The following is a 144,179-nucleotide window of genomic DNA, read 5'->3' as shown; positions in this document are numbered from 1 at the left end:
TATTTCTGAAATCTGTTATATTTTTTAGCCCTTTGCCTATATCTATATGACTAGGGTTTGAGGCACCTAAAACTATTTATTTAAACAGCAATATCTGGTTTCCTTTTCATTTGTGATCCTGAAACATGCTTCTGTTAAATGAAGTTGGTGTTACTGCGCTGATTTATAAACAGCACTGATAATCAATCTTAGGAATCTCAGTTTATATTAAAATTCTACAATATTTGGTCATTTTGTTGAAAATATTTGTGGAAATGGTGATATAAAATGAACACTTCACTGTGCACAGTGCATTTTTTCAAACTATCAGATACAGTCTGTCTAGTCACTGATTTTTTTCCCTTTTCCTGGTGGAATCTTAGCAATTAGTGATATTACTAGTATAAAGTTGTACTTAAAAGCTAGAATATTAGTTGTACTTAATTATATATAATTATATTCTGCTCCTCAGTCACATACAAAAGCTTCCCAACGAGTAAGAATATGTGAAGGGTCTCTCTTATTGTTCCTTCTATTCTATTGTGTGGTTCATGCACAAATGGGATTATAAGGAATGGGGATGTGGTGTTTGCTTCTCATGGATTCTGCCTTACTTTTAGCTGAATTTATATTTTGCATCTCTTGATCTACCATTTTTTTCAAGAAAATTGTCATTCAACAGCAGTTGCATGGCTGTAGTTGAAAATTATTTATGTTACTGTTTCTCAAATTCTTGGCTTCCTTTTGTTTTGCAACTTCTGTGGTTGAACAGACAACATGTTCCCAGTTAGATGTGCTTCCAGCTAGTTAAACACAGTCCAGCTCCCTTTCAAACTGAGATGCCTAAAATTTAGCTGGAAAATCCATACTTAGATGGAGTGACCTGATTTGAAAAAAATGCTGAACTCTGAGATGCCCAAGAATTAGCAGATGATTAATACTTTGAATGGACACCACACACGCACAGTTAGGAATGCACCTTTTAGAGCTGTACTTTAGGTGTCTTGACTTGAAAACATTAACCTTTGTCTCTTTCTAAATAAGCCCAGCCTATGTTTGGCACTGAACATTCCTTTCTCCCAAAAGTTTTAGAACCAGAGCAAAACAGTCCAAGCGTAGCCAGGATATAGTGTGACATCTGGGAAGTGGAATTAATGGGATATTTATTTTTCTTTGTTTAGCTATGGAAATTCATCCCAGGCTTATGTCCACCCTCCCTCATTTCTTAATTTTGTGCCTATAAAATTAGGACCTCTGAAAGGGGAAATTGAACGTTTTTTGTTTAGCCACAGAGCAAATATATTGCAGGGTAAGATTTCTCTTGGTGCATGGTTCACCTATTAATATGTCATACTTAGCCTTTGTAGAATAGCTAAAAACGTGCAAAGTTTGGATTATTGTGAACATAAAGGCAATCAGCTACAAAAATAAGCACTTTTTGTTGTACAGTCAGCCAAATTTGGGGTTGGAGTGGTGACACAATGATGAAGTATTTTGCTATCCTGTGAATAATCCATCCAGTTTCACTCACCTGATTTGCTTCAAACTTAGGGCATCCTTTATTTTGTTCCCTGAGCAGAAGACACGGAAGTGCCATTTCTGTTGATCATTAAAGACATGAACAAATTGAGTTGATCTAATAATGCAAAAACTCTCCAGTGCTGTTTTGGTTTCTTCCTATTCTTTGTTTGGCTTCTTCTCCCTCAGGAAGATATATTTTTCTTACTCACACCTGTACGTGCTTGTTTACAAGTTATTTATATTCAAACAAAACATTTTCCACTGCGTGGTCATTATTTTTTTATTAATTCATTATGCCCTGCAGAGTAATTCCATGCAAGAGAGAAAACAGAGCCACGTGATTTTTATGAGTGGTCAAATACACTTGAAAACTGACTTGCAGAATTAGATTCACGTTGCACAAATAGTGGGAAAGGTTTGCTTTAATAAAAGTGCAGGGAAAGCAAGGAAGCATTAATCAATTGTATAACTCCTTTGCAATATTTAATTCTACCTGCTCCTTTGTTTCAAAGTAAGAACAACTGAATGAATAGCGCAGATGAGGGATAAAGTGGAGTCTTTTGTCAGCTGAAATCCTTAACTCAGGGTCTGTGGGGTTCCCCTTGCTCCCTTAAAAGGATTTTTTGGCATCGTACACAGGTGTATTTTTGCTCTGCTCCCTGAAAATCCAGCCAAAAGAAAGCAGCCAAAAAGCAATGTACTGGAATGTGGGTATAGATTTCCTGTGTGGATTTACCTTTCCACACTCTTGCTAATCTTAGTCTCCTCCAGCACACAAAAAAGACAAAACTGGAGTGAGCAGGATTGCAGGTGAGCCCTAAAGGAGGGGCAGGGGTTTGTTTTCCATGTATTGCAGTGTTTCCCTACCGCAGCAAGCTGAAGCACACACCTACCAAGCAGTGTTTTCCATCTGAATTTCCAGCATTAAGACACCTGCTTGTGAGCTTTTCCGTGTTTGCCAGATATTTATCTCCGAGGAGCAGGATCTTTAACATCCACATGGGTTCTGTGGTTGTGGAGTGTTGGTGTCTCCCACCAGGAAACACCCTGATTCACATATCAATGCAAGGGAATGAGGCTATACATTAAATTCCTTTCTCTGTTACAGGATTTAAAATAAGTAGCTTTAATCCCTGAACTGTGCATGGGAGAGCAAGAATAGGTGTTGTTGTTTATGGTCTGTGAACAGGCACGGGAGTGAGATTGGTACCGGCAACACTTTTCCCCCCTGAATAATAAACTTCTGCACATGAAGGGAAATTTGAGCATTAATATAGAACCTTTTCTTTAAGCTTCAGGACTACATTATGCATCCATATCTTGGGCCCAATAAAATGAATGGATCCTTTTAGTTTTCCTACTGTTATGGGTTTAAAACAGGCAAAGTCTTCTATTTTTTCTACTGCAATTTAATCTAATTTTAATATTCCCCAGATAATAGTGAAGTAACCAATTCTGTCCGATTCTGCCTTAGATAAAAGCATCAGCATGTTTGGAACATAAACCTTATTTTACCTTTTGTTGAGCTGCCCAATTTAGTAAGAGGCATTCAGTGCTGCATCTTAAGTGTAGTATGACTTAGAACACTGGAAGCTGCCTGGAATGTGAAAAAAGGGAATAATTTATATTTAATTGGTCTAAACCTACCTTTCCTAGGTCAATAAGAAGAGGAAAATCAGCAGCATTAATCAAGATAAAATTATCAGCTGATTAATCAGTGTTCTAATTACTGCATAGTTCTTTCCCTTTTCAGTTTTAATTACTAAACTTCATTGTCTTTTCCATATGGCCATCATGCATTCACAGTACACTTTTTCTCCTGGTGAGATCATTAATATAAAAAATGTACATTCAAGACATTACTGAAGATATAAGAAATTGCTACTGCCTACTAAGAAATTACCAAGGAAGCTGCAAATCAGCCATAGGTTATACAGGAAAAGTCTAATAAATCTACTAACACTTAAGAAAATAGATACAGTAGAAATGCAATTATGATTAGCAAATCGACCTTTGTCCTAAGTGAGTTTTGCCAGTCTTATTTCATCAAATCTGTCTCTTGGTTGGGTCAGAAACGGATCAAAATCTGATTTAAGTTGGCAAAATACAGGGGGGACCTCTTAAATTCACAGAGCTAACACAGACCACACAAACACTCTCTAAGCAGTTTCTCTTTAGCAGAATATTCCTTCTTGCTAAGGCCCAAGTCCTCAAAGGTGTTTAGGCACTTCAAACTGATTTCAGCAGATATTAGATATCTAAGTATCTTCCAAGGATTTAATCTCAAATAAATAAATCTGCCACGTATTGGTAGAAGTATCTTGATTTATTTAGTTTCTGTGCAAGTCATAAGGAGAATGAAGACTAAGGCATTGGCCTTTAATGTTGTTTTTCGAGTAACGAAAGGGGTTGGAAAAGTCTGTGGCAGAGCTTAATTTCTGATGAAATCTCAACATCTCATAATGTGCCAGTCTGCAATCTACCTCACAGCTGCCTTTCTAGAAAAGTCAGGCACTTCAGTCAACGAACAGGATGTGCTCCTAGGATTTTATGGAAGGCACACTAGTTAGGTAAACACCTAAGGAAGGAAGTGAGGAACTCAGAGTTCCCTGGGAAGAGCTGGTGCTTTGTCAGTGAGAGCACCCAGTTCTGTACACTTGGGAAATACACAGCCTAGTCTTGCATAATTTTAATTTTTTGATGAAAGTGTTAAAGCATTTCCACCGCCTGGAACACCTGGCAGGTTCTGTATCTGGTCTGCAAGGTCTCTTGCATCCTTCACTGTGCTCTTCATCCACGATGGAAATGGTGGATTTCTACCATCCAGCTTCCAACAGCCCTCTCATTTTAAAAATATTTCTGTGTCCTTGTCTATTTACTTTTAAAATCAGGTTTTCCCAAGAAGTAGTCATCCCAGTTATTTAGTTAACTGATTAGTAATTGAAGTCCTAGTTTGGAAATTGTACAAGTTTCCTATGAATATTCATAAAAAATAATTAACTTGGCTTCTGATTTAGAACCCAACAACAGTTCACTTTTTTTTTTTTGATACATGAGTTAATTATATGCCGAGGTCTAGTTGCTGGGGTTTCTCTCCTAAGTGGTGATTGACTAACTGCTGCTGGTGACAATAATCCCGTGCTGGGGAGACTTTTTTTGTGTGCTTTGCTTTGGGCTGAGTTTTTCTCGCTTGTTTGTGTGTCTTTCCCAACGCTGCTCTGCAGCTGGAGGTGGCACATCGCCACCACCCTGCGAAGGACGTGGGTGCCCTGATGCAAAGTCCCTTCCCTGGTGGACCTGCTCTGGCTTGTTTTCCAGCCCCAAGCCCTTGCAAAGGAGGATTGCGAGAGGCACATCCCCGCAGGACTTGAATTAAAATTGGCGATAGAGTAAAATCTCTGCCGCCCCAAAGCACCTCGCTGCCTTGTACAAGGGGACCGAGGAGGCTGCTCAGCCCTCCCTCCCAAGGCTGGATGGATTAGCTGGCCTTCCTTTGCCCGTGGTAGGGAGAAAAGCGGGGAGACACTGGAACGGGCTGCCCAGGGAGGTGGTGGGATTACCCTCCCGGGAAGTGTTTAAGGAAAGACTGGACGTGGCACTCGGTGACAAGGTGGCGGTCGGTCCCAGGTTGGATTCGCTGCTCTCCGAAGTCCTTTCCAAGCTAGGCGACTCAGTGATTCCGTGAAGGCAAGCCCGATTCCCCACCTGGGGAGCCGCACAGCCGCCGGCGCAAGGCCAAGGGCAGCAGAGCCCCGCTGGCGGGAGGGGACGGCGGGCAGGCAGAGCCTCACTCCCGATCCCGCAGCGCTGCGCAGCCTGGCCGCGGAGCAACGCTGCCATCTAGTGCCACCCGCGCCCTCCCCGCCCGTGCAGCCTCTCGGGCTCGCTGCTCTCCGCAGGTTTTTTTTTACATTTTTTTCCCCCTTTCTTTCTTTTTTTTTTTTTTTTTCTGAAAGGTTTTTATCCCGTCAAGGAAAAACCGGCTCTTGGAAAACAACCAACTCAGTTGGAACTCGGAGATAATAATCAGTTTCTCTGGGCTTGTGAAATTGGCTCATTAAGCGTGCTTTTTAACAGAAAATATTGGAAGCGATTAAGTCTGCTTTAGTGAGTGGGCATGAAATGGCCAACCTTCGGCCACCCACAGCTCCTAGGTGCCTGGCGTCGTTTTATGCATGCAGCGTAATGTCTTTACTTGAAGTGCTGTTTATTCATCACCTGCTTATTTATCTCTTTGCATTTGGCAGGCACATCGATCAATGTTAAACTGTCACACAAGGTTATTTTTCTTTTACATAACAGTAGAGGCCTAAGGTAGTGGCATATTAAAAGTAATAACTTTCTAACTTGTAGCTTGAGATGACAGCGCCATTTGTACCTGAATATGTTATAGCCAGAAATTTGGGGAAAAAATATTAAAAAGGGGGGGAAATATTAAAGAAGTTTAAAAAACGGTTGATGTCTGTTAAGAATTAATGTTCTTCCAAGGTCAAAGGCTGGCAGACAGCATTCCCTGAGTTGCTCTAATTGTGTGGCTGTGTGTGTTGTGAATGTGTCTGCTGAATGGCTCTCCACCACACAACAGATCCACCTCTGACCCATCGGGACTAACTTTAGGCCTTAACATCCCTGATAAACTCACAGGGAGACTTCTCTGCACATGCTGTTCACCACCCAGCCTGATTTATCCCATGAGAATCAGGTAGTTCAGTTAGAAATGGATTGATTCGTCCCAATGTGTAGATCCAGACACTCATGTCCACATGGTGGTTGTGAAGCAGTCACCTGGAAGTCAGGCCATGCCCAGGGAAAACTGGAGTTGAATAAACAGGGAGGGGTGTAGTTATCAACAACAGTGCGCAGCCGTCTGAAAAACAGCAAAAAAGTCAATGTGGAAGTAAGTCTTTTCATTCTAGTTTCTCTCACCCTCACACCCCCCTTTTCTTTTTTTGGTTCTAGTATTCTGTTGCTTTCAAACACTGCCCAGCTTTGATAGACTTCCTGTCTTGGCACAGGGCCAGGCAAGCTTTCTCTGTACAAACAGGTTTTCTTTTTATTTTCAGTCCAGCCTAAAAATGCCTACAGATAGAAGAATGTCAGATCTTTTTAGTGTTGAATTTCAAAGCGGTCCTTAGAATTCTTTCCTCCCCTTGATCTCGTCTTTGGATTGCAGCTTGGACTTGCTCTCTGTTTCTAAATATAAGCCATGGACAGTGGCTTTCTAATAAAATGCTTTGATAGGCTTGTGTACATGGGAATTAGGCGTGGGGCTGTGGTGGACTCTGTGTCAGCAGCCCTGTTCATGCTGACATGAAGCACCACTGCTCTCCCACCACTGCACAGGTTGCTGCCAAAGCAGCCTGGCTAGGAGGTGTGAATGGAGAAATGGAAGTACTGAAGGAAGCAAGGCCATGAAAGGCACTTCATGCAGATGGCATCTTGCTTTCTGGGTTGGACAGAATTTGTCGTTGAGCCTGGTCTATCTTTGGATCTGTTAATTCATGTATTCATTCCTGCTCTTGGGCAGACACTTCTGTTTTATCTCATGAAGTGCAAACCTGGAAGGAAGGGAGGGAGGGGGAAGCTCGTCCATTATAAAAAGCAGCACCTCCACATGTCTATGCTCCTGGATCAATATTTGCATCAAAGTGGTTTAAATGTATGTGGCTCTAGGGCTGTCCATTCTTTCAACCTGACCTGCAGCATTGATTAGGGCTAGTAGAAGGAAGGGAAAATAGCAAATCCGGTAAGATAAAATTAAAAAGAAAAAAAAAAAGAAGCCAGGGATGTCACTGTGACTCTTGAGAAAGAAGCACTTAAAGTGCTCCCATCATTTGTATGACCTCAGCAATCCCCTTAGTTAGACACTGCCCCTCTTCACCACCCACATGTGGCACTTGGGGTTCATTTGATTGTATTTCTGAGAATAACAAAGAGGATTTCAGATTTTATCTGAACAAAGGTGAAACTTCCTTGATTGGGATATATGAGTTACCTTGATTCTGGATAAAATATTTACACTGATTTTTTTTAATTGATACTTTGCTTTCTGCTTATACCTCCTAATTCATGGAAGGCACAGAGAAAGTTGGTGATGTGGGAACAAATTAACTTTTACATGTTTTCTTCCTCTATTAAGACTGCAAGCCTTTCCCTGCTCTCCCTTGGACATTACACATGCAGAGAAAGCAAGGCAATTTACACCCTGGAGAGATTCTTATCTCAAGAGGAGCACAATTAAAGCAAAGCTGCAGGACTGACCCTTGAATTTTCTTGAAGGAAACATTTTGCCCCTTCTGTTGTCTTTCCTAAAGTATCTTTCCACTTCATTTTGAAGCAATAGAAATTGAAATCACTAAGAGAGATGTCGCTTGGTGAAATCTTGGCTTTATTTAAATTGGCTTTACCAGATCCAGGATTCCACTCAAAGTCTTCACCTTTCTGTGCCTACTGGCTTTCATGGTGTTTTGTGGCAAGATCAGGGCTTACCTTTTTTCTCCCCTTTTTTCCTTTTTTGTTTTTAATGCACAGAGTAGTTTGTTTACATTTCTGTTGCAGTGGATAAATTTGAAAAGGCAATTTACAGCCTTGGATCTGCATTTCTTTTTCTTTGGTCTCAAATAGACTTTTGGTATTGAATTCTCTGGATGTAGGATCAGCCTTTAAACTTTGACCTGCATGTGTGATTGCTTAGGCAACAGCTAATTTTGAAGCAGAAAAGATTTAAGATCAGCTTTTCTGAAATGACTGTGATTTTTGATAAAGAGAAACAGAAAAACACAATGACAGAACATAGTATAATACATAAAACTGGGAGAAAAAAAATGACAGATAAGAAATTTATCATGTAAACAAAGAAGTCCAGCCTATTGAATGGAATAAAATTGAATAAATAGAATGATCTCTCCTCCATGCTCTGCAACTCCTCAGCTGGCAAAGCACTTAGCACCTACTCAGATTAAGCTGCATGAATACAACAGTATTAAGTTAGCCTCACAAAAGAAGACTTCCAGTATTAAGAGTGATCAAAGGATTTTAGCAAGGCAGGCTTGCCCACAACCATAAAGGTCTCCTAATAAAGTAGAACTGAGCAATTAATTTACTTGACAGAATGTCTGTGAGCAGTTTGCAATTTCCCTGGATTTCCTTGTTATTCAGAGTCACTTGGTGTTTTTTGGGAACGTTTACCCGCAGAATGGGTCACGAGCGGGATTCCATGAGGATTCCATACCTGGTGTGTTAAATTTGGGCTGGTTGGTTACAGCTAATTGGTCATTTCAGTCAGAGGGAGAAGCAGAAAATTAGCATGTCTAAGACATTTGCCCAAATGTTAAACCACTGTTGGCCCCATAAACCTTGCCTGCGGCACTTGGCATTTATTGTCCATTCCACTTGTCTCACTTCACGTGTCTCCCAGACATAATTTAGGGCACTAGCTGCCAGTAGCCCTGTCCTAAAACTAATATACAGCTCCCCATAAAACAGTTCTTTCCTGACCTGGCATCGGTACCTCCTATGTTTGTTGTCTTACAGAATTTTATTATCCCCAAGGATAATGGCTCCTGCAAAATGGCTGGGGATTTCATGGCTGTCATGGCAAACACGGGCTTGGAACATGTGCTTTATATATAAGGCAGATGGGCCAATGTGCTGTGCTTTGGGGGCTGTGAGGAGAAATTATGGCTCTAGGCCTTTTCCTCCTCCAGACGCTGGGCTTGGGTGGTATCACAGCCTTTGGAGGCTGCAGATTCTAGTGATTCCAGCTTGGCTTCAGGTGTGCCTAGAAGTTAAAAATATTTTTTTTCTGGTTGCATTATATTATCACCAGCCTGGAGAGATGCAGGGATTGGGACCACTGGAGATCCCAGGGTGTTAATAGCCGACCAGTTCTGAAGTATTTTTATCTGAAACCAAACTTGGTCACTGTGCAGCATTTTTAATTCATGTTATTTGGCCACGCACAGCAGGTGTGAGCACTTGTGTGGAAGAATGCACAGCAAGGAGGCTACAGGCATAATAACCTCCATAATTTTATACAGTCTAGTTCACCAAAGTTCTCTTTTGAAGCAAAGTACCAGCTTTCCTTAAAGCAGTGGTTAGCTCTTAGGAACTTAAATTTTAAAGGAAATCTTGCTAATATTCCTCCATGTCCTTCCTATTTTCTCTCTCTTCTCCTCCCTGAATTCTTTCCTCTCTGACAGCCACATGGCAAGTGGAACATTCAGTTTGGGATTTGCTGCTTAGTGTGTCCCATGGAGTAAGTTTTAGGGTAAATGCTTCTGTGCATGAATGGTGGTTATGGAGAGTGAGGACAACATTTAGGGGTAGAACTACTGCAATGAATTCATGCTTGATTTTTCAAGAGGCCATGTTTTCAGTCACCTACCTTATAACACCTCATACAATTAGGTCACTTATGTAAAAATGGATATGAGTTTCTAATGTTAGACAGGCAAGCTCTGTAATGTTGGCTCAGGTCCATTCCCATGCAGAGGTGAGGTTGCTCTGTGCATTACGTTCTCCAGTGCTGTGTTCTAACGCGTCCCTGCCTCTTGAGCAACGGGTCTGTCCCACTTAATGTGCTAATTCAGCTCCCTGCCTCTTGTGTGACACAGGATTCCAAAGCTGTCATTTACATTTCCTTAAAGTATGTCTAATTTCTAATTAAGCACTAAAAGGAGAAACATTTTTATCTTCCCAAGAAATCTTGCCCCTGAATTTGGTGTAAGCATTTCCCAAACTCAATGCTCAGCAATAATGATGTTTGAGAAATACAATCAGAAAAAGGAAATTGCATTACAAAATTTCCTTACAAAGAATATCCAGTAGAAGTGTCAGTTAGTTGAGAGAGTCTCTTTCCAAGTGTTATCTGGACCTGTGGACTTTCAAAGATCAGATTAATGTGCAGAAACTCAGTATCTGTCTTGTGCAACCATCTGAGATTCTGCTGGGCAAATATGGCATGATATATCAACTCCAGTTACAGTTGGCTACAACCTGCTCTTTGGAAATCTGCTGCGTTCTGTGGGCCAGACTGATCTTTAGTTTAACACTGAAAATAACACTGGAAAAGATTACCCAAGGGATGTGCAGCATTTTCCACCCCTTTGAGTCCTTAAATGATACCGAACACTTTTCTGAAAGCAGTGCTCTAGACAAACCCAAACTACACTGTTTGATACAAGATTTTTTGTGTAAAATCACTGACCTAAGTTGCAGAAGATTTTACCTTGGATTGTCAGTGGCTCCTTCCATCTCTCACGCCTGTGCCTCCAAGGGTGTGCACAGAAGCTCCTGGGAGCATAAGTGGCAGCTGCAAGTGGGGGCCTGCGTTTGCAAGAATGCAAAGATTTGCCAAGTATTTGTACCCCATGGGGTCTGAAACAATCTCAAGGTTGTCAGAGGGTTGACAGCCTGTTTTCTCAGCCCCACCAAAGCTGTGAGGAAGGTAAATCTTGCTGGTTATGTGCTGCTGGCCCTGCACATACAGAGGTACCTAACCTGCTGCCCATGACAGAATCTCCCAAACACAACTAAACCCCTGGTCAACAAGTTGTCCTTTAGTCCAGGAAGATGTCATCAAGCTGGCTGGCATCCAGGAAAGCCAGATCCTGTCAACAGAATATCCTGCAGCTGTCTGAAGAGCACACCTTTACCTATTAAACTCTGGGAAAGGTTTTGTCTATGTAGACCAGCTGTCCCCGCATTCAGTAGTGGCCAAATATTACTTCTTTGTAGTGAATGAGTGGATGCACAAACAAATTAAAATCAGCTAGCATCATTTTATGACATAAGTGAGAAGGGAAAAAACCATCAACCTGTAAGACAGAACTCTCTTCAGACATGTCCTCGCTCCATTGCAAAAAAGTCCTGTTCTCTCTGTGTCACACAATTTGCCTTTATGTACTTTGGGTCCAACTTAACTGAGAGATTTGAGTATTTTATTGATGTTGGTAAGGGCTCAGCTCTACAAACAGTTTTTCAGCACCCCCAGTTCAAAGTGACACTCCACTCTTTGTGGAGCCCTAGACATGCTGGTTTACTCATGGGACTCCTTCATCAGCCCTGGGGATGTGGCTAATGCCCAGTCAAAGACCTTGAAAAGGGCACAGTGGCCCAGTACTTCCCAGTTAGGATTTTCTAAGATTTTTGAGACTGTAATTTGGCAGCAGGATTAGGAGCTCCGTGTACCTCTTTGCCTCTTTGCTTTTGGGAAAACTGTTCCCTGTAGAAAAGGCTGTTCTTTTCTTCTTCTGTTCTTGCACAGCAGCTAAAAGGGTAACTTAAGTGTTGGCTTTTTGGCTTTAGTGGCTACTTGCTAATGCAGAGCAATGTGAGGCAAAAGCAGTCAAGCACATAAGGAATTCAGGCTTTTTTACTCCTATTTAAACAATTCTTGAAGCTGAGAACAGACAAATATGAAGAGATGTGCCTGATGATTCTGAGCTGCTTAAAGTGCTCATTTCACCTCTGCTTCCACTAAACCAATACTTTTCTTGGATATCTTTGTCATGGAGCAGTAGAAGGCAATTCCCTTTCTCCCTCTGTATTTGTTAAATATAATTGTTGATTTTTTCAGTTATATACTTGCATTGAATGTGGAGCAGGAGTCCTTAAAAAACTAAAAATAGTCCATTTAATGATCTCAATAGGAGGGAGCTTATCAAATTGAGGAGAAAAAAGTGTAGGGAATTAAGATGTCAAATACTGGAAGGCCATGTTAAGTCACTCCATGTACTTTGGAAAAACAAGTATTCTAAATTCTCTGTAAAAAGACCAAAATATACCTCAGCAAGGCCTTGCTCAGCTGTTCTAATCTCCTTATGGTTGTCGCCAGCCCTTTTATAACAGAGAAGAATTAACTTTAAATAAATTTAAGGAGGAACATAGATAAATAATATTTAAAACATGAATTTTCAAAAAAAAAAAAAAAAGCGTAAGAATTTGGGAACCCTAATTCCTCTGGGAACAGATGCATATCATCATCTTCACATGCCTGAGTTCCACGCCCTTAGGCTGTGAATGTCAAATACCCCTTTATCTTCCAGCACTCCAGTATACAAATAAAGATGTTTCTATAGCAATTCTAATTTCAGGAAAAGGACAAATGCTGACTGAATATGATCCACGGGTTCCAGATATTAGGGTGATACCCATTATCCAAAAGGGGCCTGGGATGTAATATTAGCTGTTTTCAATAAAAAATGCACAGAGCAAAACACATGCCCATGTAACAAGTCTCCATTGACCTTAGCAATGCTTTTGATGCTATCAGACTTCCAGCTCTGTGAAAATTATTGGCAATATTTCCCAACTCCTGGATGTCCAGAAAAGTTTGTGAAATTATCCGTCATCTGCACAATGGTGTGCTGGATAGAGGCTGGGGCTGGCACTCTGTTGGATCCATTTGTAATAGCAAAAGGAGTCAAGCAAAGGTATATTTTGGCACAGACTGTTCTTTGGACTGTTCTTTGTAGTAATGATTGATGATGCCACTAGAGACATGATGCCAGGAATATTTATTAAATTTTGAACATCTGGCAAGCTCTTTAACCTGAGCAGATTGAAGGCCTCCACAGCACTGAAGGAGAAGGTTATATGTGAACTCCTTTGCGCAGGTGGTTGTGCTTTCGTTGCACACACTATAGAAGACCTCTAGTTCACGACCAACAAATTTGCTGTGGCAGCTGAAGTCCACAGATTTATCGTCAGTCAGAAGAAAAGCAAGGTTGTGCACTAGTCCAGAGCTGGAAAAGCATCTGCAAGATATAGTATCGGCGTATTAGTGCGGGTAATGGACTTAATTTATTTTTAAGAGACTATCAGATGTCTAAGAAATCATGTGCAGAATTAAAAATACATGTTTTGCATGTGAGATTGCATCATAAATTGACACATGCATGATATCCCGCAGAATACCAGACTTAGTGTTTATTTTGCTGTAGTAATTTCCACATTAGTCTGTGGCTGTGAAACATGGACAAGTCATTGCTGGCACATCAAAGAGCTGGAAAAATTCCATCACCAGCACCTTCGAGCTATTATGCATATCAAGTTGTAGGATAAGAATCACAAATAACAAGATTTTGCAAAGAGATTGCACAAACAGTATTGAAGCAATTATTATTATAATAGCATTATTTTGCTGGACTGGACATGTCCTCCGTATTTAGGACACAAAGCTCCCACAGTCTGTGTTGCACAGTAAACTTACGACAGGCAGCAGATCAGAAGTCAGGGAAAAGGAGAGGCATTTGTCCAGAAAAAATCGCTCCCTGGTTGCCACACAGATGCCATCATTTGGGAAACTCAGCATCAGCTATTAATATGGAGTACTACGGTGCAAAGTGAGATATGTTGGTCAATGGAGCTGAAAAATAATTCACAACTCCAAACTTGTGAATAATTTTGCCCTTGTTGAACATCTGTGATTAAATTGCAGTCTCTCTAGATGTGCTTGTACTAAATTCAATTCCGAAATAAACCAAATCAGTGCTGAGGAACATTTAGGCATCGTTCTCTCTGTGTCCAAGGGATGATGAAGTTCCACTTCAGGAAACCACTGGGGAGAGAAATGTTGGAGACAGCACTGGGTACTGGTGATGCTGCTTTCTGTCCAGCCCGTGGGATTCTAGGATTCAGGCAGGTGTGGCTCTGCTAATGGAGTGGAAATCAGGAGAGAGCGAATTGGGCTGAAAGAGAAGGAACCCTCGTGTGATGCTAAAGAAGCTCCACAGCAGCCAAAAAGAGAAGGCACAAGCTCAGCTTCCATTCTGGAAACACTGCAAGTGATTAAGCCTGGCTCCAGGAGAATGCATTTTTCTTTCCACAGCTCTCTGGGAAGGCATGGGAAGTTCATAGGGAATGGAGAGCTGCCATCACCAACTCCTGGGATCCCAGAGCGAAGCGCACAGGGAAGTGGGCTGCAGGCTTTGCAAGGTGGAAGTTCCCTGTGGATCAGGATTTCTTCTCGTTTGCCCCATTCCAGAGATCCCTGCAAGGGGCACACTGTGCACAGACCTCTTCCCCAGCAAACAAAGGGACAAATGTTCAGGGGTGTTGTTCCCCCCTGCTTCCTTAATATGCAAACTTATAATAAAAAGGAGATTGAAGGGAAGGAAATAATCAGATCAACTGCTATCATTTCCATTTAATTGCCGCGTTTGCCATTTCAGCACCGAGCACTGAAATGTGCTCAAGGCGGTGGGAGAAAGGCAGCGTTTGGTTCGGCAGTTGTTCTTTAAACAGGAGTTATTCAAATTCCAGCCAAGGTGGCAGGAGCTCCGGGGGAGCTGCTGCACTAAACAGGTCAAAGGAAGAGCACAAAGCACATCTCAGAGTTTAGGACGTGGCGGTAATAAATGTAAACAAGCCAATTAGAATATATTGTTTGCTGAAATGAAACTTCAAAACCCGGGCTGGTTGTACACGACCTATAGGAAATGAAGTGGAAGCAGTTCAGTGTGTGTAAAATTGATAGGCAGTTTTTATCTCGCTATCCTTTTTATCTAGAGCATCTGAAATCCAGTAAATATATTCGCTTGCCCTACTTTTGAGAGTAATTTTTCATCACATTTTCAGTAATTGTATATCACATATTTTACGGTCTTACTCTGTGTTGTTGGAATAGCCAAAAAAAGGAATAAAATGATAAATTGAATTACTTTAGGTTGGGCAGTTTTTATGGGAAAGTAAGATAGACTAGATGCCTTAGGTGTAATCCTCTGACCGTGTTTGAAAACTTTTAGGCCAGTAAAAATCCCAATCATTGGCATGCAGTATTTCACCTCTGAAACAAGATATTGTTTACTGAAAGGAAAAAAAAATCAACAGTGTTTTAGTGTAAGACCTGTCTTGATTCTTAATGAAATATTGGAAGGAGGAAATACTTTTGTCCTGGCAAGACCTCAAGGGTGCTTTTCTTAATTTCTCAGTTCATTTTCTTCTCTTATCTGAAGTATGTAAAAGGGATTTTGTATTTCAGTTACGAAAATGTGCATATTTTATGCCACAAAGGAGAACCTTTTTTTCTTTCCTTTCCCCCCGCCCCCTTTTGGTAAATATTCTTTCAGAAGAAACACAATCGATGTAGTCAGAGCTAACAAGCAGATGGATGTATTTGAATGCCATTATCTTATGTACAATGATATTATCTCTTTCATGAAAAATTCAGCAGTTTGGGCTGCTTTAGTCAAGGAGAAGGAGGAAGTAGGGAAGAAAAAATAGTGAGAAAAACATGATCAGACTTGGAATCCCTGAGGGGGTCACATTGCATCATTTAGCAGGAGAATAACCAATGCAGAAGGAGCAAAGTTGGTGGAGTTGCTGTCTGCTCTCCTTATGGCGTTCTTGGCTCCGAGCTCTCTTCAAGCCCTGCAGCTGTAGGTGGGCAGCTCTTGGGCCTGCTAAAGCATCACACCATGACATTTTTATCATCAGTCTAGGAGAAGAAAATAAATTTGCTAACAGAATATAGTTGGCAGGCTAATACTGCCTTGTCACATTCCAGACATCTCCAGGTCTGGCCTGAGCCAGGGGAAACAAGAACGAGGGCCAAGAAGTTCATGATGGACATGTTATATGAAGAGCAGAAATGTGTTAAAAGGGGGGAGGCTTCTCTGCAGTAGAAATTGGGTAGACCTGGTGATTTCAGAAATGGGAGAACTTTTGCCTATGAAATACTTACCACCTGGGAGGTGGAAGGCTCTGTTTCTGTAAAATCTAATCTTAATCCTCTCTGAGGCCTTTAACATTTTATTCCCTTTTATTGGAAAAAAACCCCGAATTAAAACTTACACTGTTGAGGCTGAGAGTTGTGCCCTGTTCTCAGGTATCTGCTGCATTCAGTAACCTCCAGCAGCTGATCAAAACCATTTGTATGCAAAAATTTAGGTTTTGCTCTCTCTGGGAATGGTGTGTCAGAATGATTCCCACTGGTATTTGGTTCTTGTGGCATTTTCTGCTCCACAAACCCCTACCTGTGTGCCAGCCCCTGCCGTGGTTGCACTTGCAGGGAGAGCAGAGAAGGTGTCAGTGTCACTGCACAGTTTTCAGTGGGGAGGTGGCTGCAGAAATGTTAAGTTCTTTCCAGCTGAACCATGTCAAGGACAGATATTTCACCCCCCAAGCTGCAGCAGCAAAGCCCGTGGTGTAACCTCTGAGCTGGGCAGCTGCGCTGTGCCCAGTGTTTTGGGCAGAGCAGGTGAATAAAGGCTGTGCTGGGGAATTCCACGCGGACAGGCTGATGTGCGATGGAAGAGTCACTGTTCTCCTGCTCCCCTAATCCTGCAGGGTGAGATGATTTGCCTCATCTGGTCAATTCAATCAATTCTTGCTTGCCTCCCCAGTACAGTGGTGGTCTTGAATCATGGGCTGTGTCCTCCAGAAGCATCGTGTTCCCGAGGGTCACTCCTCCACAGGGCGTCCCTCCTATTTCACTCGGCCACATTTGTGGCAGTGCTGAATTCAGCTTTGTTTACACTTAAAGACAAGAAAAATCCAGGGAAATGAATAATTGAAAAAAGACATTATGCAAACAGTGCACTTCTTTGGGGTCTGGATTTGTCACGGAATGTCTTAATGATAAATGTTTATGAAAATTATTTTCACGAGTGATCAGGTCGATTGACTGAGCTTTCTGTGGCCCAGGTTGTGGGAAGAGATGTGTAAACCCAAACTGGACCTTCAAAAGTCCTTGCCCAATATATGATGTTTACACCCAGTCATGCTGCCTTTTTCGCTGTGGTTTGCCCAGTTTCAGAGCACATAAAATTAGGATTTACTTTACTGTAAGGTCTTGAATGTCATTGAAATGTTCTGACTACTAAATGGTTTGTCTTTGTTTGAATTTTATTTGAAACAGTACATCAGGCTTAAGTATAAAGATTTTTTCAGGCAACCTCAAAATTATTATGTCTAATCAGGATTTTTTCTCCCCGAAATGCTGAGTTACTCAATTCCTGTGTCATGTCCCTTTAGAAAAATAAAAGTGTTAGTTAGGAAAATATTCAGGTCATTCCTATAAAAATAACCTCCATTTTTTCTTTTTGATGAAATGGGGTTTGTTGAAAGTGCTGGCATTTGGTGGGCTGAAAGAAAAAGTAGGGCTGAAAAAATATTTAATCTAAGTTGTAAAGGAGCTTGGAACCACACCACAAGCATCATAATTAACTTTAATAATTATAAATGTAAATGCAGACAAGCCACAAGGTTTTAATGGTGTGCCACATGCTTCTGCTAATTATTTTAGAGTTTGGACACATTCAGTGCCAGCTAATTATAAACCCTGCTATGGAAATCATCTGTTTATATTAGACTTATTGATCTCTAGTGCTTAAGCAATATGAAAAGGGAAATCTACAATGCCGTACCATCTGCTTTGTATTCCTAATTGCTTTTAAAGAATCAAATATATAAATAGTCAGCTTTTTATATGTTGGGCTTCAAACTCATTCAAGAAACATGTTCTGCAAATCTAAGCGAGCAAGGAAAAGATGGAGCATTAATAATTTCTCTCTTCCCCTCCAACATTTTCCATCCTTGGGTCTCTGCAGTTCGTTGACCTCAACGTGGGAGAACAAAACCTGCATCTCCCAGAAGTCCCACATATTGGTCAAGCCAGCTGAGAAGTTGTGCAGTTTATCATTTACATCTTTTAATTGCACATTTTCTTTTACTCCTTGCCATCAAACACACCTTATGGCCATGAACATTTCTTGTTATTCCACTTAATGGATACACAAGAAGAGGGGAAGGGAAATTAATGTTCAAACTAACGATCACCTCCTCTGGGAAGTATTTGGCTTTATGGCAGATTAAGCCTATTGGGCTGCATGATGGGCATTTGCTTGGGGGGGAGGATGCAGACTTTGATATATTTTTTTTCTCTCTCTTTTTTCTTTTTTTTTTTTTTTTTTAGAAGTAGCCCTATTATGTATTTCACAGTCATTTCTTTGTAAAATTGCTGATTTTCATGCTGTATAAAATAACTGTTTTCAGTGCTTTAGCTGCTTGCAGTGTCACTTTTACTGGGATAGGTTCTTTTGTTAGATATTTACTGTTCTGCGACCCTCTGTTGTGGTTTAACCCTGCAGGCAGCAAAACATCACAGCCACTCCCTCACTCCCTCCTTTTCAGTGGCATGGGGGAGAGAATCAGAAAAAGAAAAAAAGAGAAAAATTTGTGGGTTGAGACAAAAATGGTTTAATAAGGTAGAAAAGGAAGGGGGGAAAAATATACAAGGACATGATGCCCAGACTGTTTTGGAGCAGCAGCCCTTGGCCAGCTTTCCCTCCAGTTTTCCCCCAGTTTATCCACTGCCCATGTTATCCCATGGTGCGGAATATCCTTTTGGCCAGGTCAGCTCTCCTGGCCATGCTCCCTCTCTGGCAGAGCATGGCAAACTCAACAGTCCTTGATTTAAGGTAAGCACTGCTCAGCAACAACTAAAACATCCCTGTGTTATCAATGTTGTTCTCATCCTAAATCCAAACCACAGCACTGCAACAGCTAATGGGAAGAAAACTAACTCTATCCCAGGCAAACCCTTTCTTTTTCGAAAGCTGGAATTTTTCTCTAATTTTTTTCTTTTCCAAAGTTAGAAATTCTGGTGCAACCGGATTGTTTTGTTCATTGTCTCATTGCGGAGTTCAGCTCTCATCACTGGGGTGCTCCTCATGGAGGAATCCTGCAGTGGACATACGAAGGAGAGTGAAGATGCAGAAGGGTGGCTGGTGTGACTTGTCACAACTCTGTGGCTTGTGAAGCCCACGATGACAATTTGCATAGGACAGGCGAGTGCCCCAAGAATGGCCAGCTCTCTGACAAATTGAGAAACCGGGCCAGATCCCCAGCTCGTGTCAGTTGTAGTAGCTCTGCTGAAATCCATGGAGCTGTGCCAGGCTGCACCAGCTGGGAGTCTGGCAATCGCCGGGTAAAATTAAACAAGTTAATGCACTTGACTGCTGCAGTTAAGGGGTCCTGAACCTCTGCTGCTTTGCCTCTTGAGGAGCTGCTCAGACAACTCCCTGCCCTTACACCCCACTTACACAGGGTGTAAATATGTGTGGGGGGCACAGTAGGGGAGAGTCTGTCCTTAAGAACACACCTCAGAACTGTGTTTGTGGGTGAGGATCACTCTCCTTTAAATTTGATTCTTCTAGTTCCTGTGTTTGTTAAATGGCTCTGCTTAGCCTGGCACTTGGAAAGAAAAGTCTGCCACTTATGGCTTTATGCTTATCCTTTCCCAGTGCACATGCACACCCTCATTTGAATCTCTCTGAGTGCACATTAGTAGTGTGGGATTCTAATATTGTCAGAGTTTATTATAATTAGGGCTCCTAGTTTTCTGCAATTCAGCAGGGAAAGAAGTACAGCTTAAATTTTAGTTTTAAAATTCAGGCTTCTTCCCAAAAGTGAGGCACCAAGCAAAGAAACAACACTGGAATAGGCTTTCAAATGACCTTTTTGATAAATTCACATTTATAGTGAACAGTGTAATTGGGAAGGTTTTAGAGAGCTCACCAAACTCCTGGTCTGTATTTCAGATAACGGTCAACTTCCCTTTTTATCCACCAGCGTAAACAGTGACAGTGAGAGCCACTGACCATGTAGCATCATCCATGTGTTCTCCTGGGGTTGGGGAACAAGTAGCAGAGTGTGGAATGATGATTTTTCCGTGGTGACACTCAGTGCAGGGCATGCTGAAGCAATAAGGGACTTGGCTTGGCAGCTTGCAGTGGCCAGAGCCTCTGATGCTGTGTGAAGAAGACAATATCTCTGTTGTCTAGGAAGCTTTTACTTTGTGATGCTATTCCAAGTGCATCCAGCATCACTGCACCTTCCCTAAGGAAAAGCCAGGCCTCCAGTTGAGACACAGGAAGGCAGAACAAGCACCAGCATCTTCCTTTCTGAGGATGGACATAGGAAGGTTTACTGTTTTTTTCTATCCACAGACACCAAATATAATTATTATGACCTACTCTTGTTCAAGTTCCCTCTTGGAAATCATCACCAGAGCCAGTGATGATCTGTCTACATGTAGTGTTTAACTTTTCCGGAATGTAAATGTTATACTTGTTCTGCAGTACTTTCAGAGGGCTTTCCTGGTGCCATTAGCATTTTAACATTATTATTAAGAAGTGGATTACTCACTCTGTACCTCCGGATGGCTAGGAAAATGAAAGTGAAATGTCAGATGCAATTAGGAGAGATGCCACCTCCTGTATTCCCTGGACTCTTTTGTTTGTCGCCTTTCCGTATGACCCCCGTTGGGAGTAAAACCTGCAGTAGTTCTCAATGAAGTTGTCATGGATGAAGCTTGAGCTGTAAGCACAGCTCCGGTGTGGTCTAGATCACTTTAAAGATCATGGAAAGCACCTGATATTTCATCCAAAATGTGAGCAGAAAAGAATTAACTCCGTAGTTTTATTGGATAAGGAAAAAACAATTCTATGCTTTCAATAGCCTTCAGCTATAGCTCCAGGTACTGTGATGTTAAATAATTTAGTCTGAACTTGCCAGCAGTGGGAATTATTACTATTGCAGAGGCAACATTTGATGGACAACGTTGGAAGTGGAAGTGATTGTTTTTTGAAACTGCTCTTGCCCGGACAAAAGGAATTTGCTCTCCGGATGGAGGTGGCAGCTTCACACTTGGATGACACGAGTCCTCACCCCCTCAGCCAAATCACAGGCATCCAACGTATAGCCTGGAATGTCGGATTAGTGCCTGAAAGCTCTGCCAGAACCCCGCAAGTTGGGATAGCTTCAACCACGTTGTAACTACACGGCTTTGTAACCTCCCGGGGTGAGGATACGGAGTTTGGTATGGAGATGGATCTGTCTCCTTGCACCTGAATGTCATATTCTCCTCAGAGCACATGGATAGGCTTTTGTGCGGAGACTGCCATAAAAGCAGTAAAAACTCTGATTTTTGGCAAGCAGAAGCTGTTTAAGAACCAAACTAAACTGCTGTAAAACAAGCATTTGAAGGAGTAAACCAGCGCTAACCTGCATGGCAAGTTTCAGCTGATGCGCTGGGAAATAGCAAAGACATTAAACTCCCCTAAGATAAGGGTTATAATAGGAACTTCAGTGACCCTCCAGTACAGTGGGGCTTCCATGCTACTATAATTAGGGTTATTGCAATGAAGTCAGGCATATAAATGTTAACATTCTGCTCATTAAAACAGTTCTTTTCAGAGAATTAAGGATTCTGCATTTTACATTCATAAAGTGAATAATATAAACTTAACTTGCAGTTGCTTTGATTATGTGTTGGAAAGAGTTAAAATTCTCTATGTAGATCACTGTAGTTTTATTATGTAAGATGACCTTAGGAACTGTCATCCCCCTTGAATTTATACAAAGAATTCAAAGTAAAGGTTTTCTAGGTTACACTTCTTTTTTCAACCCTTTGTCCTGTCAGCTCAGTCCTAGATATCTTCATCTGCCGACATGCCCAGATGTGCAATGAATGTTGATTTGAGCTGGCCCCTCAACCCCTCCCTGCTGGTGTCATTAAAACCAGGGAGGTAGCTGCTCCCCTGGCATCTTTGGCAAGGCTTGGCTTTACACTGCGGACTAAATTATTGATGAAGAGCACTTCTGTCGCAGTGTGTTTTACCCACCTTTAAATGAAACAGTGCGGATAGAGCTGTCATTGCCTCCTCACTCCCTGCAACTTCTACATGACATTTATGATGTGGTTCAGATTGCACTGAAGCAATTAATTTCCAGTAGAGCCTGCACTCAGAATGAAGTTCCCTGACAATTACCAAGGGCTGGATTTTCAGGGAGCACACTACACAGTCATTGATACAGTATACAAAAGAAAACATCACAATACGCTGCAAAGGTTTGTTGGTCTTTTTTTTTTCCCCTGAATCTGATGCTTAGTGCCTGAACACCCTTTTCACACCAATAACTTTTCTTAACAATGTGGATGAAAGCTGGTGTTCAGCCCCATGTTTGGGCCTGATCCTGTTGTGTGCTGAGTGCCTCCAGATCCTGCAGCAATCGGTAGGACCCAAGTTTTGCCATCTGTTAAGAAAAGCCCTACCAAAATGCCTGTCATTTTGGTGAGAGACAGCCAATATCTTCACATCAGACATCTGTCTGCACCTGGAAACGAAGGCTGTTTTTTTGTTCTGCATTCAGCCATTCAAGTGGTGCTGGTGCTGTAGGAGCTGCTGTTTTATATCTCTTCTAGCTGCTGTCTGAACACAAGGACAGGTTTTTCTGTGAAGAAAGTGTGCTCCTTGCTTAGGGTTTGCGTAGGATAAAGAACAGAATAGGCTTTGTTTATATATGTTGTTTTCCTCATATTTAACAGTCTCCCTAAGACCTTGACACTGAGTTTGCCATGTGAACCATCTCCCAGTCTGCAATGATGAGGCTTTGATCCAGGTTTGGGATTTACAACCTGTTTTACTGTAGAAGGGAACAGTGACCTGAGCATGGGACTAGACCTGCTACTTGTCTTATGGAGCCACCAGCTTCCAGAGTAGCTCCCAGAGCTGGACAGGAGTAGCCATGGCTTTGTATTTTAGTTGAAGCACAGCCAGCTCTGATGACAGCGCTGTCAAACTAACATGGGGTGAGAATTTGCACTGGCACCACAGCATCAGGGTGATGGGCACTTCAGGAATGCATAGACAAAAATACAGACAGGATATTGATGGATAAACTAATGTGTGGACTTGTACTTACAAGCTCAGGCTCAGAGGTGAATATTCTGACAACTGAAACATTTTGACACAAGTTCTTATTAAGAAAACGTGTGAACTAGTTTGGAAGAAATCGAAAGTGTCTTTACCCAGACCAGGAAACAATCTGCTGGAGCTCTGGAAAGAGCTGTAGCTGGCCTTTCCTACAGTTCTGGTGTTCCTGCAGCACCTCGCAGGTTTGCAATATCAGAAGGTGACTCTATGAAATGTGGTCCAATGTATTTTGGCCCAGGGGGTACTGTGGTGTGAGCATTAAGTTCAGAAGTGCATGGATTTAGGAACCTCTCTTTATATCCTTTAAAATTCTAACTGTACTGCAGTTGCCTGTGATTATATTCTAATTTCCTTCAAGGAAGAGACACTGGAAGTAAATCAAGTGAAGGGATTTATTTTTCCCCATAACACAATTGAAAAATACATCTCAAAAAACACCCAATGCCTCTGCTCCCCACCCTGATGTAGGTTAGGGCTCAGAGTGGCAGAGCATCTGAAATATTTTGAGGGAAAGGCTACCTTCCTTCTCCTGACAAGGAAGCTCTTCCCCAGTGGTTTCATCTCAGCTTTGTGGTGAGCTAAATGTGTCTGTAAAATGGCACTCAGAAGTTGTTGGTGTAGCTGCAGTGCTTCAAGCTGCCTTCAAATGTCTCTTTAGTATTTACCAGAGGTCAGAGGAACTGCTACTGAAATTAGCAGGAATAAGATCCTATAAAAACTGAGTAAGAAATCTGGTGTGTTCTTCATAGTTGAGTGAAACCTCACTTTTAATGATCTCACCATCATTTTGCCATTGAGGTTATGCACAAAGTCTTATGGGATGCATTGCAGGATTATGTCAGAGAATGAGGGATACTTATACAAGAATTTTAGGACAGCAAGCACCCTTTAAGGAGTGTTTCAAAACTCCTGTAGGAATTTATGATCTCTTTGAGAAATCCCTGGTCTTGCTACTTGTTCTTTAAAACACTCTGGGGATGAAGTGCTTCAAAGAAGCCTTGATTAGTTTAGTCTCTCTCCTTTTTTTCCCCCCGTATGTTTTTTCAATTTTTTTTTTTAAGTAAACGAGGAATTTGTCATCATGCCTACTTCTGCAAACTAGTATTGTAATGTTGTAAGCCTGATATACATTTTTCATGTAAAAACACAACCTGTCAATCGACATTTCAAAACTCCAGTGTCTCCACTTAGCAATGTAAATAAAAGTGCTTTATTTTCAGAGGCTTAAGAACTATGAGGGATAAGGTATAGAAGGACAGAATCACCAAGTATGTGAGGAAATAACACCTCCAGATTTTCTAATGGAACAGGTTGAAATTTCTTTTTGAGTGGAAGTTAATATATTTAAATTCACGTGGGCAAATTCCCTTGTCTCCTGGGGAGTTAGGACACGACTCTGTGCTCTGTAGCAGCACTTTTCTGCTGGTGCTGCAAATGTGCTTTGCACCCGTGTTAAAGGATGCTGCTCCAAAGCAGAGAATTAGACCTTGGCATGTAAAATAGGGAGATGATGCAAAGCAATTTGAGTACGAAATCCTGGGACATTAGTGATGCTCCAAGTGCAAATTTTAATATGGATTTAACTGCAGAGCTGCTACTGAGGCCTCGGTAATGTTATTTTAAGGTTAATTTGGAAGCCTCGTTCGAGGTTTTGGCTGCCTAACAGCCACTGTCATTAGTGAGAGCTGCATGGTTGAGTTCCTGCCCTGGAAATCTCCCTCTCTCCAGTTGTTTATGTACATAGAAATAAATGAGCAAATAGACCATTCTTTGAGGAGACAATTTGGTGTATAGTAACACATTAATGTTTTAATCCAGTCATCTGTACTCCCACAAGGCAGGCAAAGGAGCCTCAGATCTGAGTTCTGAACCTTTTCTTAATGACAGATTTCTTTGGTCAGAAGCAAGTCAAGCTCTCCCTTTGTCATCCTGGCTTATTTTTCAGTCTTGCTGTCTTTCCACAAGACAGCAGTGAGAGATTGCTATGAAACTAATTAATGTCTGACAGACAGATCGAACCAAATATCCAAAGGATTCAGACTATAGTTCAGTCCCCTTTACAAAGCAGAATACCACGAGGCAAGAAACATATAGATGACATTATTATACTAACAAATAGCTGAGGGAATTTTCTTGCTCATTTTATCCAAATTAGACAATTTAAGACAATTATGGTTAAACTCCCCTCCCAGACTGCAGCTCAGTTACCTTGATGTGTTGGTGGTTGTAAAGAGATACATAATATGAAATATTACCTAAGAGGGAAGCTGTGTGCTTTAGTGGACCTCTATTGTCTCTCAGACTGCGACCACAAGGGAGAAATAAGGGTCATGTGTCATATATGCATAGCCAAAGTATAGAAGATTTATGACTTAGTGAATATGTAGATACGCTGGTGTTCTTGACCAAGCTGGGGATGCTGTCCTTGAGTGTGTCTGAGGTTTTGCTGTTAAAAAAAAATAAACTTCAAAGCAAGAAAGAGACAAACAATTACACACACAGAGTCTTGGAACACTTGGGCAGTGTTCTCTGCAATCGCAAAAATAATGACTGCTCATCCTGGTCTCTTGGGGGGGAAATTTCCATATTTTTGCTTTCGAGGCACTTTCAAAGCCATTTACTGCCATAATTCATACACCACTGGATTAAGAACCGTATGCCTCTTAAAATCAGCAAGAGGCTATGTAGAGGATTTGCTGATTTAAGGAAAAGGCAAAAATAAAAATAAAATAGGCAGATTGAGACCTACTTTTACTTCAAAGGATATCATCATACCAGTTTGGAAGTCCACTCATTAAGAAGTAGTTCCTGATTAATTGGATAGGGTGACAACAAAAAATATCAAATCACAGTGTGTTGACCACTGCATTTGATTTTATCCTTAGTGCGGTATTTTTTGGTCACCAGTTACCTGTAATTGTTGGCATTTCACTCAACACAAGCTCTATCCAGAGGATTAAGCAGTGCTTGTGGATCAGGAGGAACATTTCATCTGCAAAACAGAAATCAGGGAAGGTCCTGGGGCATCAGCTCTGAGGGATCACAGTTTGCTAGACTGGATCACAGCACGATGCAAACTCACTGCACATCTCAGCAGAACATGTAGTGATTTCACTGCTCTGAAGCAAAATACCTCCAAATTCTACAATTCCTAATCTTTTCTGCAAAGGAAGGTGGAAAGAAAGATGTATTTTCTGTTCATCACCTTGATGGCTTTTTCTATATAAAACCAACTTGCCCCATGATAACACCATTTCCAGTGGACAATATGACATTAAAATAAAATCTGCATCAGTGCTGAGAACAGGGGGGCAGATACAGTATTTATGTCTTCTTGGCTAAATTGTGCTTAATAACTTTTCCTAAACTTGTAGCTGATTTTTCTGTAACAAGTTTTTCTGGGGCTGTTTATTTGCTGCACCCAAGCGCTCTTCAAGACAGATTTGCTCCTGCTTAACTTAAAGGCCTCTCTTGCATCAAAATAGACTCTAATATTTGACACACTTCTTCCTGGGCAAGGTCGGGATGGCTGGACATACAGAATTTTAAAGGCACATTTCCTCTTCCCTTTGTGGTGATATTGCTGCCAGTGATAGGAACAGGGAGTGGGGAATATGGGAAAGTGATGGGATTTATGTCAGTGCTGGCTGTGCCACTCCAATATCGCCCCTGTTCAGTCCACTGGTGGTTTTGGGGACAACACAGTAACTTGTTGAACTGAATATTTTGTAGAGAGAACCATGTTTATATCCCTCTTTAGTTTTAGTGCCTGGATAGCAGCTCTTGGGGAACGTTTGAGAGAAGCTGCATTGATTCCCCGTTTCTCAGAGGGTCCCACCTGGAGCCTTTCATCCTGTTTGGGCCAATGCAATTCAGGAAAGATTGGAATCAGTAGGACACAGTTTAGAGGAGAACAGCGAGGATAAATCAGAACCCCAGAAAATGTGGCCCACAAAGAAGATTAAAAGAAATGGGTTACTGAGCCTGAGGCACTGATGTCTGGGAGCAAGACTGTTCTTTTCAGATATATAAATCTCCCTGTCTGTGCTGGACAAAGCAATGGACTGAAAGTAGCAAGATCTAGGCTGGATTTTAAAAAAGCCTTCCTGGTCAGGGAGGTTAGAGCAGCACTGGAGGAGGTGGCTGGAGTCTCTTTCACTGTGTCCTGCCTGGAAGCAGGTAAAGGAACATCTGGCAGAAAGAATGTAATTTGCTTTCAAAGGAGAAATGACCTTTATGTCTCAAGGTCTTTTCCCACAATGTGATTCTGGATCTCTCCATGCAGGTCCTGAAACTGCTGTTGTTACAGTATGTTATAGTATTCCTGCTAGGAGATCATATAAATGAAGAATTTCCTACTTCCCTGCTTTTCCTGGAAAGATGCTATTAGTAGCTGGAAAACCTCAATACAAAATACTTGGTTTGAGTAAAAAAGGCTGTTTGTTTTCTGAAAATTTTGTAGGGGCCAACAGGTTCAAAAGCATCTAGAAAAGAGATTTTTTTCTCATTTTTCATCATTCATTTCTTTTTCAACATCTTAAAAGCTTAAAAGAAACCTGGCCTAAAACTGCAGTTGCTTCCCTCCCTTTTGGCAGACATCTAGGACATCTGAGGATATTGACTGAACAAGGCCCCCAAATACAAGCCTTGGAATTCACTTTTTACTCCTGTTTGAAAGAGCAAACAATCACGTCTGCAATAACGTAAATTTTGCTTTCATTATGACTGTGCTCCCGCGAGCTAATTACATTTCAGACACAAAGCCTGTCAACTTTCCTGCTTTGTGGTGATAAAGGAACCTGCTGGGTAAAATAGCCACCACTCATGTGTTATTTCAGGAAATATCTAGCCAACTGTGGGAGAGAGTCCTTGTTTTTGTGTTGAAGTAAAGAAACAAAACGGGAAAACTGGAGTAGTTATGGTAAATGTAAGTGGCCACGATGATTAATATGATTGGACAACATAGTTTAAAATTAATCACAGTCTTTGTTTAAGGAACCTGTCTGGTTTTGCCTTGCATGTTCTTTTTCATATTTATTAAGAATACCGACTGAAATTGAGACCCTTTCCTCAGGGATTTAAGATTTCATGTTTTCCTTTGCAGCCAGGGTGGGCTGGAGCTGTTCCAGAGCTGTGCAAGAGTGGCTTAATTTCCTCCCAGCTGATGTCCTAGAGGTTATCACCCTAACCAGCTTAACCAGCTGTCCAAGGAGAAAAAGAACATTCCATCAGTCTGCAATTTAGGGCTCATGCAGCCACTCAGTTTTGAGATCTGTTTTAACTAAGCCATCTGATTGTTTTTTCCTATCTTTTTTTTCCCCTTTTTTTATTTTTCTCCAGCCAAGCAAATAAGAGCACTCCCAGACTTGGATTTGCCAGCTGAAATGTGAAGGTGACACGGAGCAGAGGGGTGATGAACAGCCCAACAAACTAGGGGTGAAGGCAGCATCTTTCCCTGCATGGCCCTTCCCATAATATGCTTCTGGGAGGAACACAGAGGCACTTCCAGAGGTAGGTTTAGAGGCCCAGCTGACAGGTGCTGACTTGTTTAGCTGCTGTGCCTTGATTGCATTTGATTGTGTGCCCATAACCTGAGCAGATTCCAGAAAGGAGGCACATTCTGCTTATGGCAAGTTCCTTGGGCACTACATCATGGGTTTGGGGTGGAGCTTGGCCTCGCTGCAGCACTCAGGGCAAGGAGGGAACTCCAGGGAGTGTGAAGGAGGTTTTGAGGGGAGCTGGCACTTTCCTGCCTGGCCTGGGCTGTGTGACAGGACATTCTGTTCTTTTGGTTGCTGTTGAGCTGTCATTTGGAGGAGGTGCTCACCCCCAAGGCATTGTAACTTTTGTCTCACTCCACACCTGGCCAGGGGCTGGGGAGCTACAGGGGTTCTCTGAAATGGAGGGACTGGGAGGTTGAAGGAGAGGAGGGATGAATTCTTATTTAGCTGCCCCCAGCAGATGAGGACCACATGCTGAGGAAGATGCCCTTTCCATCAAGAAGCTGATGTGAGTCACCCTTTGTGAACTGTGACACTGCCAGTTACTAAACATCACATCATCCTCATTCACTTTAGCAGCACTAAGTGTGATACAAGATCAGAGAGTTCCTCTCTGATTATTCAACTTAAACCTTTGTTGGTAGTTTCAAACCTTCTCCAGATTTTATTAAGCTGTTCACAACCTCATGTCCAATAACTTCAGCTTCATAAAATCTACAAAGCATGTGCACAACCAATGTCCCCCTTAAGATCTCAGAGTCACATGGAAATATTACACTGGCTTCCTGCAAGGCTTTTTCCATGGGGAATGGTCACTCTCAAAGGTCTCCATTGCACTGACAGGAGCATCCTCATGGGTACTTGTCAGAAATATCCCCTGGAAGGTCATAGTTCATGGTTTTTAGGACATCTCTGCTTTGCTGATCAACATGTCAGTGCCTTCTTCCGTGGAGCAACACTGCTTTATCTTGGGGAGAACCTGTCACAAAGGACTGAGAAGGTAGGACTCTAAAATCAAGTTTTACTCTGCTTCTAAATAGCTGTCCTTGGAAAAGAGCACAAATGTTCCCTTTATTTATGAAATTAGTCTAAAAGCTTAGGTCAATATGCAAGTATCCTGTTAAGTAGTGCTTGGCTGAACACTATTTCATTAAAGAGCTATTCTGAACATACTTGGTATTTTGAGAGACACTGTGGCCTAAAAATGCCCTAATAGTGCAAAGTAATTTTTTTCCATACATTTTCATGAGTATTTTTATTATGCATTGCGCACATTCTAAATACATAATTACATGCTGTCTTGACCGATTGAGTAAATAATACATTTTTTTTAAAAGTGTGAATATTTAACCAATGGACTGTAGTGGCTTCAATATGGGGAACATAACACTGGTTTAAAAAAACCTGCCTAATTATTCACTTAACCAAGACATGAGGACAGTTCCTCTAGAGCCACTCTGGCCTGTCAAGTAAATAATATGCATTTTACAAAACCAACTAATTATGGATTTACCCACGGGACTGTAAAAGATCTGAAGATGCAGGTAAGTAATATGCACTTTATAGCAAACCGTGCATGGGGAATTTAATTTAATTAAAAATCTGGTAGGTAAAAAAAAGAAGGTAAATAAAACCAATAATCTCTTCAAAGCCAGGGCATTCAACTTCAGTTACCTCCTGTACCATCTTGATAAAGTCAATACCGTAGTGCAAAATATCCAAGGGTGGGATTCATGTGGGTTGAAGTATTTCTGTTGAACATCTTACTGCTTTCCCAAAGTTCTCCATGATTCAAAGTGTCTCTCCTGGCACCAGGAATGCCAGTCCAGGGCTCCTCTTTGGGATTACGTTGTGGAGTGAGGGAGAACAGCGTTTCCAACATCTGCCTTTGGTCACACTTCTCCATTTTTCCCAGAGATTTTTATATGAGGTTGACTACAGACTTCGCTAGGGAAAACAATAAAAAGAATAGAAAACTGGGTTCATATATGTTTATATTAGTATGCATTTTTCAAGGTGCTGGAGGAATATTTTTATGTTTGTTTATGGTTTTTATGATATGTTTAGGGGAATACGAAGACGGCTTTGTTTGAGCTGAACCACCAGAAAAGAAACACTAAGGCTTGAATGCTCAATCATGTGTCTCTTTTGGAAATAGGTTATACAGAAAAGAGGGCAAAAGGTGCCATCGAGACTTCTAAAGAGTTTTGAAGGAGAAAAACATTCTGAGCTTAATCTTGCCAAGTGCCAAGAACATTGTGTGCACCTGAGTGTGTCACTAATCTTCTGTACACGACTGCACAAAAATCTGTGCCCAAGGAAGATTGACTTTTGAGCAGGTTCCCTTACAAGTTATCAAAGCAGGTGAAATTACAAATAGGAGTGTTAATTAGGGTTAATGAGTAGTGCATGTGTTTGTATGTGCATACACACACACTTAGAGGTACTAAAGCAGGGGTTTCCTCACTGAAGGCTTTTCCAGGTGAGTCTGAAAGGCTGCAGCCAGCACATTTCCTAAGGAAACAGTCCCTCAGCAAAAAAGCACTAAGCAGTTAATGGTGACCCATCCTGTTTCTTAAACAGTGCACAAAGCAATTTTGTGTTCGTTTGTTTAGTGTTCCTCTTTTTTTCTAGCATCTGAAAAACAATGTTGGGATAGCTAAAATACTCTGGTCCCCACTCAGATTGCTGGGTGATACACAAACTCATTGTCTGAGATTCCCCCCCCAGTTTTATACACCAAAGTTGTGTTCTGAATATAAATTCCTGCAAGCTATTGAGATCACAAGTATGAAATCTGAAACTGCTGGTTCTATGATGATAAAGGGACATGCTCTTTAAAGGAACCCAGTTTTGCTGCGAGCAATGAACATGGGATGTGGAAAGAGACCTAGATTTGAAGTAAGAGTTTGAAATGCTGCAGGGAGTCCATTACCTCCTTCTAACACTCTTCTCCCTTGGTCAGATAGAGGCTTTTTTTGTTGTTGTTTATGTGTTTACTTCGAGAATGATAGATTGGAAAACTTCTATTAACCCTCTTCTCCTTGGCTCCCTTTCTTTCCCCACCTTTCCCCATCACCCACTCCCCAGTATTTATGGAATATAGAGGGCTCTGTTTGGGATCTGAAGCACTGTATTGTTTAGCCACAAACCCATCCTCTCCAGCTTTTTCTCTTTCCTAGAATATACACCATTCTTTTTAAAATGCAAAGTGGATCTATGGTATTTGATTACCTACTGAAACCAGATCAGAAATTTATTATTAGGAATTCAAGTTTCACGCTAGGAGAGACTAGAGCACAGTCAAATTAACAACCTGGTTTGTATTTTAACTATGTTATGGTCTCACCATTCTGCTTATGTTTCTCACAAAAAACCCTCAAAAAAAAAATAGCTCAAACCCACAATTGCTGTTTATTGCTTAGAAATAGCTGCTTTTGCTTCAGATACTTGAGAAAGCAGAGGAATGAAATAAGCTCGTGGCAAGCTGTGAGGGTTTCAGGACCAAACACTGCAAATAAAACTCACCTGGAGCTTTTGAGGAGTGAAAGATCAAGACTGCAGTGAACAATTACTTGCCAGCAATTGCCTTGACCGTTGGGTCAGCATTGGAAAAATAATATGATAATCTTTACATTAACTTCAGGAGTTTTCTTTGTGCCAATTGCTCCTATTGTGGCTGTGCTCAGCTAAGCTGGCATGACGGGAGCTCTGCTACTGGACTGCTTCAGAGGAGACTTGCTTGAGTTCTCAAGCAAGGTGAATAGGACTTGGGGAATCTGACAAAAATGTTTTATCTGAGCTGTTCTCTTAATTAAATTAGTCCCATTCCAATAGCCAGCTGAATAGTGATGTCAAGGAGGAGACAGCCACCTTACGAAACCTCTCCTGTAAAACTTACTGTATTTTTAGATTTCTTGGATTCTTTCAGTGCCATCTGTAGCTCACACATCACATTCTTCACCGTGCCATTACCTTCCAGAAGTAAATGAAAAATCAGAAATTATTTTATCTAGGTCAGAAAGGGAATATGCTGAGAAAAATCCTTTGTGAAGGGAGAAATCAAGCCATGGCACAACACTAGGGAACACAGGACTCATTAATTCAGATATTTTTTTAATAGTCACGGTTTAGTAGCAGCATGTCAGGATTATATAGCAACCAGTGCTGATGTTATTGCTGCCTTGAAAAAATTCTTGCCTTAGCTTCTGGCAGTTTAAGAAACATTTTTGATTCTTTGCTTCTCTCATGGCCAAATCCTGCTCCCTCTGCCTGTTGGGAAGCTCTTCAAGAACTGGTACCTTTTGCTCCCTGATTAAGACCCGCAGGAATTGTCCCTGAGACCCCTAGGATGTGTGTGGGAGTTTCCTAGATCCGAGCAAAGAAATCGTGGGGATTTTTTTTTTTTTCCCTTAGCTTTCTTCCAATAATTCGGAGGGAATTAGAATAAAATTTGCGTGGAATTTTCGTGAAGCAGAGGGGAGCTGTGCCTGCTGAGGCTGGCCAGCGGTGCGGAGCGGCTGTTGCATAGAGTGTGAGTGCCCTCTGCTGCACAGCCTGGCGAGCTGGGGCTAGGCCTCAACAAACTACAGCCTGCTAAGAAAGCTCTCTCCCCTTCCCATGCACAGGGAAGGAAAAACTTTTTGGGCAATGGGCCACATTCCAAGCTCGGAGTTGGTGGTGCTGTCAGTCAGTGGAATTTACTGCATTAACACCAGTTGTAAATATCGGAATATTTAATGAACATTTACAGTGGTAATTACCAGAGTTGTTGCAACAAGCTGGGTGAATAAATCCAGTATCTATATGTGAATAAAGTGAAATGCTTTGAAGTACTTAAAAGTAAATTTTAATATATTCCCTTAGTGCTCAGGTCATTTATGGTCATAGTTCCTAACTCATTTATTCAGAAGAGAATTTAAAGAAAAAAAAAGTTCTTCAGGTAGAGTTTCTATAAAAACTAGCAAATCAATTTTAAGTAAAGTATTTTAGCTATTAAGTATTCATATTATTTTGTGCTTCTCCATATAACTTATACTGACAGCAGCTTTTATGGAATACTAATATTCTCTCACACACATTGCATATCTAAAGCTACTAATTACAAATCACATTTTACACAGGCTTTGAAAAGGAAGCTCCAATACTTTGTAGAATATTCTTTTAAATAGCCTAGTACAATATTAAATAATCATTAGACAAAGATTATTATAAAATCAGGCTGCCAAATTACTGACTTTGTGTTTTCTGCAGCCCTAATCTTTTATTTCTTCCTCAAGCAAAACTCCCACTGATTTGAAAAAAGCAAGATTTAGGTCTATGGCAGGAAAGTGGAACATCGCTAAGATGTAGCTGGGGATAGAATTTCAGTATTATCCAGAAATGGGTTGCAGGTTGTATTTTGGGAATCTGCAACTGGAAGACTTTGCCAGGTTTTCCAAAGACATCAATAGGATGTAAAGTGCCTTTATTTACACTTGTGATTGTCAGCTGGAAACAGCTTTGAAGTGAATTCCAGATTTATAATATCCACCATTTTGGAATCCGCTCTAAAGGACAGTTCTTCACCTCTGGGGCTGCTGCTTCCATGGGATCCATGGGAAAATGCAGCCAATGTTACACTGTGCTGAACAGAAGCTTCTCACAGGGTATCTCATGGTGACATCTTTTGAGTCACTAAAAATGCCTCTAATTTTTTTCTGTCCCAAGCTCAGCATCATTCTGGAGAGAGCCTTAAGCAGTTTGAAACATCACCATGAAATTAATGCTGTGGGAAATCAATATAATTGTTATTTAACCCCACAGAAGTTAGCTTGAAGTGAGGTGATTGTCGTGCTGTAGAGTCAACTGGAAGGAGCAGCCCATGAGTAGTGCAGGTGGCACAATCCATCTGTGCCTCCTGACACCTCAGTTCAACTACGTGTTTGTTCTGCTGGCTCAGATCAGTATTTTCTCGTGCTCCCCACAATGATGTAAATCTGAGCTAATTTAGGAGTCGCCACACAAGAAATGTGTGTTGCAAAGCTCTGCAAATCAGCACTGAAGGGCCTTGACAAAGCTGTGGGTGGTAAATTCCCACGCAGATATATCTTCCCTGTATCTTCTCCTGCTCTGTGCCATTGTTCTATTACATCCACAAGGATTGAAACTCACCTCAAACCTTGCAGATAAATCAAATTCATAACCTTAAGTGGGTATGCAATTCCATGGAGAGCAAGCCTGACAAAGACAGTGAGGCTATTGTAAATACAATTGTGAGGCAGCCGCTAGCCCAGGGCTTTCCTTTAATATTCTTGCTACTGCAGTCTGACTTTGGCACAAATTCAGCCCTGGTGCAGGCAGGAGCTCGAGAGCTACAGGAGATCCTGGGCTGATGAGACTCTCTCAGCAGTGTTTGCTGATTTCCTGGGGAATGTCAGCAATTCCTGCCTGCAGAGCTTGAAAAGAAAGGTGCCAATCTGAGGCCAAGCTGAAGGCTGGACAAAATTGGAATGAATGGTGTTCAGTCCAGGTCTGTGCCAAGAATTGGCTGCAAACAGGAAATGCTGTGATCTTGGGTGTTGGCATTTCCATGAGCTGGTAGGTAATAAAGGCATGGCAGAGGAGGTTTTAACTTTCAATTCCATCCCTGATGACTCCATAATGCAAGTGAATCCTGTCTGTTTGGATAGCAGATCCTTAGAACAGACCTCTTAATCTCGTGTCTTACATAGGGACAATTTTAAGGGCAAAACTTAAAACCAAACGAGTTTCTTGAGTGTTGGGATTTAGCCCTTTGTCTGAAATAGATGTCTAGATCCAGGCTCTATTTAGTAACCTTGGCCTTCTTAGAAACACTGTTTGTCTTTTCTGTTTAAAAGCATCTCTACATGTGGTCATGGGTGATCAGGGCTACCAAGAGCCACTGTTGTCCTGTGCCATGAGGCACAGAGTGACCTGGCTGTTGTTTAAACCCTTTCCCCTGCACATCTGCCATCCCTCCTCACACCTCATTTTTGGCTCTGAAGGCTGAGGAGTGGCTCTCATGAGAGCTCCTGGGAATATGAAGTATCAGAGGTACTTTCTAACAGTGCATCTCACTGACAATCACAGGGCTACAAACATTTCATGGAGCATCTCTCCCAGGATGTGTCTGGCACTGATTTACAAGCTGCTCTGGGGAACTGAGAGTCACACAAAGAAACCAGCTTAAGCTGAGCCTCAAAATGAGAAGTAGTGATCAACTTTGTTGCCGTTTTGATGCCTCACTGGTAAAACTGCCACCAAGGAGGTGGCAGACTACTGCTGGTGTTTTCCTTAAAGCCAGACTTTCCTTTTTATTTCTTCTTTAGAAAAATAGGGTTTGAGCAGTCAGATTATTTGCTCTTGTAAGTCTACAAAACTCTATCTTTATTAACCTTGTGCAAGCTGTTACAAGAAGAATTGAGAAAACTCAGGATTCTGTGCAGATGTTGGAATGAAATCTGTAGTTCTGCAGGAGCTGCTCTGAAGTTTGTGCTGCACAGGGCAAGTGTTTGCTAGAATGTTTTAGAAAGTTACACCAAGCCAGAAATGAAGTACAAATTCTGGTTCATATGCTCTGTATCTTTCCTGTCTTCCCCACAAGCTATAGCTTTAGTAAGTACATCTACATTGCTCCTCTCTTCATTTTCTCTTGGCCCAGCCCCTGGCAAAGGGCAAATCCAGAAAATTCCTTTCTCAGGCTCTTTAGCAGCTGTTTCTCTCCATCAGTTATTTCCAGGTTACATCCAAGGGGGATGGCCCTACCCCAACCCAGGCATCAGGTCTGCTACCTTTTCCTGGATAGAATGTTTTCTACTCTTCTTTTTGACTCTCTTCCACCATAGGCAGATTGATGTGTTTTTCCATCTTGAGGTTCCTTCTGAAATTCTCAGTCTGGTTTGCTGAGCAGCTCTTGCCCTTTTCTGTGGACATGTTTAATAGCTCTGAGAGAGGATAATTCTGGAGAATTAGAAGCAATCTTGGCCCTTGTGGAACCCCACAAGTCAATAAGGTTTATTTGGTCCAGTAGCCACACAGAATATTTTTTGCTGTTTTAAGCCCTTGGAACTCTAGGCTAACAATGCACATTTGTGAGGATAACTGTATATTAATTTCATATGCAGGTCTCTTTATTGAGAGGAAAAATCAGAAATTAAACCTTACAAGTATCCAGAAGCAATTATAAAATGAGTAGATTATAGTGGTAATACTGTAAATGGAAATTCACTGAAATGTCAAAGTACTTGCCATAAAATGTAGCAATAATATGATACTAAACACAATACAGAGAGCTTTCAAATATTAATACCTTTATTATTTTCTCTATTAATACTGATAAAGTTCAAACAATCCTCACCAAGCTGATCAGGGGAATAATAATATCATTACTATCATCTGCTGGAGGGAGCTATAATGGTGCTGTCATTCTGTCCTGCTGGAAGATCACTTAGGAACTGAGTTGGATCCTGACATAAATCCCTGGAGGTGAATGACAGGACATTACCAGGCACAGAGGATCCTTGTAAACTGGCATGCTAATGACTCAGGCTTGTGAAGATACCAATCGTAACAAAACTGGGAACAAATAGTAAATTAATTTTTCAGCTTGCTTGGCACTGTCTGCTCAGGAAAAAAGTTCTTTGTATTCCAAGGCTTAGTGAGCTTCACTGGCTATTTATTCTGTTATTTCTTTTATAGTGATCTGTACCTAATTCAGCTCTCTCTGGTTTATTTAATGACCTAATAATCAGGCAACTCCTGGAGTTCTAGCAGGATGAATATGCCTTTTCCTGCAGAAATTCCTGCTTCACAGACAAAGCTCCTGAGCTGCTCAGACCAAGAGACCTCTGACAGATGCAGATTAATGCACACCTTGAACATCTTCTAATTCTGTAGGAAAGTCTATACCTTTCCAGTGGGTGAGAGATCCAAATCTGGGTATGTCCACACAGAGCTTTGCCCTCACAGCCACATTTTTTTCTAAGTGATGGACTGCATTTCATTGCATGGTGTTGCTGGCTATGGACTTCACAGGTACGTTTTAAAAGTTATTTTTGTGTTAGAAATAACAACAACAAGAAGAAAAAAAGAAATTGCAGAAGAGCAGCCTGCGCATTTAATTATAATGCTGAATATTAATTAATAAAAAACATCAAAAATAAGTTGCTGGCTGCTGTATAATTAGGTATCTACACCCATCAGATCAAAGTATGTAAATGAACTACATTCTAATAAGCCCCACTGTTTAGCTCAAGAATGATAATGAATCTAATTTGCCTGCCTTAACTTAGCCAAAGCCACTAACTATGTGATTTTCTTCTCTTTGTACATTTTTTTGAGTTGGTACAAAAAACGAGATAATCAATAATGGTGGATAGTCTCCTGAGTGATTCCCACTAATGCTAATGGGAGTTAATTGCTTATATTTAGAGGAGACTGTGCAGTTCTGGCACCCCAGTGAATATAAATTACACAGTGGTGGAGATTGCACAATGGGCTAAATCATTCCCACCCACAGGAGGAGGAAAGTTCCTTGGGGAAAACTGCTTTATTCCTTCCACAGCATCTTGTCTTGCTGCTCACGGGAGGGCTCTGCTGGCCAGGTGAGAGTGGTCTCCTAGGACATGTCACAAGGCTCCTCACTGGAGCTGAGGCCTGTGGGATGTGTCCTTGGTGTCCACTGCCCTGGGAGGATGAGCTGGAGATGGTTTGATATCCACAGAAAAGGGAGCAGCATCTGTGCTCCCACACTTTTCCCGTCCCCATATTTCATTTGCATTTTGTCCTCCTCTTGCCTTCCTTGCCCAGCCCCGGGGCACAAATGAAAACTCTGCCACAGAGCTGGCAGCAGAAAGTCCCCAAAATCCCTGGCACAGGGCAGGGCAGCTGTGGGCTTTCATTCACCCTGGGTTGTGTTAGCACAGCACTGAAGGGCTGGGAAGTACAGCTGGAAGAACAGCACCAGCCCAAGGATCCACAGCTCCTGAGGCTTCATGAGGTGGAGTCAGGAGGCCACATGGTCAAGAAAGGCCCTGCAGAAAGCTCCAGTGGTCAGTGGGGAACCTCAGAGGTGTCCCATGGTGAAATCAGCCTCTACCTGGTGATGTCCAAGGAGCTGACCCCACTGATTCCCTCCCTGCTGGCACAGGCCTGGTGCTGATGAGGGGAAATGGGGTTTTTAATGTGATTAGGAGTTTGTCAGAGCCTGTTTGGAAGGGTCATGCAGTGATGCTGGGTTGTTAATTCTCCATATTAACATTATGTAGAACCGAAATTCTGCCACTTCACTTCTCAGTCTCCAAACATCTCGTTTAAATTAAATAGGCCTGACATGCCTTTATCCATTTTTAAACAAGAAACAAGACAAAACAAACAAAAGCTATCACAGTTTAGCTGAGTCTGTGAAAAGTGCCGTGTTATCTGAACTACAAAAAAAAAGCCATGGACTTATTTGAAGATGAAATTTTGCATATTGTTAGTCTATAATTTAGGCACTTCAGGATTTAAAAAATGATGTGGCTGAGTTCTTTACAGCAGTAGAGAGGGAGTTGTGTGTGCAGATGAACTTCTTGTCAGCGTGTTTTTAAATCTGTAATAGGCATAATGGATTCAGCTCTACAATGGTAATTTGCAAAGCCCCATTGATTTCAATGAAAGTGCAATGAGGGTGGTTAAAGGTATTGGGAGGGCTGGTGCTTCCAAATGAAGGGAGATTAGAAAGGCCAGTATTAGCAAAAGGAACAAATAGGAATGAATGGGATTAGATTAGGATCCAGAAGTCCAGGCACAGGTTAGCTGGTCACTGCAGCAAAATCACCCTGTGTTTAAACAGAATGCAAAAGTTTTTGTGCTTCCATTTCAGGTATTTGAGTCATGACTCGTGTTTTCATTTCTCACACACTTTTAACTGCTGTTCACATCTACCCACTGCTTTCAAGGTCATTTATTGCTCCTATTTTTAGTGAGGAGGGAAGGATGAGTGCTGTAAGCTCCAGGCACATGTGGATGACACCTGCAGGAACTGGGGACAGGAGCAGAGCCAGAGCAGTAAGGGTGGCACTGACCCATCCTCAGTCACTTGCAGCTTTACAGACCTCAGCTTCCTGAGCACAAGTTGTCTCCTCCAGCTGTCTCCTCAAGCTCCTGCTTTGGGAAAGCTTTGGCTGGAGTGATCCAGCTGTTTCTGAAGTTGAGGCTAGGGAGAAAGGCAGGATGAACTCTTGGATATCTCAGGAATGTAGTGGTGCAGAGGCAGTTTGTGCAGTGGGAGTTCTGCCACCATGGGGTTCTGCCTTGAGAACCAGCCCTAGCTACAGGAAATTCCTGCAGCTCGGTGTGAGTTGAGAGTTGGTGAAGTTAAAAGTGTTTTCAAGGACTGTCTTGGTCACTGGGTGTAGGGGAGTGGTGGCACAGCAGCACGAGGGGAATTCGTGTGCTGCTCTTTGGTTGCTCACTCAATCCCTGATGCTTCCCAGCTCTGCTGTTCCCCCTCTGGCACACAGAAATGAATCTGCTTTTGAGCTCCCAGCGGTTGTGTTTAATACAAAATGTGGCTGATGTGCCCCTCCTGCCCTGATCCCATCAGCTGTAAGAACTTTTCCTGGGCTTCCTCTGCCTTCCTTATAGGTGCATTTGGGTTCTGCTGTGAGCAGCTTTGCTGGTCATAGTCTGAACTCAGCACTTCTTTTTGCTTAACACAAACTGGACCAAGAGACTCACCAGCTCCCTCTTCTTTTTGGCTTTCTTTTCTCTCTAAACAAACACTATCCCATGAAGTTACTCCACAGTCCTCTCATTGTTGCTTTCTAAATCCTTCCCCAGAGGAATGTCCTGTTCCCGGGAAGGGAGGAGTGACGTTTTCCTGTGACAGTTCTTTGTGTCAGTATCTCAAGACTCTTCCAAACAGACTTTTTGCCTGGGAGCTGAGATCCTATACAGCTATTACTGCCCTGCCTGTATGGTTACGTATAGATGCATGTAAATATGTGTGTAGGAAGGGTTTAAAACACTTAGTAAGAGATACCACGGAAAATCCAATTTTAAGACTTCCTTTCACCACTTCAGTTTTGAATTGGTGAGACATTTTATTCTTCCATGATAGTAATGATTAAAACTTATTTATAACATAAGCATAGCTCTCTTCCATTCATTAAGGAGTCAAAAACTCACTTTCTTACTGTAAATCATGAATATTCTAGATTTGTGTTGTGATGTGAATTGTCCTGAAGTGCAAAAAAACAATTTCTTTCATAGCAGCTTGTCATTTTTTGTTACTGTTCTCATCAATGACAGAGATACAGTGAGTTTTATATCTGGCATTGAACATGAAAAGGGAGCTATCCTGCCAAGGAGCAAAAAAAGTATTAAGATAACATCAAGAAATACCACAATTAATGTCAGGGTGTTCCATATCTCTGCATTTTGAGGACTAAAACTACCAAAGCAGATAAACAGTTATGTCAGTGCTACTTAAAGTGAACCCATTTTACATGACTGAGCTATAGGTGTTTTGTATAGGTCTAAATCACCAAACAGCTCAGTTTAGCAGCAATGTTAGCAATAAAAGTAATGCTTTGTTACCTTTGTAGGCAGTCAGGTGTTTCTTGATTGCTTTAAATTCCAGCTTCACTTCTGTAAATCCTGTTGTGGAAAAGGCACACAACAGTGCATCCATTGCCATAATTCTGTCCTCTGCTTTCAGGAAGCAGGGAGGTATTTGGGGAAATAGATTTGTATGTAAATCACTTCTTTGGAGTTTCGAGGGATATTTATTTTTAAAAAGATTTTGGATGTCCCCTAAGGCTGCAGACATTTTTGTGGTCATCTTCTTTATTTCATGAGTGAGGCACACAGCAAGCTCCACATCTCTGTGTGTCAAAGTAAAGGTCTTGCTTGCCAGGACTGGGAAATGAGATTAGTGAATATTACAGACCTCTGCATGTTAGTGAGAGGATATAAAGGGGATAAGAAAAGGAAATTCATTCATTCTTTCTTCTGCTGTCTTTAAACACATAAACACAGCGGCGCCTCTGGGATGACTCTGGTCTTTCATTGTGGTAAATCTCTTGACTCAAACGGGCACAACATGTGTGAAGAACAGACATTCAGATCAGAGATAGTGTGCTAAGAAACTGATTTCTATGTGCTTAAGCCTGGACATAAATGCAGTTTTTCAATCCAAAGTGTATTTTATTGTGAACTATGTTGTTACTCTTGAAAGTAATGTGAGCTCTTTATCTGACGTTGACAGTCCTAGTGTAGGATTTCAGCAGAGGAACATCTCAATTGCATCAGTTAGACTGACACAGGTGCCAAATCCATGATCTATTCCCACACTCACACACCTCTTTCCTTTCTGCTTTGGTTTATCCATGGAAAACATGCCTGATCTTTAAAGCTGAGATGTAAGCTGCAGCAGATGGCCTTAATTCCAAAGTACAGGAACTGGTTCTTATTTTTGAATGTCCACTCATTGTCTGTATTTCCAGATGTAGGCTGAGACATAACATTTCCTGGCTGAAAGGAAAAGAAAGAAAAGTTGCGTAAGAAATTTAAAGTTATGGTATTTCCCCAGAACTTCCTCTGATTATTATCGTAATAATGCCAAAGCCCCAGATATTTTCCTTATCTCAGAAGTTACACTGAGTACAGCTCAGCTGTGTCTCAGGTATAGTTTAGTTTAGTTATTTTACAGAGAGGAGGTTCCTTTTTATAATTTATTTTTGTTACAAACCCATAATTTAGTGTACATCAGTATTCCACTGTGTTATGTGGCACTCTGGTGTCTCTGTGGTCCTTCAGCTTTCACAAAATCACACCTTAGGAGCCTGATCCAAAGCCTGACAGTTGATTTCAGGATCTCCATCGATATCAAACAGCTTTGGATCATGACTTGTGGCTCATTCAAAGCCTCAGCAGCATCAGAGAGCTGCACCAGTGAGACCAAGAGTGCAAATTATATTGCAAGTGGGGCCTGTCCGTTTTTATTGAGTGAAAAGTTACACAGTACAGTTAAAAATCTTAAAGCTCCCTTGCATCATCACCATGGGAAAGTTGCAGCTGGAGAGTGGGCTCTGGAAGTGCAGGGTGTTCACAGCCAGGCCTGGGGCTGCCTGGGTGGTTTATACCTGCTCAGTTTGTCACAGCATGTGACAAAATGGGCTGGGAAAGTGTTTCCTTAGTGATTCAAATCTTAAGGTGCGTTAGGCAACTCACAGGATGAATGCAAGAAGTGCCACAGCACAGAAACGTGGGAAGCTGATGGAAACCTACAGGGAGCTGGTTAAATCTACTTCACTTGAGTGGCCAGCCTAAGAGTACAAAGAGGTCAATATATCCATAATTATTATTATAATTTTCTGTTTAATATATGCCAAGTTCTTTGAGAAGAAAAAATTAAAAGAAAGAATTTCTTTTAAAAAAACCTTTTAAATTACAGCTTCAAAGCATTAACTTGTCTAGTAGCTTCCTAATTTCCCCAAGGATCTAAGAAATAGGCATTAGGATTCCTGGAGCAAGACAAAGACTTTTAAAATTCTAGATTTTTAATATACAAGCATTTTATATATGTTATTGAAATGGAGCAGCTAATTTTGTGTGACTAGCTGGTTACTGGAGCCTGTACAAAAGCAGTTGTAGTTATAGGCAGAGCGTGCTGTATTTTTATCTGCAGACAAGCCTTCAGCATTTGGGAGAAACAAACATATTTCCATTTGATGTGTCTCTCTGGCAAAATGTTTTGCTTGTGGAGAAGAATGACTTCTCTTTCTGAATTTGGAAAGTTGTAAATAATGCCCATCTTATGTATTCAACAAGTTTATTTTCTACTGCAAACGAATGGAGTGTTCTCCGTGGTGATGACAATGAGGAGAACATTACCAATCCATTATGCAGCACTCCAGAGACTTAACTTTGGCAGAGCAAGTAAATAACTCTCCCAACAGCCTTATGAACTTCCTAGATAAGTATTATCAGTGTTAAAAGAATGGGATGCTGAGTTCCAATTTTCTTCTTTATTTAAGCAAGGCAAGTTGGGATATGTCTGTGAAAATTTTCATAATGTCACTCCAAGAAGTTTATTGTGCCAAATGCCAACTACATCCTTCTTTCCCCCAGCTGAAATTAACAGCAAATGTTAAATTAGGAGTATTGCTGTACCTCCCCATCAGGGAATATTCAGGGGCATGCAAGGATCATGTGCCTGTAGGTAAAGGAAAAATGTTTTTTGGAAGAACTGTTGTAAATTGAAGGGCTGAACTAAAGACCTCTCAGCTTGGAACAATCAGGGATGAGACTATTAGGAAAGGGGAATATTTAAGTATAAGCATCCAAGTATAGAATAAAGATGCTGCCATTTCCACTAAGTATTTTTGTTCTGTGTTTCAGCAAGAGAATGACCATGTGCTCAGACCAAGAATGATAATGAAATACTTCCCATTCCAGCCATAATTCAAGAGAATATTAATCAGGAAATTCTCAGTGGGAAGTGGCAGGATATAGCATGCATCCCTGGGTTTGTTGTGGATGATGGGAGCTCTGAGGAGACACCACTGCCAAAAGGGCTGATGAAATTCTTGAATGAACGTAGAAGTTTCCAGAGAATGAAAGAGGTTCTTTTACCTGGTTTTGGTGCTTGTGTGGCTGCGGCTGGCAAACTCCCTGTGTGTAGCTCTCCTCTCCATAATTCAAAAGGATAATGACAACTGGAGAGTGTTGAGAGAATAATGGCAAGAGTGATTAAAGCACTGGAAAGGAGGGCTGGGGATGGCAAGGAGAGAGATGGGCACTCAAGGAGCTTGTCTTTGTACCTACAGTCTTCCCAGCTCCTCAGAGCACCTTCTTCTCATCCTGTGCTCGGCACTGGAACTACAGGAGCTGTTCCACTGGGCTTGGCACTGAGAGGGAGAACTCCTCCTGTTCCTGTGCTCGGAAGGTCAGAGCCATCCCTGCCTCTAGAGCTCCTCTCCATACTATTGTGAGGAAGCATCAAAGTGACCTCAATAGGGCTGGAGTTCCTCAGGATTGAATCACTCCTGTATTTTCTCCTGAGGCATTTTATTTTCGGAGTTGCCTCCACTGAAATAGGTACAAAACTACTGCCCTGACACTCTGTTTCTCTGGGGCACAGGAAGAGCCCCTCAGCCTGGCCAGAGTGTGTTAGACTTGGGTTAATTTGGTTCAGTTCCCAGTGGGAAGATACTGTTCATTGGACACTTTTTTTCCAAAGGTTTCTTTGACAGGACAGTCTTTCCAAGGCCAGTGTATGAGGCTGAATATGTAACTGCTGAATAACTTCTATCCAAATTAGAAAAAAGAAGAAAATAATTATAACCATACTATTATATGTAATGTAACAGTTGGCCTTAGTGGAGTACATTGTTATAGAAGTTTTCAAGGCAAAATGTGTCCTCCTGAAAAGGTTTCATGAACTTGAGGCTACATAAATTACTCATTTGGAAGGTTAAAGGCTAATAATGCTGTGAAGTCTATACAGTTATGTGGAAAATATTTACTTCATTTTTTAGGTGCAAATTAGAAGTTTATATCTATTATTTTTCTTTGAAAATATGGAAACATTTAAACAATATTGTTATTAGGAGTCTGAAGTACTTTTGATACAGTTTTCTTTCCATGACAATGGATTTGAGGTCATTTTATTACCTCCTGTTTCCAGAAGTATCCTTGGGACCCATAGATATCAAAACTGTCTGGAAAAAAATGTAAAATTAATTACGTTATGAAAAAGATATCAGTTCTTCTCAAGCATTTAAAATGACTTTGTTATTAAATAAGTTACCAGCTACAAAATACCCCAAGAAAGAATGAAAAGATATTATTGTTGGTTGATTATAATAGAAGATATTATAGTGGCTGATGACAGCAATTGAGAATCTGGTGAAATGGATTTTGCACAAAGCTGTGATTTCTTAACTGTTGTTCAAATAATATGGAGTGCTGGATTCTGAGAAGGCATGGGAAAATATAAAGAAATTGTCACAAAAACTAAACAAAATGTTCTGTGGAAGTCCTGTCTCCCAGAGTAAACAGTCATTACTGTAAAAATGGAGCAGCAATCCCATGGTTAAGTGTTTGCACTTGTGTCTTTTCCTTGGATTCTCCAGCCTCAGCTTTAACCGAGCTGATGGACTCCTGCTGCAGGAAGGGACATAATAAAAAAATTTCACTGAAGGATGCAGCATGTAGAGGAAAATGTGTCAGAAAAGACTGCAGAAAATATTCAAGCTCAGCTTTTTACTCCAGAGAAAAGCATCATATTTAGGACTCTTAATAAAAACTAGAGCCATATGTCAATTTAGAAACAATTGTTTCATTTAAAATATGTTACACCAGCAATTGGCCATTTAAAAATCATTCTGCTAATTTATGTAAAAAAGAAAAAAAGGGGAGTTTTGTTTCTGGATGAAAGCATAGCTCCATATTTAATTTCTGGTTTTATTTTGATGCATATTTCAGTACTCTGACCATAGATCTGAGAAAAGAAATCCTATTATGTATGCACATAATGCAATAAACCTTTTGCACCCTCTGATATCCACGTGAGCTTGGCAAGCCCTTGAATATTCCATGGTCTCATACACTCCATGGCAAGCTCCTATCTGGAGCCTTGGAAGTTTCAATGCACAGATTCAGAGCTCACCCCTGACAGACATGAGGGTGCCCAGGGCCTGTCACCTCTCTGATGCAAACCTGTTGCACAGCCTAGGCCTTTCCCAGGATTAACCTTTTCCCAGGATTAGCCCTTTCCCAGGATTAGCCCTTTCCCAGGATTAGCCCTTTCCCAGGACCAGCCTAAATCCTGCAGCATTTTTGTTGGTTTTCTCCCAGTTCACAGCTTCAATACCAAAGCTTGGGTACTGCCTGTGGCAGGAAGTCTGCAGTGCAGCTCTCTGCTCCTCCTTGGAGAACCTGTGCTGCCCACAGGGAAAAGTCCAAACTGTGGGATTTGCATCCTGCATGAGCAGGATTTTTGAGACAGCAGCACGAGGGGGTTTTATGGGAATCCCTCTGCCATTGTCGTGGGCAATATGGAGAAACCAAATAACAAGGAATAAACTGCCGCCGAGTGAGCAGGAATTCAGGCTGGAGGAAGTTCACTTTTTGGCAGCCAGGAGTTTGCTGGGAGCTCAGCATGCTCCTGGGGTGTTCCTGCTGGAGCTGTGGGGCTCAGCCCTTCCCTCCCCACAGCACAGGCTTTCCTCCAACCCCGGTGCAAGGCTGGAGGGGCTGGAGATGCTCACACCCTTCTGCTGGCAAAGAGGGGGCTGAGAGTGGCAACGGGGGCTGTAAGAGAAATTAGACAGATAAATATGAGTTTTAAGGCTCTAAAGGAATCTGCAGGCATCCCGGATAGTGTGGTAATCCTGGGCAAGCTTTGCTCTTGGCAAACATTTATTCAATGGCTGTTTAATAGCTCCTGACTGACAGCAAGGCTGCGGTGTAATCCAAGTCATTCCCTCCCCCTGCCTGCCCGGCACTCTGGAGAGAATTCCCTCTCCTGTGAACTGCGAGGGAGAAAGGATATAACTGTTCTTTCTGGAAATTCCACTTGAACCAGGGTTCAAGGATAAATATTACCTCCCCTCGGATATGTTAACTATTTTTTAATGATGTGATCTGATATTTTAACAGTGTGCGCAGTGCAGCAGAGCTTTGGGTTTGTTGTTTAAATATCTTTGATGGTATGTCATAACAAATTAGTTTCTAAATGTTGCCAATTTGGCAGACAAAGCTGATTATTTCCTGCAATCACGCTGCATATGTGCACAAGATTATAATTAATGACCAGGGATGCCAAGCACCCTTTAATAATGATCCTTCAGCATTTAAGGGACTGTTAGAGTTATTGGCATTTGTGCCTCATGTTGCAGAGGATGGGGGCAATGAATACTGATAGATCTATCAGTGTCATAGAATCCAATAGTTTCCTGATTTTTCTTATAAATTGGAGGATTCACTGGGAGTTATTGACAAAGCAGCTGCAGTGAATATTAACAGTGTTTGTGCTGCTTTCACTGAAGCACTACGAACTCCTAATTAGATTGGAATTGCTCTTTTGGCAACTTTGCAAGGCGGTTTTCCTCAGCATATTGTCCATTTTGTGTAAGGATTACAAGGGAATCAGGGACAGATCTTTGAAGAACACCTGAATGTCAAGACAGCAGAGGGCTGGATCAGAATAAAAACTAAAGTGGAAAGGCACAGTGGATGCTTAAAAAGCAGAAAAGGTAAAGCTTGTAATACAACCCAACAGAAATAGGACATGGAACGAACCTCAGGGCTTTTCTCGGGATGCTCCAGGAAATTTCTCCTGTTGAAATTATTGAGAGTAAAATGAAAATCTACACATTTTTTCAGACTGAAACTGTATCGACAATCTCTTGGCTGTAGATATTTTTGCCAATAATTATGGAGAAGTTTACTAAACAGACAGTTTTTTTAGTAAAATGGTATTATTCAAACTCTGGGGGGAAAAGATTAGTTAAAGTTTATAATGAGTTATTTTACTTCTTGTCAGCTTTGGTTTTCACATCTATTTCAGCCAGACCTAATTCTTCACCCTGAAATTTTCAATATGATTTGTGAATAGGATTCGGGGACTTTTTGATTATATTTTAAAGGTGAACTTACTCCAGTAAAGAAACTTTTGAAGAGGAGAGACTTGAGCTCATTATTCTTTAGCAACTTGTCTTATATGTCAGATTTTATGGAGACAGGCTGGCGGATTGACACGGATACCTAGAATTAAAACCCACTTACCTCAGACATCTATGAGGGAGGAATTTCCCAAGAAAGGCAAAGCTGTGTTGGTGCTGATACATCTCATTAAGTCCAAACCACAAAGTTCCAACCAGCAGAAACTTAAATTTTACTCTGACTCGTGTAATTGAACAAAATCTGAGCGCGTGAGAGTTTTTACAGACCAGGCAAGAGCATGAGAGGGGAGTGGAGCAAATGTCCTGGCTCAGTGAGAATTAAGCACCTCAGCTGTTTGCACAAGGCAGTGCTGGCACTGGCAGGAGGGGCTGGAATCTCTGCCTTTCAATCCCAAGGTCAGGCAGTTGGCTTCTTTTGGGGGACACTTCTGCTCACCTGATGTTTACTTGATACTTCATTGTCTTGACCTACAGGTGATGATTTTTGCTCTTGGTTGGAAAAGTCTCCTCTTGCTGTGGAGTTCTACAGGGACTATTACTGCCAGCAAACCAAGTCCCCAGGGCTCAGGAGATGTGCCGTGTTCTGCCCCTGCCCTTGGCCTCAGGGGGTCAGTTCACCTTTCTGCAGCTCACCTTCCCAGGCTGTGGGAGAGCTTCCAGTTCCACAGAGGCAGTGGGGACTGGCTGATATGGAAATGTGCTGAGAGCCACCACTGCCTGAAAACATATGGTTATTATTCACTAATAAAAGGGAATTAAAATTTCCCTGATGATAAAAGTTGTAGAATGCAGTTATATTATTATGAGCAAGTGAGAATATAATTGAGGTCTGGTATAAACAGAGGTGCTGCTATATGAGCTGCTCCTGATATTGATCAATAACCATCTCTCACTGTAATTGTTCCAGTTTGTTTATTGCTCTGCATGTAAGTTATTGATCTTCTCTTTCAAGCTTCTTTGTGTTCTTCCAGTTTCTAATTCATTCTTGCTTTTTTCTCTTAGAGAGTTTAAATAAAAGCTTGAAAAGGATTATCAAACTGAGCCTCGAGAAGAGATTGCTTAAAGCCAGCATTCACACACCCCCCTTCAAAAAGTAAATCAATAGTCCTGACGACCACTGCAGCTTATCAGTGAGCTGTGTAGTGAGGAGAGCAAACAGCAATAATGCCTTGGCTCCTGCTGGGCTCTAACACCTCCTCTCATTTCTGTGTGGAGATGGGAAAGCCATGTCCATCCATGTGCCCATTTTCACTTTTGACTTTAGCAAATAATGCCCACTCCTGAAATTCCACCCAAAAGTTGCCACAGTGGAGGCTGAAGCACTGCAATAACTTAATGTGCTGCTTGATGGGTAGGAGGGCACTGTTTTGTACAGGTTCAGTTTGCAAAGGATCTGGAAGGGGAATCCAGGGAGGCTCCAGTCCATTAGCCCAGTGTCACAGCTCTCAAGGCATGGCTAATGCAGCAGATTCACATTGAAAAGTAGCTCCCATGGTTGGATTAGTCAACTGCAGTGCTGCCACCAGAACAGGCAGAAATAACTTGGAATCAGGTGATTTACTCAATTTTTGAAACTCCCTCAGTGTATTTCTTACTTGTAACAATAGTCACAAACCCAAAGCTTTACTGCAAGGGAACCATTATGCTCTGTGGTTTCACGATGCCATTTAATGTCTTTGCATGAAATGAGTTTCCTCCTGTCCCAGGAGCTCAGTTTCCACACTCCTGTTCATGCAGGCCTCATTTCAGAGGAGCACATTCCTCTTATTGAGTTCCCCACTCACAGCTTCTGCTCTGGCTTTGGCATGATTTGGCAATTTTTTCACTTGTCGCATTCGACAAATGATGATTATGACCTTCCTTGTAGCTAAATTGAAGGAGTACCTGCTGTAATAACTTTTTTTGACATGGTCACTGGGAGCACCTTTTCATTCCCTTGAGGAAGGAGAAGGACCAGGAAAGCACACTGTCCATGTGAGTGGTGAGGCTGTATAAGAGTAGATGGAAATGGTGAGATCCCTTGCATGTCCTGTGTGTTTGGGTGTGTCAGCTCAAGATGGAGCAGAGAGGGGAGAAGGATGAGGCGGCCTGATCCCAGCTTCATATTTTCAGGGCAGCTGCTGAGCCCTATTTGTGAACTTTTCTTTGGCATATGTGAGTGACAACACCCTGAGCAGCAGAACACATTTAAATACCTAAAAGAGGATTTAGGCATCTTAAGTTCCTACCAAGCTTGCTGATGAAGTGATGAATATCCTCATTGTGAGCTTTTTGCATTTATCTTCATAACTTTATCAAGACCTGGTAGCAATAACTTCAAGAGTGCCCCTTCTTCTCCTTTCCCTATTTTCATCCCTATCAGCAGGTATTAAAATGGCTTGTTTCCAGATGAGAAAAATATATGTCATATAAAATATCTGTGCTTTTCTAAATGGCTTGCACATCTCATTAGCTTAATATTTTTTCCATTGGTCACTTTGGATTTATTACTTTCCGACCATAATTTTTTTAAATTTAATTTTGACCTGGCATTAGCCTAAAATTAAATTCTGATCTACCCTTCACCTAAAATGGTCTGGGGAGGAAGCCATTTTGCATTACATTATCATCCTATCAAATTTAACTAATTTAAAGGTGACATGAATAAAATATTCATTAAAAGTACAGTACCCGTTTGTCTGTGATCTTTAGTGATGTCCCCATTAACTTTCAGTTGACTCTCAGTTGGAAATAGCAACCTCTCTTTCCCAGCCTTTCTGGAACAACTTTGATTTACATGGAGAACGTGGCCTGTCTTCTTGCTCTCTTACTCATTATTTGTTAAAGTTCCTTTTTATTGCCTGTCTCTGGGCTAAAATACTTCCCCTCATAATAGTCTGAAGTACTGATGCACTGATTATTGTAGCAAAAACTATCATGACAGGATCAAGTTTCCTTTAACAACATAAAGAAAAATATTCCAGGGGGAATTCAACAGCTGTGTGAGGGATTAAATGTTTTCTATTTAGTTAAGCAACTTCGCCCTGGTTGCCTTGTACCATTCTTAAACAATTCCTGCCTCTTGACATTCACTGAGCCTCCTTAGGACAATTATTCTGAAAGCCATTAATTCAGAGAAGTTGTGCTTGTTCCTTAGAACAGGAGAGATACAAAAAGAGGTTTGCATAAAAAGGTACAGGAAATAATATTTCAGTTGTAATCTGGGATATTTTCTTGTGCTTAAACAGGAGTCACTGCTGTTGTAAAACAATCTACAACCTTTGAGATAGAATTCCTTTCTACTCCAAGGAGAGAAAAGTCCATATGACAACTAAGTCATACACATAACTGTAGCACCATGTCCTGTTCTTATATTTGGTTCTGCACTAAGGAATTCAGCCAAGTTAGGATATTTTGCCCCAATAATCAGCAAATTGGTGCATTCAGGGCTGGATTCTGGAAAGCTGTAAATGGGGATAGCTCAGCCTTTGATGGAGCTGTGCTGATTTGTGCTGGGTCAAAACACAGCACAAACTTTATAGAAGAACCCAGAAAGAGAATACTCCTGTTCAGGTTTTGGTTTTGGTTTTGTTTATTTTTAATTGTAGCTGGAAATATCTCATACATAAGTTTATATTCAATATAAACAGAAATAAAAATTCTGTTGGGCATTTTAAACTTGGTTTGTGGCTGCTGTGAAACACTGGACACTTAGAACTGCCCTATTCCCAAGTTACAGGTGCAGTGTTACAACAGAGTGATGGAATCATAACTCTTTGCACACTCCATTTTTGCCTTATTGATTGTGAAACTATGGGGTTATTCCAGGGCCTTTTTTCCTTAGAGATTTTCAGATAAAGGATTTTCCCTCCTTCTAAAGTTAATAACCAAACTCAGTTGATGCTACTGGGGTGGGGATGTGGTCTATATTACAAACACTTTTCATTCTTCTTCCCCTGTAAGGTGGGAGTACTCAGGATTACTTCAACTGAAATTCAACATTTATTTCTTTTCCAGACCTTAGCACCTGCAGCTTTTATGATATATAAAACCTTGAATTCTTTTCAAAAGTAATTCTAAAAATCTGTTTATCTGTATATGTAATTCAGACAAAAATAGCAGTAAGTTAATAAGAGCCAAAATGAATCTTCACGGTCCAATGTCCAAGCCTGAATTCTTCCATCTTCCTTGCAGAAATCAGTGAAACAGTTCCTTACCTCTGTTCCCTTAGGAGCAATTGGGGTAGTCCCAAAGAAGTCACAATGTTTTCCCTCAGCAAAGCTGAGTTTTGAATCAGGCCCAGTCACCTCCTTAAGAGGCCTGAACAACAGGGATTAGGGAGTATTGAATGGGAAAAGAAATGGCATCCTGGGTGATCTGTGCTATTAGGTGATGGATTTTAATTGCCTGCTGTAGGAATACAATGATCACTCTTCTCACATTACTAAGGAGCTGGGGCCCCATTAGGTTTTTCTCATATACTTATATTCATAGATAAATCGCAGATTTGTTTGCCAGTTCTCCACTTTTTGCAATGATCAATACTAAAGCAGCCATGCAAAAGTGACAGCTAAGTTACACAAGCTCATCCACAGTCAGAGATCTCACGTATTAAAAAACAAACAGCAAAAAACACATCCAAAAGAACTCCCTACATCCTGACAGGAATTTAATACCTTTGCAGGTTTGGGTCAATTTTTAAGGATTCCAACGAGTACACAAAAATCAAAATTAAAGTAAAATCAAATTCACTCAAGTCAATACAATGTTAATGAATTTAGGAGATTCATACCTTGAAAATTTCCTCAGGGTCAGCAAGGCAAACTCTGCCAATAAATGCCAAAGGGTTAACACAAGGTACAGGAGCAATTAGAGAAGGGTTCTGAGTGGAGTGAAATGGTTTTAGATGAAATTTTGCTTTCTGTATCTTTCCTGAACAAAAATATAAACCCCAGGAAATTAATATTTTTCATGCTGCAGCAGCGAGAATTTATGAATCCAATAATTTCTCAGATGCTACTTGAAAAATGTTTCTTTATCCAAAGGTTAACTCCTTTAGGAGTACAAACCTCTAAATTTTCTCACTGGCTCTATTAGTTTGTACAACTGGATTCGCCAGCGTTATAAATCTATCAGTTTTCTAGTCTATAACAGAATAATCCCTGAAATCTCATAGATATAAATGGAATTGCTAATTTTCAATAAATCTGCAGTAACAGGTAATAGTGTCATGGTCCCCAGTTCCAATCATTTTTGCAATAATAAATGAGACTATAGAAGACTCACTTTCGGCCATAAAATTTACTGTGCAGGGCACAGATTTTAACCCCCAAAGTACTTAACCAATTCCCCTCTCTTTGTTGTTGTCACTGCTGCACCACAGCAGCCATTCCTGAGGTAGGATCAGGGCCACTTTGGACCACACAGGTTATTTATAGGCTGATTTGGGCAGGAAATGGAGAGTGTTTTTCCAACGTATATTTTCAGGCTGACAGTATTCAGCCCAGAGGGGCAAACCCAGGCTATTTGTAAGAGCCCAGGGACAGATGCAATTCACCTGAAACTTCCTCCCTGCTCAACCCCAAGCCTGAAATCTGACTTTGAGGCCAGGCAAGAGCACCAGAAATGGCTTTTTTTGGGGGGGTGCTACACGTAGATTGTCTTTGAAAGCTTCACATTTTATTATCCCAATTCAGCACAATCTGAGAGTGCACAATTCAAAGCTGTATCTTGGAAAGGTCAAAATTCTGGATTTAACAGTAACTTGAAGTCACTGGACTGCTCTCAGTCACTAAATACCTTCACTGTTTGTACAATCAAATATATGCACACATCTTTACAGGAGCAAGGCCCAAAAAGGAATGGCTGGGAATGGATACAAGGTAAGGGCTTGGAGAGCTGTACTTACTTGTCCAAGATGTTAGAATTGGCTCCAAGAGTGCAATACACATCCCTGGAGTCCCAGTTCAGGGATCTGGTGACAAGGGTTGGGCTTTCAGTGCCAGCAAAATAACACTGAAAAATATTAAACATGTTAGGAACATGCTGAAAGGAAAAGTTATATTAACAAGAGATGTCTCTCAGAGCTGTATCGATTTTCAGCTCTGGGTGGAAGAAACTCTCTAGACAGACATTTAAACGTATTATTGTCTCCTATTTACTCAGCAGATATACCTAACACGCTTTATGAGATGAGTTCAGGAGGGAAGAAGTCAATTAAAATCTGAATCTCATGCAGTTATAGAAGATGAAAATAACCCCCTATTTGTTACGTTGAGCTCTAATGCTCACCCCCAAACCACAGGAGCACCTGAACCACTCTTGAAATCCAGCACGTGCTTTCCCTGGATGTGTTCTGCAAACTGGTCTGAACTCAACATAGTGCACCAGCAGAATTGTTTTACCTTAGAGTTGTTCAGCAAGGGATCAATGATGGATCAGGCAGGACAGCTCCAATATGCTGGGCAGTTCAGGATCTTGCACTGTTTCTCCTAAGGATTTTTCTCTCTGTCAGGGCTGAGATAGGAATGAGGGAATTCAAGAATAAGTTCTGCATCAAAGATAAAACATTTGCATGACGAATTTATGGGGCTTTTCTGAGCTGAGTGACTTTGTGCATCACTTTGTGCCTCCGTTTCCCTGTTTATCAAGTGTAGGCATTGGTAGTGGCTGCTCTCTGAAGTAGTTGAAGATCTGCAGGCAAAATCTCCATTAAAGGTGACAGAAATAATGGCAGTGGCCATCCTGAAGAGACCCACAAGCAGCTCTTTTGACACTAGCACATGTGGGAAATAGGATGAGCACATGCAAGTGTGGGAATTGAAGGGAAATGTTCAAGAAATGCCTTTAGATCAACATCTGCTCCCTTTGATGGCAGTGAAGCTCCTGTCTGGATGTGATCTCTGTGCAAAGAGGGAAATCAGATGTAAATGGTGGTAATTCTTCCACTAAAATCCTTAGAGGGGATATAGGACTTTTACACAAGAATTAGGAGAGAAGCAGGAGTTTAAGGGAAAATTCACCTCAAAGTTCAGGAAATTATCCATGCCAAAACCTATCCAGAATTTTAAAAGCCAATGAAATGAAAGCCCAAACAATGCTAGTAGTAAAGGTGCAGTACACACAGGCAGATTCAGGAGGAATTTGAAGATAAAACAGTCAGAGGGAAGTAAAAAGTACAATGGATATTCTGTTAAAAGTATTAGGAAGTAAATGAGAATATGGATTAGTTAAAAAGAGAAAGTATAAATGATCAATAGTGAAACAGAAGTTAAAGAAAATTCCAGTGAAGACAGCAAGTTTCTTCATTTCAGCCTTGTCTGCAGAGCCTGGTGGGAAGCAGCTCAGAACTGCTGTGTGGTTAACAGGGATGTGCTGTCTCTGGAGCTGTAGGGAAAGGTGCTGGGGAAGTGTGAGAGGAAGCAGCAGGACACTGCCAGGCAGAGAGGAGATTGAGTCAGGCGTCTGGAAGGCATTTGGGAATGCAGTAGCTGAGTCAACGTGGAATTTTACAGACTCATTACAAGTAGTAAATATTTCAGAAAGCAGAGAAAAACATCTGTCTCCTATTGCAGTCACTTTGCAGTCCTTCCCGCTTTGATGAAATGGAAATCCAGGCTGGAATGTGGAGGCCTTGTGGGTAATGCTTTCCAGGAGGAGCACAGCAGCCACCTCTGGAAACACAGGCTGGTGTCAGTGCTTCCATTAAGAGTCTTTTAACAAACTCTAGCTGGACCTGCTTCTGGAAAACTCTTTTGCAGTCTAAAATAAGCACAGGAACTGATCCCCTTGGCCACACTCCATGGCATAGCTGTGTTCTTTGCATCCATAATATAATGAGATTTGGGTTGTTATTATGTTCTTGAAGTGATAGATTGTGGCTTATAAAATTCTGGACATTGTGTGCTTTGTTGTCTATTTCTTGTTGTTTCTGAAAGAAGGGGCAAGTCTTTGTGGAAGTAGGTAGGATTCCCATTACTCTTCTTATAAACACATTGCTTTGATTAATAGGATGAAAATTTTAATAGAAGGATTTTCTGTCTAACATGCTCCCAAATCCTTCAGAACATCTTCTAGAAGCTGCTCCTCAGGATAATTCCATCATTTAAAAAAAAAAAAAGGAAAGAAAAAAACCAGATACAGATGTCTTTTCACCTTCTATCCACCTGTTAAATAAATTTGTCATTTCTACAGCCAATTCAGGAAAGGAGTTATCAGAGCCTTTCCTTGGAGACCTAAGTGTAACCCTGCAGGTCTCTGGGGTCAAGCCCATACCTTCTCAGGAAGGCTCCCTGCACAATTTGATAGTCAGGGCAGTCATTATCAACCAGCCTGGCACAGGCCTCCAGGGCTTTCCCATGGCACAGGGGCTGAACTGTGCTGCCCATGCCTCCTCTCACCAATTATAAGTTCTGTACAGTTTTTTAAAAGACTGCAAAAACATATCAACATCATTCCCTTCTTTGTAATGAGGAAGCAATTTTACCTTATTATAACTGACTAAATATGCATGGGCTGACCCAATAGGACCCTCATTCACCCTTATTCTTTCCCTCTGGAAATCATATTCCATTTTCATCGTTTCCATTTCAAATTTTTCTACCTCCCCATCCTTTCTCTGCGCTCTCTCTTGATCCCATTCTTGTTCCATCTTTATCTTCCCCATGCTGAATTGTCACTCTTCACGCTCCTGCTCTCATTACAACTTCCTTTGTGTTTGATGCTCACTCACACACGTTTGCAATCCCCTCCTTTTTACCTTGTGCCTTTTCAACACTGCACTGGTTTAGCACTTGTGCAGCATATTTGCTGTTCAGACTCCTGTGCAAGGCTTCCATTAGTTGATAGGTGTCCTTAATGCTGTTTCCTGCCTCCTCCCTAGTGCTTCAAGATGTTAAAGACCAAGCCAGGAAGCAGAGGGAGATGGCTGTAGCACCTGTCTGACTGTGCCCTTGCACCCAGCTCAGCACCCACTCAGCTCTTCCACCACACTCAGCCCCATTTTTCGGGTACCTGCTCTGGGTACCCCCCACTCCCCAAATGTAATTCCTCTGAGAACTCCCTGTGTGGGCCCAAATAATTTCCAAGGGTTTGTGCATAGCCCTGGCCGTGTCTAGGCTGAACTGCCAGGAAATTTATAGCCTTGTGAAAATCCCCTTTCAGCCTTCTTAGCAGCATCTGTTGAGATTGTTTAGCAGAGCATGTGAGACCTGCTTCCTCAGTGACAAAACACTGCACATTCCTCATGCCTATCATGCCCCAGGCCTTGGCAGGAGAGTGAGGCAGGTGATGCAGAATAAGACAAGGAGAGATTGTTAAATGCCTCAGAAAATCCATGCCCTGAAAAGTGCCCTGGGCCTTAATGCCAAAGAAAAGAGAAAGCCATGGGCACATCAAAGCTGGGCATCCTGCTGACCTCTGGAGATAACTCCCAGCTGGCCTCTGGCTGGGCTTGGATCATACATTTACAGAAGTGAAAATAGCTTCCAGAGCTTTATCTGGGATAAACTGGCAGTGAAGTCAGGTGAGTACCTGACCCAGATACCATCGAAGGGAAAGGGATAACAACAGCTCCCAAAGCTGGCAAAGGCTCTTAGACCACCAAGCATTCCTAGCTGCACTCAGGATGTGGTGAAAACTCAGCAGCCACAGGTGATGATGGGGAAAAAAGAATTGACAGCTGTGAGGCACGAGCAAACAGGTTCTAAAGCCTTAAACTGAGGCACTCCTTCTGTCCTAGGGCAGGCTGATTGCATTGGAACCATTTCTGCCTGTCTCTGGGTTTCTTTCTTATGGACAACAGGTGCTTTGCTTTGCTTTGGTTAACCAAACTGTCTTTGCCTGTATTTTACATCCTGTATGTGTTTCCAAGGGCGCACAGGTATTGCTCTCCTTTTGAAGTTTAAAAAACATATCAGGCAGTCATATTTTTACAGGCAAGTAAGATCTCTTATGATCTCTGACAAGGTGAGTAGCCCAGCAGACCTTGGCCACAGGTGTGGGAGACAGGAAAATGAGAGTGAAAGCATCCAGACACCTTTGTGACATCAGCCAAGGGTGCAATGAGTATTCCCAGCTGGTGCTGGACATGCTCTGTGCAGGGAGAACAGCACCACAATTTCTGTGGGTCCTCATGCACAACCCCTGTCTCCAGCCTTCCACAAGGCATTGGGCTGTGTGTGCATGTTGATTGGAGGGCTTCAGGCTGAGAAGGGATCAGCCTGGATATTTCCCTTTATTGATCTGTGCTCATGTTCACACGTGCAGGGAAATTCTTTCTGTGCAAGCAAGCTGAACTAATAGAGCCAGCGCAGTGAGCAGCTCTTAACAGCTTCTTATTATCATCTGTCTCTTCTTCAGATGCATTCTGGTGTGCCACACATTTAGCTCTGTCTGCTGGAGAAGTAAAAAAGGTCAAATGAAGGTGAGAACACTTCATTCATAATTTTTATGAGTTATTCAGACCCACTGTATCATTACCCCTTGGAAACATATGTTTTCTGATAGCAGTTTAGAAAATATTCAGCATATCTCGACAATCTCTCCTGAGCAATACAGATCAGTTGTCACACTTTGTCATGTGCCATCAGGTTGTGTGGTGCAGTGAATTTGCTGGGGTGTGATAAAGTACAGCCATTTGAGATCCCATCCTGATAATTCCTGCGTCTCTAAATGTAATGCTGCAGGAAGTGTCTTCTGAGGAGTCACAAGTGGTTTAGTTTATCCCCATTTCAGCCACAATTTAGAGGATTTCTGGGGGAATACTTGGTCACCTCCCTCCTACTCACAGAAGAGTCTCTGATATGAGTGTGTTAAACATAACTTTTGATTAAAGAATTACCTCAGAAGGTGAAGGATTTAACTTGCTCTTGGCTTGGGCTGATCAAGGTGATTATTCTCAAAACCACGTTTTGCCCAGGGTAGCTGCACCCACCACATTCAGGTGTTTGCACTCAGGAATCCCAGTCTCTTAGGGAATCCCAGGGACTGTGCTGCCATAAAAGACACACCTGTGTGTTCCTCTTCACTGCTTTGTTGGGAGCCAGGTGAGGAGAGGTAAGACCTCACCTGCAGAAGCATAAACAAGAAACTGTGTTTCCCAGTAGGATTTTACCAGCTTTTTTACAGGAGAGTGGGAGTTTCCTTCTGTGTTTCTCACCCATCCACAGAGCTGGGTGGCACCTGGCCCTGAGCAGCCCTTTGTCCTAACTTGGGAGCACTTGTGCTTCACCTGGAGCTTTTTTCTAGGAGGAGACAGGGATATTCCTTAGGAAACACAGCCTTGCCTGCCCCACTGAAGTGTTTAATGGGACTGCCATCCCTGTAAGAGTGAGGAAGGGCTCACGATGTGTGGGGACAAAAGGGACTTCAGGAGCCAGTCCTGCCAGCTGCTAACTTGAACTGTGCATTCATTTCAGACATCAGTCAGGGCAATTATGTTAATTATAACCTTTTGAAGTAATCCTAAGGCTAGAAGGCAGGAGAAAACCAGACTGGTTCAGGGTGCCTCCACCTTTGGAGAGAGGTTGCCACCCATGTTTGTGGTGCTGCAATGAGGATGATGATTTTGCCAAACAATCCTTTCTGTTCACCATTCTTCTACCCAAAAATCAATGCCCATGACTAGGTTTAAATTTATTCACTTTGCAGAGAAGATTTTCACAGAGGTGTTTTGCAGCAGTTGGATGGGGACCTTAAGTAACATTCTTTGAACTCCAGCAGGTAACTGCAGGGCTGTCTGACTCAGGCAGAGCTCAGAGGAGTTGTGTTAATTTGTGATAGTTGTCTGTTTGGATCAGAACTGAGCCCCTGAGAGAGAAATCTCTTTAAAATTAAGTGTAACCCAGACTGCTGTGCTTGGCTATCAACATCTCAGCCACCAGGAAAGTTAGACTGGGAACTTTCTGTATGGAAAGTTAGACATTCATAGCCACTGTGCCCATGGGTATATTGCCACTAGGCTTGTTGGGAGCAAAACCAAGCCTTCATAACTCCAGGTGCTCGATGTAAGGATCACATATTATAAGGCTGGTTTTGAAAACAAATCTACAGGTTGAATATGGCCCCAATACCTTGTGAGTGGTGCCTGAGAGGTCACAGAGAGCCCCTGAATCCTCCCCCAGTACAGCATGGGAGAGCTGAGGGAGCCATTTGTTATGGGTTTGTCCCTGCTGGGTGAGCACTGGAGAACTGTGGCTACAGGTGAAGATTTTCAGACTTCAAAAAAAAATCCACCTTTATCCCAGCACTCACCATGGCTTAGAAAAAAATGAAATGGAGAGAGTTTGCAACCTCATTTGCAAACATCTGTTTGGCAAGAAGAGTTTTATTACGGTTCTGTGAGCTGACAAAGGCTTAAAGGACAGGGCTGTGCAGCTTCCTCCTGCTGAGCTCCACACTGAGCACTCCAGTCTCCTGCTCCCCTTGCGGACTTAACAGGCAGGAGAGTGACAAGACTACATTTTTTTGCAATGGCCCAATGGCTTTTCTCACATTTCTTGCTAATTGCACCCTCTCAAATGCTGCAAAACTCCAAGACTAGAGGCTCTTCTCTCTGTTGCTCCATAATGCTGGCCTTAAACATAATTCCTTTCATATCTCTGTGCCGTGCTGTGCCAACTCTGTGGGGCCCCACACATGCAAAGGTGCTTTGCTTTATGATCAACAGATTTCTGAGCTTCAGCAATCTCTTGGTTTCCCAGTCTCCTGCTGAATGTTATGAGGCTTGCAGATCACTGAGCCAACTTACAAGGTGCCATTATAGATCCTGAAGCGAGAAGAAAGCTCTTCTAAGCCATCCATTGAAATGCTTAACTGCATCTGCTTTTCTACCACCACCTCATCAGTGGCAATTTGGAAACTGTAACCACAAAACAACTGGCAGGCCAAGTGTGTAACCAGCATATCCAAATGATCTCAAACCCCTGCTTTCTATAGCTTCTAATAGCCTAATAAATGGATTTTTGGTACTGAGCTAAGTACAGTCATATATAATTGCTGTTATTCTCACATTAAGCTGCAGGGAAGTGGCAAACCCAATTAGATTAAATCCTACCACGTCTCCTTGGGATTTGTGGTAGACGTTTAAGCAGAGAGACATGTCACTTGCACAGACCAATTTGCTTGTACCTGTCTGGTTAGATTTATTGTGATTTGTCCTTGGTTTTGTGTATGTTTATTTGCAGAAGCCAGCTCCAGATGCAAAACACATCAGTAGAGCTTTGGAACATTATTTTTAATTAGCTGGGTTCAGTTTCTAGTAACATGCTTGAATTGCTTCTGGGCTACTAATGGAGTGTGGAAAATAAATATTGTTGCTCTTGGATATTTTTATTTCTGGTTATAGAAAACTTCCCATGCAATGGCAGGGAGACTTTTTTTGCCATAAGCCTCACAACACAGGGCAGCCAGTCCAGACAGAAAGTTACACCTGAGTTTCCTCAGTTTTGTTCTCCTATCTAAAATCCTAATAGAGCTCATAATTATACTGGAAAATATCACAGAAACTGCAGGGGGAAGTTGCATTTATTTTTGTTTCTTTCTGCATTTGAACTGAATTGGACAAAGTTTACCTCAGTCCGCACCTGGCAGAAGCAGGGCACAAAGCAGGTAATGAAATGTGGGTCCTAATTCCGAGGAAGTGGATTTGTTTCTCTCTACCAGGTGTAGTTTCTGAATTCTCCTGTACATTTGTATGAAGAAACAGCAAACTCTTTTCTTCCCCTTTGTATTCTGTGCTTGTGTAAGTGGCTGCACGAGGAGAAGCACAGAAAGAGCTGAGGATGGCATATGCAGACAATTGCTTGTTTTCTTTGCTGGAAAACATCACTCAAAAATTATTACCAGGCTAAGACATTTCATACAGGACACATTTCTTCTTTCAAAGGGAGAAAACAACACAGATTGACACCAAAGAGCAGAGTTCAAAGTTCCTACAAAGCAAGGGCTGACAAATCCTACAGTTAAATTCCAAGTGAATGAGCCCAAAGCCCTGCAGTACTGAAATCACTGGGCTTGGGATAATTCTTGTTGCAAACAGCCTTTTCTACAGAGATGTGAACCTCTTCCTCTGCCCACTCTTCATTCAGCCCAGGAGGCAGCAGTGCCACAGGTGCCTGTCCATCCATGAGGTTTTTACAGCCAGGTTTTCACCGTTGGCAGAGATTTTACCAAACTCAGCAAGTCACTGGCATTACACTGGGAAAGAGGGTGAAAATCTCCATTTCCCGGCCCACAGCAGATTCACAGGGCAGGCTGAGCTTCCCTGGCAGCTCCCTGCAGTGATGTGTAACACCCAAAAGCCGGGAGAGGTGGGAAAGGACGGGGTTTGGTCGGGATTTCAGCTCTGTGGGACTGAAGTGTGAGAGGAGCTGCCGAGCAGGGTGAGCTCTGTGACAGGACACAGGAATGGCATTAGGGATGCCATCTGCTGCTCGCAGGGTGAATAGCCGGGAAGGAGGCTCCAGGAAGATTTCCTCCAGGGTTTTTGTTGGGATTGTGTGGCTCTGGTGTGTGTGTTACAGGTGTCACACATGTGTGGCGTGCATTTGGGGCAGCACAGCTCACCAAAGAGTCTGAGAAACATGGGTAAAGGCAGAAAAGAAGCTTTGGGGTGAGAGAGGAGCAAATGGAAATTCTATGTCTGTGGCATGTTTGCTCATCCCAAATGTACCAAAAATATTCCAGGCCGAGGAAAAGGATCATTTGGAGGGCATCCTCTGAGGAGTGAGGGACACTTTGGCTCCTTGTCATCTGCTCATTTCTGAAGGGTTCAAAATCAAGCCCAGCTGCAAGAAGCAAGTTCTGGTTTTACTGCAGATGAATGTGGATGGTTTTGCCTCAGGAGAGGAATAACCAAAGCCAGTAATCTGACTGAGACCTGTAAGATATTTGCAGTGCTCTGTCCATAATATGAGTTTTGGATTCTTGGCCTGTCATTTCTAGTAATAATTTGTGAATGCATATTAGAATTGTTCCATATCTTTTATGCCTCTCCTTTCCTGTATCTGGGGTTCATAAACCATTTGGACAATGGACCTCAGGCACAGGATGGGATTCTTGGGGCTGTCCTGAGCAGGGCTGGGAGCTGGACTTTGATGATCCTTGTGGGTGTCTCCCAACTCAGGATATTCTGTGATTCCATTTTTTAAATATTTCCATTCCATGGCCCTACACAGCAGTACAGTCTCTGTGGGACACATCCATCTGCTCCATGTCCATGTATTTCTCCCAACCTCAACCCTAAAGCCATGCTGTGAACACAGGTGCCAAGGACAGGAGCCCTGGCAGCCCCAGCCCTGCACAAGGCTACAGTGCCAATGACCTGCAAGATTTGACAGACTACCTGCCTCCTCTTTTTGTCTAGTCATGTCAGGGGTTATTTAGATACCAATAACAGCAAGACTGGAAACACAATTGCATCATTATTTATATCTGTCTGGAAAACTACTGGGACCAATATGAAGGTTTAGAAAACAAGTCAGAGGGTATTTATTCAATGGTCTCTTCTATTGATTGTTATCAAACAACTGCTCATAATTTTGCACAGTGAGAATTTTATGACTGCAGTGATCTGAAGTATGTCTCTGCTCACAAACCAAGCTGTTTATTTAATTAAGTACTTCTGGCTCTTTGGATTTAATAATTCTAATTAAATTGTTATGGTTATGACTTGCATTTGGATTATGCCCACAGTCTCAATTAAGACTATGAGAAGACCTCATAAGCACGTGGAAGGACTCATTGCCTTCCTCAAAATGATTAGGAATATGGGATAGGGAAGAACCCACAGGGTCAGCAGTGGATTTTCAGGGACCATGCTGATGGGGCAGCTTCCCCAGGGACTGAGAGAGATGTCACCCCTTCTGCTTTACTGAGGGAAGAGGCAGACAGAACTTGTGGGAGACAGGGATTGAACAAAAGGGAAAACCAGGGGAGACAAAGGTTATTGCTTGAATTGCTAGGAGAAAGAAAAAGCTTCTCTGCACTTGCAGTATAAGGCAGGTGATTACACAGCCAGGAACTGATGTTGTAGAAACTGGCTGGAAAACAACCACATTTGGATAATGCAAATAGCAATTAGATTTCATGGAGCGCTGAGTGTATCTTTATTTTTATAGCCATCAGTGAGTAAAATGCACTTGACATTTCCAGTTGTACCACTTCAGTGTCACAAGTAGAAATCCATTCTTTTTCTTACTCTGAGAAGCCCTAAGATCCTGTTGTCCTCCTTCTGACTCCCCTCAGAAGATGGGAATGTGTGCTAATGGTTGGGGGGGAGTGCTGTGACTTGTCCCTAAGAAAGCAGCAGCACTGAACACCAAAAACTGCCTCCTGTTGTTAGGAATGTGGGTAGAAATGTGACTGGCTCCTGACTCCTCCTCCAGTCATATTTCCTGAGTGCCTGTGGCACAGAAGCCCTGCAGGATTGGAGAGAATATCCCATCTTTACCTTCTTGCTCACCTTTGTTCATGAACTGAGGTTCAGTACAGCTACTGCTATTAATAAAAATTAGAGTTATTACTGATCAAGGCTTCTTTCCAATGTGAAAACAATGCCTGGCTGAAATCAGTGATTTTCCCAGCTGTGAGTAAACTTTACTCGTGGCTGGGATAACCTGCTGTAGGTGGCCCTGCTTGAGCAGGGGGCTGGACAAGGTAACCTGCAGATGTCCCTGCCAACCTCAGTCATTCCATGACTCTGTGATCTCCATCGTTTCCACTGGACTCAGAGGCCATCAGAGGCATCTCTTGCTCTTTGAATGCAGCCCTGGCAGACCAGCAAATAAAGAGTTTCTCCTTTGCCCCCTGCTCTGACACTGCTGCCTCATGAGCAGGAGTTGAGCTCTGCAAAGCTCCACCAAAAACTGGCATTGCAGATAATTCTCTGACTGAGTCTCAGGGAATAATCACAATTCACTGTGTCCCTCGGGGAGCTTGTGGGGGTGATGGTGGTGGCAGCACCAGAGCATTCAGAATTTTGTACTTCCAAACACAAACCCCTTTCCTTTTCAGAAGGAAGGGCAGTCTGAGTTTGGCACTGGGATGGTCATACCTACTGCAAAAACAGCCGTTATGGAAATTAATTTGCATTCCTGCATTGGTTAGCTGATCTTTTTCCTGGTATTTTTTGTCCCAGGTTATTGCACATCTTTGCCTGTTTGACACTGAAATTCCCTCCCAGCTTGTGTCTCCAGAGGCTTGTTGGGTTTGCAGCTCTGCATTGGTTCAGGCACAGCAGCTCTTGGTATTTTGGAAGCTTTTTGCACATGTCAAAATATGAAACAAAATACTGTTTTGAGCGCTGTGCACCAGTCCCTTACCCTGTTTGAGGCTGAAATCCTGTTCAAAGGGAATCATTTCCCCTGCTGGATGAAAGATGGGATCTTTTCAAACTCTATTTTACGTCTGTGAGTAAGTTCAGCAATACTTTGTGATAGGAGTGTGAACTAAAAGTGATAAAGCTGATAAAAGCCAGGCTAGCACTGACAGGAAAAATCAGGTGTAGGGGTAGAGGTTTGAAGATGCATCTGCAAATAGAGCCAGGCAAGGTTTGACCCTGGAATTTTTGCATGTGGAAGTTATCTTTTTATGCTCTAACTCTGCAGAGGTGGAGCTGGAGATGCTGGAGTGGGGGAAGCTGATGGTCCTGACAGATGACCCCCATAGCTCTGACTGATGAGGTTCTTCTTTAAAGGGAGAGCAGGTTTTTCCAAGTGCTTTCCTGAGATAAGGCTTTCATGACAGTGCTGGGAACCGTCTGGTACGAGGACCACACAAACCTTCCTTAGAAACTGCTCTTTGCCAGGTTTTTATGGTTGGTTCTGTGCCTTTGCCAAAGGATTGCTCAAGATCTGGGGGTGTACAGAGCAGATGTTAGCATATGCATTGTGTAATTTAGGAATGCTCTCTTGCCATTTGCTTATTATTGATACCACTAAGAAATTTTAACATCTTCAGAGAAAGAGCAGATTATTTTACACAACTTCATTTTAATTATTTATTGAAATCATGAGTTATTATCCCAGATTCCTACAAAGTGAATGCATGAATATTCATTTGAATTTTTTTTTTATATGAAGGTGAATTCTTTGTTTGAGTAAAAACAAGTTCAAAACCAGCACCAACACATACCTGGCTGTTTCACCAACACGTGCATGGCTATTCCACTTCCCTACTGTGCCAAATTATTTACATTATTTTGTTGTAAAGACCTCTAATGTTGTGAAATTGGCGTGGGCAGCAAGCAGCAGCACACCTGTGCACTGTGTCTTGTTGACTCTCCTCAGAATCCCATTTGTCCCACTCACTCTCTTGCCATGTTTTCATTAGCTCCTTTAACATTTTCTTTGGCAAGGTTTCCTCATCCTCCCGTGGTTTTCTTGGGAACTCTACATAAATTGTTTTTTCCACTTGTTTCCCTCCTCAGCTTTTTCTATGTCTGTGATCCTATGATCTTTTCCAAAGCCTGATATATCTCATGGACGTCTATGGGGGAAATTTTCTCTGATTGTTGTTAGCTTTGGACTAAGATATATTTCATGTGAGGTAATGTTTCAGATCATGCACTTTCTTCCCTAAATTGTTGACTGATTTTAGTATTATGGCAAGTGGAGACCACTAGAGGACTCTGTTCTCCACCTTTTTAGCAATGCTGTGCAATCGGGTTTTGCAGTTCTGTATTTGTAGGCATGTATTTTTCCAGAGCATACAAATACACTCGTTTGCACAAATATACTCAGGTACAGAGAAACCAGGGAGTGCTGGCCACCCATCAGTCAGAAGTGCATTCAAATTATGAGAAAGTCCCTACAGAAAATATGGTTAATGCTCTGCTGCCTTTACAACAAAAACAACATCTGGGCAACTCTGTCCATCTCTCTGCGAAAATATTTGAGGCAACATTAGGATTCTGTCTTCAGTTCTTGCCTGCACACCTCCTTCTTTGGTTCTACTCTTTCAAGACACCCAACTGATGTAAACAAAAAAGTTTCAGAAGCTTCTTCAGGGTTTAATGATTTTTAAAACCTTTGCTCCACTTTTCCCACTGGACTCTTGTCGCTGTTGAGCAGCTAGCAGAGTAATGAAGGCACCAGTTCTCAGTGGCAAGAAGGAATAACCTTTATTGTTTTGATTTCATCATATATATAGAGTTCTCAAAAGTCACCCAGATTGGTCAGTCAGAAGCCTTCCCCCAGGCCTGATTGGCCAGGCCTGCACTGCCCAAGTTCTGGGACACTGTTCCAATAACATCCAAACTTTATCTTTATTTACAAAACACAAGAAAACTTCTCATGGGAAAAACCTGTGCTAACCACAGACTCTTATAGAGAACTTTCCCATACTGAAGGGTGCACTGGACTTGGATTCTTTCCAGAGACTTTTAAACCAGTTTTCAACATAAGGTGATCCTTGCTGCAATTTTAAAGGAAGAGAAGACAAATGAAGCAGATAATCTCACTCTGTTGTCTTCAGGCAGACTATAGAAATGACTGTGATTCAGAGCCATTATTTGTGTTTTTTCCAATATGTTTTTCTGAGGATAACAGAGGTTCTGCTGTCGATCCCCATGGCTGTTTACCCAGCAGCTGGTTGGCCACTGCCCACCCAGCAGTGAAAAAATGTCTAATTGCAGTCAAGTGAAAACTGCCAGGGGACATCTGGCCTCTCTTGGCTTTTCAGTTGCAGCAGAGCCCAGCAGAGGCAGCTGAAGTGACTCAGGCATTCATGTAGGATTTGCAGTTCATCAGTGCAAAGGGATGGAGGGAGCTTCATGCGAAAGAACCAAATTGCCCCCTGGGTTCCTGGGTCTAACAGGGAGTGCTCACAGTTTGCTCAAGTGAGCACAAGCAGAAAGCCCTCCCAAAACCTCCTGCTAATGGCTGGGTTCATTTTATAATCAAGTGACATATTGGAATGCTCTACTCTCATCAATTTACTCTTTTTTTTTTTTTTCTTTAAAAAGGCAGACAGTTGGCATTTTAAGAACATTTTGGTATTTTCTACTTCATGCAAGTCTGCAGACAAGAAAGGAGGCCAGGTTGGCAATAGCCCCTGCTCTTGGGAGGGACAGATGAGGCAAGAGGAGAAAGGATGCTTGAGTGCCTGGGGTTGTATATGATGCTCTGCTGCTTGGCTGCTCATTTGTTTGGGCTCTGCTTAGTCGTTACCTACGATTTTGGAAGGCAATTTAGGAGTTATTTCTGTAGGAATGATTTGATAACTATTGATGTAGTGTTTTAATGCTTTTCAGAAAATCCAATTGTCCTGCAGTCTGTGGAAAAAGCGGAAATATTGTGAACATGTGAAACATTTGTCTTAGATTTTTATGATCAGTGATTTTTACAAGATTTTCCTGGACTTTCTGGGAATCTGTGATTAGCTGTGGTTTTTACAGATGAATGGCACGAGAAACACAAACAACTTCCTCGCTGAGTTTTAAGTATTGAAAACACTGAATGTGATGCTTCCTTTAAAAACAGGTGTTACAACCCAGGCTACATAATTTTCTATCGACATTTCTTGATGACAACTTCTGCTTATCCAATTTCTTCCATTTGACAATGCATTTTTCTGGACACAACACATCCACCCTGCCTTTGAAGTGTGTACTGAAACAGAGAAGGATATTTTCTTTTGTTCCATTTCTTACTCCTGCCCTACTTAGCACAATGCAAAGCATGCACAAAGGAACCCAGCAAAAATATCTGAATACCACTCGTATCTTGAGTTGGGATATATTTGGAAAGTCTAAATGACTTAACTGCAAGATGGCCTGAATGGTGTGAATTGTACACCAAAACTGTCAGTGTTCCTGACACAGCTCCTGGTAAGAATTTTAGCAGCTGCTGACAGTGAGCATCAAACCTCCCCATGTCTCCAAATATCTGTAAGTCTATTTGATTTCTCCCTCTTTATAGAGTTGTGCCATCTCCTGCTGTTGTGCTGTGATGGAAACCCTCCTGCTGGGATCCAGAGGGTGGGAACTTCTTCCAAGGAAGAAATATTAATTGATGCTTCCAAGGAAGGAAAATATTAATTGATGAATTTCAGTGATTTCATGCTGAGCTGTAAGAATGAAAATACCTTGACATGGGCAGTGCAACTGTATGTCAAAACAGCCAGCATTGTTTTACAAAGATCTGTTCATCCAAAACCCCAAACATCCTTCTCTACAAAGTGTGGAACTTGAATGGGAGCAGTGTCTGTCTTAATCATTCCAGTTGAAAATTTCTTTCTTCTTCATTCTCCATTTGAACCTCAGGAGTGGAATTTGACATGAACTGTCTGTAAAAGAGCATTTGTGGCTCACACTTGGCACGTGTCTCTGATGATGCTGGCAGGGCCAGGGCACACCAAGGCAGCTTTCAGATCAGAATCAGTGCACATATATGGGAAGTTACATTACCATGTGTAGTGTGAAGCAAAGGCCCTCAAATCAGGAAAATAATCAACCAGGAGCAGGAATCCTGGGCCCATTGTAGGCACCTCAGTGCTGTGCAAGAAAAGCAGGGCAGTGAGTGCTGGTAAATCTGGGGATTCCTGACCTGCCCTGGCTGCATAATCCTCTGGGAGGGGAGATGAGCTCATGTGCCTGCCCTTCACACCTCCCCAGCCCGCTGCTTGTGCCTCCCCAGAGGAGTTCAGCTCTGTGATGCTGACTTCAAAAGAACATATTTAAGTGCATTCCTGAATCAGAGTCAATATTTGTGAGAAGATCAGGGTAGTAAGGATTTATGGAAGATGTGAAAACTACTCAGTGATCCGTGATCCGTGACTGCCCGTCTTTGATATCATAGTTGGCAGAAGAAATAACAATTCTGGTTTGCAGTGACTTTCATGATTTCCAGATTTATTTTTGTTTCAAACTAAAATAAAACCGAGGCTATTGCTTTTTTAAATAGTGACATTAAACGATCTGGGTTTCTTCAGATCAAAAATACGAGGTTTGCTTAGCCTAGAAGTGAGTTTGCTCTGCACATATCAAATTTTAATATTTTACAAGGCACTGTGTCAGCACATGGACACCCTGACTGCTCAGAGAGCCATGGAGTGGTAGCATCCCTGGACTGCAAAAGCCATTCCTTGCTGGAACCCATCTGAGCCACAGTATTTGCCCAGAAGGAGTAGCTGACTGTACTGGGATTGTATTTTTTGCAGAGGAGGAAAGTTGCCCAGCCCTTGCTGGTCCCTAATGATAAAGTGTGGAATACAAGGAATCATTTCTGAAACAATTTAATAAAAAGATGGGGGAAATGAGCACCAGAGCTGCTGTTGGATTGTACTGGGGGATTCTCAGGTGCTAAAATCATCTCTCATCAGTTACAGGCTGAGCTAGGAGCTCACCCTTTGCCCTAAATGAAGCAGTGCCTGGGAGCAGCTGCCTTGTGAAATCAACTGCAGCACTGGTTGCAGAGAAAACTGCATTATGATGTGGTCCTCATCTTGCAGTGTTTTGTAAACAGCCAGGAGAAATGACGTGGGGAGTGTGTTGTCAAAGTGAGAGTAAGGAGGAACTTGGCCAAAATCCAGTGCAGATTTTAATAGCAGTCACACAGTCAGTCCAAGCAGACCACCTTCACAAATTTACACTGGGTGTCTAAGCACTAAATGTTTTCTCATGCGTTACAGCAGATAGATTGTCTTTCTCTTTTTTAAACAGGGTAGGGAAGAGCTTTACAATCCAGGATGTTTTGTTCTGTGAGTGTTCAAGTGAGTTCAGTGGGTTCCTCAGCTTGGACCCAGCACGGTGTGTCAGTGGGAGGGCCTGGGTGTGCCCATGTGTGCTCCTTTGCTGTGGGCTGTGCTTGCTGGCAGGGGACAAAAGGACTCTCTGTGCCTGGCTTCTTTATCAATTCCCTACCCACCTCGTGCAGGGATGGAAAGAGCTTTTATCAACATTCATTGCCTGGCACTGTAGGCACCACATGGTGGGAGCCATCCATGCCTCGTTCACACTCCACTCCTGTCCCAGTTCTTTCCTGACCAATATTTCTCTCATATTTCACTTTTCTCCCTTCTCAGCCTTCTGATCCCTTCCCCAGTGCTGCTAGTCTGAGATGCACACACTTGGTTGGCAGCATTTCCAGAATCAGACTAAGGTTGTTTTCTTAAAAATTACAGTATCTCTGGCCTTGCCAGCAGTAATCACTGAAACAGAGCTTCTCACACCCCACTGAATCAAGCTGACAGTAAGATAATTATATTTGTGTTATACTTTCAGTGCCTCTCTGTGTCAGTGTTGTGGACTGAAATGAAATAAAAAAAATCATAGGGCAGTTCAAAGCAATTAAAATGTGAGGGCCCTGTCTCAGCTTTCAAAACATACCTAAATGTTTATCTTCCCTGCAGCATAAATCAGCTCTGGCTCGCAGGGCTGGATGAGGAATGGCTCTTAACAGGGACTCTTGCAGTCCTGGTGTGTTTATTTAATGTGGCAAAAGAAATCTATAACTCCTTGTATTTTTGTGTATAAGAACCTCATAATTCAGATGGTTTCCCTGTCTTGCCTTAGCAATTCATAAACATTAATAGGGACTTCTCCTCCCTACACTGCAGCACTATAAAGAATGCTCTGCCTGGAGAGGGCAAGGCAGCAGAATTAGAAACTTGCCCTGTTCTGCAGGATATCTGGATTTGTGCACAATCCAAAAGGGTGCTGGCTTGCACCTTTTCCCACAGGGATAATCATGAGATTAGGAGGAACTGTTTCACTTTCTCATCAGCTGTGGGCACATGAAGTTTACTTTCTCTTGCTTTTTCATATTCAACCTATTCTGTTAATCATTTAATGGAACATGTTCTTTCCAGCAGCATAGGAGGGAAGGTGGGTCATTGAAGGAAAAAGATGTGTAAAATCTTTTCAAACCCACCAGCAGGTCAGATTTCTCCCCAAGAAATAATCAGCCTCGGCACTGCAGGGACATCCACAATCCCAAGTTTCAGCCTACACAGTTAGAGGCTGCTGCTGCTACTGCTTGCTTTCAATAAATAAAATATTTTTAGATTTCGAATCTATTTTAAACTTGTATGAGGGAGCCTTCAGTTTGTTGACCTGACTATTTTTTTCTTTTTTTTGGCTTTCAAGATATGAGAGCCTGGAGAGTGTGCTGGTTATAGCTGAAAAAATACTTAAAAGAGGAGTCTTAAAGCAGGAGTGGGTGCCCAGAGGTGTTTCTGTGTGAAAAAGGTCATAGGAAAGGCTCTGGGAAATGGGAAAGCTTGGGTGCAGGATGAGGTAATGTGGGAAGAAGGAGGGAATTGCTGGTTTACAAGGTGGTTGAGCAAGAGCAGATTGAATATGCACTGGAATTCTGAGCACTGCAAAGAGGGAGGCTAAATCAGGACACCATGGGCTGGCAGGGGGAACATTTGCAGTTGATGTGGGTGAGCATCTCCAGGTTCCTTCTGGAAATGTTATCCAGGCTGTGATTTCCCACTTTCCCTGGAGCATAGGGCAATTTAACATCAATTTGTGCATAATTTCTTTTAAAACTGTGGGGAAAACTTAGTTCATTTTAGACAAGAAGGCCCAGATGACCATTCAATGAATGCTGGAAATTTCTGAAAGCTTTCTAGTAAATTCAGAAGTGGACACGATTCTGTCTCATCATCTAAATTGTTAAATCAATAAATTCCAGTGTATTTATTCCATATTTCTTCTCTTTGAGGCTAGATCTTCACCAGGCTCTTGAAGACTGATACGGACATAGAAATAATTAGAAAAAATTCTCTAATATTTTTTGTTTAATATTTTTGGCATGTTCACTTTGTCAGTGTCACCTGGCATGTAACTACCCAGTGTTTCACACACAGTTTTGGTAGGCTAGAGCTGGCTTGGATTACAGAAGGGGGCAGTGATGTTTCATTTTTTGGAACCAGAATCCCCAGCTAACAAAAGCTTTGGCTCTATATAACACAGGAATAGAAAAACCCAAGGTTTGCTCCTGCTATTTTGCTTCCTCATGTTAAAATCATTCTTCCTGCTTGTTATTACTTGATTTTCTTCAAGGAAAAAAGTTCCATCTTGGAGGGGGAGTGAAGGCAGTGGATGGCACAGAGTGCTCCTGCCACCTGCCTGAGACCTCTGTGGCTCAGAGGGCAAATTCTTGGTAATATTTCAAGCTGTATAAAAAGGTTAATGACCTGTTATCTGCTTGTTTCACCCCACGGTTTGTTTAGCCTCAGCCTTCTGACATTACAGCTCATCGATGGCATTTTGTGATCCCCATTCATAATGTTCTGCTTCCTTCTGGGGAGAGGGAATAAAATGAGGGCTCATTATAAAAATGAGCATATGCACAGAGCAGACAGGCTTCTATTCCAGGAACATCCTGCAGCCTCGAGACAGCAGACACCAGGTTTGCTGGGCTGGGTGTTTTTAGCTCACACATGCAAGTGAATGACAGGAAAGTTTCATTATGAAATTGCTGTGCTGTGTTCTCACCTGGCTCCTGCTGCCCACAGTACATGGGATGGACAATGCTGTGCAGGGATTTCCCTACAGGAAATGTCTCTTCTTTGTTTGCTCTGCCTGATGTAAACTAACAACAGGCCTTGGGTGAGGGGAATAATCCCAAAAACCATGCCAGCATCTCTTTCCTGCTCTGGCCTTTTCCCTACCACAGAGCTGTTTCCAGAGCTGCTCCCCTGAGCCATCAGCCTGAGCACATTCTCCTTTCCACATCTCTTCCCTACTTCCCTTTATCCTTGCACCAAAGGAGCCTTTCTCACTCCCACGGTTCAAGAGGTGCTTCAGCTCCTCACTGCGTTTCTTCCCAGCGATGAGACCCCAAGAGGAAACTCGTTCTGTAGGAGCTGCACCGTTCCCTTTGATCGCTGTTTCATAGCAGGGTTGTCTCCTGCTTTCCCATTGCTGGTGGTGTGCTCTTTAGCCCTCACTTCCAGGTCTTCTCAATGCTTTTCCATATGTAAGAAACTCTTGAAGCCACAAGTCTACAGTGGACACTTCAGACTTTCGTTTTTCTTTGACTCCCACTGGAAAATTGGTGACAGATCAACACCTTGAGGTACAAATACTCATTTTTCCTGGGTGCTGATTCATGTCAACCTCTATCTGTGTGTTTTGTTTTATCCTGTCAGTTGTTCTTTGTACATAATCCAAGGGGCACATGTTCCCTTGGGAACATTCTGAAATATTTCTGTTACTGTTAAAATACAGCGAAATAGCCCCTAGAAACTGGACCTTCATGCTGGCTTGATACCTTGCTGAATAGCTCAGCCTTTTTGGGCTGACTTCTATCCTGTCATATTCAGTCTCTGCTCTTGGAAAAGTATAAATACTTGTTAAAAGCCTCATAAATAATTCACCAAGTCAATTTTCAGAGAGTGAAAGCAAAATAGTTTCTGTGAGAAGTTTATTTCTAAATAATTATTCCAGATTTGGCTAGATCGTGTACATACAGTCCTGAACACATTTCTGAGGTGAAAATGTTAATCAATAACAATTATTGTGCATACAGTCCATTTCCAAAAGAATTCTCCAGACAAAAAACAATTTTAGAACATTTCCCAAGTAACAAAAGGACATATAATCTTCAATTTGTTACTAAAACACACTGGCAAGAAAAACAATCTCATCCCTAATTTTTTTAGCTTCCAAGCCCAAATCACTAATATTTTGATCAAACCACTGCTCCCAAGCAGCCTGCCACAGGATCAGGGCTTCTAATGCAAGTACAATTACTCACAAATCTTATGTCTTGATGTAGCACTTTAGGGTTTGGGAATGTCTTTTTGGGAACCATTGGAATGTGCTCTGACTTGTAATTAAAATTGCCAGCAATGTTTGCAGGTTTTCCCATTGAATTTGAGGATAAATTATTTGCTTTAGAGCAAACAATCCTGCTGACCGACATAATTGCCACGTTTTTCTCTTTGCAAATGTGAGGAGCATTGGTGTTCTGGTTTGCTGTGATCTCATTGAGACCTCACAGGGTCCAGCTGAAGCCATTTATCTCTTTCCACTGGAGCCCACTGAGCCTAACCTGTCCCACCTGTCAGCCTTTGGCTCTTCAGTGAAGTCGCTGGAGTTCAGAAAACACCAAGAAGCAGCAGGAGGGGTGAGTGGTCAGTCTGTGGCAACAGTTTCAATATTTACTGTAAAAATACCAATAGCTACTCCAATATCCTAAAAGTTAGAAATGCTTTTCTGAACTCTACAAGTTTTTAAGGGGTGGCATCAAAGCCCTTGAGGTTAAACACAAAGTGGGGTTTATGTGTTTAAACTTAACAGTATTAAGTCTGTAAACCCAAGCTGGGAAATAATAATAATAATAAATAGTAATCTTACAAGTCATAGTAGTTAAGAAATGGTGCTGGAAGCTATTGCAGAATTTCAGGTGGCATTGTTAGAAGTTGATGTTAATGAAGTTGGTATCTGCTTTTGATAGATCAAACAGTCAGTCTACTTATTCAGGGATCAGCAGGGTACCATTAAATATTTGTGGCTAGTCTGCTTTCCCAAGGTCATTTTAATTAACCAAAATAGCAGCAGGTGATAGAATATTTGATCTAAAATACAGATAGCAGTGGGGATAAATGAGGTATAATTCTAAATGCATGTGCCAGAGGTGCTCGTAATGGATAAGCAGTATCACGGTTTGTTTTATACAGAGGTATGTGGGAAGCTGGCTGCCTTTGAAATAAATGAATCTATTTAGGCAATCAACCTCTGCTGCACAGTCAGTGGCCTGCAGGAGGCCAGATTGTAATGTGGCAATGGTAGCTTTTAAAATGTCTTTACAAATGTCTTGTTTTCTGTTTTCTGCTTGATTCCCTCGGTCAAATTGATGCTCACTGGATGAGGAAAACAAGCAATGCAGTGTCAGGGAAAAGATACTTCTAACTGAGGACCTGCAAAGGCTTTTGTGGAAATGGCAGCACGTCTTTTCTGTCCCCAAAGCTTGTCTGCACTTTCAGATGTGCATTGGTGCATTCCAACACTGAAAAAATACAATTGTTGATGGCTATACGTCTATGAAACACACAAGACTATGTAAGAACCCTGGGGGTTTTCATTAGTAGCACTTTCAAGGTTCAAATATCTTGATATGAGAGCATTTAGGTTTTTGAATGTGTTAAAAAGGCTCACGTTTGATGATAATTTTTACATGTTCATTTTACAAAGATAGTTGAACTCTGCATAATTCCAAATAAAGAATTATTTCAGAGTTCTTTGTAGGCAGAGTAATAGGAATGGTGCCTGAAATGTGCTGCAGTTGAACCAAATCATATCAAGGACAAACTGGATACATCCAAGCTATTTGTAATTCCACTAAGTGTCTGTTCTAGGGCTAAATGTTCTAGGATGGAATTGCCAGGTGTTTATTGGACAATAGCAGATACTGCCCGGTTGAACAGAAGAAATTCAAATTACTGGTTTAGTTCATTTACCAGAAGATGTGCTTAAATACTCCTAGTTGAGTATGTGCATCTTGAGGTTTCCTGTACCACAGTAGGCTTTCTGTTTGGTACTCGTGGAGTTGGTGTTACAATCTCTCACTCCCACTGTCAGACTATTCCTGGCTGACTGGAAATGCTGGGTTCAAAGCCCACCTCTCCTGCTTCCATCCACACACCCTCTTGCCTTATTTAGGACTGAATCTGGCACTAGGGGAGCAATTCATCCTGCCTCCCTCTTCACACGTTTTCTGAGCTGCCTCTAAGTGGAAGTGATGCATCTATAAATAAAGGTCACATAACACTGGGTGAGGCAGGAGGCTCCTGTCAGTTATTTTGGTTTAGATGCATCATTAATTAAAGAATTGAGCCTGCTCAAAAAAGTAACAGTAAATGTTTTCATCAGCTGTCAGTGTGATTTGTCATTATATAACCTGACAATGTTAGAAAAAAAAGTTGGAAATTATTTAAAGCCTTTTGGTCCATAATAGTTGTAGCATTTATCTTTCTCTAAGAGCTGAACTGAGAGGTGACCTGAGGGGCTCCACAGGCACATCCTCTCTGTTCTAGCAGTTCAGGGCTACAACACAGGGAGCTCTTGGCTCATGCAAAGGTCAGTTGGATTTTGTCCATTGCCCTTCTAAAGGTCCCTCCCTCTGGGCTGAAGAGGCTGGAGGAGAGTTGGTCACACTCACAGTCCCTTGGGAGCTCACTTGGTGCAGGATGGCTCCACTCTGCAGCATTCCCTGCTCCCTGTTACCTACTCAAATCCCTCTGTTGTAGTTGCAAACGTGGAACAGGCAAAGCTGGTCCTTATCTGCAGAGCAAAAGGGACAGTGCTCCCCTTGCCACCCCCTGGTGACAGCAGCAAGTGTGTCTTACATTTAGTGAGAAGCTTTGCTTACATCACAAATCTGAATCAGTGATGCTGTTGTGGCCAAATATACCTGCTGAAATGCAATTTGCAGCTTAGCAGTTGCGTTTTTACAGGTGTGTGGAAAGATTACAGGTAAGATACAGACAGCACTGGCTTTTAGCATGTGGAGATGGTTGAAGTTGATTTCTGTGGAGGACTGATTAGATCTCTGTGGGGGAGCACAGATTCTCCATCATTAACACACAGAAGAAACTACTTTCTCACTGAAGCCAAGTGCCAAACAATTCCTTGGAGCTTGACCTCAGAACTTAACATTGCAGTGGCTTTGAAGAGCAGGAGGATTTGGGAGTGTTACCTTAAGAGCCCAAACTTGTTCCTAAACAGTTCCCTGAGTTTTCCTGTAGGGTTGTCAGAGGAAAGGGTCCAGCTGCTACTGCCAAGCATCTGCAGCAGCAGAGGGAAGTTCTCATCAGGATGAAGTCCTGGGAACCAGCTCTTTGCCAGAGCAGTCTTGAGACACTGCTGTTTTGGAGTGCCTTGATGACATTGTTGATCCTTCCCAAGACCAGAAGTGCTGATTAAAATGCCAATACTTGCTCCTACAAGTTCCCTTTCTCTCTTTCCCTTTAGTTTCCCCAGAAAATGGCCACTTCCTTGCTTTGTGCTTTTTAAACCATTGTTACTGTGTGGTCTTGCTGCGTTTTTGCACACTGTGCTTATAAACTAGCAGATAATTTAGAGTTGCTTTTCATGTAGGAATTCTATTTGCCCCAGTATGTTTAGAGCAATTTTCAGCCTTGCCTTACAGGTGTTTGTACTCATCCCTTACCATTGTGCCATCAGTGGTAGGATTCTTTAAAAATCTAAGCTGCAGAAGTGAGTCAGACTCTTCATGCTATTCATGCTGTCCATTTATTTTTTACCACTTTAACCACAGCTCTTAAACACATTGTTCAAATGCAGTGTTGGATTGTGGAGGCATTTGATTTCTTATTTTATTATTTAGCACATTAATGCTTCAGCGGCTCAGTTGGGTCCATCTGTCAGATTCTGCATAAGCACAGGACATAAAGTGTTGGGTTTGTCTCTCCCCAGTACACACCCAAGATTTTGATTTCTGGATGAAATGTTGCATTTGCTTTGAACCTGCTTGATAGATTTTTCTCTGTTAATATCACTCTCACTGGCCATGGGTTTGCTGTACTGTGAATGGTGTGAAAGGCACTGCCATTGCATTTTTGTTAAAGAGAAAAATAGTTTTTGACACTAAGCTATTGTAGCTTTTAGCTTTTCTTCTGATGTCTTCTCAAGATTTAGAGTTTTACCAGTATTTCAGTGGTTGATCTGGTAATCAAGCTGGATGAGGAGCTTGTCTTTTTTATTGTTGTTTATAGTTGTGGTTTGTAAGGAAAAGGTGATTTTTCTGGCCAGGGGAAGTTTTAAATCTTTTTTAAGTAGAACTGAAATTTTGCCTGTGCTGTTCCACATGAGGCTGCAAAGGAGCTGTTTCTCAGTTCATCCCTTTGCTCCCTTGCTGCAAAGGAAGAAATTAGAGTTTTCCATCAATGTGCAACAGGTTAGGTAAGGGTTCAATTAGGTGTTCAGAGAAACATTCATCAGCTTCACATACAGTGCTATATTTTATATGTTTGTGATTTATACCTGAGTGTTTAAATTAAGTCCCTGGATAAGTAAATGATGGCTGTAAAATTCAGCAAGAATTATAGAATATAGCTGCAGACAAGGCAACAAACCTGTTTTAAATCAGTTAGAGAGAATACGGTAAAATTCCACCTGAGCAGAGTGAAGTCACTGCAGGATTTTTGTCTGTAAAGCTGCTGAAGGACTTCATTAGACCACTGCAGAAGGTAAGAAATGTCACTGAAAGAGCAACAGAGGATAAATCCAGGAACTTCAGACTGGAAAACTAAAAAACAACAACATAAAAAGGGAGCTTTTCAGATTGGTTTTAACAAATATTTTTGCAAAGCAACAATTTGGGTTTCATTGCCTCCATCAAGTTATATACAAGTTCTTCATGGTTTGGTGGTTTCTTGGGTTTTTTAAAGTAAGAAGCAATATTGAATTTCAGAAAACTGAAGATTCTGGCAAATTAGGAGAGGAGTCACAGACAATGAGAAAATATTCATGCATCAGTTATATGATTCTTTTCACTTGCTCTTGAAAAAAAGCTGCCAACTTTTCTGTGAGGGAAGATTTATATGAAATAGAGGTAATTGTGTCTTTGACCCGTGGACTGGATTTCTTAATCTGGGGTTGTGAATTGCAAAAGTTGAATTCCTTTTGAAACCTAGTTAGCAAATATCTCTGGAGAATAAAACAGTATGAAATGGAGCCCTGGTTTTATTAGAGAGGCTGCTGTAAGGGTGACTTCGTTTCATGTAATTGCTTGGGGACCTCCGTCTGATCTCTTCACTTGAAGCTGATAGTGCAGGCTTTAATTGAGTAAAGCTCCTCTTGAAGTGAAAATAGTTTACATTGTGAGATTAATTTCTGGAGCTGAATATCTTGGCCTTTGTCTCAGATAAAAATTAATTTTGCACCTCTGCATTCAGCACTGCTGACAGTGACACTTGCTGCTGCCCCTCCTGCCCGGAATTCTCAGCACCTCCAGGATAAACTCCCTTCTCCAGGTGGTCCAAATGCACTGCTGAGTTCTTTGTCCCTTTCTAAAATACTCCACATCAAGGGTGTGGACAGCCCAGATCTCAAATCCAAGGAAATAGGATTTGCAGCCTGTATAAAAAAAGCAGGATAAAACACAACTTCACTTTTTTTCTTGATTTCCAATTTGGGTTGATTTATGAACATCTTACTAATTCTTTTATAACTCAAAATTATCACGGAATGTCTGAAATGCTCCTGGAATGCAGGTAAAAATGAATGGCAATTCCTTGCTTGAAGAAATTTTTCAACTTACAGATGGCAATTTGAGGTTTGGCTCCAGAAGAAACAAGAGAGAAGCCTGAACCGTTTGGGGTTGATTTTTAAAAACAAGGGAATCCATGTGGGAAGGGAACAGGCAGAATAAAAGGCAGATAAGGCAAAATAATGCCTACAAATACCAGCTTATCTTGTACATGTCCTAAAGCCCAGCCTAGTGTGTGAGATCAGGGCAGCGTGGGAGAGTGCAGGTTGCTCTTATCAGTAAATGTTATCAGGATAGAAATCTTTGAGTGATCCCGAGCTGAAAGGGAGTCTTGGCATGGATGAAGTAATCTGTGTCGGTTTAGTAACTGAGAGCCTTTTTGGTCTCTAGTGTCAATCCTCTTTAAGAAGGGGCTGTACAATCCTGCTGCTGCCAGTTTCCATCTCTGCTGATGCTAAATGTAGCAGTCTCAGTGATTGGCTGGTGCCAGTGAAAATGCTTTTTGCTGAAAGAAAACCCTTTGTATTGATGAGACAAAAACGGGGGTGTTTTTAAATTCCTTGAACCCTTGTGTACGTGAGAAAACAGAACAGCTTGGTTGCAGGTGGCAGTGATCCTCTGCATCCTTGGACTCTGAAGCAGGTTCAGTCATGGTTCTGTTCCATGCTCAAAAGCAAGGAGAGACAAAAGGAATTCCTGCAGAAAGCAGAAACCAGTCTGAAAATCTATTTATTATTTGTCCATCTGCCTCCTGTTGCAGGAGGTAAGTAGCTGGTGCTGGTGATAGAGGTTTTCTTGGGAACTGCTTCAGGAAAATGCACCAAAGTCTTATAGTTCCAGAGAATCATTGCTGATTTTGGTTCTTCTTTCCAGCCCTCCTTTGTGTTTTGCACCCTGGCTGTTAATGCAAACACACAGCCTGGTTTAAAATAGAAATGATACAGAGCAAACTGAATATGAAGCTCATGTGTTTTGTTGATTCTGGGTTGGATTTCCTGGGGGGTTTTTGGAGGGTTTTCCCCCATTTGACTTGTCTCTGCACACTCATGTCCATCTTTTGGGAGGTTGTCTAGGTAAGCAATTATTAAACCACTCTTGGAAAATTTGCACATCTATCACAGAATGTTGTGCTGCCTTTCATCACGTGGCTGCTCCAAGTTTGGATGATGTCATGAGCTTGAGTCTTCAGCCAGATTTCTTTAGTGACCTACCTTGGATTTAATCTGAAAGGATTTTGTCTGCAAGGTATTTACATTTCTTTGGGATTTGTCAGGATAATGACAAAGTATTATTGCATTTCTTTTAAAGATAGCTACAGTTTGAATGAGCTAGATAAATATAAATGCTCTCTGCAAATTTAGATGAAATCCTGTCTGAGAGTTATACAGATGAAAGGTATTTAAGTGGAAAGATCATGCAATGAGTGCTTTAGTTGATCCCTTTGATCACATTGACATTCAATATATCCAGTATTTTTCCTTCTCTTTGGGAACGTGGGGTACCATTTCCTACATCCCAGTATGGAGCACTGGAAGAGAAGAGGCTGCTCTGAGTGCCTGGTGCATGCTGGAGCATTTTTGTCAAGGCAGAACTGATTAAAAATCATTAATGATTAATGTATGATTTGCACATGCAGCGTTCATTGTTGGAGCTGAAATGTCTCCTATTTGACTTCAACCTGATGGAATATTCAGAGGAACTTTAAGCAAAATTACTTCAGTCCGTTTTTTCCAGCGAAAGGATTTAAAGGAAGAAAGGTTTTCCAGCTGCTTAAAAATGAAGACCTCCTATCTTTGATCAGGTGTCTTTAGACTAACAGTGTTTTAGAAGGGGAAGCTGGGGCTGTACAAGGAAAATCATCAAACATCAATTTAAAGAAAAATAACTTGTAAAATAGTTTTTCTCCCTAATTCTCCTCTATAATATATATAACAATTTGTAGCAAACAGATTAATAATTTGAAGCTTATTCAAACAACGCAGCATTACTTTTTAAACCTGAAAAAAGAATCATGGTCAGAGGACTGAGCCCTTGATTGCATTCAGAAAGCTGAATGGAATTCTCCATGCAGTCTCTTATGCACTTTCAGATTTCATAAAGCATCTTGCAGCTTTGCTGAATGCTTTGATCTGATTCTCAAATTGCTCAAAATCACAGTCCTGACCTGGATGGGAAAGAAGGTGCAGCTACAGTGGTGCAAAAAGGGAAAGAAGCAGCCTTGATTCTGTTCGGGAAGCAGGGGAAATCAAACCAGTCTGCTCACATGGCTTGATCAGAACTGCTACAGCTCATATCATGTCTTTTGACCTAAAGTTGGTCCCAAGTCTTGGTTTACATGCCATTAAAATAAAAAAAAAAGGCATAAATATCGGTCTCTATAATATCTCTACATTATAGCGATGTACAAACATAAATTGTTTGTATGTTTTATATCACAAAATGGGGAAAAGGTAAAATGTGACAGGTTAATGGTGTAAAATTTCCAAACATTTTAATTCAATTTAGAAATTATTTTTCAATAGGCATTTGAAATATTTAATTTCTCTTGTTACGTTTCTTTCCCTCAATGCACACTTTTTTCTTTCCCTCCCTTAAACTCTTGATGAATACTGTTCTTCTAAAAATAGTTCTCCAGTGATGATTTCTTTCAGGAGCACTTCTGTTTTCAGCCTATAGAAAGAATTTTATCTTCTTGGTGTTACAGCAGTGACAGATGATATTTTCTTTTTCTCTACATTTAGACACCTTATATTACCCAGCTCACTGAGGTAAAAAAGACCCTTCACATATTGAAGCTCCAAACCCCTTGATGTGCTCAGAAAAGACACTCCATTATTTACTGCCATTTCCCCCTCATTTTTTATCATTACAACTGTAATCACTTTTTCTCGCGTAAGGTTATTTCTGAAATCTAAAAGGAAGGGAAAATGGCCTGTTTTGGTTGAGACCAGAAGGAGCGTTTCCTAATGAATTTTGGTATTGCAAGTGCTGTGCTTGGATTGCTCCTGCATTAGAGCCAGCTGAGCTGTATGGATAATGTATCAACAGGGATAAACAATGCACATTGTAAATGGTATCCTGATGCTGCCCAGGATGTGACTGCCTCAGCAGAAGGATTTGTGCGATGGGAGCTGGAGAGAGCTTGTCAGTATGGCAGCTAAAGGGATCTTGCTCTGAAGTTTTTCTTGGTGTGTGCACACACAGCGTATTTGTTCAAAATTCCTTGCCTATCTGGATTTGTTGGCTACTGAATTTTGGATTTTCCACTTTTCTAGCTGCTCTAGAAAGGCCCACCCTTTGTTTTAGAAAGGGTGGGCCTTGAGGTGAGGGGTGTCCGCTCCCCACTGCCGTGAGGGTGACAAGGACACACAGCCTGTCTCACCGTCCCACACCACATCAACCATTAGGTTTTGCTGCCAAATCCCAGGAAAACGAGTTTTCCCTATAAAACAGTAAGTATAAGACACTAAGTGTTTATTTTTTTTAAGATGTTCCTCAGGGCAGGGCGGCACTTCGCTCCTGTGGGAGGCTGAGGGGCTGCCGGGGCCACACCCAGTGCCAGCTCCCCTCACGGTGCCAAAACATTCTTGGCTGCTTAGATTACAAATGCTTTGGGAATTGTGCTTGGTCCTTGGACCACCAGGGACCCTGGCACCTGGGCTGCAATTTTTCCCCTCAGAGTTTCCGGGAAAGCTGGGCTGGAATGTTCCTTTGAGGGGAATCAATGTCCGTGTCAGGTGAGCTGGGGCTGCTCATGCCATTCTTCTGTCATGCTGTTTGAGAACATGAGTTAGTTTCTGTTGTCATAGGAGTTAAAATGTCAATCTTTATTTTAACCCCCTGACCCCACTTGGTCCTCCGAGGGGGTTTGTGTGAAAATAACCATGAAACCCCAAAACAATATGTGTGTGACTTGTACACTCCGAAGAGCACAGGTACTCATGGAAGAGTTTTAAACAAAACTGTCTTCAGCTTTAGTTTCAGACAAAACTGTCAAATCTAGAAGTATTGTAAAGAAAAGGTCATGTGTGTCTGTGTGTCCTTTCCTTAGGTTATTGCATATTATCTGTAAATTTGTGGAGTCCTTTGGCATAGCTGGGTGGGTTGTGCTGGGGAGCACTTGCAGTATCAACATCTTTTGTAAGGCTGTCCAGGGAAAAGCAGCACTTTGGTGAAGCATTCAGACCCTCAGCAGCCCCAGCAGAGTTGTCCATGGAGGTTTTGTGTCCTTTCCTTGCACACCCAGTTTGCTCCTGGGGTTTGTCCATTCCTCAGGTGTCTGGCTGGTTTTGCTCCCCAGGGTGCTACAAAGCAACACTTTATTGGCATCAGTGTGAGATCCAGCACTGTGATTCTGTTTAAACTTGGCCTCCTTTGTGGCTAATGTTGCTGCTGCTTCTAACCAGCTGTACAGCTTTCAATCTGAATGACCCTTCTTTTATTTAAAAACAAAAATAAAGAAATCAGAGAGTGTTTTATCTTTCCTTCTGATTGGGAGAGAAAAAGTGATCACTGTGGCCCTGATCATGACAGAACTATATGAAGGTATTGCCAATACTGCTTTCAGCTCTTACCCACTGAAATTCTCTCTTTCATGTTCTGGGTAAAGTGCTGTATTCTGCTACATGTTTTATTTTCATGATACCATGTGGCATAGTGATATTGATAAAATCTTGTTTTATTCCTTTACAATGCTCTTGAATCAAGGTAACCTTGACATTCACTTCTGGGACTTGATTGATTTCTGAAGTTAAATGGCCTTGTTAATTAACCAACAATTTAGGCTTCTTTACCAAAACCAGGGAAATCTGCCTTTTTGCTGTTGGGAGATCTAAAATGAGAGTGACCCAATTGCTGTTTCCCTGAACTAATTTAGAAAGGGAACTTGAAATGCTGTGGGGCAAACTTGGGTTTATTGCAGTATTTTATGTATTCCATTAACTTCTTCAGTTGTCTTAGCAATGCAGACGCAAAATGACAGCAAGTCTTGAGTTAGTGTTCATGTTTTAAATAAGGCAAATAAAATCTTTTAAAAGACAAGTACAGTTGATACTTAGCACAAGCGCAACTCTGATATGCTTCAGGGATTCCTTTGAATTCCTGTTCCTGAAAATGAAAGAATCACTCTGTGTGGCAGATGCAGAGGGAATTTCCTGTGTGAAAAGAAAAAAAACAACCCACCTTAATTAATCTTTCTGCTGAAAAGAAATCTTCAGGGAGTCAGAGCAGCTTCTCTGCAGTTGCCAGCTGTGGAATTTGAATTTTGGGCATTTTTTCATAGAAATCATCAGGGTTTTGTTGCGTTTTTGTGTGGTCTCTCTCCTGCTCCCCACCCATTCAATTAGCATCATATTTATGATCCTCAGTGGTTCTAAACCGGTATGATTCTACCCTGAATTAAGTGTCACAGTGGCTTCCCACCTGTGTGAAGTGAAACAGAGAATGAGTGGTTGCAGATTTAGGGTCAGTCAGAAAAATGGTAAGTCAAGGATGGCTTGTTATTAAATAGGGTTAGATTTTTTTTATTTCTTTCATTTGGGGGAGTGGGTGTAGTAAGTATAAAAAAATCAGGTGAGGGAGATGTATGAGATACTGTCAGTAACATTTTTGCCTCCTTTTGTAGGAATTATTGAAAGTTACCCACCTGTTCTGTGTAGTAGCTATTGGCACAGGCTGGCATTTAAAGACAAACTGGCAAATTAAACTGTTTTTTCACATCCAAGGATTCTCTTAAAACCAACAAAGATGGGGAGGCTGGGGATAACTCAGCTGTAGACCTCTTGCTTCCCTCCCTCCCTCCTTCCCTCTTTCCATTTCTGTCTCTCTCTTTTGCCTCCAGCCATACAACTGCAGCTCCTAATTTTGTGTCTGCTCCACACATGAATTATCAGAGCTTGTCTGAATGTGCTACTTAACCTCCTTTCACTAAAATGCCTCGGCAAATAAGTAACATATGGGCAACATTTTGGGTACAACTCACATTCAGAGTTTAGATACAAGTGTGATACTGAGCTTGGGTTTGAGCATAGCTGCCTGATTTCCTCCCAGAATTTCTGCTCAGGATTTCATGTCTGTATAGTGCATACATGGACATCAAAGACCTATTCTTTCACCCCTGATAAAGTGCAGAGTGTTGTCCATCTTTATCCATAAACAGCATCAACTGCACTTAGTTCCTGGTGTAGGGACTGGTGCTGGGAAGGTGCCCAGTTGTGTCATGAAATTGGTGACATACAGTGAATTCCTCCTGTTCCCTCCTTGTTCATTTGCTCCCTTTTCTGATTTTATTTCCCTGCTACAAATATTTTTTTAAAATTATGTAAATAAAGCTAAATTGACATATTTCCAAGTTATAGTTACTATTAACTAATGGTAGCCAAAAGAGGCATAATAAGCTGGTGTATGACAGATGGGGTGGTTTCAAATTTGCTAACCTGGTAGAGATACAAAATAGAATTCTGGCTACCCAAGGTCAACAATAAATTGCTTATTAATCTTAAAACAATGTTTGACCCAAGGTTATTAAATCGTTTTTTCAAACCCATGGAAGTAAATGAAATTTTAGGATCAGTCTGTACTAGCAATTATTTGATTTCATGGGAAATAAAAGACCTGAGACTTATGAAATGTTTGTTGTGTTTTTCTTTCTAGTGAAACAATGAGTGTTAACTCAAGAAATGTGAATTGTTTGTAATTTCCTGTGGAAAAGCTTCAGGCATCTAACCCCGAGACAGAAGAAAATACATCATGTGTTAATCAGGCAGAACAAGAAATAAGAAAATAGGAGACTGGATGCAAACATTCAACAAATCTCAGCGATGTGGTAAGTGAATTTTGCATATATTTGTAGCTAATTAACTTGCCTCTGAATTACTGTAACTCATGTTATTGTAGTCACTGTGACACCCGAGTTTCAAGGTGCTCCTAGGGAACACAAAAGAAGGTTTCTTGGAGGAGGCTGGCAAATAAACAAGAACAAAAGCCCCAGGCTTTTCTCTGAGCCTGAGTGGAGAGCAGCAGTGACAGAGATGATGAGCCAGTGGACACTGCTGGCCCCTCTCCAGCCTTTCCAGCAGCTCAGTGATGCTGGAGGTGTTTGCACTCAGCAGCTTCGGCTGCAGGAGCTTTGGAACATGTTTTCATGGACTGCTAAGGTGATGTTGGAAGGGAAACTTAATTCCCTGCTTATCTATGATCATGAACTCTTCTCTCTTCAGAAGAAGAAAAAAAAATCCTTAATATAATGAGACCTTCCCAAAGGTCTTTGTGGATCCATATAATGTTGAGCTGAAGGAAATTGGAGGTTTGTTGATGTTCCCAGAGGTACAAATGGTATAAACTGATGTGTAAGGAAAGAATTTACTCTGCAAGGAACACTTCATAAGCACTACCATGCATTCACATCTGCATTTGCAGTTAAGTTACAGACCAGGTCAAGTGTCTTTTGCTCTGTGGTTTTCCAAAGGACTGAGAGACAAAGCTGACATCAGGGCAGGTTTATACTTTTCCCCCTTAGTGTTTTGGGTTCTGTTGCATTTTTATCCCTGAGGGGCAGTTTACAGAAGTGTTACTTGAAGTGTTGCACAGACATTGAAAGGCCAGCACCAGTGACACAGGAGCATTGGGAGGGATGATAAAATGAGGGTTTTCACCATGTGCCCTTTCTAAACTTGGTCAGATAAGCAGAAGGTGAAACAGTTGAAATGTGGGTGCCATGCCTAAACTTCTGGACTGCCTTATTTCAAGTACCTGATGTCAAAGATCGAGCAAAGACAGCAGGGACCCTGCAGGTCTGTCTGTACCTCGCTGGGAGGAAGCTTGTGTACCTCTGTTCATCCTGAAACATGGCAGGGAACAGTGATGGGGACACTCACTGCACACAGAGAAATCTCGGCTCAAAGTGACCCACAGCCTTCTGTAAAAAAAAGAATAGGAACACTAAGTCTAAACCATCCAAAACACAAATGATGATGATTGAGAAAAGATCTCTGGATGAAAAAGGTGTTACTGAAAAATATAACCTAACAGCAAAAGTATACAGTTTAAATTACTTACAGTTGTGCAGCTGTAACAAAGTTCCAAGTGTCAAATTAGCATTTCTGTTTTATTTCCAATTCCAGTTCTTGTATTTTACATTATAACTGCATGAAGGTGCTATTAAGAAAAACAGAGCCCAGATGCTGCTGCTGATTGTATTGTTCATTGTTGTGCAGAAGGAAAATAATACCTGATTTATGATAGAAAACACTGTGGAGATAAATGCAAGCACCAGAATTGGATTTAAATGATGTTGCTACAAGTGAGATGCATTTTCCCTTTCCCTAACCCCTCTATTCCCTAAACTCCCTGTAAGGCTTCTAGTGCAATATTCTACAGTCCCTGTACAACCCAACTTTCCTGAAGTCTGAGAGAGATTTATAGTTATGTTACTTTTATCACACAGAGCATCATAAAAACTGTCTCCCAGCAAGAAAACAAAGATCTCTGGGTCTCAAAGAAAAGCAAATACTCTGAGCTCAGTTCCAGGTATATGCTGGAATTCCCAGAACTGCATCTCTATTTTTGGCCATGTTGCCTCTTGAAATCGCAGAACACTTTAAATTTTAAAGACTTCTGGAGGCCTCTAGTCCAGTCTGTGCTTAAACCAGGGCCAGCTTTCAATTCAGTCAGTTTGCTCAAGGCCTTGTCCAGCAGAATTTAAGGAGATCCCATGCCTTATCTGGGCCCCTGTCTCTGTTTTACCAGCCTTGTTTCTCTCTCATCAGAATTTTCTGTACCAACTGTGCTTTTAACTTGCTAATAAATATTACCTTGCCTCTACAGGCAAAAGAAAACATTATCCTTCCCCCTCCTTGGTGACTCACTGCTGTAGTTCAGCACAAGACACCATACACTCATCTCTATTTATACATTAACTGACATGTATGATGCAAATGGGATAAATATAGGTAATTTCTGGCTCATGTTGGAGGCCAGATTTGATGGCAATCAATTTGGAGTGTCTGCTTTCCATTTTGTTTGTCCTAGGCACATCCTAACAGCCTCTTCTGAATCTGCTCATAATGCTTTTAATCATAATGCACTTCCAAATAGTTTAAAAAGTGGCCCTGCTGTGAGAATCACTATTTGCTGTTCATATAAAACATCTCTAAAGGCAGCTCTAAAGCCATTACTGAGTGCTTATCACAGGTAACCTCCTGTTTTGTGCCAGGGAGAACCTCTAGCACAACTGAGCTTTCCCATGTATATAAGTACCTGCCTCATATTGCTGCCCCCAGTAGTGCTAATTAGAGTCATTAATTTGCATTTAACATGCAAAAATGAGGAAGGGTGTACACTGTAGGCTCTGAAGCTCATGCTTCAAGCCTCAAATCCTTTTTCCTCATTTTTGCATGTTAAAAGTGCCATTCCAGACACAGATTGGTGTGTGGTGTGTGAAGGCTGTTGCTGTGAGGACATGTGTGACCTGCTCTGTGTAGCCATGAGAGAAGAGTCACTTGGAGTGGTGAGTCACTGGCTATAATTGATGTGCATATTCAAAACATAGCAGAGCATGGCAGAGGGAAAAGATGGCACTGCTGTGACTCCAGCAGCAATTGCCAATAACTTGGTGGTGCTGACACATTTCTCTAAGTGACTTTGGCTATTGGATTGCAAATCACCCCAACAGGGAAACCAGAATCCCTTGACTTTGTTAAACATAGCCAAGTGTTGCAATTAAATTTAATATTAATGACATTTTCTGCTTTGTTCATGGGTTCGTGTGGGGGTCAGTTCCTTCTTTTCTCCCCTTATTCCAGTTACTGAGGACAGTCCAGAGTTTTACACAGCCCAGGCTTTTGGACAATGTGGGTGCATGAGCTGTAGTGGGAAATATAGGACTGTGCAGGTACTTTGAGATTTATTGGAGCTTGCAGCTTGTCCCAATGGACTTGGCTTAAAAATATATTTAAAAGATAAAAAAGAGAAGGTTTTTCCCATTCTGTGAACCACATGAGACTTGTGTTCGTTCCTGTTTTGCTTTAGGTTAAAAATTGCATTTACTTTGGATTTCTTCCTAGAAAAAAAAACTAAAAAAAGTGCTTGCACTAAGCAATAGTGTTGTGGTGAGAGAGAGGGAACATTTAGCTTCAAGTCTCTAATGTAATAACTTAAATCTGGGTTTGAGGTGATTTTCACTTTAGTGATTAATGGTCACTTGGCTACTTTGGGGTGTAAATATTTTTTCTTTTAATCTTCAAATTTCATTTGATACCTAAGGGTTTAATTAAAAAAGTAACAATATACCGGTAGAAAAAGCCCTAGATTTAAGTAATTGCTACTTTTACTTTTTCTTTTGACAAAAATAGGATATGAATTGGTGGGGGGGGAAAATTACCCCTAATGCATATGATATCTCACTGGGGAAAATCAGGGCTACAAGTCCCCATGCTGACTTCCAGGAGAAGGTATATCCAAGAATGGAAAAATAGCATTTAAATTGCTTTGAAAAGTCGATTTTCTCTATGGCAAAATTGTTAAGTGCATTTTGTTTTACAGAATCTATGAATATTTCGATTTTTCATGTTGATTTGGAAGGCAAATAGATACGGAGTTATCAGAATTTGCCAGTGGGCAAAAAAATCTGAATTTCAATCAATTTTGCTAAGCACCCAGCAATGAAAGGTTTCTTAGAAGCTTTATTCAATATTTTTCATTGTACATGTGCAAGGAAACGTGATCTTGAGGCTTAGAGATCATCAAGTAATTACTTTGGGTTTTGTCCCAGTGAAAACTTCAGAAGAAGTCCAAATGTTAAAGAGCCTAGATTTTTTTTTTAAATGAGAAAAAATAAATAGAAATCTTAAAAACAGAAAACTTTATTATATTTTCCATGAGGGCTCTGACTCTTCTTGATGAAAATTAACCTTTCCTTTTTTTCAGAAAATCTCACTGAGAATCAGCTTTGCAAATTCCAGTTTGGGTGGTGCAGGTGGTACTGCTCCTCCTGGGGCACAGCAGAGCAAATGTAAAATGAGTTTCTTGAATACTTCCTTATAATATTAGTAATCATAGTGGTCACATTCCCTGTGTTCTCTGGCAGTAGGTTTGCTTTGTGCTCAGCCCTTCCAGCTGCTCCATGTTTGAGGTTATCTGGCTGTGAAAATGGGCTGGATTTACCCGGGCTGGGACTGTCACAGAGCAGCTGCACACTGAAATCCAAAGCTGCTCTTGCAGATCTTCACCAGCTGAGCAATACTTGGCTATTTAAAGGGAAATCTTTTGCTCCCCCATGGGCTCTGTTTCTGCTCAGTGCCTGAGTTTTATAGGAGTGAATCTTTGCTTTCTGTGCTTAAAACTCAGTGCTTTATTCTTGTGGTTTATTTATGATATTTTGGATAGAAAAGGAAGATGGAGTTTGGGTGTCTCCAGTTACCTACAACACACCATGGCTTTCTCCCTTGTTGAGCTGCCACAATCCAGTTCTGGAGAAAAATCCAGAGAGGATGTGCCAGGTGTGTGGTGAAGTGGGACAGTGAACAGCTTCCACAAAGAAATGCAGCAAGTCCCAAAGAACCCGGTTTTTCACCCAAAAAGAGGTGGTAAATGTTTTTGCAGAGAAATGTTTATATGAAATCCTATTTTTTTCTGGATTTTTTCTATTTGTTACTGGAATGTTCTTCATCCTGTCTGCAGAACAGTGGGAGCAGTGATGGAACCACCTTCTTCCCACACTGTTATGAGAGAGCTCTGAGTTGTTACTCTTGGGAGATGAGAGAGGAGCATTAAAGGCAGCACCACTTATCCAGGTTCTTCTGAACTAAGGACTCGCTGTGTAAATAAGTGTCTGCTTTCAAACTCTGATTTTTATCAGCGTAGAAAAATTTCTTTCTCTCCTTCATTCTTTGTTCTTCTGTGAGAAGTATGTTTGTAGTTTATGTAGTTGTGCAAGTAGGCCCCATTGTTTTTGTTGTAAAGTGTGAGTGAGAAAATGCATCTTCTGCATCTTCTTTTTCTGGTCCCTGTGTTAATTCTATGCTGGGTGATGTTTTGGTGCCTTCATAGTGCCTTCAAACCAACACCTACTTGGCTGCTTTTATTTCTACTTCTTTGTCTCACAACATCTGATTTTTCCCCTTTTTTCCCTTTTCTTTCTTGAATTGTATTAGAGTCTTTAAGTGTTTATATTGCCACGTTTTTTTGATATGCAGCTTTTAGCTGTATTAGGAGTGGTTGTGAAATCATGGCTTTTCACACTCAGTCCTTTACAAAATTACTGTCTGGCACTTAAGTACAACTGTGTGAGTGCATTAGAAATACCCAAAATAAGCAAAGGTAAAAAGAGAGATGACACAATTGCTGCTTTGATAAAGCAGATTCACTGTTTAAAATGCCTTAGCACCTCAGCCAGATTTATAGTGTGGTTTCCTACAACTCCCTTCTGGTGTTCTGCCAAGAGATTATCTTGAATCCTGACACCTCAAATCCTGTTGTTACTGCTCTTGTCATTAGAAAAAAAACGTCTTACGCATGGTTGCTGAAATGGCTATTTTAGAAGAGATTGATGCTAGGATAGGGTAAATTTGTCTTAAATAAAAAGTATTTAGAAAAATGCATTAGCTGCTTCCCATATGGAATGAAAGACAAAGCAACATTTGTGGCTCTCCCTCTCCCTGGATGGGCAGGTGTAAAGCAGGAAGGATGTCAATGTAGAATTATTTGTTTACACACACATTCTGTTTTATTCTGCAGAAGGTAAATGTTGTGTGTGCTTTTCTAAATGCTTTTCCATGTGCATGTCTTTATAACAGGTACTTGGCTCACATAAATCAGGTAATGATACAAATGAGGTAAAGAACTGGTTTTGCCCTGTTTGGGACTTTCCAAGTGAGTGTGGTCAGGAGCTAATCCCCTAAATCCTCCATCAGGGGAGAATTTATCAAAATAGACATCCTTTTGGGCACACTTGGCAAGCTGTTTCCTTGCCCTTTTCTGACTTACCAGCAATGTGCCAAGTGCCTGTCAGCTCTTTCCATTACAGTTCACTTCAGAAATCTCTTGTGGGGCTTACCGAGGACACCTATGAAAACTCAGCACTCTGATTTTGGGGTTACAGTATTCTGCAAGAACAGCCTCAAACATTATAGGGAGCTATAGATTTTGGGGTAATATCTGTTGGAATAAGCATACTGGGGAACTGGCAGGTAGGAGCACTTTTATAGAAGAGGGGATGTGTATGGGAATAAAACTGAATTATTAAATCCCATTAATCCATACAGAATGGAAAAGAAAAATAAATCAGGAATTAATTGCAGCATTTTGCTATTCAGATGAAAAAACAGATAATAAGACTTAGAGTTTTCTTAGTTTAACATTAAAAATAACTTTGGTAGAAATTCCTCATTCTTGTTTTTTTTAAAATTTGATTAGACTAGTCAGAAATTGTATATAAGCACTTTATTTAATACACTTAGTGCTTTCTCAGTCAATGAGGAATTAAAAATTAAAGTTGTTACTGAGAGGTGAAATTAGAGTATTTGTGTCATTGTTATCCTTTCATGTTTTGCCTTTTTTCATCCTTTACTATTCTTCTCTGTTTAATCCTCTTCTCCTTAATTTACTCTTTGAGGCAGAGGGAATGGCTTATAAAAGGATGATGAAAGTATGAATGGAATAATTGTCCCCCTTGGTTTTTAAGTCTCAGTATTGGAGATGGGCTATGAACCATTTCTGGTTAAGAGCTGAGTGCCTCTGTGATTTGTTGGTTTGGCAGTGGTGTGTGAGATTGTGCAGGTCAGCCCACCTGCACTCCTGTGACCTTTTGTGCTCTGTTCTGCTTCCTTGACATCCACTCACAGACCTGAAATTGTGTTTAAATAAGATACAGTTTACTGAAACAATATTGGTACCCCTGGACACCTTTCCTTAGAATTCCTTATTCCTGAACTTACCCTCTTTCTTACACCACCACATTAAGCTCAGTGATGAAAAGACCATAAGAAAATTTCAAATACACAGCAAATACTTGTTTTCTCAAAAAAAAAAAAAAAACCAATCCCGTGAATATGCCATTCTCTATATCTAGCAGTCCCAGGACAAGGAAATTCAGAAGCTGTTTGCTGTGACTGTGGGGCAAAGAAGGAATAAGCAGAAGTTGTGTCTATATGTGCCAAGACAACAGAGAAGTAAACTGTAAATTCTGTGTGTTGGCTGCAGGGGCAGGTAGAGTGTAACTCACCTGTTTCCAGAATTTGTGACCAGCATCTGAAGCTGGAGAAAGTGTCACTAACGGTGGGTATCTGACAGTAAATGGCTGAAAGTAGCCAGAAGATGAGGATTTCAGAGGTTTTCTTTCACAGCATCAATCAAGGGCTTTTAAGGGATAAGGATCCTAAAGAGATGTGAAGTGAGATATGAAAGAGTACTAGTTGTAAAAACCCACCAAATGATACTTATCAGCTATATTTGGATTAGTCTGAGACCATCAAGAGTTACTTTTCTGAGGCAGAATCTTGAAAAAAAAAATCCTCTTTGGTTTTTTGCTCCTGTGGTCAAACACTATTTCTGTCATCATCTCAGAGGCTGGTAGGAATGGTCCACTTGATTGTGCTAATGACAAGCTGTTGGTGGATGTGTCTCCTTTAATTTGTGATGCCATGTAGGCATGAAGAAGGGATTGAGGCCAGTTTAGTAATTTCTTTTCTGAGTGTAAAATCCATGCCACTACAACGCTTGTATTGTCAATAGCTGCTCACAGCAGTGCTGCTGTGTGGGTGTGATACAAACTGAATAAATCCATCAAATGCACCTCCTGCTCATCCCCAAGGTAATGTTGTGTCCCACATTTCCTATTGGGCACTACGGAAGGGGAGCCCCAGATATTCCCAGGTGTGCATGTGTTGTGTAGCTTTAACACAAGCACCCAGAAGATAAATTTTTCCTGTTTAGGACAGTATTTTCCAAGGGCACAGCTAGTCCTGTTGACCTTTGCTGAGAACCAGTCACTGCAGAGCACTTTGTACTGAGGTTGGAAGTTCAGCTGCTCTGTTTTATTCATGCCTAAAGTCAGAGCTTTATGGAGCAGTTTGGTGTTCAAGTACCTGTGACTAGTTTGCAGTCTCACTTCATATCCTCCTGCATCCAAGACAAGAGTAAGTGCTTAACTCACAGTAGGATCTTGCCTTCTCCTTGGAATCCTAGAGGATTTCTTTTGTTGCTGCCTTATCAAATATCATTGGTAGTTTTTGGCTTTCAGCTGTTACCCACTGATTGTTGCTCTGTTTGGTGAATGAAACCTGTATCCCATCAGAGGGATGTCTACTATTGCAATCTCTGGAATCCTTATTTCTGGAATCATGTCACTGGTGCCAAATCCCCAGTGTCCAGACTGGTGTCTCTCCTCTTTGAGCAGCAACTGCATGCAGCACAGGTCTGTGCATCAGAGCTAGGAATATGATTAATTCCTCTTCCTTCTACTTCAAAAAAAACCAGCTTTTGCATGCTTGCATTTAAACCTGTTGCTGTTCTCAGATTATAATTTGAATTTGTAAGTGGAAATAACAGTTTCCATGCATTTCATCAACAGGTCTCTGGCCACTTTAAGAAAGATGGTTATAATATTATTTCTGCTTTGAAGTAGCAAAAATAGATGCGAAGCAAGATGATGAGGCTTTGCTTCATCTTACAAACTTACCCCATGGAATAATGCTTCAGTGAGCTTGGGAAAACATGGAACAGGGGTCCAGAGCAGCTGTGATATTTCCATCCTTGGATGTAGTCACAGCTCAGCTGGACCAGCCCCAGCAACCTGCTCTGCCTTTGGCTCACAGTTAGACCAGACAAACTGCAGCCAGTATCATGCTATGCTTGTAATTCTAGAGAAAGGAATGACTCAAGTTTCCAGAAGTCCAGTGCTTTTTTGGCCTCTACTATGTCCTGCAAGGTAAATGTATATTTTCCACTAGACAGAGAAAAATTAAAGTCTTTGGCATATTTTATTTTGCTTGGAACGATATGGGAGAGGACTTGAGAATAGCCACAACTGCAGCCAGCTCAGTGCCATGAATTGGTTTCTTGGGAGTCAGGGCAGAGCTGGTGTGGTCAGAGAAGTCAGAGTGAAAGCAGTGGGACCACTGAGCAGAGCAAAAGAGTTCATTGAGGCATTTCCACGCAGGCAGAGCAAACACCAACCACCTCCTGCATCTGTGAAATCCAATTGCATCACGTTTTATAGACACACAGCTGACATAATTGAGTAATTCTGTTTATACAGAAATCATTCCTGCAGCAGTTTGCTCAGCTAGGGATCTAATGTCACTGGTAACCATGGCACCATGCTCTTTGCATTTATCAGCCTCCTCACACTTCATTTTGTGCTGGCCTGTGAAAATAAAAACAGAATCAGATCCTTATCTTTGTCTCTCTGAAGGTTGAGGGGTATGTGTAGCAATTGGTTTTGCATCAAGAAGTGTTTATGATGGAGGCAGAGGTTGTTTAGTGATCAGTCCAAGTGCTTCCCCACACAGAATCCCCTGCTGTGCTCCCGTGCTCTTCCCTGGTATTTCAGGTGTCCTCGGGGCAGGGAGCTCTGCTGGAAGCTGGGGGAGCTCCCACAGGCACTGTGCTGTACCATCTGGCAGGAAACATTGACTTTTCAGTGCCATCTCCAGGGACTAGTTTATTTATCCAGCCATGGCTTTCTGTAAAAGACACGTAAATCCTCCTCCTAGGAGAATGTCCTGATCACTGGGTTAGCGAGTTTTACACACATATGCTCTGCTCTTCAAAGATTCTGAGGATGGTTTGTTTAGATTTTACAGAGTGGAGTGGAATTCTCAGCTCTGAGTCTCCTCTTTCCCCTTTTCTCACGCAGATGCCATTCAGGCATTTTCCTTAGAGGTGAAAAAATGGATCTGAAACCTCTTAGATGGGTTAGGGAGTTGCAAAATCTTTCATGTCTTCATGTCAGCCTCATGGCAGATTTATCACAGAGCTGTCACATAACAAGGGAGGTGCTGGTGGCTGTGTTTGAAAGAAATGCTTAGTTCCAAAAAAGGGAAAAAAGGTGTGAGGGAGGCTCTGACAGACCCAACTGTAACAGTGTTGAAGGGAGGCTCTGCCCAGCCCCAAGGAATGTGCAAACTGGTGAATGGCAACAGAGTTTCCTCAAGTTTTCCTGAGTGGATGAGTTCCCAGGGCTCCTGCTCTGCTGGGCCTCGAGTGACACTTTGTGCATCGCATGGATCATCTCAGAGCCATCCTGGTACCATGCAAAACTCTCATGTGGCTTTTTTGGGTTGTGCTGGTGCCCAGCTGAGAGCTGTGGGGTTTGCTGTGCTGCCCACACACCTGAAAATAGGATATGGCATACAAATGAGGGCAGCTTTACCACTAATGAAAACAAGAAGGGTTTTTGGGGAAAAAATAATTGGCCATGAACGATTACAGGTTCAGATGCAAGTTTTCCTCTGTGTTTCTCAGTGAAGAGATTTAATGAAGATTAGTTGTTCATGTTGCTTTTCCTGTAGAGACATTCTCTTCTGTTTGTGAAGAGAAACACGTAGTTTTCATCGATGTCTGATGAAGGCATTGTTTAAGGCTGAAGCTTGATAGGTTTTTAGCTGAAAACTTCAGCAGTTTTCAAGTGAGCAGAGGCCAGGGGGTTTAGCAAAAAGAAAGAAAATAGTGCATACAAGAAGGCGTTTGAGGACGTTCATTGAGATGAGGTGTTCAATCGTGCTTTCTGGTTTGTCTTCTGTTTTGACCCAAGTTTATTTTGCACCCTGTACTGACATTTTTTTTACAAAATGGCATTCCTAGAGCAAAATGAAGTATAAAGCCACAGTCTAATGCTTTCAAAATGCCCTGATTTTTGTTTTAGGAGCAGCTATTTTCTCTGAGCCTGTGTTCCTGCCACTGGCTGACAGAAATCAGATCTTCCCTGAGAATTTCCTTAATTAAGTTGAACATTTGACTTAACAAGAGAGAAATAACTATATTGCTGGATGGTATTATGCTGAAAAATAGAGCTTTTAGTCATTTAATAATAAAAATATTTCCTCAAGCTTTGCCTTAAACTCAAACTAGATATGTACAGATGAGTCAGAAAGCTCTGGAAGACAGACGTTGGTATATAATGGGACAAATTTTTGGAAGCCTTTAGCTATGCTACCCTGAATCCCGGAGTGCAGTGCATTTCTGATGGAATTACACACGTTGCTCCTCTATGAATACCAAGAGTCTTTCTGGTGATTACAGGCCTTTCAGTGAATAAGAAGTGAATTAATACCGATTAAATTGCATTACAGAAATAGAACATTTTCACAGTGCTGGAAGCTGCTTTGCCAACAACGCTGTGCTGGGTACTGGGAACTGTTTCAAGCTACTTAGCATTAATGAATGGGAATTACTAAGTATAAACATTTTTATTTTTTTTTTTTAAGAGGATGGTTCTACCAGTCTTGCTGATGTTGAGCTATAACAAGATATGTATTAGCAATTTTGATGTTCATTGTATAACATCACATTTCTCACTTGTTCTCTGTTCCCCCTCTGCATTTTTTTTTTAAAGCATTTTTACCCACTTTTAAGCTAATGAGTTGTGGAATTCCACAGTGATTGATGCCTGTTTAGGCTCATAATTCAGCGTGACTATCATGTGAGATCACTTGGGATGAAGCAAAGGAGAATTGTGCTTGTTCTTAGGTGGTACGAAGAATGCAGAAAGGTTCATGTAACATTGGCCAGTGACAGTAATAAATAATTTTCATATCTCTGTTTATGTAGAACATTTTCTTGGCTTGCACTGCAAAACCTGGCTATCAAAAGTATTTATGTTATTACTTTACCTGAAGTCATATAACTGAGGTAACTTAATTTTTTTTAGCATAGCTAAGTCCTACAATAAGGAGTTACCACTAAAATATTTATTACTGTTATATTAAAAACGTATTCTGCATTTTACCCACTGCACGTTGTGATGAGAGACTGGCAGTAAGAGGTTTTCTACAGAAGTCCTGAAGTAGAAGAATATAGACATCAAACTGTGTTTCTTCTCTTTTAAATACCCTGTGTTTTAAGGACTGAGAATATTAGGAAGAACAATGTACTTTCAGGATTAGCATGTAATACTAACAATTATATCCACTGGAAACAGGCCCAGAGAACCTGGAAATAATCAGAAGGGAAGGATGAGCACACAGATTGAGTGAGTTGGATGTGCTGGCATGGGGACATTATTGTGCCCAGAAGGCTTAAGTCAGAGACAGAAATGTGTGTCAGCCCTGGCAGATTCCTTGGGAGGAAATACGTGGGGCTGAAGCCATTAGCTCTGAATATTCCCCGAGCCTGAGAAGCATGGGGGAAGCTCCCACAGTTCCACAACTGAGTCATGGATCAATAACCTCAGTTATGCTTGGTGACACCAGCAAGTGCTTCCCTAGCAGAGGTGGAAGACTTGATTCGGGTTAAAACACCAATATCATTAATATCTGATGTTCTACTGGCAAGCTATTTTAGTATCCAAAACAGCAGGTAACTCCTGACCTTTGTTTTCCCCAAGCTGTCAGGAGTGAATCACATTTACTGTGGGGCTTTGCAATCTGCTGGAGGCTGACACCCAAACACATCATTCAAACTTGTTTCCTCACTGTCTTGTTCCCACATCTCTGAGCTTTCATCAAACAATGGCTATGTCCATCAATTTCTGTGCCTGCTCTGCCAATCTTTGTGTTTTCCATCAGTTTGTTTGGAGCAAGAAAAATGAAACTTCACACAAAACCTCACAGTTCATTCAGTTGACCTGAAGTCATCCAGGGGCTTGAAAAACAGCCTTTCCTTACAACAAATGTGTTTTCTGGGGACTGTGGATTGGCAGCAAGAGCATTAAGCTGCAGGGAGAGAGCTGGTAGGATGAAAAATTTCCCAAACTCTTGTGGTTCCCAGGACATTTTCAGACCAACTTCACAAGTTTCCAGGTGCTGTGGTTTGATGTGTTTGCTTGAGAGTGTGTGGGCACCCTGAACGTGACAGCATTGCCTGTCAGGAGTACCTGGGGATGTCCTTGTTCTCCCAGCTGCTCTAGGGTTTGCTTTCCTTCCCTGGAAGCACAGCAACATTGAAGAGCAAATTTGCAGCTTGACTTGTGTGCAGTAGTTCTGATCTTTATTGCCTAAAAGAAACCACACCAAATTTCCTCTTAACTCTCTCCCTGCAAGAAAAAAGCAGAATGGGAAAGAGCAGAAATGGGTTTCTCCTTCTTTTTGCTCTTCTCAGTCGCTTGTCTGTGATTACTGTGTATCACCTCTTGCTACTTTGTAGCAACATATAGACAGAAATCTTTTCCTTTTGATTCAATGCCAACAAATCCACAGGATGGCAGAGCACAAAAAAGAGCAGCTGACAGACCTTTTTATATTCCTATACAGACACACAAACAGGGCCATGAATCTTCATGAGAATGGCTGCAAGGTTTTACAAGATGAATCGTTTGAGATCAGAACCAAACCCATGCTACTGAGGCTTAATTAATTATATCAAAAATAATAATTTAATTATCAGCAAAAATTAATGAGTGGAACAACCTACTGCCACCTGCCGTGTGAAATTAGTTTCAGGAGGGCTCAGGCATTTTGAAAAATGTGTGATATTTTCTGTGTGTCCTGAGCCCCCAGGGTTGCATTGCTGGCCTGTAGCTGAATTGGAGGAAAGTACAGGAAGCTGCAGGGTTTGCAGTTTGGTAGTGAACACTGTGGATTAATGACTTATTCTGCACTGGTGAAAATCAAAGTGCAGATTTCTGGTAAAAGTGCCTTCAGATTTCAAAAAGAAATTATTCCACTCTAGCTATAAAGTCACTTTCTGGCCATGTTTTTGTTTTCAATTCACTTCACCGACTCCCTAAACCTGCCACTGTTTTTAGGAAAAGCTGTAGATTGTATTTCTGTATGGATGTTATGTAGTGAAAAAGAAATCACAAGGGAGCTAACGAAGAAGTAGGAAAGAAATGAAACAAAAAAGATGGAAGAAGAACGCAAAAATGTTGCATAAAGAGCAAAGCCTGTGTTTGGGGTGGCACTGAACGTACAGGGATCAGCCCTCCTCGATCCTTTCCTCCTGGATTGCCTGTGTCCCAGGGAGAAGATCCGGCCCTGCCACCGCTAGAGGACACCCTCGCATTTAACATGTGGCTCTCGCCTTACATCATCCCAAACAGAGCGAAGCAGGTGCTCTCTGGGGAGGGCTGGGGGAGGCGTGTTCAAAACGGACTCAAAACACTCGGGGAGTATTTTAAAAAGTGGATTAGTGCTTAAAGCTGAAGCCATTCCTTAAGGACAACTTCACAACATATTGGGGCCTCAAATAAATGAAATCTTCCCTATCCGAATTTAAGTAATTGGTAGGGGGGTTTTGCTGGGGCTTTTTTAGGGGGTTGGGGTTTCTCCCCCCTCCCCCAAAATATTGATCACTATTGAAAATAGTTCTTTTTTTCTCAAGATTTTCCCAATGAAGTTGTTTGGATATCATTCTGTATCCAGTTATACTTGTTGTAAGGATAGTGAAGAAAATTCAGGGAGGTTTTCTCAATGTTGAGCATTGGCCTGCTGCTGCAGCAGCTGGTCATCTCCTGAGGAGGAGCAGAGCTGGGCATCACTAATTGCAGAATCATCCTCTTTCTCCCTCCTCCCCCAGTGCTGAAGCAGGAGCAATTCCCAGTCGGTGCTAGCATTTTTGCAAAATAAAAATAGACTGAATTTTAACACATGGTTTAGGGGAATGTGTTACTGTAGCCTGTCAGTTGTAGGAAGGAAAACGTACAGGTTTGCAGAGGGCTCCAGGCACCAGTAAACACAACTGAATCAGACCTTACCTGTGGACAAAAGAACAGTTAGAGAGCAACAAAAATTTTTGAGTTAGGAAAGGTGGGGCTGCAGCAGAAGCCAGGTGGGGAAGACAAGTGCACAGCTGGGCAGGAGGGCTGTGGTGCCACAGGGAAGGGACGTGGTGGGAATTGTCAGTGGCTCTGCAGCTCTTAAAGGCCAGAGCTATTAACAGATCGTAGAGAGCCTGGGCACAAAGGTTAGCTGAAATACAGTAGGAATTGCCAAAGTGAGAAATTAAGTGCTCTGTGAAAGAGTTCAGAGGATAATTGGATGCTGTCGAGTGAACAAAGGGACTGGCAAATTATGTCTGTGTAAATATACAGCTTGGTAAAATAACCATTTATAAAGACAAACTCTCCAAATGTTTATTGCTGAGAAATAAAAATATGCAGGGTACATTTGTATAAGAGGTACCATATCAAAGATGGTAGTGCTTGTGGTCCTCTTTTGAGTAGGAAAAATACCATTACTTTGATGGACTATATGGCAGATTTCCGGTGGGCTTCACTAGGACAGGGATCTTGCAGTACCTTTAAGAAATTCAGTTTTCTTCTTGATAGTTCATCACCTTCTACAGGCAAAAAACAGATGTGTGCTGTTTGGGGTACTGGCATTAACTCTCTACATTTGAAAACTCTGGCTATTGGAACAATGCTGCTGGCATTCCCCTAACAGAAGCACAGGATGAAGCTGTCCAGGTGAAGTCTAAAAAACCCAACATTTTTCCTAGAATCCGAGCATCTTTAGCTCTTTTTCTAGGATGGTGTTGCATTGTGTCAGTGTACAAAGTGCAGCACAGGGTTGTATTTCTTGTATGGATTGTCACGTTCCCAGATCCCTGACTGACTGAGCTTTCTTCGGGTGAAAAATTGTGAAATGCACATTTTTGCAGACCAACTATCTGTCACTGAGAAAAGCCATGAATAATTCTGAGTGAGAAACAGACCTGAGGACTTTGCAGTCTGCTCACAAGCAGGAGAAGTTTCTCTGAATAAATAATTGGCTGGGAATCAGCCGGTCCGTTCAACTTGTTACCAAATCCTTCTCAAAAGAGGAGTTGGCCTACAGGGGAGCTGTTCCCAGGTATACACCTTGGATAGAACATTTGAATTTAAGTCCATGAAAACAAAATGTTATTATTTATTGAGCAATGAACAAGAAAAAGATTGAAATAGAGCTCTTTGGTGAGAGATCGTTTAGATGCACAGTTGTGCTATCAAAGTAGGGTGATAACAGGGGAAGCTGAAAGCAGATACACCTCTGGTGGCACTATTATTTTTTTTGCACTGTTTCAGGGGTATAAAGAAACTGCTGCTGGCAGGAATGCCTGGCATTGCTCTGTTGGCTGCTGTCCCACCACTGTGTCCAGGCTATGGCATGGCCAGGAAGGAAAGGAGTGGGCTTGAAGTACCTTTGCACTGCAGAAATTCATGGCTGATGTCTCAGCTTTCTTCCAGCTTAAATAGAGGGTGAAGACACTCCCTGGGGCTACTCTACAGAAGTAGAAAAGGAGAAAAGTGACAGGATGTCATTTTTACCTTATATCCTGAGTTTCACCAATGCTTTTTGTCTGGCAAACAAGAATCTTACAAGCTACAGAAGGGCTCAAATGTGTTTTGTCCCCAGTGTAGAGAGGTTGGTCCCTTGCCACTGCTCAGAGCCCTTGTAAACAGACAGGAATTTCTACCCTGGCCTCCACCAGGAATGTGCTCAAAGGGAAAATCATATGGACACAGGGAAATGGAGCTGTGCTGTGGTTCTGCACCACAACACGTCAGGAGCAAAACTGAAGTGGGATTCTTTAAAATACGATAATGTGAAGGAAGCAATATTGTCTGTATTAAGCTCTTCAATGAGTCTTGAACATGAGGAAAACAGCAGTGAATTCCCTGAGGAAGCTGCCTGTGGGACAGGGCTCAAACAGAGCATGGGACATAATACCAAAAATAAGGGACGCAGAATCATAGGATGTTAAGGAGTTGAAATGGACCTTAAAGATCATCCTGTCCCAACTGCTCCTGCCACTAAGCCAGGTTGCTCAAGACCTTATCCAACTGGTTTCACAGAGCCTGAATTCCTCCTTGGAAAAGCCCTTTTCCCCCTGCATGTAGCCAGGTATACTCTTCTGGCAGAGGAAGTCCAAGGGCACCAGTCTCCTGAGGCTGAAGTTCTTCGTGGCTCTCCAGCAGAGTTTAAGAAGCTATGGTTTTGTTGTTAGCAGAGATACAAGAGCCAGAAATATCCCAGCTTTGCTTTTGGGTGTCAGGCTGAGTTTGCAGAGCTGACAGTGGGAGAAGTCACCTTTTGTTTTCAAGGCCAGGTGCAAAAATAGTTTCATCAGTTGTGTTACTTTACAGAGGAAAAAAAAAAATAGTACTGGAAAAGCTCTTCTGTCCATGGTGGAAACTGGTATGAGTTCTGTGCCTGGTGTGAAATGGCACAAGGTGACACCAGTTTGGGTGTGGCAGTGTCACTCTCAAGCGCCTCTGTCTGGTGACATCACCCCATTTACAACTTTAGGTACTTCCTATTTCCATGGAAAACATGAAGACAAATAGAGGAAGCAACATCAGGTCCAAATACAAGCTTCTTATACTTGTGGCTACCTTACCTGAAATACTGGAGGAGTTTTGGTACATGTTTAACAAATGTAAATGTGTTGGACTTCCACTTCTACTCTGAGGTGCAGTGCTTTGGCAGAGATGTGGTACTGCAAATATTTGGGTTTTAACTCCATCTCTTGAAATTCTTTTTTCTCCAGGAGCAAACAAAGTAATCTGCTGAGTGCACCCTGCAGTAACTTTGTGGATAAGGATGAACCCTGCCCACCTTTGGTCCTCACAGCAGTGGTTCAGCCAAACAGTTATAGTGCTGACAATCCAGTGCTCCCAGCCAGGTGTGTTTAAGTCATTTTTTCCATTTTAAACCTGCATGTTGAACAAATGACCACAGGCTGATGGCTCTAGCTTTGCCTACCAAATTACTCTCTATTAATCTTCATTTCTAAAAGAAAGGTGATGCTGCAGCACAGGAGCATGGGGCATCTCAGAACAAATCATAATCAGTGCTCCATGCAGATTTCTCTGACTGAAGATTCTCTACTGATCCAAACAAATGGTCTAAAAAAAAAAGAGGTTTTGTTTTACCAAGAAAGCAGGGAGTAAAATGATTTATGCTTCCTGTTAGGCACTTGGTGATAGGATCAGTTAAATGGGTTTCAGTATTTAATTATTACAGAGAACCCATTCATTTGGATCATGCGGATCAAAAGACATCCAAGAGATAAGAAAACAACGTACCACAGTCTTTAGGTTCTTTCATTTGCTGTTGGACACAGCTCCTCCACAGTTGCTGCCAGAGGCTAGGGCAACAAGCCAATTTTCTGTCCTTGCTGCTGCCACTGGCCCAGGCTCTGCTTCCTGCAGGTGTCATCACCTGCCAGCACCCAGATGGGCAAGGAGATAATTCCTGGAGCTAGAGGGGCCCTTCTATGGGATTTCTCATGTGAGGAGAGCTTGTCAGGCAGCACTGGCTGGAGCAACAGGCAGTAACTGCATCTCCTGTGCTGGACTGATGGATGTTGACTGCCAAAGATTTCCAAAACGTAAATAATTCAGCTCAATCCCTTCTAGGTGTGGGGGATGAATTGCTGAAGGTCCAGCTCCAGAAGGAGGTTCAGGGTGTTAACCCAGCTGCACTTGGTCTCTCCCTGTGAAATTATGGCAAAAGTTGCTCCTCAGATGGCTTTATATTTGCATTTCTATTAAATATTTATTGTTCCTCCTCTTGCAAGGAAGCATTATGTGGCCGACATCCTATATATTTTTATATTCCCATTTTCTTCTGGCTTACATGTACTATTGCCCAAAATAAACTTGCTCAATTATAAGAGAAAATCTAATTTCCAAGCTTATTTGAGCATTTTCTTTCCCAAGGTTTCATACAATTAGCATTTGTTTTTTCCCCAAATATGATAATTTCATTGAAAATGAAGGAAAAGTAAAGAGAAGTAGGACAGATATTTACAAGCCAGTGCAGAAACATGCTAGTAATAGTAATACTGTGCCCTTAGGATACCTTTCCTCTGAGTACCTTAAAATGCAGGACATAAATTAATTATAAGTGCACCTTCCATGGTCTCTCTGAAGTAGGTACTGCTAATTGAACTTCATAGGCAAAGTAACCACATGGCAAAGGTATATATTCCAAAATCCATCTTCCCTAATAAGCCCCTTAATGCATTTTTCAGCTGTGTCAGCAAGCACAGTTTAAAACCAGAATGTTCAAGTGCAGTCTTGAGTGAGGGTCCATTGGTGCCCCACCTGAGAGAAGGCAAGGTTTGTCTGACACCGTTCCCATCTTTCTGTGCTGCTCCATCCATTCTCCCTCCTGGAGGGATTGAAGCTGTGGGCACTTCTAGGTTATTTTTTGTCACTGCCCTTGTTTGCTCAGCTGTGTTGCAGAGGAAAGGGAAGGTTTGGCTGTACCCCTGCACTCAGGGAAGCTGCAGGATTAGGTCCAGAAGTAGCCCCCAGGATCAAAAGTGGGGATCGAAGATAGCTCCAAGCAGGAATAAAAGCCAGGAGTTGACCCAGAGCTGTGATTACTGCAGATGGGTTAAAAAGGAAGAATGCTATAAAAAAGAAGAGGAAAAGGGAGGTGGAGAGGGAGACATAGAGCCAGGGTAGGTTTTGCATGGCTGGATTGCTGATTAAAGCTCATCCTCAGCGGGGCAACTCCTGGAAATGAATCTGGCGAGCGAGAGCATTCCGGCTGTGCCAAGTGCAGGAGCTTCAGGGGCTGATTTTCACTGAATGCCCACAATGACTACAAGCTGATGAAGTGCTCCTGGGTTTTCTGCATTTCCATTTGCTAATTCACGTTGAAAAACGGGGGTTTGAGATGCGGTTGGGTTGCAACTTTTATTGCAAATTTAATTACAAATGTAAAGTAAGCAAGTATATCTCCCAGGTAATGAACTCCAAACCTGGCACTGTGTTGTCTTGATGGAAGATATCTTGCCCAGATTTATCCCATGTACTCATTAAACTGATCTAAGTGTTCTTTTAGAACCCATAGATTTTTTTACTGCCCTATTAAATCTAAATTAAATGGTTTTTGAGGCATTTATAGTGCTATCATTCGCTCCGACAGGGAATATGCAGAAGAAATGCTGTAAAAGAAATCAGGATGTATTCTCAGGAACTCCAAAATAAAGGCAGGGAAAAGCCAGTGCCATGTTGGGCATCACTGCAGGTGTCCCTGGGTGTTGCTATTTGATTTTGGGGCTGCTGGTTATAAAGCCTTGCTGAATTTGGATGGCAGCCATGAACAGTTCTGTCTTTATGGGGTACTGACAAATAGGGCTCAGATGTGGCTCTTTGGGGCATGGATGATCTCACAGACCCACTCTTGGCAGGTCACTGGTGCCATTGGAGGAGCTCCAAAGTTGCTCTGTGCCTCTGTCTCTCACCAACTTGTGCTTCCTTTCCCTGTGGGAACATTCAGACACTGATGGCTATTCCTGCCAAATCAGGGCTTTCCATAGAAAGTTTAGGGGTGTTTTAGGAAACTGAGTGAATAACAGAAGCTTTCTCACATATCTGGGGCCTCTCCTCTGCATCTCCTCTGTAGGGCATGATCATGTTAAAGGTGGGTAGATGAGCCAATAAAGTCCTAATGCTGCTGTCTTTCTATAATTGGGGTTTAGTGCTGTTAAAACCTCAGTGATCAGGTGAGAAAACACAGTTCACTGAAATGCCAGATGCACAGACATTGCTCCCCAAAGGGATCCTACAGAGGCAGAGAAATGTTGCTGTTCCTCTTCACCCACACTGTTATTACCAGGTGATTTTGAAAGTTTCTCCGACAACAAATTTAGGATGTTAGGATTTAGGATTATAGCTGTGGTGTGGCTGCCTCGCCGACATCCAGGATACATTCAGGATGGAAATGCAGGTAGTTTGCTCTGCTTATTCACTACTTTATCCTGCTCAGAAACTCTCTCCAGAGGTAAACTGTGGCCCAAATCCTGTCCCTACAAAATCATCCTGAGACGGACCATTGACGTCAGCGGGGGTAGGATATCACAGGTGACATTCTTGGCCTTTTGACATCTTTGCCATAACTGCCTGAGTTGTTAAAAAAAGAAAAAAGTAAAAAGGTAGCAGCAGCACAGAATGTCACAACCTGCTCATTTTATTGGCACCAATGCTGAATTGGTCCTTGGATGTATTTGCTTTTACAACACAACACAGCACAGCACAACCTTTCCCCCGCCCTTGCCATTTCAGTGCTGATGTTTCATTTTAAACCCACTGTTTTTTTTTCTGAGTGGATGTACAGTTCTCCCTAATAATGGCATCAGGGTTACTATGGCTACAGCTTTTCATTGTTGAGGTCTAGCATGTGGAAAAGAGAAAAATTACTCCCAAAGTCACTGATAAATGTTATTAGGAAAACGAGGCAGCGATGGATATGTGGATTATCTCCCTCACATGTCTCAGACCAGTGTCTGAAAAGAATCTGTATTCCCTTAGTCACATGCCTTTTGTTCCTCCGTCAATATCTAACTTGCTTTCCACAGTCAGGAGTCAGACATGCGTGGTGTACGTGAGATTTCTCTTGACTTGGAGCAGAACTCAGGCTGTTGCTGCCATTATGATGAATGTGTTGAGTTCTTCCACACCTTTTTGCCCTCTCTCTGTCACACTTCTAGACTAAGAGGAAGATTAAAGTGCATGGAATGCAATATCTTTGAGCTGGCTGCTATTCTCTAAGAAGTTTAAAAGATAGTCTGACTTCCTGAAACCAGAGTATGAGGATTAGTGCTTGTGGGATGTTTTAAAGTATTTAATACTTTTCTGTAAATTAAGGTATTTTGGCAGGGAGGGGGGGAAAACACAAAACTTCTGAATTAACATCTATATCTCACTGATCTCTAGTGATAACGTGATTCTTGTGCCTTCAAGATATTTGAAAAATTAGCTATAATACCTTTTGAAAGTTCGGAGCATGGGATTACATTCATAGATTTTAGCTTGTGCTATACATTTTTGTTTTGCTGGATAAGTCTGGAGGCAGGTTCTTGTGCAAATATTGGTGATTTAGGGTGGGAGGAGAATGTGCCAGCGAATAAACCAGGGATGCTGGGATGTGAAGGCAACAACAGCAAAGGGGCTGAAAGTTCAAACAGTGTGTTGTTCACAGCTGATTTTGTGCAGGGTTGGCCAAGGTCTCACAGTACTCATGAATTATTCACTCCAGAATACATTACACCATCTGAACAAGGGAAATAGGATAATTTGGAAAGAGAGGGTATTACTGCTTCTGTCCTAATTCACAATGTCTGTTATTTTATACTTTGGAAGGAATTTTCAATATTTAATAGAGGAATCTTTCAAGTTATTCAAGAGCTTAAATTGCTTGTGAATTCCTGGCTTTTAACAGTCAGATATTAACAGGTTGATTTTTTTAAAAAAGAAAAACATATTTATTGGGATCTCAGAAACCATTTAAATTATATTAAAAATTATTTCATATTCAGAAAATGTTTCAGCATTTAAAGATGTTCCTTGTAATCGTTAATGTGATGCCCTGAGGAGAAATATGGTGTAGTGAGATCATTGTGATAGCAACTCACTGAACTCAGGACATTCCTTCCAATTCTGCATTGCAGTGTTGGAGCACAGAAGAAATTCTTAATTCACTCAGAAAGAAAAGTCAGGAGTGAGGAATCTGTGCAATGCCAGGCAGGTTGTGCTCCGTGTTGGATGGGATTTGGAATCTTTCATAGGTGATCCAGAGGCACATTTTCCCCCTGAAACATGGAGGCTGAACGGCCCTCACCCAACTGCAGGGACTGCAGATTAATTGAGGGTCTATTGATGTTCAAGTGCTGAAAATGAGTAAGATCATTCCTGAACAGCACTTGAGGATAGCTCTAGATGGCTTTTAACTGTGCCTTCATGAACTTTCAGAAGGAACATTAGTATTTTGTAAAATATTTTGTAAGGCACAAGAGGAAAACAAGGACTGTCGTGTGGCTAATGTTTGATAGTTTTATTCAGTGTACTGGTTCTTCCCTGTGGGCTCATTTGCTGTGCTTGGTAAATCTAATGGTGTTTAGTTTTTTTGCTTTTCTTGGAAGATAATTTTTCTTACAGGTCAGAGTTAAGTCATCATTCTGGAGGATGCTCTAATTCTTTAAGCAAAACCTGCTCTGTCCACATATGTACAGTTGGTTCAGTTTTAAGGCAGGGGCTGAGCAAGACTGTGCAGTTTTGGGGCAGAAATAGTGTGTGTTGTGGAGGTAATTGCTGCTCTTACTTCTTTGGTTACTGCAGGGGCTGGACAATGAATCTCTGCTAATACCGTATTACTGATGACATGGCACAAGAGGAAGATTCCAAAATTCCTTTTTTTCTTAATACATTCTAATCACCTTTGCTTGTACAATTTATCATAAATGTGATTTCAGAGATCATTATTTTAATATGGCAACTTTGCAAAAGCTTGTCCCCCAACTCCATCAATTTAGAATAAAGAATAAAAGCAAAAAAAAATCTAGTTTTTCTCTTAAAATTCAGTTTAGTTTTGCGGGGAAGTTTTAGGATGTATCTGATGTGGAAATGATAGGAATTTCCACTGAAGAGTGAGAGGGTAGAATTGTACAATACTGCAGTTAAGAGCTGTATTTGGGGCTGGAGCACTTGTATTTGGATTCTTGAGTTGCCTGTAAAACCTGCCCTTTGAAAATACCTCATTTTGTGAAAGAAACTGGAGTATTTCTCCATTAGGAAAACTTCTGCATAGCAGCCTGGATAACAGCTTTGAAAGTTTTGGAGTTGTTCAATCAGCTGAGAAGAGGATGCTGGTGACCACTTTGTGTCTCAGTGCTGAGTGGAGTTTGAAGTCTGTGCTGCATCATGTTGGGGATGTTTACCTCAGTGATAAAAGTAAATCTGTGATGTGAGAAATTCTGCAGTGCACAGCTCTGTAGAGGTAAAAATGCCTTGATTAAATATGTCCCTCAAAGCAAGATCACTCATAGGCAAGAAACTTTACATGTATACACTTACATATCTTCATTACTTCAAAAATTAATGCATAATATTCTTGGGGAAATAGCACAAGCAAACAGCTAACGAATTGTAAAATATAAGGAAAATGCAAAACATGAAAGATAAAGTTAGATGATCAGCAGATGCAAACATGAAATTTTAATGACTGAGAAAGGCAACCACCTCAGCTTTGATTAATAAAGCATTGCATTCAAAGTTATCATCTATGTGGCATATGTAATAATATCAGGAAGGAAAAGCACAGTTGTTTTGTTTGCAGTAGGTTTATCATGTTTGTGCATTAGTTGAGTCATGCAAGAGTGTGTTTGCTTGGTGACAGAAAAGGGAGGACATCTGTTCAGATAGAAACGCTTTGACATGTGCACAGGAGACATTTTTTCCACTTGTCTTTCATTCCTTGAGTTTCTGGTGAAGGGATATATTATAAATGGAGAAACAAAGCTCATATTCCTTTTTGCACACTGGGCAAACTTCTTAAAGAAGGCTGGAAGACAACCTATGGGGCAGGTCTCAATATAAGGTCTAACTCCAAAGGGTCAAACAGCATCAAAGTGCACAGTTTTTCGAAACCTTGCTCTGACATTTTCATTTCAACAGAAAATGCTGGGGTTTGTGAAAGTCCTGACATGTGTAAGGAGCCTGTCTCTCACACTACACTTTCTGGGAGGCAAAATTTCTGAATCCTGGCATGATTTTCCTGAAAGCAATTGTGACTGTGGAGGCAGTTCTGTAACACCTCAGACAAAGAAGGGGAAGTGCTTGACCAGAAGCTGCCCTCTGTCAGAAACAGGCACTGCTACATGACTGACTGGGTCACCTCCTGAAGCAGTGCTGCCTGTGCTCACATATTCTCATTTCAAGCAGCTGTTGAACACTTCCCTGTCCGTGCTTGACTGACTGCACAGCAGAGAATTGCATTGCACTTGATGTTGTTGTGATAAATGCTGTGACCATTTAATATTATGATGTATTATTTGCATATCCAGGCTAATACAGCTATCAACAAAGAAAACTAGTTATTAAATTCACTGTTGCTCAAGGGTCAGGTGTTAGATGAGAGACGTATAAAGCAGGCTGACAGAGGAAGAAACAAGAGCACTTAATCACTTATAGTTACTTCTGGAAGTAAACATTCATTTAGTTGCTTTGCTGAAGCTGTTCATCGTGGTTGTTGCAGTTCCCAGGTTTTAGTTGCTTTTTCCTGCAGCTTTCTGCTCCTCCACAGATTCAGTTCTTCAGCAGAAGAGTCTGTGGGATGTGGTGGGAGCACTGCAAACTGACAGGGTCAGGTGGCCCTGTGAAAGGAGCAGTCTGCAGCTTTGTTTTAACATGTTATTTGTCTTCATTGCCAAAAGTCAGCTGTGACTCATTTCTTCAAAGTCCTCTCTCTTGAGAGTGCTTTGCTGACTTGGGCACTTGTCTTCTTTCTTCTGTTCTTCTCTTCTGACACTTGCATTTGCCACCTTCTGCTTTGAAATCTGTGCTTTTCTGGCAGTCAGGAGCTCTGGACATGGGACAGAAATTCAGCTTTACTGCCCATGGCAGTTCAGAGCTTGGTGTCTTAAGAAAGGGGAAAGAAGGAGAGTCTGCACAACTGATTTTTCTGTGTCTTGGTGTTTTTCCTCCTTACTTTCTCTGTGGATGTCTTGGGCAGATGCACCTTTTAAACCAGATATCATAGTGGGATTAAATATTCAGGATAAGAAGCCCCTAATTTGGGGGTTTCCTTTTGCTCAGAACAGACATCTCAGCCTAAATTTGAAAGATTTATGAATCTTAGCCATGGCATCTCCCAGTGGCTCTTTCAATCTATTTTTTTTCCCTGTGGCACTCATGGATTCTCTCATCTCTTCATCTCCTATTCATTTAACTGTACTCCACTCTGGTAACTGCTCAGTTAACCACTCCAACATTGTAGTGCAGTTGTAATGGGATTAGAGAGCAGCAGAGGGATGAATGGATACCACGGGTATTTTCTCTGGGCATTTCAAATATTTAGAAGCAGCAGGATCTGTTAATGTGGGGTATTTAACTACAGAACTATGTGGGTCAAGGATTCACTTGTAATGTTGTGGGGACAAATCCTCAGGTAGTACATGTGTCACAGCTCCATCCACGTTCATTGAACTGCTTTATGATAGGAAAACTCTAAAGAGGAATGGATTCTGCTCTCTGTAGTTGCTTGGAAAATGGCTCCTTTGTGCTTAGATTTTGTGCCTAATAAATCTAATTAAGTAGGATAAATTCACATGATTTTATAGTTTTATTTTTGAAAAGGAGTTGAATACTTTGAGGAGGTTTTTTTGCCTAAAGCCTCTCAGCCCTTGAAAGAAAATCCTTGTGCACACAATTTTTTAAGGCATTTTGCAAAGGAACTCCCAAACAGTTTTGCTGTGATAGGATTATAACAGTGGATTGTACTCTCTTTTGGATATTTTTCAGGAGGTTATACATGTAGCTAATGGGCATTACTTAGGAAAGAAAATTATTACTAACTGCAAAGCTAAAGAAAAGGCGAAAGGAAGCCACCAAACAATTCCATTGTATCTTGGAAATAACTCTTGGGATTTAAAAATGTCAAAATAATTTCACAACTCCAATGGAGCACAAAGCATTTAGAGTTTTCTTTGTGATGATAAAACAACCATTGTAATTCCTGTAATTTAACCCTAGGATATATTAATACTGAAGTGCTAAAATGTACAAATTTGTTAGCAAAAATCAAATAACGACAAATTTGTCTGAAATATCAGTTTATCATTTATACTGGAAAGACACCAGGAAATCTGGCAGCTGGAACCAAAATCAAGCAGAGGACAAAGCAGGACTAACAACTGATAAAAGGGCCATGAATAATTTATATTAACTCACAAGTCAGCTCAACACGGCATCAGACAGGGAGGTAAAACCCCCTTGGCAGAGCTCCCCTGGGCACTGTGTGCAAGAGGCCTCAGCAATCAGCTCCCTGCAGTGCCATTTCTCCAGCCCAGGGAGGCCATGGCCACTTAAACAATTTGCATTCCATCACAGCAGTTGAATAATGTGCTTTCCATAATGGCACATGACAAATGTGCTCTGTACCTTGCTTCCAAAAGGGAAAAGTATCAAACATTTGACACTTCCGTGTGTATTTCCTGAAGCTTCAAACCTCACCTGTAATCTCCAGGGTACGGTGAGGGAGATCACAAGCACCTTATGGTTATTCTCTCTGCATCTGCATCCTCTACCTCATCCTGGTTTTCATTCTTCTTAATGAAAACAGGGCGTTATCTGCAGCACAGGTACAGCTCTTCTGACTGCAGTGGGGGTAGACATAGGACTGAGGTAGATAAGGTGTGATGGAGTGGTGTGAGACTGGCCTGTAGGCAGATGAAAGATAGGGTTTGGATTAGTGGATGATATCAAGGATAATGAATGATGGCATCTTCTGAGGTCTAACATTCCAGATTCCCAGCAGTAAACTCAGTACAGTGCCTAACGATAAGCAAATTGCTAAAATGAAAAGCAGGGCTGTGCACAGAAGAGAGATGGTGTAGTTTAGCCCCAGGGAATAAGAGCTGAATAAATGAATGGACAACAGGAACTCTGTTTACCTTGCCTTAGTTAAAGAAACTTCTTACCCAGCTCAGAGTTGGGCTTGCACCATGCAGATACATTTTTGCATTTGGAAATAGAAAGTGCACATCTGAAATGCTGAAGTTTTTCAAACTTTTTCCAATGGAGAGGAAAATTGTGTCTTTTTTTATTATGTATGGCTTTTCCTTTTTTTTCTCAGGCAGTAGTCAGAAATCACACTTTTACCTGCACATTGTTGTGAAGTTCAGTTTGCAAAGCTGTGAATGCCTTCAGTGAGGTCTTTGGGTCAGTACTTGCCTGAGCATTGCTCTGGGCTGCTGGCTGAGCCCAGCACTGGAGAATCAGGGGGTCTCTTGCTCACCTTTCCTGACTTCTCAGAACTTGAGAGGGGCACTGGGCTCTCGAGGACACCTTCTGCTGTTTTAAAAACAACATCTCCTTGAATAGCAAAGGTGAATCTCTTTCATGTAATTCCTGTGATTCTTCTGCCCAGACACAACAGCAGCAGAACAAATAGCATATGGCTGCAAAGCACCAGAGATCTGGGAGCTTCTGTAGCATTCTACTCATTGCTCTTTTCTATGTCTTATGGCTAAAAGTCCCAGTATTGCTGAGAGCACACAGCCCAATGGGCATTAATCCCAGAATCCCATTTAGGCAAGTGGAATATTTAAATGTGTTTGAGCTTGGCTGGAGATGCCTTCCCTAGCTGAAGCTGCAAGAAAAACACCAAACGCTGCCCACCTCCACTCCCAGTGCTTAACTTCCAGGATAACTTCCTTGGGCAAATAAATAGTGGAAATGCTCCTGATTTGTTCCAGAGAGGACTTGCTAAGCAGCAGACCCAAGAGAAATTACATTTAATGGAAGGGATTGTGCCCTAGCTCTTCTCCTGGTGGATTTATCCAAGTCTTTATTTGCCTCATCCATGCTGTGAGACTTGGGAGATGCTGGACTGGGTGTTTCATCATTTTCTTATTGTGATACAAGCAAGTTTTTACCAGAGTTAACAAAACCCCAACAAAAGCTAACACTAATTGCTTTTTCGGATTTTTGGAATCTTTACAGTAACATTTCAGCCATTAAAAGGTGAAACAAGACAGAAATATTTATCTTGCAGGAGGCAATTATGAGATACAACCAAAACAGGCATTTGAAATGAAGCTCTGTCAGCATGGCCAGTTAGGCAGAACATACCCTTTAAAGGTGCTGGTTGATTTGTTTGTGTTGGTTTTAATTTGGCAGCCAGACTGATTATTCCCGCTCTCTCCTGGTTCTGCACCAGCTGCTGCTCTGCCCTGATTCATTATTCAGAAGATCATTAGTGCTGTTGGGGGGAATTGACCTGGGAAGAGCTCACCCTTCTAAAACCCAGCTTGTTTTGGGGATGTTTTTCGAATGGCATCTCAATTATCCTTTGGCCTGAAACACCCAGGTGGAGGCTTTCCTGGGAATGTGGAGTGGTGATGTTCCCCCAGTTAACAGATGGCTGGAAAATTGTCTGGGTAAAGATATTTGTCACCAGGGAAAAGAGCAGGAGCCAGGACATGGCCTGACACATGGATTAGCACTGTGCTGGCAGGTGCTGCCTTGATGGCGAGGGCTGAGGTGCCAAGTCCAGGATTCCTCCTTTTTGTGATCCTTCCCATTCCACTTCTTTCCCTGCTCCTTCTGTCACTGAAAGCCCTGGGAAGAAATCAGAATGTCTTTCCTTAGTAACAACAGAAAAAGGGGAATTTTCACTGATGGGCATTAAAAACAAATCATTTTGAAAATCTATCCTAGTGGCTCACAAGTTAATTTTGTTTCCTTTAAAAGTCTTAGTTCATTTGACCACACTTGAAGAAGCAACTCTGCTGCCTCCTGACTCTTGGTGGTGTTGAAACATCTCTAACACCCTTTTTCATGCTTTTCTCTGAAGAGAAGCAGTGCCACACAGAATTTTTGCATTCCTTTTCTCACCTGTTTGGCAAAGGGATTCCTTTACCTTTTACAACAGCAGTTGCAGATGCTGGTAGATTGAGATTGTTCTTATTCTTCTGGCTCTGACTGGCCTGAAGCTTGCACAGACCATCAAATATTGTGCTGAGCCTTCATCCTTTTATTCCTCTGAAGACAGTCAACTTAATGATACCATTCTAATTTGCACTCAACAGGACAACAGATGTCTTGGGTGTTTGCAGATATTTTGGAACTGGCAAATGGGGCTGTGAATTCTGGGTTTTTTTATTTTCTTGTTTCCCCATCTCTCATACTGCCTGTTGACCAAATCCCAAATAGGAAATGACTATGAAGGAAACAGCAACTACCTTAATGTCTTCATTTCCCAAGAAATGTGAATTCGTGATATATCCAGTTCCTTCTTAAAAAAACTGTTGTTTCTCAAGGCATTATGGATACAGTCTCAAACCCAAAGAGGCAAAATCCACTCCTGTGATGGTCTTTGGCATAAAATTCACCCCAAAAGTCTCAGACCCTTTCTTTTCCTTTCTCCATCTGTTGCTTTGTCAAGTGCCTGGCAAAACCTCAGCTGCCCAGTGTGAAGAACTCACATATCATAAGAGATTGGAAGCAGGAACTTCCCTGTGCTTCCCCTGGGTGCAATGGAGCCTGTGTTTTTAAAAGAAAATTCTTTCTGTGGAACTCTTCCAAGGCCAATTCTCTGTGCTTGCATATTTTCCCCATTTTATATGTAATTGTATAGATGACATTTTGTATGCTACATTAAATCACTTTGGGTTTTGGAAGGCCAATTCTGGCAACACGCTCCATGTAGCATGAGATGGGAAAGGGGTTGGATCAAGGCAGGGAGAGCACAAATCGAGAGGCAGCATTCCATCCTGGTGGATTTCTCCAGTGAGAGGAACTGTCCCAGGCACTGCTGTTAACCAGCAGTCAGGCAAAAAAACAGGAGTGGGAATCAAAGCTCAAAAATCTGAGCCAAAGTGCAGCATCAAATGCCTGTGAGTACAGCCAGGCTGTGCACAGCCATCATCCTGTGTCTATTCCCATCTAACCAGGGGACAAAAAGAGAATTTCAAAATATTTATTCCATCAGTGACTAGCAAACTGAAGAGTTTGGCAGCAGGGTGCTTCTAGATGCAAAATATTGGGCAAAAGTATCTTTCAAATAGCATTGCCAGAATTCCCATTAAATATCAATTGGTCTATTTTTTATTAATAAGAAATGGCCTGCAAGGTAAATGATCTTGATAAGCAAGATCCACAGATGATTCTGCTCTGCTAAAAGGTATTTTTAAAATAATTATTCCAGTTAAAGAATTTTTTCCAGGCAATGAATATTAATGCCTCTCACTGCTCATGTGTCAAAATGCAGGCAAACCCTGTGTTTGGGTTTGAGCTTCAGAAATTTAGAGATGTTTAGGGAAGTCCCACTGCTGTCTGGGCACCAACCTCAGTGCAGCCAGGGAAAAGGCCATCCTAGAATGATAAATGAAGCAGCAAAGCAAAAGCTGGTGTTGTACATTAATCTGGGAATTAGTATCTCCAGATACTACAAATCTCTCTCCATCTATGTCCAGATATTAAAATCTCTCCACAAGCCTTTGTGGAGGGGAGAGTACCCATTAGGTGGTGGTTCCTCTGGGCAGGACATTTTCCTCTGCAGGGTTGTTGGAGTCTAGTCAAGTAGAGGAACTGGTTTTCTATGCTGTTCCAAGGCATAATGAGGGTAGTGCAGTTTGGGGAGAAAACTCTGTCCTCTATTCTTTGCAGATATCCATAACTTACAGCAGTAAGTACCAGAGGACATTTCTTGGCTCTGTTTGTTGTTGCCACTGCCAAAGCTTATTGAGCAGTAAGTGGCAGAATCAGAGAATCCCAGAGCAGTTTGGGTGGGAAGGGACCTTGAAGATGATCTAATTCCAACCTGCCTTGTACTCTTCCAGGGATAGGGCAGCCACAGCTTCTCTGGGCAACCTGTGGCAGGGCCTCCCCATCCTCACACGGAAGAATTTCTCCTAAAATCTGGTCTAAACCTACTCTCTTCCAGTTTGAACCTATTCCCCCTTTTCCTGTCACTCGAGCTCTTGTAAATATCTTGCCCCATCATTCCTGTAAGTTCCCTTCAGGTACTTGAAGGGGTAATTAGTTCACCCCAAAGCTTCTCTCCTTCAGGCTGAGCTATCCCAATTCTCCCAACCTTTCCTCATAGCAGAGGTGCTCCATCCCTCTGATCAACTTGGTGGTCTCTTCTGGGTTCACTCCAACAGCTCCACGTCCCTGTAGTAAACAGGGCTCAAAGGTCAGTTTTGCTGGGAATATCTATATTTTCCTGATTTCCAGAAGATGTGTTTGGCTGTTTGGAATAATTGTGCCAGTCAGCTGTGGAAGGTGGCAGGAAGCACTCCAAAGCACGGTGTGACCATTTAGCATTCAGGCCAGCACTCCTTGTTAGTGCCAGAAGGATTGTACCTGGAGTACAGCATATTAGGGCCCATTTGCATGGAAAGTGGAACCACTGAATTTTTATCAGTGCCTCATTAATTCAAATGTTCTGTAAAACTCGCTTTTATTGATTGAGTTTAAGGCATTATGGTTGAGAATTTTGCTGAGGCAGGTGAGGCTTTCACTTAGCAATGGAGGGATGATTATCAGCAAAGAAAGGAAAAATTAGGAAAGCAAAGAAATGACGTTCCAGTGGAAATGGAAAATGTGTTTAAATCTGTTAAAGAACTGTATAAAGATGTCTTTAAGAATAAAATCGTGGGTTTCTGTCTTCTGTGGTTTTTGACTGGTCATAACAGGGAGTCATTAAATGACTACAGAGTCCTCACTGACTCTGCTTGTGCTTATGGATAGGACTTGATCCTGTCTGGATTTTCAAAGTATTGTGAGGTTTTAGTTCACAGATTTACAGTTTTCAAGTAAATTTAGTTTGCATATTAAAAAAAAAAAAAATTGTGTTAGTGATGATCTGGACAGTGCCAAACTATGGGAGAACTTTGAACCTTCTCTGTCCCCATGGCACCAGCAGTGTTCAGGTCTGCCCAGGTCCAAATTACTCAGAAATACAGATTTTTGTCCCATTTTCTGGCCTCCCATGTAAGCATGTGCAGCCATGTCCCTTTTAGAGCTGTGGTTGCACCAAAACTCATAGGAGCTTCTATGCAAATTGTTTTAGTATCCACAGGGAGCCAGAACAATTTTTCTGGCAAGGAAGTGTAACCTGGCTGAGTTTCTGGAGGGTTAATGGGAATGTTACCTGTCCTTCACTGTGCCCATTTTGGACTCTGGACTTAGAAAAGGGGAAAATCTGGATGGGCTCTGCCTCACAGAACTCATGCAAGGCTAATCCATGGACATAAGGGTGGCATGAAAGCAAGAACAGGAGTGGCTTTGCCTGACTGTTTCACATAGATATTGAAAAATTGCTTGTTATCCCAAACTTGGGGTTAAGGGTGTTTTTTTCAAACAATATTGGAACTCTTTCTTTGTCTTGGATGAAAGTTAGACTTAGTCCATAACAATACAAAGTTATTTCAATTCCAAGCACATTTCAGTGGAAAGATAAATTAAAAAGTATAGTTAATTGGTGTAATGTTATCTCATCAAATAATTAGGGTAAATGTGCAATCCAATTTCTGCTGTACCACAGCTTGCTCCTCATGTAGAGCAATGTATTTATGTGTAATGATGTTATTAAGTTGTTGTGCACACCGAGTGGAAATTGAAGAGTGTTCACACCCTAAATGCATCTATATTTAAAAGTTTAATACACTGACTGCTTTTAGTTAGATTGCCTAAACATGAGTCATTAAAATATTATAAATTAGTCACTGGCACTGTAGGTGACAACACTTTGTTCCAACACCACAATGATCTATCATCACTTGGATATGATTTCCTTGACCACAATGAATCACAAATCAGCTCCCACCATTCTGGTTAAGTCAACCAAGGTATTTTAATTGATATATTCAGAGCCATGTTTCTTCTTGTAGCAAATATTGCTACTTTCCCATCTGCCCACTTGGGCAGTCAGGGAGGGTGAGGATGAAGCAGCTCTCAGGGGCTCTTACTGGTACCAATATCTGGAAATAAAAATAAAAGATAAGTGGGGTGTGACAAAAAATATTTAAAATATCTGTAAACAGCCAAAAATGTTAGAAATCCTTTTTTTTCTGAAATAAATCTATTTCACTTATTTGTATAAAGCATGTATTTCCATATTAGTGGAACCCCTTATATTATGCAGAGGGTTTTTTTGTCTCATTGACTTTTCTCTTTCAGTGTGATAAACGTTTATTTCATGAACCCAATTTTCTCTGAAGTCAGTGGCAAATACTTCTGCACAAAAACACATGAAGAAACCATTAGTCTGAAGACCTAAAGAACCATTAGTTAAAGTACATAGAACTGCACTAATAAATTGATACCAGATCAATCTTTTGTGTAAACCACAAGAACATTCATAGTGTAGGCTCCGTTTCAAAATTAATGACTTTTTCATTGCTTTGTAAAAAAGCAATTAATGACCTGACTTTGATCAGTTTTCTATAGACATAAAATGAACTAGCACAGAATGGAGAGGAGTAAAATCAGAACTTCTGTTGGTGAGCTCTAAATTCTCTAAGGATGAAAAATGAGCCAAATGTGAAATCATGATCACTCTGAATTTAATGGTTTTAAAATTTAAAATTTACTTTGCATTCAGGGGAACAGAGTCTAACAGCATTGCAGTGTTGGTAAACATGTAATTCTGTAAAGCCCTATGATGAACATTATATGACGACCTTTTTCAATGAAATCCAACATAGAAAAATTGGGTTTGTATGTATGTAGGGAGAAATTATTTGTTTGCAATATCCATCCTATGCAAGTCTACTTGGACAGAGCTATTCAAATTTTAGCCCTTACTTCTGCATAGTGTAACATGCTGGTGGTTTTGCTAAAGTGATCTAAACCTCTGGTGCCTACAAATCCAGACTAGGAATTATCAGCAGCCAGTCTGTGGAATTCCCATAATTTCTGCTTCCATACAGCAGCTCTGCTTGGCTTGGCTTATTTTGGGAGGCTTAGTTTGTCCAAAGCATATGCCATGGGTGCTGTAATTAATCCTTAATCTCCCTGATTCTCCCTAAAACCAGGACTTGCACACAGGCAATAAAAGATGTTTATTTGAGCATCACAAGCAGGCAGTTATTTCTTGGGAAAAGGTACTTGTAGACAGATTTAGTCATTCCTTCAATACACACTCAGAGGGAGCAAGCCAGCAGAGCCCTGGACTGACAGTGCTTTCCTTCCTCTCATCCTGATGAGGCTGGGCCAGTGGGGAGTACGACCAGCAGGTCAAATATGTGTTAGGGACAAAAATTGACAAAGAATATGCTACAAAAAGTGATTTTCCAGCTGTGTGCAGCCATTTGCAGCACCCTGGGTGGATGGTTATTTGTGTGTAACAGAATAGCTGGGGACAGCAGGGCTGGGAAAACAGGGTCAGGTTCACTGTGGTGGTAAAACACTGAAACGGTACTGAAGAGGGGAGTTGCCTGTCTTGGTTATTTTAGGGCTTTGTTTTGTTTCATTTTGTTTTATTTTTGGCCAGACAAATACCTAGTGCAATCTGACCATTTCTGACTGAGCTCTCTGTCTTCCTTCCCCCTGTTAACAATTTGTGAAATCCCCCTGGAAATTCCACCCACAGCCTGAACACAGCATCTCCTTACCTGCAGAGGCTATGAACCCATGACTTAAAATCAGACTAGAAATAGAAATAGGGTTTCCTTTCATTCACTCCTGTTTGCTGCTTCTTTCTGGTGCTGCAGAAACACATGATAAATGAGTAACTTCAGTGCACTGCAGGATGCATATCTTGGGCCATTGCAACCCTTCAGATGCACAGCTGAGGGATTCTGACTTTATGTCTATAAAGTATCCAACATATGTCTCTATAGCTAAACATATGGCCCTGCTGTGCTATCCCCTGTGAATCCTAATGCTGCTGGAACATAAAGCAGTGTTCTGCAGAACTGGTTTGCTAAGTCTAAGTGTGCTTTTTGCTGTGCAGCTTCCCAGAGGGGGCCTGGCCTGACACCAGAGTTTGCTTTCACCCCCAGTGTGGATGCAGGGAGGGTCTACAGCACAACTGCACAGCTCCACCTCCTCAGCTCCAGGCTTCTGCTGCTGGCAAAGGCTTTACAACTGACCTGCAGAAAGCACCCTGCCTCTGATGGTCTGCGTGGAGCCAGATGAGGATGAAGGGGATTGCAGATTTCTTTGAAGACAAAATGTGACACTCATTAGACACACAGTGCAATTTCAGAGAAAACAACACAATGTTTCATTTGCATTCATCTCTAATAACATTGCTACACCTTGACGTGTTCCAGAAATCTCTTTCACTCTATTGTAAACCTTAGAAAGTTTTTTCACATGCCACCTGCCAGCCTTAGCAGCCTTTTTTCGTTTTTCTGACAATTTTCAGATTTCTGTTTTCCCGTAATCTTTATTTTGGTTCTTTAATATTCCTAACTCCCCATGTTTTAGGGATGAAGTGAGATCTCTTGTATAGTCTCTCTAGAGGTATAATTTAAGATTATTTGAGGTTACTTATAAATAAAGACTAATAATAATGTTAGTGACAAGAAGAGAAACAGTCAGAGGAGCTCCTCTTTGTTAAGTGTGTGGGATATTTGCTTTACTTCCTACAGGAGAGTAGCTGGAATCTATTAGTAAATGGGAGCAGATTGGGTATATTCAGGTAAGGTGTACCTTGGGCAACTGTTACCCTGTTTAAAATAGAAACTGTTTTCAAGCAGCCTGTGAAGGGTAAGGGATAGAGACAGGGACAATCAGGGGAAAAGAAAGCTGCTGAGGAAATACAGTGTATGGCCATGTATGAGAAGGGAGACAGAGTATGAGGGGCACTGGGTGTTTGGGTGAGAAGAAATCTGCACGTGACTTTGGCATTCTTGCATTGGCTGCAGGGAGCTGGCCTGGGTTGGTTTCACAGGTAATCCACATGCTGCACAAGTGGAAAATACAGTAATGTGCTCAGCAACTGTGAGTAAATGTCTGCATTACCCAGAGCAACAGTATTCAACTAGCTCACTGCTAAATACCCAAAAGTCAAATATTTCTGCTTCTCATTGTCCACAGTGCACAGACCTAGCAATGGAAAAAGTTCACAGAAAGAGAAGTATCAGGTCGTTTCCCTGCAGCTCCCTCAGCATTGCTTGTCCTGGACTGGAATGTACTTAATGGCACAGGTTTAACTTTGAGATTTGGGCATCTCAACAGGTCATCAAAACGAAGCTCTCAGATGCTCTGCCTGATGACAATCCATGTAATTGTCCCTTTACCTGCTTAAGTGCTCTCTGGTGTGACCCAGAGACACATTTGGACAGCCTGGGAATGATTCCAGGTGAGTTGTTCTTTAATTAAATGACTCTACAGAAGAAAATGGAGGAGAGTTAGGTACCAAATAATTTGAGTCATGCAATTCAAGGTGCGTATTTGGTAATAACTTTTTCCTGTGAAAAAGAAAAGAGCCTCATTCTGTACCCATTTTGCCTCTTCTCATCTTGTTTCCTGTTGAACAAACAACAGCAGAAAAAAAAGCAAAGTTTACATCCCTCCATTTAACTGATGAAAAGCTGGAAACTGGCCACAATTACTAAACTTTGAATGTTGTGTTATATATCTTGCTGTGTATTCCAGATAAACAGAGCTAGAAGTTTAGCAACTGCCATACAGAACCTTCTGCCATGGCTCTGAAAAAATGGAATACTTCCGGAGTAAGACTATGTATTTCCTCACATATTGGCACACACACACATGGGAAAGACACAACCAAAAAATCCCCAAGTATTGATCTTTATGCATGTTTTTAAACATATTGATATATTAATATATTCCTCTGGACCATGATTGATGATTTTTCATGTGACTCATAATAATACAAATGATCTTTGACATGAGTTTAGAATCTCAGTTTTAGATAAACATGGCCAATTCAGCAGGAGATACATTGCAGGCAGTTCAGACTGAAAGCTGGAGGTGCATCACCTCCCTCTTGCTCTCAACTTTCCTCTGACTTTCAGAGAAGTTTAAGACACTGAGAAAGCTCTGAAAAATTCAAGTTTTGTAGTTGGGCTTCTGTCACATGTTTTTATTTCCCTTCAGACTTGTTGTTTTGACACAGTTACGGCTTCTTCTGTAGCCCTGGGCTACTTTTTAGGTCTTTTCCTCCCAGGTAATACTTTTAATTTTGCCTATGTGTCATTCACTCCTTGTAAGCGTTACAAGGTTCTGCCAGAGATGACGTTGGCTCCATTCTGAGCTCCAGCCAGTTACTGACTTGCTCTGCATTGCTTTTTGCTTATACCAGTGCAAAAGAGGAAATCTTGCAAATGTATTTTGAAGGCTTTAACGGTGTTCTTGGAAACAGCAGAGTCATTGTTAAATGAAAACATTTCTATTTATTGTATGCAAGCGCAGTCGTGTTGTTTGTGGCCTTCGTACCCAATGAGCAAGAAATCCATTGTACTTGTAGTTTTAATTTTGCATCTCTGTGAGCAATGTTCTCCCTGGGGCCTTGCAGAGGAAATCTGAAGCATAATCTTGATTTCAGCTGCAATGCAGAAATACAGCTGCTCCTGGTGACTGTGCGCGTGACCTTCACGTACACATTGGCTTTTATTTGACTTCTGAAGACTCCTTTTAGAGCTTTTTTTGGCTGCTGGCTGCAAAACACAACCTAGAAGGCTTAAGAATATGAAAGAATGATCACCTTCTTTAGAGGAGAGGATATTCCATCACCTTCTCAGGAGGTGAGAAAAATACCTCACTCCCAGAGATGGCTGATATTTGTGTGCCAATCCTCATTGTCACAGCAAGCAAACAGTGTTGATGCAGGATATATTACAGGCACACCTCCTCAGCCTTGTTTTCAGAATTGCACAGGCAGTTTGGGAGACAGGAAAATCCTTCCTAAGTGTGCAAACTGATAATGCACAAAGCTTATCCAGGCTTCTGCAATAGAAGTCAGCCTGCACCAGCCCAGAGAGATGTTTGTGGACTCCAGAACTAGGGCTGCTCTCCCTGACTTCACTGGGAGTCAGGGGCTTGAGAAAAAGCACATTTTACAAGTCTGGCTCTGGTACCTGCTGAGTCAGTTTATCTGGCCACTTGGAATGGTGATCTTGTGTGTGAGCCATGTCTGCAGCCGGAGTGGGAAGCAGTGGACTGGTGCAAGCCGAAAGTCCAAAAAGAGAGGAACCCCCATGTTTCATCTTGGCGCAATTCATTCCTAAAATTGTCAGAGCTGTGATTCACACCATCTCCAGCACCAGAGGAAGTGGCTGAGGGACTTGCCTTTCTTCCATCCCTGGAATGTGCCTCACCAAGAGGTCTCTCAGGGCATTTGTGCAGCTCCACAAATGTGCTGATCCCATGGCTGTGCTGTCACACTGCTCAGTGGCACCCTGGATGTGCTTTCCTGCCCTGTGCTCCACTGAATTGCCATCACCTTTCCTCACTCACGGATGGTGGAAACTGGGCAGTGCTCCTGAGCTTGAGGGAGAGGTAATTTAGTAACTTCTTAGGGTAGAGGCTAAAGGAAAACTATTTCTTTTGCATTTATACATTTCCAATCTTTCTTTCTCCATTTTTTTCTTTTCTTTTTACCAATCTTTCTTCTTTTTCTTTTTTTAATAAGACAATATATTCACTGATGTCATCACTGCCATTACTCAACACTTAACTCCTCTTCTTATTTATGAAGTTTAATACTTTAAAACCCCAGGGAGATGAGATCAGGCAACTCTTTAGGGGATGGTCAGAATCTGTAATGAATGAAAAACTCATGGAGTTCTTCTGTCAATGAAGTCAATCAGACATTGATCCAAGGACTTTGGTAGAAGCAGGACAAGCTGGGATTTGTGAGGACAAAGGCATCAGGGTGGGGTTGGTGTAGGATGTGTTGACTTTGCATGGATTAAAAATGGATTTGATATTTGGGGCTCCCTGAAGTCCTGATTGGACTGCTGTGCACCTAAGCCTGAATGGAGGCATGTGATCAGTCCCATAGATTTCAGTGGATTGATTTCTGCAAACAAAGTCAAGTGCATACATTTTGCTAGGATCCAGGGCTTTATTTAGGATTCTCTTGGAAAAACAAGCAGGCAAGCAAAGTGTTAGTAAGTCATCTGCTGCAATATTTCTAGCAAAATTTATTTGGGTACAGAGAGAGTAAATATTTTGCTCACAATACCATCCAGGCTCAGATGTGCAAACACAGCCATCCTGTTGAGTTATGCTTTCAGGGCTGTACACATAAATAATAACAATTCAGCCAAGGTTTCAAAGCTCTTCACAAAGGCAGGTAAGTATTATCTTCATTTAGAGATGGAAAGGACTTTAGATGAGGTGCCCGAGGTCACAAAATAATTGTATTAGATTTGAAACCTGAGCTTACTGTCAACCAAAATTGAAATGTAATTGTCTGTGTTCAATTGTAACTTGATTTTCATCTGCAGATTAATGTTCAGATTTAACGGGTAAGAAGGTCAAATCTTTTTAACGGAAACATTTTTAGTCAAATTCACCGTCTTTATCTAAGCCTCATTTTTAATCACTTACAATTTATAGTTCCACTAATTGTGACTAATTATGCCACAGTGCTGTTAAGGTAACTTAATTTCTTTACAGATTTTTGATGTTCATGCTTTCCAGCTTTATTGCTGTCAATTGAAGCCCTGCTTGGACAAAAGAAGCACTGTGGTGGGAGTCTCAAATATTCCTCTTCCCTAGGAAGCCTCTGGGATCTCAGGAATGGTGTCCTAGGACAGAGTAACACACTCTCTAATGCTGTGGAGAATTAAAAAATGTTACTTCAAGTATCATTTTTTAATTGTCACCTTTTGATCTCTCAGCATCTCTTGCTTCCTTGGAGCACCACAAACCCACTTTGAACAGCAGCAAACACAACACTGACTCCAAACTGCACATGGGGCTGGAAGGGGGATAATTTCATCTGATTACATTAATATTTTATTGGAAGCAGAGTGACAAATTGGAGACTGATTGCAAACAGCAGACAATCACTGACTGTAGAGATTCCTGGCACTTCACTGCCACTTCAGATGCTTTAAGGAGCTGTTCCAAATCTGCAGGAAAATGGTTGAAACATTTTAATCCTGTAATTTAAATTGCATCACTCACTTAACCAGCTATTTTGATTGTAATTATGAAAACACTATGATATACTTAGAAAAACCTTAGAAGACCTATCGCAGTGTGTATTATTAATAGACTTGTATGTTTTCCTTATCTTTTTCCCTATCAGTAATTAATTTTAAACTACTGAAAATGTAACTATTTTTTTTCAATTGCAAAGCCTTTTTAAAAGCTTGACTCAATCGGATTCTTTTCCCAGAGTCACACGAGGTAAGAGATTATTAATGACTTTTCCTTTATTATCCATTCCTTTGAAATGGTTGCTTTAATTATGGCATCTTGATTTAATATATGTAAAAGCATTTTGTAACAGAAACCTTCACTATTTATAGAATGACTTTCACTGTTTCCTGAGATGCTGCAGTCAGGTCTTATTAGCAAAGTACAGCCTAATCCTCCAAGCATCTATCCACAGCTGTTCCCAGATTTAGCAGCTCAAAAATGCTGAATAATAAGGATGCTGCAAATGCTCACAGAATTTTGAAGGAATTGCTTTGGGTCAGTGTGACGCCTGTGAAAGTCTCAAGTGAATTATTACTTTTATTGAACCTGAACAATGCAGAAGCATGGCTTGGATCACAGGGACAAACCTCTGTCACTGTGCTGTGGGGATTTAGTTCAACGTGTAAGTAAAACCAACAGCTGAACCCAAAACCCCAATCCTAAGGGAAAAGTAGGGAGTCACCATTACCAGCTGGAGTTTGTAACGCAGAGGTGTGGATTCCAGCTGTCCCAGACCCCACGGAGGTGAAATGGGCTCTGCCAGGCATGTAGTGTGTGGGTGACATCCCCAAGCTCCAGCACTGCTTCAGCCCCGAGCTCATGCAGATCCCTGGCCTCTGTCTTTCCCTGAAGATCAAAGAATGCCTCAAGGTTCAGTCTGAGCAGACATTTACAGTCCTCAAAATAAATTACTTTGACTTTCATAAGTAAATCCTTTAGAAAATTTGCTGCTCTTGCCTGAATCTGGGATAGTTTAAACATTCTTGTAATGGTGAAATTGCATTTTCTATGGCTTACAGGCTCTGTGAGAGGGAACTGTGTCCTGTTCACCAGAGTGGGAGGTAAAACTCCAGGCACAGATAGAATAGGTATTTTCACATATTTATTCTTGCAAAGGAAGTCATTCTAACTTCGTGCTTCCTGCAGTAGGGCTGCTAATAAGTTTGATCATGTTGGTGAAATTCTCCATCAGTGTCTCGATGCTCTCTTGCCTAAACCAGTGAGTTTGGGGTTTGTAGTTTATACCTTCCTAAAGAATTTTTAGGATTGCTGGAGTGTTTGCTGTGTTCTCTGTATCAGATCCTTAAAAAATTTCCTAGCAGGCCAGACTTGCTAATTGATTTAATTCTAGGACATTTCAAAAGAAATCCTGCCCGTACTTACATGAAAAATAAATATGGTTGAAAATAAGTAATAACTTTACTCAAAAGACGAAAAACATATTTAAAATGCAAAAGTAAGAGATTTTCCTTGCAATACAGGGATAGATGATCAAAACGCTAGCAGGAAGCGGAAAACTTCTGTGCTCATTAAGGACATAAAAGATAGAAAAGGATAAGGAAGAGTAAAAATGTTTTAGATCAGATTTGAAATTTGATTTGTTCATTATTGGGTCAAGAACCTAATCAGCTGGAGGATAAATGCTTTACTGTGGTGGTCCCCCAACACAAATCTGAAATTTGTTGCTATGTGTTCTGATATGTGTAGAAACTAGTTCTGTCTGTTGCAAAGTTTAGCAGTACTGAACCTAAATCTAAGTATTACCCCTAGGAAATCTCCAGATATCTTAATCATGTGCTTGAATTATGCATATGAGATTGTAGAGTCTAGAGATTATTGCTTAGGGACTGGTATCAATGTAAGTGTATTATTAGGATGGATAAATTGCACCCAGCAGTACGATTATACCATCCCAGTTTGACAGGTTCTGTCTTATCCCCAAAGGCTGAGTTCATGGCTTAGGGAGGCTGCAGTTTAAAAGTTCCCCCTCATTCTTGAAATCTATTTTATAACAGGTCTGAACAATGTGTCAGTGTAAAACCTGAGATCATTCCTTATTCTTTCACAAGCTGCCCTCCTCTCTTTAGTACATAAGTGTTTATTCCTATACAGCAGGAGACAAAAGCATTAGAGCCCTACCCAGAGAGAGACATGGACTGTCCACATGGATAATGTATTTCACTAATATTCCTGGTGACTGCAAGAGCTCTGTGGGACAAAACATGAACAGTTATGAAGACCAGCTTTTAAATTATTGTATCTACCAATAGTTTATCATCTACACAGGATCAACTTGTTGACTGTTTCAGTCCTTTTTGGGTTGTATTTAACTTTTGGTATTTGGTTTTGTGGCTTTTTACTGGTTTAAGTTTTCCTATTTCTATCTCGTAGATTAAAAACCTTCTGGCAGTTTTGTGTTGAAGTCATGTGAGTTTGGCAGTGTAGGAAAAAAAAAACCCAAACAAACAAAGAGCAAACAAAAATAATTTGGGAAGAAGTTGTGTTGGACTCATTGCTCTCCTCCCTGGGTGAGCTCTTAGCTCTTGGTTGCTCTTGATGGCAGTGTCTAATCAAGCTGTGAGCTGAGGGACCTGCACAGGAGACCACAGAGAATTGTTTTCATGGAAACTCAGTTTAATATCCTGTCAGTGTTGTTTATTATTTTAATAGAGTAGGATTTATTCTGTAGTCACAAACTTCACATTATATTTGCAATTGTAATATTAATCGAAAGTGGTGCTCCAAAAACTCATCATTTGGGAAGTCCATAGGAGTTGTTCCAGCTGGTTGTACTGATAGAAAAGTGTGTTGGCACCAAGAATCTGGGAATACATGAGCACAACTGCACTGAGATGAGAATTCTCACTCAGCCTGATAGTCAGGAGTTTGGTCACAAGGGATGTGACACTTCTTGAGCACTTTGTCTTTGTTTTCAGTGAGTCTCTGATCAGGGAATAGAGTTGATAATATATAATTTATGTGATTGTTTGCACTGTGAGGCAGCAGTAGCAGTGCATAATTTGCAAGTGATCTATAAATAGAAATGTCTTTGCATGAATTAGTGGTCAAATCAGTAGTGTTTGTTCAAATCACCTCATGAAGAATTAACAAAGAAAAACCAACAGGCCAAATGAATCCATTTAACACACTATTGCAAGCAGTTCCCCCATCTCTAATATTTATGGTTGCAGTGCTGGGTTGTTGGTATCCTTTCACATGAAAAGCAATAATTCTTTTTTGTGGAATCCATGGTCTTATTTCTAGGAAAATAATCTCCACTATGAGGCTCACAGATGTCTGGAGCTCTTTGATTACATTTCTCTTGGCAGAAGGCATCCCTGATTTTTGTGCTGGAGGAGGGAGGAACAGATAGTGCTGGGAATGCAACTTACTTTCAATGCTGCCTCTTTTCCTCTAGGATTGACAAAAATTGTTAGCTACAACATCTAATGCAGCATGATTGCATTATAACATCCTCTACTGCTCTAACTTATTAATTAAGCCGCACGTAATTAGGTAACATGGAAACATTTCATCCTAGTGGAATTGCTCTCGTGTTGCCTAATGCTGTGCAAGGTGCTGGAACCCTTGTTCTGGCACACGTGTGGGTGTTGAGGCATGGACACAACTGATGTGAGCTCTCTGTGGCCAGCCATCCCACTCCCTCTTTCCTCCTGCCAGGAGGCTTTGTGGCTCCAGGTGTCCAGTTATCCCTCCCAGTGCCCAGTGGCCTCAGGGCTGGGTGGCCTCAGCTGCAGCCCTGGGGTGCAGCCCCACGGGGAGCAGGGAGGTGCCTGGGGAAGGTGTGTGAGCCTCTGTGGGCTCTGCTGGGAGCAAGCAGAGACAAGAGAAGGCATTCTCAATTCAGTCACCCCAAAAGTGTTGTGGAAAGCCACGAGTTACTGCAGAACTCGTGCAGTAAAGCAGCAAAGCCCAGGGGAAGGATGTGGGGGTGGCAATGGCGGCAGTGAGGCTTTGATGGGCTGGTGAGCTAATCAGCCCGTCGGCTGCTGCAAAGGTCGTGTCACAGAGCTGACACAAACCTCCTCCTCCTCCAAAGGTCTCTTATAAGAATGCTGTAAAACCCCAATTCAACCCTGTGGTTTTTTTCATGAGCAGCAGATATTCTCACAACACATCCCACAGAACTCTCCCCTGCCTCCTGTACGGGAGCATGGGGTCTTTGGATGCTGGAGTTGACACCATTTGTAAAGACACAACACTGTGCTGCAGGAGAGTTCCCACAGCTCAAGCACCCAAAAGGGCTCAGTCCTGCTGGCTCTCACAGCCTCTGGAGCTGGACAGATCCACTGGAACCAGCAGTGGGCACTGGACTCTCCTCAGAGCACCCTGCAGCTGCTGGCACCCTACACAGTCCTATGTGTGACCATCAGCCAGCACTGACCTTTCTCTCCACCCTGACCCCCCCAGCAGGGTGATGGTCACCCTGCTCCAGCCTTCCACCCTGGAGGTGGCTCTGAGGATCAATCCATCTCCTCATGCCCTCCTGTGGCATGAATCTGCTCCACAGGGAGCCCAAGGCCTGAGGGCAGCAGCTCCCTGGGGACCTGAGCAGGTATTTTTCCTTTTCTTCTGCTCTCTCTCTGTGGGCGCAGACAATGCAGCTGTGCTTAACCTCTCCCAGCCACAGGCTGCATGTGTCTGGGATTTTCCAGGGCTAATACTGCTCCAGAAATCATATTGTATGAGATAATAATCTCCCAGATAAGAGATGTTAATAACCTATTCTGTGAAACAAATGTTCCATTTCCACTCTGTTTTCAGCAGAAACCAAATACATCCCATTAAACCCAATGAGAACTGTAGCCAGCTGCCTTGACAGGGCACGTTAGAAATACAGCTTATTTCCCCCCCCCAAATACACAGAAGGTTTATTGATAATATTTTCTGTTAGCCTAAAGCATCTTTTTTAGAAACAAGTGTCTCTCTTGCGGCTCTTTATCGGTGTCACTTCAAGCTGAAATGTTTGCAGAGCAGACCAGGAGTGCCTTCTAACCCACTTTGTGTAGATTTAAATGTATATATTATGCAGGGCAATAGGGGATCAGACTCAGTGGAGTATCTTCAGAAATAATTGAAAGCAGGACTTGTTCCTGGTACTTTGTAAATAGTAGCAATAACTCTTCACATTTCACACACTGTTTGAGCTTTTAAAATTCTGCTGGGCCATTCTGTGGCCAGGAGTGAAAAGTGAAAGCCTTTCAGATCGCTTGTGATTTAGCAGACAGCTTTAAGGGGTAAATCTGAGATAAAGAGGAATAATTAACTTTTTCAGAAGTCACTTTCAGCCAGGAGAATTTAAATCTTACTTTTAATCTTTCAAACTGACCGTGAACCTTGCATTCATTCTATGTTGTATGAAATTATGTGTTATAATATTTAAGTAAGTAGAACTGCAGTGTGGACAAAATGAAGTGTGGAAAGTGTTTTGGAGGAGATACAAGCAAGTAAATGTGAACTATATGAAAAATCTAATCAATAAGATAACAATTTCAAAATAAAAACATTAGCTGCCAGAGAATCCAATAAATCACATCAGTTGTGTGGAGCAGCACCATTGGATTAAATTATAGAGTGATGAGAAGCAAAACATATGAAACACAAATAATCTCTCCCTCTCATTTATTTTGGTTTATAGTTGAAGGTGTAGGAATTGCTTTCCCCTACCAAGATAGGGAAAAGGAGGAAAGGAGCATGTGTAGCAATCGCAGCACAGCACAGTCTGAACCATGTCACAGCTTTACAAAATGTCACACTGCCATGGCAAATGAGCCACTGTCACACCCTTAAATAGCTCTTTTGATCTATCCTAATGCACAAATTATGGTTGTTGTCACGTCTTATTACTATTATCTTGTGGAAGATTGAAATGTTTTGCTCTCTGATAGCAAATTCCTAATAATTTACCTGCCTGAGACACAAAGAAAGAAATTAGGTAAAATGCTACTTTTTTCTGGAGTTGTTTAATAGTCCCTCAGTGGTATTTCATGTGCTTTGTTACAGGGATGCATTTTGAAAATTCAATGTCTATATTTCCAGGGAAAACTATATGGCACCAGTTTGATCTAAAGCCCCCATGGCACCAGAGGAACCTGATGGAAGGGACAGGCAGTGCAGCTTTTGGTCATTTAGCCACCACGGATCAACAGGATGGCTGTGATACTTTCAGTGAGGTGAGTAAGGTCTGTGCTGAGAGGAAGATGAGATATTGGATGTAGTCCTGCTCAGCCAGTGGCAAAGGTGTCATGGCAAAAATGACACCAAATCCTGGCTGGTGGCAGCGGCAGAGCATCCCTCCCTGGAGGGTGGGTCATGTGCTGTGTCAGCAAATAAGTTTTTGCAGCATTTTAAACCAAACCAAACATTAATCCCTTGCTTGTTTCAATCTTCCAGTATGTCAAACAGGAAAGATGAAAAATAGAAATCCATAAGGTGGAGCTCCATCAGCAGGGTGGCAACTTGTACATGGCTCAAGCAGGATGGGGATGCCCACAGCAGCTGGGAGCTGTCTGTCTACGATTATCCAAGCAAAATGCCTTGGAGGAGGCTGCTTGGTCATGTTTTCCATACATTTGGAGGAAAATGCCCCATAAATTGAATGTTTGGTTGGACCTCTCCAGCAGGCAGGACACAGTAAGGGTATGCGGAGGGCTTCTCATCTCCAGGGGCAAACGTCCATCCAGGGTAGGGAGTGGAAGGAAAACTACTGGAGTGCTGGGAACAGTGCACAAAATCAGTCTGTGAGGAGTTTTGTCTGGGCAACTTTCTAAAGAGTATCAAAATATAAATCACACTGCCCAAAATTAATAGACTCTTCAACCACTTTAGTTTATTAACATTCCTGGCAATTCCCCAGAAGTTTGGTGAATTCCATCATGCTTCTTAAGTGGATAGAACACCTCCTAAGCATTTTTATTGTCCTTTTAATGTCTGAACCTGAGACTATTAGGGCTGTAAAATGATTTACAATAATGTGCTAAACTGGAGTCATTTGAGCTGTTTTATTAAGCCCTTTGTGGATGAAATGGAGCATTGCTGGGGCTGTGTTTTCTTTGAACACACTGCCTGTGCCTGGGCAGAACATGTGTGCAGCTCCTCCAGAAGTGAGGATGCAAACCATATGGTGGAGCCTGGCATGCCAAAGTGCATTTCTAACCTCTTAGTGATAATTTAGATGTGTTACAGCAGTGTCTCCCAAAACACTGAGAAAATCCTGCATGGTTTTGATGTATGTTATTTCTCATAGTGAAATGATCTGTCAGTAACTGTAGTGATTGAATTATGTTCCTAAAGAACAGCAGTCTCATTTTATTCCCTATCCATATTTTCCTTCCTGTGGCTTCCAAAGACCATTTCCTTTGAGGTGACATTTGGTTAAGCTTATGTGATTTTATTTCTGGATATTTTTCTCTGCAATTACCTGTAAGACAGTTACTTTTAACAAGATTCTTACATACATAGAGGCTCATATCTAAATGTGGTTTCACTTTGAAATTCAGTTGAGGCTTTTCAGTTGTATTTTTCACAGTGTGCCAAGAAGTCACGTGTTCAGGAATATGCAGTTCTCTGGTTCTGCAGGATCTATTATTTTCATTATTCGTTATCTGAATTGCAGATTCTTTGAGGAAAGACATATTTTGAGCAGGTACTTACTGAGTTTGGGTCACAAGGTGCATCTGTGAGGTGCTGGGGTATAGAGAGTAGAGCAGATGCAGTAACAGGCACTGAACTGACAACAGGACATGTAGAAATGCTCAAGTCAAATGTTCATTGATTTCCTTTAACATAAGAGCTTGGTAATGCTCAACATTGAGGACACCTCTGGCAAACAGGTACTCTGAATTTAGCACAAAATCTTCTATTAATACTGAATTCTCAAATGCAGTGTTAGTATTGCTTCCTCTACTTTTCTTTCCTTACAGCCATTTGAATACTGCTTTTTGTTTTCTTCTCAATTTTGAAATCTGATTTTCTTTCCAGGCCAGTCTAATACAGACCAACACCAGGATAATTAACAAAGCATGAGGGATAATGTAAGGGTTTTTTTCGGTTAGCTTTAAAACTGAAATGCCAATTCCCTTCCATTGCTTTTCCCAGTTTTGTAAATGCTCCTCAATGTTCAATCAGTTATAATTGTACATAAAATCAAAGGATCTTCAGGATCAATGCCTTAGAAACCAAAGAAATCTAAAAATCACTCAACCTTGGATGGAAGACCCTAAAAAGAAGTAAAATACATTGCTACATATTCATGAGGTTTTACAGGAATGAATATCAGAGTGATGAAAAGTGTATTTCAGTGTAAAATGCCCATGTTCATTAATCTCTTTTCAAAAATTCACAGGGCAGCACAGCAGCTTACTGGCATTTTGGTAGTACAGTTCAAGGGAGTGGATCTTCTGTCTCTGAAGCCATCCATGGTTGCTTTTCAGTGGCTCTGAACAGATGCTGCACAGGTAGTATTCATCAGACAGACATATTTAGAGCTCTGTCAAGTCTATGATAACTAAGAGAAATTGATAGAGTTTGGGGTTTCTCCTTCTCTCTCTTTTTCTCTGAGAGATGCATGTTCTATTTTATTTCTTGTTTAAAAACTATCATCACTTTGAAGAGTTTAACTTCTCCATATAGTTTTGGACCATATTGAAGGTGGTTCCAGGAATGGAGGGTTGTCTGGGTTTAGGGGGCAAAAAAAAAAAAGCAATTCCCAGCAATCTGTTGAAATTTATTAGAGTTTTTGTTACAACAAGGCCATCAGCTGCTGCTTGGGATGCCATGGAAACAGGCATTGCTGCAAACAGGGAAGGCTGCTTTCAATCCATTCCTATTTCAGAAAAAATAAAAGAAAGAAAATAGGGGTTTGTGGGCTGAGATGTTTAAAGGACTCAGCCTGACTGTTTTAGTGGTTCATGTGCCCTGGTAGAGGGACCAGGGTACTGACAGATACTTCTGACTGCTCCCAGTCTCATGAAACAAAACTGGAGCAGCTCTCCCCTGATCTCTGATCATAAATAAATGGGCAAATAGGGATGTGGCTGTTGAGCAGCCCAGCCAGAGTGAAAGGGGAGAGAGATTTCTTTTCTAATTCTCTTTGGGTCCATGATGCAGCTTGAACTGCAGGTTGGGCTTCCTGGAGCTAATTTTGACCCAAACCAGTCAATTCCTAATGATCTTCCATAGGAGAGAAGGAAGAGGTAGGAGAGTACTGACATCTCCATGAACTCCTGCATTTGTTTCTGTACTCAGATATTCCAAATTTTAGACAATTTTTTATGTTTCAATGCAACCCCCGCTCCATATTCTTAGTAAAATATCATAACAAACAATTTCTCACTCCAAAAACAATCTGTGGGAATCAGCATAATGGTTTTCCCATTTGAGGCACAGTAAGTGCCTCATGCAGCAGCAATATTCAGAGAGCATCTGTTGGGATTGTTGTCATAGAGATCCCAGGATTGCTGCACTAAATGTACAAGAGTCCATGCAACAATTTATGTGCTATGTTTTATAGCTTTAATATATCAGCTGGAGATTTCCATTCGAAGTTTCCTCAGCTTTCTTTGCTGAGTGGAAGATGAGGTTTTCCCTCAAAATTCAGAGAATGAAATCAGAGAGATTAATGTGAGATTTTTGTAAGACGTTACATGTTAGTAGTCATCTTAAAATATTGTGGAGTTGATAATGATCACATCTTCCTGTAAGATTCATGAAAAATCCAGTTTTCTCTCTGAACTGCACATGTATTGTTTGTTCTTCATGTTATTCAGTAATACAGTAATCTGATATGCTTAAGATGATGTTTTCCAATTTCTTTACATTTGACTCATATTGTTTCTGTGCTCATGTGAAGATGAAGCCAAGGAGACAGATAGTCTGGAGCAACACATCCTTGCACTCCATGCTTTATCCATTTATTTCTATTTTCTGTGATTTTCAAGGTATACTGGAAAATAATTTAAATAAATTGACACATAGAGCTGTATTACAAACCTTGAAGAAAGCTTAAATAACTTTGGCAGGTCATAGAAAAAATATTTTTAAAGCTATTAACTGTCTGTCAGTTGCCCACTGCAGAGCCTTCAGCTGATTAGCTGCTTTCTGGCCCAGTAGAAATCAATTGCACAGAAAACCTTGAAAGAAAATCATTGGATGTAACATGGAAAACCTGATCTTTTTAGGATATGAAGAAAGTTTCTGGAGAAGAATAGTATTCATTTACTGGTAACTGCCAAGGTTGGCTGTTTAATTCCGTGTTGGCCCTGCCAGGTCTCGATGTTTGTAGGGATAAAGATGGAGGTTAACTGTGCTGTAAGTGGGAGACTGACTCTGCTTTGGGTTTCTATCCAATGTGAAGCTGCCTTATCCAAACAATCATGGAAGCAGCATGCCAGACTTGGCATAAAGATGTACTTGGTGAAATACCCCTGGGGTGAAGGAAAAACTTTTGTCTGTCTGCAAACACTGAAAAGGGATGAGAGAACCCCCTGGGGCAAGGATCTGCTGGCTGCAGTTTCCAACTGGGCAGGAATTGGGCATTTCTAAGTTCCATCGACTATCACATAGCACAGAGGGACAGACAGACAGAAGACAGGCTCTTGTCAGCCCTGACTGGGAGGTAACAGAGTCCACCACAAGGTTTGTTTGTCCCAGGACAGGAATGCTAAAACTGCTGTCACAGCAAAGCCTGTCCCCAACCCTTTGGGGGTGCAGAGCTGCAGTGGGAGCTGAGGCTGGGGCCCTGGGCTTTCCCTACCAGTGGATCTCTGGACAAAATCAATGAATCACGATCTCTTGCAGCTTGCAGAGCTTTCTGCTGCCTGCCACAACCCATTTGTATCCATTTTAAATGCAGGATTGCACGTGGCAGTTCGGGCGCTAGATGTGGGGAGGCTCAGAAAGCCAAGGACTTTTGTTTCTTGTAAACACTATTACCAAACCCAGTGGGCTTTAACACTGCTTCTTGGGTGGGAAAGAGCATGGATAGGGCACCTGTGGAAACAAACTGGGGATGTTTGTTCTGATCTCTTGGACAGCACCTGAGTATCATTATTGCACCTCCCTTCCTGTTAAAAAGGGGCAATGCCTCCACTTGAATTTCATCTACCATGTTGTGTGAATATGACATTTAAAAACTCTGGGTTTAGGAGATGTATTGTGCTGCAAGCAGTTCAAGGGATATATTTCCTTTGCTCTTTCTTGTGTCTGACTTTCCCCTGGGAGTCTGAGGTCATGGTAATGGGATGGCCAAGAGGGAAGAGCACAGAGTCCATCTTTGATCCCACAGCAGGTGGGATGAAAGAGCTTGGGTTGTTTTCTCCATTCCCTCAGCTCTTTTGGGCTAATACAAAATGCATAACTAAGCTCTGTCAATTATTTGAAAAGTAAAATAGCAATTAGAGGGGAGAAACAAGAAGGATGAGAAGCCTTTGGCATATTATCACTCTTCCTGCCGGGAGACGATTAAGCAAAGCGAGCAGCAGCTGTGGGGAGCCACCAGCCATCCTTCAGCATGGGATCACTGTCACTCACTGCAGATGCCATTCCCTTCCTCTGGGACGTTCCATTTATTTCAATTACTGAACACAGTTGAGCCGAGGAAATATTTGCTTGTTCCTTTGGTTTTACATTTCTTCTGTACCTGAAGTTCCTGGTACTTGTCTCATCATTAATATTTCTTACCACAGTGTGTCTGCAACATCAACAAAGGTCATTCCCTATCAGCTCACACAACTGGAGAGGCATCATCCATCTTTCCAGGACAGTGTGAGGTACTCAGCCATACCTGTCTGTCTGACTCCTGTTTGTCTTGCCATCTGTCTTGTTCCCACGTGTAACATCTAATTAACGCCTGTGGTAATTAATAATGCTGTGGGGTCTTTTCTATTACCTATTATTGGTGTCAGCGGGGATAAATCAGCACATTGAACACAAAGGGAATTGTGGTATTCAGTGATGGAGAACATAAAAAATGCACTTACAGATTTTAAATATTCATAAAATAGAAGGCAGGAACCATAATTTTTAATAGAAGATTTTGTGTATTGAATAAAACTGATATTTTACTACTTCTTTGTAGAGTACTAACAGGGCATTGTGTAGCTGGTGGCCTCTGCACACACAAAAGACAGTTCAGTCATCAGTTCATGGCCACTGCCGTGGAGAAATAGTTGATTTGTATTGTTTTTGAGTTTAATTGTTTGAAGGTTTTGACAGTGGTGTTTGGCCTTTTGAAATTGTCAGTTTGAAACGTATTGGTCTGTAAAAAATTGCAGACTAAAGGTTGAATGCAATTATTCTCCACGGATAATCTCAGTTAGAGCAAAACGTTTGGCCATCGATGTCATAGAACATGATTCTGCCACAAACTCTTTGGATGATAACAAGCAGGAGTATTTCTGGTTTAAAAATCAGATTGATTTCTGCTTTTTTGCAAAAGAATTCATTTTAGTGATTAAACAGACCTTTGCTTTTTGGCCCCCCAAACGTGTAGGGGAGCAGTGCCCCAGTGGCACCAAAATCCATGCCTTGTGTGTGTAACATGCAGGGAAGGTGGAGTATTGATAGCAGCGGCCAAGAGATCTGCCCCAGAACCAGAAAGAAACACAGCCAGTGGCTGGAGGAGGAATTCCCATCCCCAGCTGTTTCCCTGTGGTCAGTACCACCCACAGACACTTGTTTCTTTTGTTGTTCCACACACATTTCAGCCAGAAAGCAATCAGCATTTTACCCACTCAGATCTAAGAGGTAACACAGGAAGAGTGGCCTAAACCCTGTTATTTTGTCTAGGATGATTTAACAGGACTTCAGGAAAACCTTGCCCCTCACTAGTGCTGTTAAGCTTTCCAGGAGAATACCACAGAAAGCTTCCCAATTTTTAGTCCTCCAGAAGCTGAAGATATTTTACTAATTTAATTCCTATTCTGGTTGCATTTTCATGCAGGATCAGGTTTCCCCATTGTTGAGGGATATTTCTTTTCAGCTTAGATCATTTTTTTTAATAGAAAAAAGAAGGCTTTCTCATGCTGGGAGCTGCTTTATAAAAGAAAAATTACCTTTTTCACCATCAACTTTTCCAACTCCTTTGCAAAGATGAATTAAATCTGAATCTGTCTCAATTACTTGGGGATTGTATTTCATTGTAACTAATCACATTTCATTATTTTTGTAGATTAGGCATAGTGACTGGTAGTGTGACTTCAGAGCTCACTGACAGTTCTACCTGCAGCTCTAGGTTTCTGAACTTGAGAGAAAAAGTGAAATGTTTCTTGTTTGCTGCCCTGTGTTGCTTTGAATGCAAAATCTTGGCAGGGCAAGGGGCAGTGGCTATAAATTGATTTTTCAGGGAATTCAATTGTTGATTGTTGGGGGTTTTTTTACTTGTTAAGCTTTTTTCTTTTTTTTTTTTTTTTCCCTAACTGGACACAGTCCTAAGCAACCTATTCTGATTGTGCTCTGAGAGGTGCTTGGACTGCAGGGTCACCAAAGATGCCCTTCTACCTCAGCTTTCTTTCTGTCTATGAGTTATCATCAGGAAGAAGGTACAGAACTGCAAATGTCTGAGCTCTGTGTCTATCACATGTATCCCCTGCACCCACCTGGCCTGAGTAGCCAAAAATTACAATAAGCAAGGGAATTAGTTGAGAAAATGCTCCCAAATTTGCCATTTGCTTTCTGCCCTGATGGAGTTCAGTGTTATTGAAATGTCACAAAAAATAACGTATGGAATATGATAAATGAGGTGCCTATTTCAATAAGCTTACACACCCAAAACCAAATGCTGTCCATGCATTTCTTAAACGTGATTTCAAAGAATTGTATTGCTCTTCCTCAGAATTTACAATTAAGGAAGTGCAGAAAGAGTAGATAAATCAAAAAGGCAGTGATTGGGACATAGTACGGCATTTACTTTTTACATTTTATGCTTGACTGTTATGTTTTTATTCCATCCTCTTTTGTCATACTTAAATGTTTAAAATAATTTTAATCCTGGCTGCAGCTTCCTGATGATTCCCCTCAAGTTCTTTTTTATAATGTTTTGCACACATTCCAAAACCCTTTGAAACTTTTCCAAACCCTGTTGAAACCTCTTACTGCAGCCTTTGCCTCATGTCTTTCCGAACTTTCCTGGCTGACATGTTGGCACCCAGAGAAAGGGAAAATTCATGATTCAGGGAAAAATTCAATTGTTATATATACTGGTGGGTTACTTGTCCCAGAATTACTTCAATGACTAGCAGTAATTTATTTATTTTTAGAAGAAAAATGATCTCCTGTTTTGTTTAAGTCTCATGAAAGCAAAGGGAAAGATAAAATAGAAAGGGAAGGCACCACTTTTTGCTGATGATGCATTTGATGGATGTCTCTCTGAGGACCTGATTGAACTCAGTGTTATACCCACCAAATGAAGATAAAGCGTTGGTGAAGGGTTTGTGGAGTACATGCCCAAAATCAATTATGCTCACATGGAGATCTATTAATCTATTCCTTCCTCTTCAGCCAACCCAGCCTCTTTAAATGGCTTTTTATCATTCCAAACACAGGTTACCTTTTTTAAGGGGTGGTACAGTTCTGGTGGTTTGCATTAAAATCAGAGTTGTGCCTCAAATGTGAGGAGCCCTTTCACCCCTTCCCTATGCTCAGCCCAATTACCTTAACTCAGTTTTAAACCATTTCTCCCAGCAAAATCTCTGAGTCATAGGGACACTGACTCTTTCTGCAGAGGTTTGGTGAAGTTTGTCACCTTTCTTTGTTGGTAACACAGCAGCCTGGCAAAGATTCCTGTATGAAAAAAACCCAAGAAACAAGTCATGCATATATAAGGCTGTACAGTTGAAAACATGGCAAAGAAAAAGAGATATCCAGGAAATTGTCTCTATTGAATGATTTTTTAGGGAAATCCAGTGGAGTCCAGAGCCAGAATTTATTAAATGCTCTCTCCATTCCCAGGGAAACACAATCTGATCACAGTCAATGCCTAATCAAGGAAGATGGAGATAGAGCAAGCATTGAAGGGAGACTAAATAACAGTTGGGAATTTAGAATTCTAAAATTTTGTCAAGTTTTACATCGAGGTCACCTTGTGTTTCTCAAACAGAAACATGGTAAGAAGCTAACTCCAGTCCACTGCTTTCCATCTAATATTTCATCACATTAACAGTGTAAAAGCTTTTTAATCAGTCAGGTAGGCAGACCATTCCAAATGAATCCCAAATCCTAGCACAGATAATTTTTATTCTGTCAGTGAATGACTGGCATTAGAATGACCCACTAGCTCTGTTTCCAGACTGAAATATTGGCAGCTAAAGTAGAGAAATCCTGCCAGTGGACTCCAGCATTGATGGAGGCACTGGTTGGATTTGATGATCCTAAGGGTCTCTTTTCAGTCTAAATTATTCTAAATGATTCTGTGAAGTGAGTGGTATCCATGTACTGTTTTTGAGGTCAAAACCATTGCCATGATTTGGTGTAGTGAACAGTAGCACTCTGATGACACAAAATGCAGTGTCTTTGATGATTTTTTGTGGCTGTACTTGTAAGTTCAAGGAGCTGTGTGCTAAAGCTTCTAAATCCCACATTAACATATTGTCCAGGAGAATCCTCTGAAAGACAGGAGGCACTCAGGCATCTTTGCACTTAAGATTCCATGTTTTGCTCCAGGGCTGGATTTCCAACTTGTAGCTGGAGGAACAGCTCTTCAGGGGTAGAATTCTCTGTCTTTAAAAACAGTGTCTATGTTAAGCAGCCCCAAGGATGGAGAAAAATCACCTTAATTTTAAAAGGTGGTGCTTTACAGCTCTGCAGGTGGGCTTTCATTCAGACATCAGTCTGAGTCTTCTGGTATTCTGTCCAATGAAGTGTTTGAAATGCTCTTT

At 41.5% G+C, this 144,179-nt stretch overlaps 3 long non-coding RNA genes across 4 annotated transcripts in view; all 3 read left to right on the top strand.

Moving 5' to 3' along the window:
• Window positions 1-49,208, top strand: part of LOC146438941 (uncharacterized) — a 136,532-nt gene extending 87,324 nt beyond the window's left edge. Inside the window, exons 5-6 of the long non-coding RNA XR_014850578.1 lie at window positions 28,563-28,733; window positions 48,874-49,208. This is a non-coding gene — a long non-coding RNA (uncharacterized LOC146438941). The remainder of the gene's footprint in view (window positions 1-28,562; window positions 28,734-48,873) is intronic.
• A 26,190-nt stretch (window positions 49,209-75,398) lies between these two features.
• LOC146438940 (uncharacterized) lies at window positions 75,399-125,451 on the top strand. Of its 2 annotated transcripts, none has more exons than XR_014851214.1 (5): window positions 75,399-75,458; window positions 87,216-87,387; window positions 105,186-105,320; window positions 124,032-124,107; window positions 124,204-125,451. It is a non-coding gene; the product is annotated as an uncharacterized LOC146438940 (long non-coding RNA). The 2 variants fall into 2 exon arrangements; XR_014851215.1 differs by lacking the exon at window positions 75,399-75,458 and adding an exon at window positions 83,898-84,016.
• Window positions 125,452-134,345: 8,894 nt separating this feature from the next.
• Window positions 134,346-137,535, top strand: LOC146438939 (uncharacterized). The gene is made up of 3 exons (XR_014851213.1): window positions 134,346-134,480; window positions 136,652-136,763; window positions 137,416-137,535. It is a non-coding gene; the product is annotated as an uncharacterized LOC146438939 (long non-coding RNA).
• The last annotated feature ends 6,644 nt before the right edge of the window (window positions 137,536-144,179 follow it).

This window comes from Lichenostomus cassidix, chromosome 3, assembly GCF_008360975.1.
Source record: "Lichenostomus cassidix isolate B80296 chromosome 3, HeHo_3.0, whole genome shotgun sequence".
NCBI classification, from domain to species: Eukaryota; Metazoa; Chordata; class Aves; order Passeriformes; family Meliphagidae; genus Lichenostomus; species Lichenostomus cassidix.
The sequence above is the reverse complement of the archived record's forward strand: the minus strand, read 5'-3'. Positions and strand labels throughout refer to the sequence as shown.